We start from the raw sequence: 124178 nt of genomic DNA, 5'->3' as shown, positions 1-124178 counted from the left end.
CTAATATTGGATCAAATGACATGAATATTCACTTTCGATGGATTCTTGTGAGTATTTCAAGATCCAATATGCTATATCTATAGCCTGGGTGCCAGCCGAACTTAGTCTCGCCCACAACATTTGAGGTCGGGAAGTTCGGTCTGGCATTGCTCCGTTGTGGAGCAACTATGCTCGCCCCAGACCTGGGCGGACCAATCAAATCGGGCTTTACGATGATGGACAGGTGAGCAACAGCACCTCATCTATCATGTCATCTGAGCACGCTTAGGTTGATTATGTTTGCAACAAAAACGCTGTGGCTAGAAGTAGACAGATGGCTTCTAAGACCCCATATGGAAAATGCATATTATTTCAATGAGGTTGTATCACTGAAAACGATTATTTCTGAAAACTTTGGCCAAAGTTGAGATGTGGGAAAACTCATGGATTCACTTTCATGAATTCTCGTTCGTTTGAAATCTCTGACCACCTGTTCGAGGGATTTGCGTCAGCCTTTCCCAGCTGTTTATAACATGTTTGTAGCATATCAGTGTTCAACGGAATTATTTTTAAAAACAGAGGGGATATAGGCTATCAGTTTTTTCCTAATAACCTTAGTATTTCTTATATTTCGCTAATGAGTATTGTAGGAGATATTGACGGCACAATAACTTTTACAAAAGACCAGAAAACAATGTTTAGGCATTTGTGGAAAAAAAGGATGGTTTGTGTTTTTTTCCTAGATCTCACGGTAAGCTATTTTGTTACTCTGATTGGTTAGGTCTATCCAATTGAGTGCAGTTCCCCCCCTGTATCGGTTGAAACATGCCCCATAATTACGTCCCAATGGAGCAGTGTCAGACTCATATTCTGAATAGAATTTGAGTATGACAACGTCAGGCAGGCTACTATATCTAGCATATTGCTAAGGATATTCACTGCAGCTAGAAGGTAGGGAAGCACCAAAGGGAGGGGGGCATTTTTTATTACATTTTATTGAGACATAGTAAGATTAATCTGACCATGTAAAGCACTACATATATTTTACATGACAAAGGTTGTCATTCCCAAGAGTCCAAACTTTCAAATGATGTATAATATGACTATGCTACATAACAATCTGATGTATAAAAATTATTTAGAATGTTTGGGGGAGGGGGGTAAATGACCCGGGACTGGAACATATCATAACACCCCCAATTATCACCACTTTTGTTCGGAAATTCTAAAACAACAATGTTTTTTAACACTTCAAAATAACATTTGCTAAATGAACCTTACATTTTTCAGTAGCCATAGGTGTGTAGATTTGAACAAAATCTGGTTTGGGTCTTAAAGGGAGCATTTACTGCCTGAAATATCAGATTTTGTTTACCACGCTCTGAGTTATAGTAATTGACTGATGGGTCGCCTATTTACGCCGTTTCAATGGCACATGAACGGTTAGACAGAGAATTCTCGTCATGAAATTAAAATTCCACTGGAGCTCCAAGCAGATGTAGCAGCCTTACAACACTGTTTACAGCTCTTCGAGTCACGGTAAAATGTCATTTTTGGTACATAGCTAATTTAGATACACCTATAGTGTGGGTCCATGCATTTCTTTAGGAATCCGTCTTGGTTTGTATAGAAATGGATATTAAATGAAATATACACGCAAGACGGCGGAAATATGGGACCAACGGTAATAGGAGGAGTTCCGATATGATGGTATAACAGGCTAGGTTAATCATGTTGGTTGCTGTGGTGATTGCTAGGGTGACATTATAGTGGTGGTTGCTAGGTTGTTGCTCAGGTATTTCAGATGGTTGCTAGGGTGTTGCCAGGGTACATATGGTGGTTGCTATGCCAAAAAAATGGTTGCTATGCTGGTTGCTAGGGTAATCATGTTGGTTGCTGTAGTGGTTGCTATGGTAACATTATAGTGGTGGTTGCTAGGTTGTTACTAGGGTAATTAAGATGCTTGCTAGGGTGTTGCTAGAGAACACATGGTGGTTGCTATGCTAAATAACGCAGTTGCTATGGTGGTTGCAGCGGACCTACAAAGATTTTTTTTATATGGATGGACTTTCACCTAATGTCATCACCTGCCAATCCATTAGAACTGTAGATGCACCGCTATATGCATTCTTATCCACTATATGATACAAGTTATTGTGCCACTAGACCGTACTGAACATGCCATCATTCATCAGTGCGACCAGAAGGCTGTGATCAAAGAAATCATCGTCTGCCATTGTTTTAGCATTTACAAAAATGTGAAGTTCATTTGAGCAGGTGTGTGCAATAGGGAAGTGTATGTTATCATCATGAACAATGAATATCTTAGGACTTGGCTGAAATTCAGTTGCTGGAACTTCGCTGCTCCCTGTTGCAAATGCCAGTATCTCGTCACTGGCAAAGGTGACATAAAAAAATAACGGTCGTTTTTGAAGGTAGCATTGATGAATCCTCACTACTCCCCATAATCCTTTGCAGCTGTGAAAAGTAAACAGCTGTGAAAAGTAAACAAAGATGGCGGATGACACCGGTAATTGCTGCTGAATCTTTTGAAATCTGTTCAAATGCGATTTGTTTGACATTATTTTGCTTAGATTTGTCAAGACCTAGTGAGAAATAAATACTGCACTATCTGATTATACCATTGTTGTAACCATTGACAGTGTCTGGTCTGATATATGTGCAGTATGTCAAACAACTTTCTACCGTTAGCCTACTATCTTCCGTAAGCTAGTTTAGTTTAAGGGCATAGTCACACTATGCCATCCATACCGTACCCGAGTACGCTTGAACCTCAAAGTCCGGTTCATTTGACCAGTGTGATCGCTCCGTACCGTACCCGGGCACGGTACTCTTATCCGTGCCCGGGTCCACTTGAGAAGCACTGATCGCACTGATCTCTTCCCTGCTCAACAATGCAGACCTTGAAACCAATACAAAATGCAATTTATAATATACAAAAAAAAAGATTTTAAGTGCATTTCAAGATAACAACAACACTAACAATTAGGAAGATTTAGTCCTTAAGAACAGATATACAACATGAAGGACATGGCGTACTCAATGAGATACATACAAGATACACAACATAATAAAACAGAGTAAGGGTACGTTCAGACTAAGCGTCTTTTTCTCAGCTGCCGGCGTCCGTTTTACATTATAACAATGGGGTGGTGGTAGTGTAGTGGTTAAGGAGCTGGGCTAGCGTGCAGTAACCTGAAAGTTGTCGGTTCAATTCCCGGCTTCCACCGTTGTGCCCTTGAGCAAGGCACTTAACCCCAAGTTGCTCCAGGGACAATGTGATCCCTTGTAATATAGCTGACATATGTAAGTCACTTTGGTCAAGAAGTGTCTGCTAAATGTAATGTAAATGTAATGTAATAACCCTATGGAGTAGACCGTGTTTTCAAAAAAGTCGTCGGCTTCTTTTAAAACGCGACTGCAACCGTCTTTTTCTGCAGCTCAGAAGTTGAGAAATGTTCAACTTCTAGCGGAAAAACGCCATACATCATGCTGTCTTTTTTATGGATGACCAATCACAAGCAGATTACCGAGACCTGTGGTTTCCCATGACAACCAAGTACAAAATGGAGAAGGTGACAGAACACCGGTCGAGAGACTCGTTTTAGTGTCTGAGCATAGGGAATTGTTTGACATGACTTCACAACTTTACCAAAACATACCAAAAGCAATAGCCAACGTGAGTTTTCTCTTCCGAGACATTTTGCACCCACACGTAACGTTAGTCACTTTGTCTATCGCAAAAAGACGCTTCCGGCTGCTTTTTGGAACAAGAACGCTGGCAGATTTTTTTTTCAAACTGAAAAAGCGGTCTGCATAACTTCTTTTGTCAGAAAAAGACGCTAAGGCTGAACGTACCCTAAGAGAAGCAAAACTGGTGTCCCAAAAAGAAAGGCAATCTAAAAATGTTTTCTGTATTTTGGAAAAGAACAGTATTGTGCATTATACGACTGAAGAGTGCTACAGAAAGATAATTACAAGTAATTGCATGAAGCATAGATATTAGAAAGCTAGATATCGCATTGGGCTCCAGAACGTAAGTAAATAGCACCGCCATCTTGGTGGGGGCAACAATCACTGGAGGCCAATGGAGAAACAGGTGTCTCTGATTGCCGTCAAGTGTTGCCCATATAGACTGTAAAGTGTTACCCCCAGCAAAATGGTGACGTTGTTTACGTATGCCACCTTCCTGAGGAGCAGGGCTCCAGACTAACTTTTTGCACTGGTGCGCCTAACTTTTTTTCTTAGGTGCACCAGCACAAAAGTTAGGTGCACCCAAATGTTCAACCACATCGCATTTAACACCGCAGCAGGTTCACTTTTTTTCCTTAATTACTGTCCTTTATAGGTTGTCCTATGACTTATGATTTACATAAGTTACTTAATGAAAAGTAACTTAATGAAGTGTTACTTAAGAAAAGTAACTTAATGAAGTGTTGGTGCTTTAAGTGCTTCACTGAGCTGAAATTTAAACTTAAAACATCTCAAGATGAATTAAATAAAAATAACAGTGAGTAAATTAACAGTGCACGTCTTTTAAGGGCTTCAAACTGCACATCTCATGGCTCAATGTCTTATCCTTCATGATCTTTAGGCCTTGGCTAAACCAGCTCGCCATGCTAGCATCTTCCATAGAAATGTATTTGAGCACAATTTAAAGAGATGTTCCAAGTAGCCTGGGGGATTTTTATGTGATTTTGCAATGATGATTGCAATAATCATTTGACAGCCCCACAATGCAATTAACTTTTTAGTTTTAGTATTTTTAAATTTTCAATAAGAACATCACTATGGTTAATGCATTAACGAAATGGTAGGCCTATTATTATAGGCTATTGCAATGACTTGCCATGCTCGATCTAAATGAGTCCATTCAATTCACCGTACACAATGACCACAGTTATACATGCAGGGAATATTCGGGCTTTAAATGTAGCAGCGATATTCGGTTTGCGCCAAATACCGGATTAAATTGATTGATGCCATCAGAATGAGTTTACACAACTCGCGACCCACACAGCAAAAGAGGTATGACGGCTTCGGGAACGGACCCGCGAAACGGACCCGTATCGGAGTCCAGATGCTCTCAGGAACGGATCCGCTACGAAGGCGGATCGCGGACCCGCTGTGGCTCCGCACTGCATCCACTCCGCATCCGCGATTAAAGCCTTACCTCCGCGGCGGGTCCGTTTGGGATCCGCAAATTGATACATACATCCGCCGCGGACCCGCAACGGACTCAATGGCTCATCTGGCCCGGGTCCGTTTTGGACCCGTTTATCTTATTTTCAAAATTCCTTCTGTTCTGGCTGTAGGATAAAACTAGGCAACTATAGGATAAAAGTAAAACTATCACTAGGCCTAGCCTAGGCTACTACAGCAATATAGGCCTACGATTAATCTGCATTGCCTCGTATTTTTAACTTAACAATACTGTCAATAAAACAGAAAAGGTTTAAGTCAAGACATCAATTTACTGTACTAAGAATGTTAACCATATCTCTAATATTAATATTATGATTTAGTTATTTCAAAGTTAAGAGATTATTACTTACTTTGCCAGTCCAATTGGCTTGGGCTTGAGGCTTCAACTGATACGGGAATTTACGGGGCCGCCTGGAGGCGGAGCTGATCCTCTGTGCGGCACCAAAACGAATGCGACAGTCACGCGGGTTTGGCGACTTGAAGGCGGATCCGCCTAGGAGTCTACTGCTGTGTGGGGAGCAAAACGAATATTGCTGTTGAAAACCGGGTTACTCCCTGCATGTAACTGCGGTCAATGACGCACTCCTTTTCGGCGATATCTGTATCTCTGTCGTTCGGGAAGGCCTTGTATGCATTGTTCGCAATTTTAAGACGCAGTTTTTCATCTGCAATTACTCCTATAAATTTGGCGCAAGTGGCATTCCTGTACGTCGGGTTTACGTTCAAACTCTTTTTCTGGTGAATAATTATTTCGGACTGAACTTGGTGAAGGGAAGTTTCATTAGGCCTATCGTAGGCAACGATAAACTTGATCATCATCTCGGGCTCATCTGATCGGTTTGCTGCTGCCAGCCGCCGAAAGGCAGTGGGGAGAGGGGACATTTATCTCGGCCTATGTGACCACACTGTAATGCAACTACATCCACTGTTAATCTGATGGGTCTCTGACCTCTCTCTCACTCGCTCTCGCTCTCTCTCTGCAGCACACGCATTTTCAAATTTACACACAGGCACTGGGCCACGGCCAATCAGAGGGGAGGTCCCGCCCTTCACTATCTGTGATTTGTTTAAATCACGATATCGGCCAAATATGTGTCTGTTATTGAACCAAAGGTAGAGTTTCGATGCGGACACTTTTTCCTCTCTCGAATAGCTGATGGTTGATGCTAGAATGGATCAGCCGGACGGACAGGGGGCGGTCGTTCCGAACGTTCGATGCAGATGCCGATTGTTGCGTTGCACCTCAGTTAACATTCTAATGGCGCGGTAAAAGCGTTGCTTTCGCACCAGAGAAAAACCTATGAGAAAAACAGACCGACAGTGTGAAAAATTCAGACAATATTATAGCCTAAAATAAATCTGCGTCATTGCGTTTAAATAAGCCTAGTTTTACTGTTATTTTCCTGCGTCGATGTCATCCGAGCAGTGTAGAATTGGTGTCAGTTTGCTATGATTTATATTAATATTATATATAATATAATACTTTTGTTTAACTATGAAACCCCAGAAGATAAGAGATAAGAGACTCTCCTGAAGAGGTGTTAATGAATCGTATGCACCAACACAAGGCCCTATCGCTTGCATCACCAGCCAAAACAAAACGACAACTAAAGTTAGCGACTCCACAGGCTAATATTTATAATAAGGACTAACGTTAGTTGGCTACCACGATATATTAAGGAAAACTGTTGTCGTACAACTACACGCATTTAATTATTGAGAGGGCATGAACCTTCAGAAGCTTTCAGAAAATATATGGTTTGATTAGGTGAAATTGTTTTGTTTGAGTTGGAGCTCAAAACGTAGCCTATCATAGGCTACGTGCATTTCGTCCGCCAATATACAAATTATCGTAGGCTATGTGACTTCAGTTGGTTTAGTCTACATTAGAAAAGTATACTTGATTTGATAACAGTTACAGGAGCAAGTCAGGGCAGTTTATTTATATAGCACATTTTAGACCAGCCTTTTCGACCCAACAAACATGAATGGGAGTCCGGTGTAAGGAATGGCTGGCATACCCGACCCCCCTGTCCACTCCCAGTATACACGGCTGATGTGCGAAGGTGCACATTCTGTGTTGACAAGCACCGGCGGTGTTATTAAAAACATGTAGGCCTACTTGTAGCCTACATCGTCTCTAACAAACTATGTACCTTTACCTTTGTTATTGAAGTTACAGTCAACAGAAAAGGTTTTGAACTTTGATCTCGACTCGTCCTCCACTCCCTGTACGAAAGTATTTAAGTCGGAGAGAATTTCAAAAGTTGTCATTTTGCTGATTTGCCGCGCTGGAAGCTGGAGCGAAGCTGGAGCGTCATCGGTTGCTTAACAACGCAACCAGAGCCATATAAAACGCAACAATCGGCATCTGCATCGAACGTTCGGAACGACCGCCCCCTGTCCGTCCGGCTGATCCATTCTAGCATCAACCATAGCGGTGGTTCGCACCGGTGCGACCTCCGATTTTTTTTTGTCGCACTTTTGAAAAATTAGGTCGCATATGCGACCAAATTGGTCGCACTCTGGAGCCCTGCTGAGGAGGCTGCGGTCCTTCAATGTCGGCAGTAAGCTCCTCAGGATGTTTTACCAGTCTCTTGTTGCCAGCGTCCTCTTCTATGCTGTGGTATATGCTGGGGAGGAAGCACAAAGAAGAAGGATGCTGGGCGACTAGACAGGCTAGTAAGGAAACCTGGTGGGAGCCGAACTGGAGTGCATCACTTCAATATCAGATAAAAGGACCCTGAGCAAACTGATCAACATCTTGGACAATGAATGTCATCTACTCCACAGCACTATTATAAAGCAAAAGAGCTTGATCAGCTGGAGACTTCGCTCACTGCCATGCACAACTGACAGGCTGAGGAAGTCATTTGTCCTCAGGGCCATTGAACTGTTCAATGCTTCACTAAAGGGAAGAGGAGAGATAGACTTCTCTGCATAGTCTGTCTGCCTCTCCACCCTCTCCATGTTTGAGTACTGACTGTCCACTACTGTTTTACTACTGTCCACAGCCTAATGTTTTACTACTGTTTTACTGCTACACTGTTTTTCATGCTATATTAGCACACATGACCAATGGCTTCTGCTACAATACTTAATGGCTGTAACCCTATTACCTCAACCTATTCTTGCACTGATATAGTTTTTAAATTACCTTGTCTACATTATACATTACTCTCTTATTTGTCCATATTTATTTATGCTGGTCTCTAGACCTTATTCTTGCATTGTTGGACTACTTTTTCCACCTTCACCATGACACTCACTCTCTTAGAGCACCTTACCATGCACACAGAATTACAGGCCCAGTCCCGGCCCTGTCACTGCAAGCGTCTCATGCTTGATCATCCTTAAGCACACTGTGGATTTTTTAAAATGTAATTTATATAGTATATTTAGTATTTTGTTTTTTTGTTTTCTTATCTTCTACTGTCTCTATTCTACAGTGGAGTTTTTTGTTATATGTATATACTTATATTTACTCTTTCTGCTGTAAGTGCATGTTGTGTGTGTGATGTCTGTATGCTACTGAGACCTTGAATTTCCCCTTGGGGATCAATAAAGTATCTATCTATCTATCTATCTATATATCTAATAGAACTCGACGGACAATGCTGTATCAGAGCCCGTTTACGGAGAGCCGGATCACTCCCTATTAACTCCATTGTACCTGCAATCTGTTGCAGTTCCGCTAGGGGCAATCATGAATAAGTGCAAAAACAATGGGGGTCTAGGGAGCTAGACGGCTAAATTTGTCTCTTTCACCTGGTTGTTGAAAAATCGAAGATTTGATTGTGGTTTCTGCAGGCACAATATGGATTATAGGTCAAAAGTTGAATGAACGAGTACTTACGTTCTTTTGATTTCTTACAGGTTGGGTCGTTGTTGCCCACAACACACTAGCTTTCTGCTAATGAATGACGTCATTGACGTATTTGACAGGCTTTTTAGAACAAATAAGTGACTCAAAAAATATAATACTCAGCTGTGTGTATTTTCTCTGCCCCCTCTTTCGAATGCAACATTCAAATTTCTATATATATAAAAAAATTATATCCCGATATATCCCCCTAAAAAAAGATATATATCCTGAGAAAAGTGGATTTTGAGGGGTACAGCTCCATAGACCTCCATTGATTCTGCACTTATTCGTGAGTGCCCTCACGTGGAACCAGATGAGGAACTGCAACCATTTCGAAACCGGAAGTTTCCCGAGACTGGCGGTTCTCCCCTTATTCTCTGGCGCTATCTAGCTTTCTAATATCTATGGCATGAAGCACATATACCAACAAGAGACGTCCAAATTCAACATTCAGATTTTACCTTAAAGGACAATTCCGGCGCAAAATGAACCTAGGGGTTAATAACACGTGTACTGAGTTCACCGTTCGCTGGGATTTGTTTTCATGCTAGTCGAATGTGACCAGTTTTATTGCAAACCGCTTATTAGCGTTTAACGCTAGCCTTCAGGGCAGACGTACAGTGAAAAGAAATCACTATTTCTATACCACTAACAAGGCTCAAAATAGCACCACACTTACACAGTAGCATAATGAGGGTCTCTACATGTAAACTGAAGCATTGAGAACTTTGTAAGTGTACAGGCAGTTTATTAAAAAGAAACACATTACCGTTGTGTAAGAAATGATGGCGTATGTCATATGTTTCTAGCCTGACGAGCCAGACCCACATTAAAATGTAGGGTCTGGGGACTCATCGTTTGCAGTGCTCAGTCTGAGGGGCGGGATAATCGGTTGTCTTTCAAATTCCCTCTGCACGCAATAGAATAGTGAGTCCCATGCGCTTTCCCTCCAGCGGAGTAGTTGGCTAGTTCAAACTTTTGCCAACTTAAAAAAAGCTTAACTTGTGTCACGCTGTTCGCCAACAGCAACATCCATCTTCTTTGTTTTTAAGTAGCAGGGAATTTAAGCTGAACCGTTTCAACTCTGCCATCAATCATTATGTTAAGCCCGCTTAACGACTCTATACACAATGTGATTGGCTCTATCAAAGTTACATTTTTCCAGCTCGCAAGCCAACGGAGAGTTGCTAGACTAGCCCTGGCAGCAAATTAAATTTGCCGCTAGGGTGCGTCTAGATTTCTAGGCTAATATGTTTCTATTTCATATATTTTGGAATTCATATAAAGTGTATTTTATTAATATTGTATACTATTGCATAATTAACTAGTAGCTAAAATATTTTGTAATTTGAATACATCCTATTGATTTTTAAACTATCTCACAGGCATATCTTTAATGTGTGTGTAGGGCTAATTGAGTGCACACTGGTGGTGTGTAGGAGTAATTGAGTGCCTGTCACTTTAAGAAATATGTGAGAGTAATTAGCCTTCAGTCTCATGGTTTTAGGCTAGTGCATAATAGCTGTAGTCCACATATCCCTGTGCATAGTGCAGGGATATGTGGATGCAATTCATTATGTTTTCTATGTCATTAGATAAAATAAATGTTCAAAAAACTAAGAAGTCGAAGAAAATCTGTGTCTTGCAATGTTCATTAATGATTTTAGTGAGCATTACACGAATGACAGACATGACCTGGGCTAGTGAGATAGTTAGCAAGGAGCTCTCTCCAGATGTAAAAGTTTGCCAAGGTTGCGTAGCCTATTTCTAAATGACATTAAACCCAATAGTAGGCCTAAATTACCTAAATTACATTACATTTTACATTACATTACATTTGGCTGATGCATTTTTAACCAAAGCGACTAACAACATGGTAAACAGTTTAAGTTTTAAAGCAATTCTCTCAACAATTTTAGGACAATTTAAAAACGGTACAGTAAGAATAAGTGCATCAGTGAGTGCTGTATTTTAAACAGTTGAGTGTCAGTTCAAGACGGGTGGTAAGTGCTAGGATCAGCAAGACTTGTTGTAAGTGGTGCTATGAGAGGAGATGTTCTCTAAAGAGCTGGGTCTTCAGTTTTTTGAAAATAGAGAGGGATGTCCCTGCCATTGTAGGTTCCACCAACGAGCAACAACGGATAAGAAAAGTTTGGATTGTCCTGAGCATACCGGTGGTAGAGCTAGACGTCGTTCGTCTGAGGAGCACAACGGTCTGGAGGTAGCGTATGTCTGTATGAGGGCATTCAAGTAGGTGGGAGCAGAACCGGAGATTACTTTGTAGGCAAGTGTTAGAGCCTTGAATGTGATGCGGGCCGTCATAGGTAGCTAGTGTAGCTGGATGAGCAGTGGGGTAACATGTGCCCTTTTGGGTTGGTTGTAGACCAAGCGCGCCGCCGCGTTCTGTATCATCTGAAGGGGTTTCACTGTGCAGGCTGGGAGACCTGTCAGGAGGGCGTTGCATAGCCTAGGTAAGTTAGCAACACAAACTTGAGAGATGCAAGTGAGAATCAACTTGATATAAGCCTATTATTATGTGTTACCATAGCATCACTTAAACTAGCAGCCATGCATTGCTGTTTATGGCACGAGACATTCTAATGAGGAGCCACAGCACTCAAAGAATCTCCCATAGATATGGGGTTAGTTCACAATGCAAACATGGCAGTCGTCTACACATATTCCACCCCTTCCGCCGCCAAAAGTTGACATGTGAATACATTGTGCCAATCATGCAGTATGTTGTTCATACATCATGCCAATCATGTGGTATGCTGTGAATACATTGTGCCAATCATGCAGTATGTTGTTCATACATCATGCCAATCATGTGGTATGCTGTGAATACATCGTGCCAATCATGTGGTATGCTGTGAATACATCGTGCCAATCATGTGTTGTGATCTCGCAACTGCAGAGAGGTTGGTGTCGCGATTTGTTACAATATGGCCGCCGAGTGCTTGCCTAAACTTGGGCAAGGGACTTGCCTAAAAGGACTTTTGGGGAGGGGAGGAGGAGGAGGCACTAGAAGCATTCCTTGCACACATGCATGTTATTTCAAAAGAACACGGTCATTTTTAAAAGTATCGATATACTAATAAAATTAGGTATTGTGACATTTTTAATTTCAGGGTATAGTGACACTTTTGTAGTATCACCATGCAGCACTACACGGAACCATTGTTTTTTTTTTTGATCCGTCACCCACCCACAGGACTGTGGAATCGGCATGACTCTGAAGTGATATTGGCTTGTGTATGCGCTCAATGTCACTAATTGGAACACTGTCAGCAGTTTAAATGGAAGAAACACAGAGACAAGATGAACTACCTAAAGGAGAAAGGGCTTTGTTTTGGCTGCTTATGTGCAGGTCACAGGAGTTGGAGCTGTGAGAATCGTCTGACCTGTAGAACTTGCAGTCAAAGACATCCTACTGTACTTCATATTGATAAGATAAGAGAGTTAGCCAACCTGGGCAAAGAACTGTCTAGGGAATCGGGGGCTCATATGCTTACAGAATCTCCAAAAACATGTGGTCATACAGGGCCTTCTGTGGCCAGAAGGGATCGCTGTCTGCTGTCTATAGACAGCAGACAGCTGTATATCCTGCCAGTCCAAGTGAAGTCTATTAAAGGAGACCAAATAATACAGGTATATGCATCCTTAGACCCTGGCAGATCAGCCACATTTTGCTCAGAGCAGCTTATGGAAAGGCTCAATCTTGCCAGGAGACAAACTCAGTTTCTCTTGCACACCATGGGTCAGGAAAGAGTAGTTGCAGCATATTCACTTTCAGTCTTGGAAGTGTCTGTAATTGATGACATTGGGTCATTAATGGTCCTTTGCAAGTAAATGACCGTAGCTGTGGAGCGGAATGCACGTCAGCCATGGTGAATAGAATTTCAGTGTGATTTAGATTCAGAGAGATTTATTCATCACATACACAGTTATATATAACAAGCAGTGAAATGTAAGCCTGGTTAGCTTCATGAATGTATAAAGTAGAAGAATCTAAGTAAAACAGATAAGATTAAAGGACCAGTATGTAGGAAATAATGGAAAAATAAATTGTAACCATTCCAAAAATTATCACCCATGGGCGTAGATTTAGGGTGGGACGCTAAGGACTAGTCCTAATCAAAATTTTAAGATGACAAAATTGTCCCCACCAATATTTTAGCGAACTTATTTGTGCTGCTGATCCTTCCGACAGCCACTGGAAGCACTGCAAAAAAGCTTTTTTATCCCAAACATTTAGCCTATTAAAACTATATAGCAGGCCTCTTCAATTAGCGGCCTGCGGGCCGCATGCGGCCCAGACGCAGCCTCCGAGTGGCCCAGCCGATGGTCCAGACAGAAAAGCAAAACACCGTTCACGATCAGAGGCTTCGCTACGCACTGAAAATCCTACGGACAGGCGAGGGCCCTTTCCGAAGCTAGTTACTTCGATCTAGCCCTACTCACTTCCACTGGATTCATGTATTCTGGCTATGGGCAAACGCGAGGGGAAATGAATAAGGGAGGGCCAAGTAGTTAGTTTGGGAAAGCCCCAAAGCTCTGCGCGTCGCCTGGCAACGACCCATAATGCTGCGCATAGTTCAGAGCAGAGCCTGGTTCTGAGTTGGTGTTTGCAGTTTGCGCCTAAAATAAAATGTCTCTTTCAACCCCAGAACCTAAAATTACATGAAAACCGTCGATTCAACCCAACGTTATTTTACCATCCGCTGCAAACTTAAAGCCAATGTGTTTGATTTGCAATGAGTGCATTAGGCTACTGTTCAAATGCAAATGTTAGGCCTCTTGTAATCTCTGTTTTTATGCACTTTGATATATACCAGGGTAATTTTTTTCTTCGGTTTGTTAAAAAGTGTAAAAAAAAGTATTGCTACTAGGCTACCTCAATTGGTTGGTTAACTATTTTTTTGTTGAAGTGACATTATTCATTGTTGCCAAGTTGAAAGGTCAATCAAATAATAAACATTGCTTGCTAGACATTACACGATTTTGTGTTGGTTTGAATAATTACCTCCTGCTTTCTGGTCGCTGAAAATGTGTGGCCCGGCTCAAGTCTATGGTTTTAAAATGTGGCCCAAATTAATTTGTAATTGAATAGCCCTGCTATATAGTAAAAAACAATACAATTTGGCCCCTGTCATACTAAATAGTATACCGTATGCAAGTTCATGTAGTGTGATCAGAATTAAAAATAATTCAAGAATTTACATTTACATTTAGCTGATGCTTATCCCATACGACCTACTGGTTAGCGCTTCGGACTTGTAACGGAGGGTTGTTGGTTCGAACGCCGACCAGTAGGCACGGCTGAAGTGCCCTTGAGCAAGGCACCTAACCCCTCACTGCTCCCCAAGCGCTGCTGTTGTTGCTGGCAGCTCACTGCGCCAGGATAAGTGTGTGTTCACTGTGTGCTGAGTATGTTTCACTAATTCACGGATTGGGATAAATGCAGAGATTACATTTTCGGGATCAAAAGAGTATACTTATACTTAACCACATTAATCAATAGGCCAAAATCATAATTATGTTTCTTTGCCGAATTTCGTAATTCAAGTCCAGTGCAGAACTGAATAAGAAAATCATAAGGCTATGTGTCTTGAAGTTCCAGTATGTGAGAAACCTGACATGCCTTAATATCTCCAACCTCAAGTATGCAGCTAATAAGGAAATAGAATTGTTATTTAATTAAACAAGGTGAACTTCTCCCCACTGTGGAATGCAGATAAGTATGCTACAAGGAAGGGAATTCAAACACACTCAACACCTTACCATCTATTGATGTCATTGTGGTTCATTGAGATATCTGACATTTTTTCTGTTAAAGATCGGCATGGAGCCAATAGGACATTGTTGCCTTTGTCGGTGTCCTTATGTGAAGTTGCACAGGTAAACTTGCTCATCTTTACTTGCGTACGACTTCACACCAGTGCTTCAGGGCAGCCGTGGCCTACTGGTTAGCGCTTCGGACTTGTAACCTGGGTTGCCGGTTCAGCAATAGCCGTCACTGAAAAGCTGGGAGTGTCGTTGAACACAGCTGTTCTCACATTAACTGATTGCGGTAAACATAAACCATTGTTGCCTAATTATCAATTATTCATTACACCTGTGTGTAGGATCGATCTACCATTTTAGTGTTTTTCACATATAGTATTTTGCAGTATTTTTAAAATGCAAAAATACACACCAATAAAGTATTTTGATACTAAATACAGAGCCATTTCCTTCAACTCCATAAAATACAAATGACAAAATACTATTTTGTATTTGAAATACATATTACATGTTTCAGAAATACTACCCATCCATGAGAACAGGCAGATTACATCCTTATAGTTGGCCATATGATGACATACTTAGGTTAATCTTAGGTTAAGCCTAAAGTTACAGCATTTCTATCACAATTGACCAGACTTCGAACTTTGGTCTGCTTTTAACAAAATTCTGGCTATGATTGTTCCTTGTATTGCATCATGAGACATCACTGCGCCTATTGCATTCTACTGTTGTTAGCCTTAAGCCTAGCTCAGTCATTATGTTATACCACATCGCCCTCCATTAGAAGTGCAATGAGCTGCATTGAGCATAATAAACTGCATTTAGAATTCCAAATCCATATTTCTAGATATTTTGGTAAAAGTAACTTAAAAGTAGGCTAATACAATAGTGGTGTAATGCCTTACAATTCAGATACAGTAATATTATAATGTAACAAATTACTTTGAAATGACAGTAATGAGTAATACATAATACATTAGGATTTTGAAGTAACTTTCCCAACACTGATGATAACCACTTTCTATGTGTGTATGCGTGTGTGTGGTGTGTGTGTGTGTGTGGAGGGTCAATCAAATTCCATGATTGCCACTGATGTGAATGATCTCACAAATCACACAAACCAAATCAAATTTAAAAAAATCGCAAAAGTATCGAGATTCTTCACTTAGTATTGGTATTGAAACAATAATGTTGGTATTGCGACAACAGGAGTGTCCCCACCAAAGCTAAGACCAAACCTACGCCTGTTATCACCATATGTCGTCAGAGAGTAAGGAAACACGATGAATTGAAGTAATGGCTTATTTGACAATATTACTATAACCCGTAAAACCTGTCAAAAAAATGAGTTACGGGGCGGAATCTCTTGGAATTTTTCGTTTATGTTTTGAACAATTTAATTCTAGAATAGCGTATAATAATGGGCTGGCGTGTTCTCCTATTTGGGTTGCCAGTGAAGTCCAACTGTCAACAGCTGTCAGTTGTAGTCATGAACGAATAGGCTTAGCCTACGAGAGGCAGGAAAATTTCCAAAATTAAAACAAGAAACCAATTAAGTGGACATCGGAGGAGCTCCCTGAGATGGCGACGTCTTCGTCAAACAAAGAATATCAAGTGTGATGCAGAACTGTCCATATTTCTTCACGACAGGTAGCCTAGGCTAAACTTCATCTGCATCACTAACTTCAGATAAATATCTTACGTTAATTAGAGAGATATTTTTGTTATCTCTGTTTCCGTAATGTGTAGCTGGGTCATGGTTGGAGAAACGTTAAAGCAGCTGCAGGTCAACTAACGTGAATAATAATAATAATAATAATAAAAAAATAATAATTAAAATGGGAGAGAGTCCATGCAGGCCACACAACAGAAAATTATGTGTATATATATATATATATATATATATTTATCACCCGGAGAGAAGAAAAATCTGATTGGCTGGCGGGGTGGCTTTTAAGTAAGGGATAACGGCCGCCGAGGTGTCCTGTTACACGGAATTAATGGACGAGGGCGAGGGGCAAAAACTCCCCGACGCGCAGCGGAGGGGAGTTGCCTCCGCTCAAGTCCATTAATTCCGTATAACTGGACACACCTCGAAGGCCGTTATCCCGCTTATCACCCGGTTGCCACTGTAAACACTGGAAACACGCGGTTCTGTTTAAAAAGAAGCTCACTAGTTCAGCTTGTTGTACAACTTTAGCATGGACAGTTAGCTTGTTTACAGTTGATTCCATTGTTGGGAAGCCTGCAACCAAAAGATTCTAGAGCGCTGCAACCGTTGTCCTACTATGGTTGTTATAGTTACCATTCATAAGCATTGATATGGAACGGTGTCCTGTTATTCAGAATTAAAGGCCACCCGCCAGCCAATCAGAAAGGAGTATTTCTTCTCTCCGGGTGATAATTCTGAATAACGGGACACCTATGAAGTAGATCTGGTAAAAAAAAGTTTAATCGCCGTTCCATATCAATGCTTATGAATGGTCACTATAACAACCATAGCAGGACAACGGTTGAGCCTGGAGGCAGGCTTCGCAACAATGGAATCAACTGTAAACAAGCTAACTGTCCATGCTATCGCTGTTAGGGCCAACAAGTTGTACAACAAGCTGAACTAGTGGGCTTCTTTTTAAACGGAACCGCGTTTTTCCTTTGCGTGCTGTCAGGCATGGCTTTACAGTGGCAACCGTGATAAGCGGGATAACGGCCTTCGAGGTGTGTCCAGTTATACTGAATTAATGGACTCGGGCGGCTCCGCTGCGCGTCGGGGAGTTCTTTGCCCCTCGCCCTCGTCCATTAATTCCGTATAACAGGACACCTCTGCGGCTGTTATCCCTTACATAACATTTTGTATCATTTACATGAAAAAGTAATTTTGCTGTAGAAAATTAATTTCTTAAAAAATACTGTTCATTTGATGTTGTTTAATTCATTTATAAATAGTTCCCTGTCACTTTAAGACTCTTTTGCCTATATTACTTAATACCAATCATATTTTCTTGTTGATGTGAATGTTTGTTGTTTACGGTTTTACAGTATCAACTTGTGGTTACTTCATTGTTTTAATGACTGAATCACTCACGTAACAGAGCATCCATACAGCAGGTTATCCCTTTCTCTCTCTAGTATTTTGTTAACTGGCTGGTACTGCAGGTAGGGGAGAACCGGGAGGAATGAAACACTTTTTTTTATTAAATGTAATTTACAAAGACATCATAAAACACTGAAAGTTAATATTTTGTCACTAGCAACCCACATCATTCTGTCCTCTGTCAAATAAAGTTGCATTTACAGCTCTGAACAAAACTGTTCAAGAGTTATTTAAGGAGAAGTTGAACATGTGTTTTGTTTCATTCATCCCTCCTGCTGGGATAAATGAAACAGATAGATAGATAGATAGATAGATAGATAGATAGATACTTTATTGATCCCCAGGGGAAATTCAAGTGAAATTCAAGAAACAGCATGGGGGACGAATGAAACATACATCTTAAATTATGTAAACTTCCCACAACTTCAATATTTGACAACATATCATGAATGGTACTTCAAGTATGTGTTATTTTAGATAGATTGCTGCTGGGCTATATGTCTTGGTTCAGGTCAGTTAACAACTCATTGCCGTCATGGTGAAGCGCGTATCTCGCGGTTATGAAAATAGCATGCACTATGCCATTAATAGAGCTAGAATAATGTATGTTTCGAATTATATAATGTTTCTATAGTACAAAATGTTATATCACTCTGTTTTTACGTGGTTAAAGCCACCATATATGTGTGCCCTAAGTGCCATAAGTGCCCTTCGTGACCCACAGGCCGTCAGTCTCCATAGGTTAACATGGCAAAACTCAACCCCCTACCTGATCACCCCAAATATATTTGCATCTTTCTAAAACTGCTTTTTGCATGTCTCACCTGCATAAAATATAGTATAAACACAGATATGTGTGCATTGACTTAGAATAAATGGGGTTTACTGCCCGGGCGGGACAAATGAAACAGGTGTTTCAATCGTCCCACCATAGACATTTAACATTATAGGCTGTTTTACATCCATTACAAACAAACATGCAATGTGAACGTCTGGGATTGGGGAGAGCACTACATGCTCTACTGAATAAGTCAAACCTTTAAATGAAAAACACTCTTTAATAATAAAAAAAAATCAAAAATTGTTTATTGCCTCTAACTCCGTGATAACAGGACGTAACAGGAAGGCATTTGGCTGAGCAAGGGAGGTTAATATGCTCTATGTTTTATTCAAATGATGTCTGTCTATCATCGTTGCACTCGGAGAAAACCGGAATGTTTCATTCGTCCCGTTTCAATCGTCCCGGTTGTACCTAAGTGTAACATAAATATCAGGATACCACATCCCTTCCCCCTTAAGAGAAAAACTACTCCAGTTATTAAACATCATGTTTTCCCCCAAACTACTCTCAATTGTGCTTTACGACGGGTGACGTTGTACTTAATCCTGTTAACACAGAAAAAAAACCTACATCAACATTAAACACTCCTAGACTGTTTGATCTCAGTGTTGAACAGTTTAACACATACATACACATTCTGGCAAACTCTCACATTTCTCTTTCCTTTTCTTTCTTTCTTTTTTCTTTAAAAAAAAAAATGACTCCTTGAATAGAGTTAAAAAACGAACTAAGAAGGTGGGTACCATCCTTCCAGTGAGTCCCAGAGCGCATTCTTGAGAGATCTCACTACTTTTTCACAAAGTCTTTCAGGTAAGCAGGAGTCTGTCTTGTGCGCTCAGAGCGGCACAGCACAGGTAGTGGTTTTAGCAGGGAAGAAGAAATGAATTGGAGATCTAGACAAGACGGGTCAAAAGATGAGGAGAAAGGGCTGGAGAAAAGCGAAGGAGCAGCAAAGGGAAATGGCTGTTATCACTATTGCCATCCCTCCACAAAGTCCTGATAGAGACATGGTGATGTCACATGAGCCCACAAGGTTAGGAAAATATATATGTGGAATCAGTTATCAGGTATGTCTATGTGCTAGTGAGAGTGTGAGTGAGTGTAGGCTTGCACACAAACATAGTGTGTACAGAGTGTGTGTGTGAGAGAGAGAGACAGAGAGAATAGAAGTGCACACAAATATGATTTCTGGTAGCTTAGTACACTATTTCTTCAACAATTATTTAGACATATTCATATTGTAATAGTATTCTTAACATGTATTTATTTCTACTGCTTATGAACTTACCTTGTTGTGTGTATATGTTTTAGACAATCTGTGAAGGGGAAGAAAAATAAAGAAAGATAAATTGAGAAAGCAGGTAGCTGATTTACAGAAATCTCTTGTGAGGAGGGACAGAGAAAAGTACAAAAAAGGCTCCAGCGTTTAGAAAAGAAAACTTTGTCAAAATCCAAAGCTGTAAAGCTGATGATACATGGGGCAACTTCTTTATCAACGTTGCTGAGAAATGTTCCCATAAATGTAGTTCTGGGACGTTCCCAATGATATTGGGCATCCATTTCTTTTCTGGAGAACTTTAATCATCTGTGGGCAAATTGTCATGATTATCCAATCAGAATAAATGGAACTGGTTTTGTGGTTGCCCAGCAACATTGCTCAAAATGTTGCCTCATGTATCATCACCTTAACAAGTGATGTCAGAATATCTATCACACAGCACTCTTTGCTCAAATAAAGGAACATTATAAAAAGGCAAAAACCGAAAGAGAGAGGCAAATGATATCCAGAGTAGTGGCTTGTAATATTATTATTAAGTATAAACTGCAATCGTTATAAACTGCAATCGTTTTCAGAATCTGCTGTGGGTTTTTCAAAGAAATGCTGGAAGCTCAGGCTTCCAAGCTAATTGGCATTGTTTTATTTCAGTTAGCCTAATAGCTGGTTTGATTAATGGCCACCTTACACCAAACAACTTTGACAAGATTTGGGAAAGATTCATGAAAGATTGTAGTCTTTTAACTAATGCCCCCCATTCAAGCTTTACTGAAAAGACTCCAATCTTTCAAGAATCTTTCCCAAATCTTTTCAAAGTTGTTTGGTGTAAGGAGGCCATTAGTTAAATTGTCATCTGAGCTCTGCTGTCATTGTGCGTGTAGATACTAATCTGTGCAGTGGTGAGAGAGAGTTTGTCGTTTTTTTGGACAGTCATAATAAAGTCCTAATGGTTAATCGTTGTGTTTGTGCTGGTTGCACTAAATCAGTGGTTCTCAAAGTGTGGGGCGGGCCTTATTTTTTTGAATATATATTTTGAATATACCCGTGTTTGTTGGCGTGTTGTTGCAAAATCCTCGGAATCATTGTATGCAAGCAAACTGCATACAGGGAGTCTTTGTTGTTGAGGTCAGACATGATAATCATCCAAACATCTTGCGTCTTATCTGTGATTCAGTGCTGCCAAAACTCCGCTTACCCTCTCTGCCTCTGGTCCTATGTTGTGCTGTGTGAGAGGGGGAGTGGCTACGGTAGAGCGGAGAAAGCCAACACATGCTTCCTTTACTGATATATTTAACAATATCTTTTACTTTTCTTATCCAAACAACGTCAAACTTGGCACTGCTCTTACTCGTGCCCGTAGCAAGACACCTGTCAAGTTTGAAATCAATCGGACAAACGGTTCGACAGATATGCAAGCCTACAGTGCTGAGTATGAGAGGAAGTGGAAACAGTAGAGCGGAGAAAGCCAATGTGTGCTCCTTTTACCGATATTTTTAACAATATATTTTGCTTTTTTTATCCAAACAACGTCAAACTTGGCACTGCACTTACTCGTGTCAATATCAAGACACCTGCCAAGTTTGAAATTGAACGAACTAACGGTTCAAGAGATATGCGGCACACACACACTGACACACAGACAGACATTCCTGCAATTTATAGATAGATGTGATATCATTCGGAATTAATAGTTTTACAAGACAACTGGAATGCAGCATAACTGAGTGGCCTTATAACTGACAATTTGCAATTGTAAACACCCAACTGTCACTGACAGAGTCTCTGCATCGCTCTCTCTCTCTCTCTGCCCCACTCCTGATCTCTCTGTCTGTTTATATTCTATATTTCTCCCTTCACACACTCTTAGCTGTCCATCGTGTTTGATGATGACGCCTGCTCAGGGGGTGTGTGTGGGGGGGGGTTCAGTGACGTTGCCGCCACTTTTCTTGGGCGTCGAGTCCGATCCTTGAGCCGCACACTCGTCCACAGATGGAGCAAGGGAAACCAGATGCCAGGGGGCTGTTGCTGCAGACTGCTCCTCCTCTCCTTTCTGTGTGTAAATGACCACGATGTTAGCATCCTTCCAGTCCTGTGGGAGGGTTCCATGTTCCCAGATGTTTTGGGTCATGAGGTGCAGGCGGCGCGTGAGGATGTATCCTCCGTGTTTGAAAACCTCTGCAGGGATTCCATCGGGTCCAGCGCTTTTGTTGTTCTTCAGCCCTGCAATGGCTTGCCGTAGTTCTGAGTAATGTGGTGGGGTGTCCAGGTGCATGGTTGGTGGCAGGTCTGGGAGACTATCCAGAATATATGGGTCAACAGAGTTGGTGTGGTTGAGGAGACTCAAAATTATTTGCCCAACGGACAAGAATCTCGTGGCGGTACTTGAAGAGCATAGACCCATCAGCTGATCGGACTGGGGCAATCGCCCGCTTCCTGGGGCCGTGCAATGCTTTTATGACATCGTAAAAGCTTTGAGTGTTATTGCAGTCTGCCAGGTTCTGGATTTTTTGCGCCTTTTGCACCCACCAGGTGTCCTCCATAGTCCGGAGAGCTCGCTGGGTTGCTGTTCTTGTAGCAGTCAGGGTGGTTTTAAAGGTGGGAGATCTAGGGCAGGACAGGAGAGCTTTGTGGGCCTCATGCTTGGTCTTTAGGAGTGACTGTATGTCAGCTGAGTTACAGTCAAACCAGTCCTGGTGACGTTTCCTTGACTGACCGAGCACCTCTGAGGCTGCACTATGAATTAACTGGCGCCATGTCATCAGTCTTTCATTCATGCCGATGGGGGATTCCGGAATGTGCTGCAGCAGCAAAGACTTCACAGCAAAGCCAACTCCAAGAAGCTTGCGCATAGGTGAGGATTAAGGTGAGGGTGTGGGTGCGCAGACCTCACTCCCACCATCTTCACTCCCATAGATATTAGAAAGCTAGATACTGCATTGGGCTCCAGAGCTTACGTAAATAGCGATGCCATCTTGGTGGGGGCAACAGTCACTGGAGGCCAATGGAGGAGCATGTGACTCTGACTGCTGGCAAGTGTTGCCCATAGACAGTGAAGGTGGGATGTTGATATTTCATGAAGCCATGAATGAATCATCATGCCTATGATCCAAACATAGACTACATGATCAAATAGCCTAGTTAGGCTTACTTAAATTGTCTGGTATAAACCAAATCAACTCTCCACTGTGTGTTTGCAGTTAATATTTATGCAACGTTAGAACTTGTTAGAACAAGTGTTGGCTTAACAAGTTACCAGTCCAGAACACACAGAAAATTGCAACAGAAAGTTGCCTTTATAATCAACTATTTGTTCCAACAGCATTTAAACAAAGCATTTATAAAATTGAAAAAAAATTACATAAGAAGTAAAATAAAATACTGTTACTGTAGTAACTGTATTACATTATCCCAAGCTTCAAAGAGCTCCCCACGTCTGTGACAGGCAGACGTGACACCGCTAAATTCTCAGCTTGTTTATACCCCACACTGAACGCATAAGAACGCTAGGCCCATCACTCTGGGGTGTGGTAGCCTACTCTCTGGGATTTATGCACCAAGGTAACTGAAGTATCCAATTCGTGTCTTGAAATTATGTTTGAAATAAATGTCTTAGAACAAAAACGTTGATAGACTTGTATTTTATAGTTAGGCTAGTGAAAACGAGTTGATAAGTATAGCCTAGTTGAGTTTGTTATCATAAACATAACAGCTAACGTCATGTTGAGCAGGAGGAGTTGAGCACTAGGCTACCATAAATCCTCAAATTATGCCCGGGATTGATTCTATTTATAGCAGGACAAATAAAGGCAGGTTCCCATATACAAGACGGGGTAACAGTTGCCTACCATACCAACTATTGGCATCAGTCCACTAGAAAACATTGTTTTGATTTAAGTCAATGAAATAACACCTCTTCTTAATATTTTATTATATGTTGTATTGTATTATGTTGGCTGGATTAATAGCCTACCGTTGGCAAAGAAAAGTCGTTTTCCTACCATGGGTCTTCAACACACGTTCTCAAGCTCTTGCCGCCCCTTTCGAGCTAATTGCCAGAGGCTGAAGCCTACTACATTTAAACACAATTGTTGCGACTCAAGGCATTCCAGCCTACGAATTTTATAAAAAAAGTACTAAATCATGCATAATTAAACAATAACTTAATTTAGGCTACTTGGCTACGCAAAAAGGTTTCCATTACAGCACAACCCCTATTCAATGAAGGGCTGCCTTGTCTCGCAATAAACAGCAGTGGAAATCCCGACACTTTTTCAACTGCATGAAACTTAACAGTGAACCATCAAATATCTCCCAGATTTCAGTGCCCATCAGTCCCAATATTTAGCAATATAATCAAACAGTCCAAAAGTAAATTAAATCCCAAACCAAACCGAAAATGCTTTTGATAGCCTACCGGTATGCCGCTCCAAACGAAACGCATGTCTAAATGCAGGTTAGACATATTTTAAAAAGCCTGCCTCGAATACCAGCCTGCCTCAAATAAAGATGATGATGAATGATTTATGCTAAGCAAGTAGCTTGGATTATTTTATGATTGTTAGTAGACAAACTGTCTTCAGATATCCAACAGAGTGAATATGAGATTGTGCAGTCTTACAGTACTGTAGATCAGTGGTTCTTAAACTTTTTGTCTGGCGACCCCACAAAAAAGTATGGCGAGGTCTGGCGACCCCACTTTCCCCAAACCCATTCTAAATCCTTACTCAAATATCCCCCTCAAACGTTAACAACTAAATCAAGCAAAAACTAGAAAGCAAAGTCATTTGTTTTATTTACTCCATATGAACAAGAACCGAGAAAACCAAACAATCACGATTAAACAAGCTGCCGCCATATCAGATCATATCAGAGCACACACAAGCACGCACACACACATGCAGCATTAGGCCTACAACGTTACATTAATTATATTTATGGCGATAACAATAACAATATTTTTTTATTTCCCTTTTCTGGTAACAATTTCAATGGGAAGGGTGGGCATGCTTCCGTGAACATAGCAAGTTAATTCTAGGAGGAATGCTGCATACGGCGACACAGAGATTTTCCTCCACGGTGCTGAGCCGACATCTGTATTTTGAGATGTCGTTTCATTTTGACAGGTTTTAAGCTCTCATTCGCCAGAACATCGCCGCAAATCACACATTGTGGGTGGTCGAGGTTATCTTTAACTTGGCAAGTGAATGCATATTTCAGAAATTCTTTCTGATAAAGCCGACGCGCCGTTTGTTCTTTTTTATTCTCACCGGCCTGTAGACTTGTCCCATCTGAGGATCACGGAGGAGTAGACTCACTGGTAGATGGCACTTCCGAGCTTTTGTTCAATTTTTTAAGCAGCCACCTGTCCATTTTGGCTAGTAGGCTACCTATGTCTTTTGTTTTGTTTTACTTAAAATAGCGGGAACAAGTTGAGTTTGCATAGTGGGAGCAGATAGTTACATTGTTTCTATCAGCGGACCAGTAGCCCATAAAAATTCTCTCTCTTCTCTTAACTGCGTGTAAATAAGAAAAAGGCAGAAAAGGGCAATATTATTTTCCTTTGTTTCACCTAATAATAATTTCAGACTGAATACAGAAAATAATTGGCGACCCCACGTAAGTTTTTGGCGACCCCTAGTTTAAGAATCACTGCTGTAGATGGCTGTGGTTAGTGATGTGATGCTGTTAATGGGGAGTTTTACAGTTAGCGCAAATCCTATATGTTATTATTTATTTAGCGTACCTATAAGGCTTTTTTTCTTATCAAAAGTGAGGGGGACGACGGCTGTCTCTTCAGCACTGCGGGGGACATATCCCCCACGTCCTCAGTGCCTCCGGCGCCCCTGCAATGCGGTATCTCGCTTTCTAATATCTATGTTCACTCCTACCAGATGGACCTCCAGTGGCATGAGGGAACCCATGACGACCTTTGTCTGGCAGGAGTTGCAGGGGGCCTTCACACACACACAAACATTTGGAGGGTCTGATCTGTGGGGTTTAAAACACAGCCTCCCATTTTGATATGGTTTATAATTTGATAATGATCTATAATTCTAGCCTATTGGCTAAGGATCGTCTCACAATCAGTGTAGCAGACCATATTTCGCACTTGTTGGTAAAACGAGCGCACAATTTACTCAATTCAGCACACAATCTAGTAAAATGAGAGCACGTTTAGTTAAGAGTCGAGATTACGCGTCACACGTACAACGTGACTGACGTCATTGACCGACGTCCCCTGTTTTTGTATTCAGGGTGAATTGTGAATTTGGTGGTTACTCGTTGTAAAGTTAGAGACAAGAGGATAACGAAATCGTAGCCATTTGTTATGGCCTTGCAAACTGCCGAGGATATAGAGGAGCACATCGAGGAGTCCGAGGATATATTGGAACAGGATGTCCGTGTCTCTCCAGCAGAGGAAATGCCGGGCGATGGGCCCGGAGAAGAAGAATCTGATCAGCTATATCTGCCGTGGGACCGATTCTCTGCTTGGCTACATTGTATTTGTGTCGTAGGTTTCGATCTAGAACTTGGTCAAGCTGTTGAGGTAAGACGCAGTAAACAATTACATGTTATTTAGTGTAACTTATGTGTAAACACGGAATGGTTAAATGTATCAACTGCGTGGAATATCAGCTGGCGTCTTCCCACTTAGCACGTCAAGTTAGCTTCCTTTGAGCTCAAATGTTACATGAAGTTCGCAACCGTAATGTTACTGTACAGACAAATTGACTAGTTTCGACAGTTTTGTGGGAGAAGCTATCATCTGACATCACCTCATAACCTATTGCAATGGAAATTCTAGTGTAGCTGCAACAGCTAGTCAAAAATAGTTACTATAGCCTACTTCCTTTCCCTGGCCTGCAGTCTACTCGTGTAACGTTAATGTATAGCCATGGCTGGCTTGACATATATTTAGCCAGCTAGGGTAGCAACTAGCTTTAGTTAAATAACTCTTCAAATTAAACGATTTGATGATGTATATTCGCCATAATCCCTTCCACCCTGCCATTATCCTGTCTAATATTGTAGCCTGAAATGATCATCGGTGTAGGCCTAGTAGCCTACTTAAGATCCATATGTGTAATAGCCTATCGCCAACTGTGGAGACGTGCACGAAAATGTGGACAAATGAAGCCATGGTAGCCTAAATTTATACAAATTAGCATAACTAATCTTATAAAATTTACTCTTAACACATCTGGAGGCGTGTTATGTTTTTGTTATTTTCTATAAAATAAAAATTATGCTTTTTGTCATCAAGCTCATCATTAAATGAGAAATCCGGCCGATTTTAACACGGGGCTCAGTTGATCATGTTCACGAATACTGTCGGTCAGAAAAAAACGTGAATAAAATCGGTGCTGGCCGGTGTTCTGTTCCTTCTGGTTTTTCACTGGTTTCCTTGCGCGTGCTCACATTGCTCACCACAGCTGCAGGAGTTGTCAGACATTCACAAACACGTTGTTTGAGACGGATTTGAAGTCGCATTTCATATCTATGCTCAATGGGCATCAAACCAGCTAATAGGCTGACTGGTATGGTGAAGGGTATGTGATGATGTGGGGCTATTTTAACTCCAAAGGCCAATGGAACTTTATCAGGATGCATATCCTGGATCCATGAAATAACTGGCCTTTAAAAAGAAAAATCTGCCTGCCTCTATGGGGAATTTAACATAGGGGTGCCAATACTTATGAGCCCTGTATTTAAAGGAAGAACATTTATTTATTTATGATACATTATTCATTCACAAAGAAAATTGGTTCTTAAAGGTTGGATATTTCCTATTTTTTTACTTAAGGCATTCAAATCAATTTCCAAAAGATGATTTTATATTCCTCTTTTTAGTCAACTTAAGCTTGGGTGGCAAAACTTTTGACCATCACTGTAGAATGCACCAAATGTGATGGAAGGTTTAACGGCTCCTACACACAGTTGCGTTCCGTCAACGCATGCCAGTGGGTGTTCCCGACTGTAGCTATGCAAATTACTTGAAGTATAACCGTAATTTGATTGGTTGGTGCCGTCAGTCGGTTGGCTTGATTGGCCGGTGCCGTCTGTCGGTGCAGCAACAGCTGAACTCAACGCGAGCGACGGGAGAAACGCGACGCAACGGACCCACAATTCAGTTCGGCAACGGATGACGTGAGCCCATGTAAAGTGAATGGGTTGCGTCTCCAGCACTGCAACGCACGCAACTGTGTGTAGGAGCCGTAAGAGCGAACCGGACACTCGGCATGGCTTTTAGTATTTTATGCTGCTCTGACAGTGCACTTTTATTGACTGTTAGTCTACTGTTTTTGAGTTTGGAGATGTAGGCTAGTATTTTGCAACGACAGGCTGCGAATGCCGACGCCACAACTGTCGCATTTCCCAGCCAGGTCCATGATTGGCTTTTTGTCACTGCATTCAAAAATCTCCCTCTGGATAAAGCGGGTTATGCGCTCTCTAAATTGCTCACTATGTGCTGTGTTGCGCTCACTAAAGGGCGATTCCATCTCTCCTATTTAAGTAGCCTACGTAATCCAAAGCACTGTGTCTCCGTTGCTCAAGTTTATCATTAGCACTGGACAATGTTGGAAAATATAGGAAATGCGACGGGTCAGTTTGGCCCTTTATTTACGGTTTCTGCAATTTAGATCAACAGCTCATGCATTCAGCTTGGGTCATCCTGCGGCCAGAAACGTGAAAAACCTTGTATTTTCCATTATCTTCCCAGATCTATCTTGAGACCTTTTACTAAAGTTCTTATGCAGCAGTGTCTAAAAACCCTAAAAAGATTTATGCTCATTTGGCGTTGCAGGAGTGGTGGTAAATGTATCGGTGGCACTTGCTGCAACGGTGTTCGAGTGTGCAGAATCCCTCTTCATCGCGCAGTTTGTGCACACAATCAGCAGTAACGTAGTTAGTCCGTGACATGTTTCATTTTGAGTAGGCTAAGTGTTCAACATCAGTGTTCAATATAGATTTAATTTCAATAATAGCCGTAATAATATTTAGATGGGTTTTTTTATGTCAGGGAGAGAGCTCAGTTGGGGGGGCACACTGGCCTGTTTGGGCGGGCCTGGACCCCTGAGGCCTGCCCTTGACGCTGACGCTGCATCAGCATCCAATACATCTTTTAATAGTTGATCAACCACATAGAATAGTAGCCTACTTAAACTGTGCACTGATAACAGTAGCAGCTCAAAGGTAACCAGTTGTTTTCGATCAAGGGCAACCACTTGTTTCAGATAGCCTACCTCAGGACAACATGTTGCCTGGGTGTTGCCCACGTTATTAATTGATGGCACAATATATAATTGTATCACGTAGAGGCCAGGGATAAGTTCGCTCAGTGAGTAGAGTCATGCAGGTGAGAGCCATAGTTGGAATAATTTTGCTATAGCAGGATCTAATCCAGTTTAATGCTATTTACAAAACATATATTTTTTACATGTCTTATGTCTAAATGGCTGTAATGTAGCGCTCATGGCATACTGTATATAAAAGTGGCTTCAAACCGCCTAAAACTTGTTTGTGAATGTAAACAACTCTTGCTGCTGCGTGAAGCTATGAGCACAGCGCGTGCATGTGCAAGGAAACCAGTAGGTGGAGAAACCAGAAGGCACACAACACTGGATTTCTCCTTTAAGCGATTCTGGATGATGGTAGCATTAGGTGGTATTTAAACCTAACACCCAACAAAACACTAGAGGAAGCTCACCCATCCCCTCCCCAGATTCCCCTTTCCTTACCCTAACACAAGTTTACCTCAATGTCACTATTTTTTGATTTGTTTACTCATTTTGGCCTTCTGTAAAATCAACGATTAAGCAGTAGGCTAATATCCCTTAGAACGCTGATGAGCCAATGACAGACCAGCCTCAAAGGGACTCGGACATCAGCTCGGACAACTCTATAGGAAACAACAGGGAGGAGGAATAAAATGACAAATGAATGGTTATTTATGGAGTTTATTAACTCAAAAAACCCTGACTGATAACCATGGTCAAACGTTTTGCATGGGGGACGTGTAATACTGATAGCTGGTACCCCGAGAGGCTAGAAAACGGGGTATATTTTCATCAACAGTATAGCCTACAGGACGTCTCTAGCGTTTGCAACAGCTCGACGTAATGTAGATGCTAGGCTACTAAGCCAACAACGTGGGCACAGGTTCCCTGTTAAATCCCAAGATGAAAATGCTCATTAACCAACTACTATATTACATCAAATATTAACGTAACCTAACATATCTTAGTATCAATCTTCCACTAGCTAGCTAGCTAGCATTAACGTCAGTGTTTTTTGCACGGTGATTTGCACGACTACTGGCCACAACTGCTTGTCACCTGTATTATAAAGTTTTGAATACACCCCTCCATAGCATAATTAAGTCCCTTTTGATAGCTTCTGGAGGAAAGTAAATCCTTTTATCGACCAAAACGTCCTCAAAGCCTGCTTTCATATACTGTCAGCCAGCAAAGATCCTTAATACACAAAGATAAAGCAGCACAGGCTTCTACAATGGAATGGAATTGTACACAGTTCCTGCCTCCTAAAAAGGCGTGGTCAGAATGCGCTTAATTTATCAACCATCTCTGCTGTCAGCTGCCATTGTCCACAATGTATTTCTAATCAAGTCTGGTTTGTTTGTCCGAGTTTTCACACGGTAACAATGGGGGGCGGGGCTTAGCGACAGGTCAATTGGGTTTGAGCAGAGAATGTCTAATAGGAAGAGAATTAGCACTGTCTCGTTACTTCCGGTTTCTGGACTGGTTGCAGTTCCTCCTCAGATTCCACTTGAGGGCGCTCGCAGGCGAGTGCAGAATGCATGGAGGTCTATGGAGCTTTACCCCTCAATATCCACTTTTCTCTGGATATAATTTTTTGAGTAGTAATTTGAATGTTGCATTCGCTAGGAGAGGCAAAGAAAATGCACACTGTTGATTGTTATATTTTTTGAAGTCACGTAAGTCTTCTAAAAAGCCTTTCAAATATGTCAATGACGTCATTCATTAGCACAATGCTAGCGTGATATGGGCAACAACGACCCAACCTGTAAGAAATGAAAAGGACATAAGTACTCATTCATTCAACTTTAGATCTAAAATCTATATTGAACCTGCATAAACTACAATAAAATCTATGATTCTTCTACGACAAGCATGTGAAAGAGATACATTTAGCCGTCTAGCTCCATAGACCCCGGTTCAACCTGCACTCGCCCGTGATCACCCCCAGTGGAATTCTAATGGAACTGCAACCAATGTCGATACAATGAGGCTTAATAGGAAGTGCCAAGGCTCTCCGTAGACGGGCTCTGGTTTGAGAACCCAAGGCAATAGATAAGCGGGTTTGAGAAAGACAAGCGGCAGGGGGACCCTTGCTTTCAGTCACTACACTAATATCAGAAAAAAAACTCATACATTTCCCTCAGGATTATTTCATGTCTGTGTGTAGCCACAAGTGGTTATGACCACTTTGAGCCCCAAACTGCCTGTTACTGGTGAGCTGATTGAGACAACTTCACTTAGGCCAGCGTTTCTCAAACTGTGGGTCGTGACCCACTACTGGGTCGCGGAGACATGCCAGGTGAGGCGCGAACTGACGTGAAAAACAGGATTTTTTTAATTTATTTTTTTATCTGTAGCCTGGGCCCAGGTAGCACCCGATGCGCAATGGATGCACTGTGTTATTCACAGGGAAGCGCTCGTGTCAAGGCAGCTTAGTTAGTCCCGACCTACATGAGATTTTGAACGTTGTTGTGTGAGTGGTGAATTTCATCAAAACCCGGCCCTTAAAAGCGCGTCTATTCTCCGCACTTTGCGAAGAGATGGTAGCTGACCAAAAGGCTTCTTGGAGGAAGAGCGCATGTTTGAATCTGCAAGCACGTTCACTAATGAACATTTCTTGACGAAGCTGGCCTATCTTAGCGATATATTTGATATATCTTAGCGATACATTTGAGTTAAATGTCCAGTTACAAGGCAAAGACAAGCACCTACTGTACCTCACCTAGCAAATAAGATTACTGCATTCACCAAAAACACTTGAGTATGGGACAGGCGCCTTGATCGCGACAGTATTAAGACTTTGAGATTTCTGAGCGAAATCGCTAAAACGTCTGATTGGGAGCCACTCTTGTGATCCCATGTATTAAACAGTAGGCCTACATCACATCCCTGCAAAGTTTATTTCGAAAATATTTCCCAACCAGCAGTGCTCAGTATGACTGGATTATGGATCCATTTAATGCAGCATGTTGGTATTTCATTGAATATATTGTACAATGCTGTAAAATGGCCTATGCTTCCTAATATGTTGCTGGAAAACAGAAATATGTGTGTTATGTATTTATTATTATATCTGCAGCACCAGCTGAGTTTAACTCTGTTGAAGAGGATATATTTAGAACTTGTCATTATTTCAATACATTTGACAATTTTAAGCTTGACCTACCACTTTCTTAGAGCGATGAGGGACAGGTGGGGCTCGAGAATGCCCCCTTGATCAAAGTGGGAAATGAAAGAAAAAGTTGGGTCGCGATAGTCTGTCATTTTTAAAAAGTGGGTCCCCAGAAAAAAAGTTTGAGAAACACTGTCTTAGGCTAAGGCTGTGTTCGATGCACGTTTCTTAGTAGCTGTTTACCTAACATGACCGACATATACAAACATTACAGACACATTAGACATATAACTTACTCCTGAATTCATTATTTAAAACAAGTAAATGGAAAGTTTTGAAACCCTTAGGAAGATTGTGCTAGCCTTTGTGACCAGTTAGAAAGAATTATAATACCAATAAATACTAATGAGTATCAACAATAAAAACAATATGGGGAGTGCCACGACTAAATGAGTCCAGTGTCATGGAAATCCATTTCGAGATATAGCGATTTGAATGCAGAGGGAGTCGAAAAACTACTAAAATATGTATTTTCTAATTTCGCCACGAACACATTCCTTAAAACCTTACTGTGAAACAGCCTAGAAATATGTTTTTCGAAGGCCAAATGTGTAGGCTGCGCATTAAAGTTTGGATAAAAAAAAGTTGACGTTTTTGTTCCTCATTCAGACGCTTGCTGTACATGAGAACAGGAAAGTTTCTGTCCTTGTCATCTTCAGAAGTTGATCGAACATTATAGGCTACCTCACAAGTTATAGGCTACAAATGCCTCAAGTTTTACCGCCTGCGCGAATGGAGCATTTAGAAGCTGCGCTGTGTAGTTCGGATCTTTTTGGATTAAAGAATAGAGATTCTGAGTTTTTTTAAGAAACAATTAAGGGTCTTTGGTAAAATTAAGGGTTTATTATATCATATATTAATGTCTTTGCTTATTTCTTACAGGTAATTTATCCACATCACTCAAAACTAACTGAGAAAGAGGTAAGCTTGACAATATTTAGAAATGTGATTTGTGAACGCATGCTTGAACATATTGAAATTATGTATAATTCCTCCCTGCAGAAAACCAGTATTTGCTACCTGTCCTTCCCAGACTCCAATTCAGGTAATTATATATTCACAGCTGCATAATTTAGTTTTTGCCTCATGAATTCACTTTGATGCGGAATTCTAGGTATCATTATGCAATGTGTAGCTATTGACTTTCACTCAAATGTCCGGGAAAGACCTGGAATGTGATTTCTTGCATAAAATGTTACATTTTTCAAAATGTTCATTAAAAAAATGAAATGGCTTTACATTATTTCAAAAACACATATGTACTGCGTGGCAGAGGCATTTACTAAAGGTAAGGTAGTGTCCGTTGGGCCTCTCTTGTAGCTCCTCTTTGAACCTGAAGAGGTGATGGTGAGTCCCTGACATGTTAATGAAATCAAAATGTTAACACCATTATTGACTCTTGATTAAGTAAAGCTGCAGAAACCTGAGTGTTTGAGAACCAACTTAATTTAAATGAGCATGTGGTTTCTGTCTCAAGGTTTTGTCAGTTTCCCCTTTAAAAGACCCTACTTCACACAATATGAATCGGGACACCCAAGCTTGGAGTTCTTCAGCACATAGCATCCACTGATACGTATTGCAGCAGATAGAAGGTAATCTCTGTTACCTGTCAGTGGTCACCTCCAGAGCATTACTAACTCCTTAAACCTTTTGTCAGTAGAATCCAACCTGAGCTTCTAGTGACCTGGTTCCCACAGCCAAAAGGCTGCAGCCGAGAAAGGAGCTTGATGTGAGGTGTGTGTGCAGGAAGACCAGAGTGCTGAGGAGGATTAGCAGTTAATGGTTGTGTAAGGGCTTTTAATAGAGACACTCTTTTCACTCTTATACAAATGATTAGAGGACAATAAAGTCATCTATAAATCACACCCTGTTGATTGTGCCACTAATCCCCAAGCACACATAGAAGCTTTCTGTTTGCGGAACATGAACATAGTTTTAAAGGACTTGTCTAATTTTTTTGAATGTAGACACACAGCTATCACGTCTGGTGTAGCCAGTTCCATTGATTATAGTGTAATCTACTAGCCTGGGTGCCATTCCGAACTTAGTCCCGCCCACAATATTTGAGGTCGGGAAGTTCAGTCTGGCATTGTTCCATTGTGGAGCAAGTATGCTCGCCCTAGATCGGGCGGACCAATCAAATCGGGCTTTACGATGATGGACAGGTGAGCAACAGCGCCTGGTCTATCACGTCATCTGAGCACGCTTAGATTAGGTTTATGTTTGAAACAAAAACGCTGTGGCTAGAAGGATACATGGCTTTTAAGACCCCATATGGAAAATGCATATTATTTAATGAGGTTTTATCACTGAAAACGATTATTTCTAAGAACTTTGGCCAAAGTTGAGATGTGGGAAAACTCCGTGGTTTCTTGAATTTCCCCTTGGGGATCAATAAAGTATCTATCTATCTGGTTTCACTTTCATCAAGGGAAAACAGCTCTGTTGCATTGCGACAGGTTCCCTCGTTCGTTTGAAATCTCTGATTGACGACCTGTTTGAGGCATTTGTGACAGCCTTTCCCAGCTGTTTAACATGTTTGTAGCATATCAGTGTTCAACAGAATTATTTTTAAAAACGGAGGGGATATAGGCTATCAGTTTTCTCCTAATAGCCTACCCTACTAGGCTACGTATCTCTTAGATTTCACTAATGAGTGTTGTAGGCTAGGAGTTATTGACGGCACTAACTTTTACAAAAGACCAGAAAACAATGTTAAGGCATTTGTGGAGAAGAAGGATGGTTCGTGTGTTATCTTCCTACACCTCACGGTAAGCTATTTCGTTGCTCTGATTGGTTAGGTCTATCCAATTGAGTGCGGAGGCATTCCCCCCCTGTATCGGTTGAAACACGCCCCATAATTACGTCCCAATGGAGCAGTATCAGACTCATATTCTGACTAGAATTGAGTATGACTACGTCAGGCTAGGAATCTACTCTGTCCCAAGTTTTCTTGTACAATAAATGGCATAAGTGTCACGCCCGGGATTGAACCCGGGCCTCTGGATCCAAGTACTGACTCTTTTCCTATTGAACCTATTGAGTTATCAGAGTTCTGGCATGACATATTTTCTCTATGTTCTTAGAGGTCTAGTCCCAAATCTATGTTTTTCTTTTTAAATTCTATTTATTGATTTAGTTTATTTTGATTTGTTTGCTTTGTTGTTTTTCTGTGTGTGTGGTGGTGGTGGTGGTGGGGGGGGGCTTCTAAATAGAAGTTTTCTTCTGAGACCAACTTCTACCAAAGAAAAGCGTTAACTCCTTAACTATTAGAAAGACTTTGCTGATATGAAGTCTCATGCACAAGCCTGCTTAAACAATGCCTATATTATGGGTAGACCAATATTTAGGCTACATATAGCCTAGGCATGTCCACTCGGACAGAGTAGGTTAGGCTATCTTTTTTTCTCAGCCGACCGTCTCTGTAATGTCCTGCACTGACAACATTGAGGCTACATAAACGAATGCTAGTTTTTTTCTAACTTGTGTGCTCAATTTCCAGTGCATTTGCTTTGCTTGTGAATGAAGTTGTAGGTCTACCTTCCTTGTCCAATGCGATTGTTGAACTATGCTGGCCAGAAATTAATATAGGTGAAAGTTTCTGTGTCATGTCATACAGTACCTCTCGTCTCGTTGCTACTCTAGCAGTCTCGCAGCTGGCAGGACGTCATTGCCTTAACTGAGCTGTTAGATATATAGAACATCTACTTCCGTGTAGTAGGCTACAACATGGTCTGAGTCTACATAGGCCAGTCATTACTTTTATAATTGCCGGGCAACATAACAATGCATTCTGAAGCCCTGTTTCTTTTCTCCCACACCGTTGTGCACTGAGGAAAGGATTCGCTCGAGGTACTTTCTCCTCCGATAATAAACTTGTACTCGTAAACAAGGCAATTGAATTGTACTTGAGTAAGAGTAGAAGTACAGATTTGAAAAAGGAATAGGAAAAGTTGCCGTTCCTCCTTTTTTGCATTACTTGTAACACGTTACTACCCACCCCAGTAGGCATGCACTTCGTAGCCTATCACAAATGGCAGTAAGCTGTGGTGGGAGCATTGAGCACATGGCTTTAATGGTTGCAAAACAACTTACAAACGGCGCATACAAAGAATCATGCATACACACATCACAGAAAGGCCACAGCTAAAAGCTTGACTTTTTGGCAGAGGTGAAGAATGTATGAGTGGCTCTGAAGAAACACCCTCAAGTTACGTGTGTGTGCATATGTGTGTTCTCTTCGGAATGCCTTTCACATAGTCTGTGAACTTGCCCCAGGATTCCAGGATCCTAATGGTTCTCTGGCCATGAACTTGCATACATGCATACCCACCAAAGCCAAGAATTATATATCTTCAAAAATACCATAGTAGCAGTCTGAAGTTCTTTCATGAAGCATGAAAATAAAACAGTGGTCAACTGTTCTAATGTAATTAACAAACTTGTTGTTTAGTTAGGTATGTGCCCCATACAGTATATGGCAAACAAATTACAAAGGGTTACTGAATAAGAATGCATAAATTAATGTATTCTTTTAAAACCCACTGTGTTGTGATGATATAAACAGAAATACTTTGATGTCATCTACCATTTTCTGCTACAAGGACAAATCATCTTTTTGTGTCAGCATATGTGTGTTTGTTGCTTTAATCCAACATATGATGAATTGGGAGGGGGCAGGCAACCATCATGACATGTCCTTCTTATTTTCCCTACATACTGGCAGGTTGCCTGGGTGACACACAGTTCTGCTTCCGTTTCCGGCAAGCATCAAGCAGGCAGTTGTCGCTAGGATGCTTTCTGGACCGTTGTGATCGGGATGCCCCAGTCTGCCTCAAGGTTAGTTACATAGATTTGTAGCTGGAAGGCCAAAGAAAACATGTCTGCCCAGGATGTGGTGTTCATTTTGTCTTGGTTTCAAACAAAACAATACAAACCCATTACTTTGACTATTTTTGACAGACTGGCTTGGGCATACTAATTGAGATGATCTACTCTGTTACCTGAGACATTTGTCCAGCCTGTATTGTTCAATTTTGTATTAATTTACTCTTCCAGAGAGACCAGGGCCATTTCTATGGTTATGTCTACTTCAGACAGGTGCGGGACAAGTCACTCAAAAGGGGCTACTTTCAGAAGGTAAGTTGTTTCTCATAATGCAAAAAAAGTTGTTCTTGTTAATTATATTGCCTCCACTAAACTTGTGAACCAATTGTGAAGGACTTGTGTGTCAATGTTGTAAAGATGCAAATGCTTCTGCAGCAGCTAGCCTTAAAGATCCTCTTCTACCTTGAACCCTAATTCTAAACACTTGGGCTGGTTCACTGTCCTACCCTTACACACAAATACCATGTTGTTGCTGTTTTCCATAGATGTTGTTATTATAGAGATTATGTAAACTTGAATGTGTTATAGGGGTTTAACAGTACAGAGAAATCATGGTTCAGTTCACATTACTGTTTGTATACCACAGTTTGAACATCACTGTTCAGTACAGGTTCAGTGCAGTGGTGAAAAAGCAAGAAATAAATGGCATAAGTTTCATGCTCGGGATTGAACCCGGGCCTCTGTATCCACTGACTCTTTACAAAATGAGCTATCAGCAATATGATTGACTCAAGTGCAGAGATGGCGTAGAAAGTCTCCTGCCAACATGTTACATTTCCTGCTCGTTCTATTGTCAGCAGCTCCATGGGCAGAGACTCCATATTCTGGGGTAAACAAACTTTTTATCGATAGTTTCCCTCTTCAGTGAGTGATTACCGAAATGAAAATGAAAGTATTCTGGCGACAACTGCTTCTCTCTGTTACATGACTATACCCAGAATGCCTTGCATGTCTTTAAACACCACAAAACAACACACTAATACTAATCATTTTTATATATATGAATTTGCATACTTGTGTACTTGTAATATTTTGAATATTTTACTCTTCTATCATGACAATTAAACAATAATTGTATGTGAGAGTTAAACACCATGACTATGACAATTGTTGTTATGTTGGCTATAAATATCCAATGTTTTCTCATTGTCTGTAAGCCCAGACTATCCCGTGGCAGGACACTGAATTGAGGAGTGTGGCCAGCATTGGAAGGGATACTATACTGGAGTGATGAATTGATGAATTGACATGGTACAAGAGACAATTTGGCAGGAAGAGTGAAATGTATATGTGGGTATTTGAGATGATGTGAAACAATTAAATTGTAGTATCCTCTCAATTAGGGGTGTGACGAGATCTCGTGCCACGAGATCTGGCGATACAAAAATATCACAATATTTCTCGTCAAATCTGTCTTGTGGAGAATAGGGGTGTGACGAGATCTCATGCCACAAGATGGCGATATATGGCTCTGGTCCGCGATATTTCTTGTCACACACGAGACAGATCTTTACCTTGACGAGAAATATTGCAGACCAGAGCTGTATATTGCCATCTCGTGGCACGAGATCTCGTAAATTTTTTCTTTGACGAGAAATATTGTGATATGTTTGTATCGCGAGATGTCACGAGATATCATGGCCTACAAGATCTCGTCACATCCCTACTCTCAATAGATCCCATAGAGTCCAACAGTATCTCATTTTTCAACATCAGGCAATAGGGATCAAAAGTCAGGTGCATTGACACATGTCCCAAGCGGCGAAACAAATTTTTGGTAGTTGCAGCATCCCCTGAAGGTCATTGGGCACCACATTTTTTGTGCGTCCTCACGATCGAGTCTGGAGTCTGTGTACCACGTTTGGTTTTGATACCTGAAGGTTTTGCTGGCAACCTGGGAGATGTCAGACTAATAGAAAAATAAAGAGAAATATGGGAGAACCCGGGAAAAATGGGAGTGTTGACAGGTATGCATTGGAGGAGGGAGTCAGCTCAAGGCATTTATTATAATGGCCTATGCAGAGATGTGTGCTATGTATCAATATTATTCCTGGCTGTGTGAGATTAAACAGAGGGGTGTCAGATACGGACTCACCTTGGACCATGTCTGAAGTCAAGTGTCATTTTTTGTGTGTTTGAGGGTTTGGTGTTTTATTCATGAATAAATTGTTTGAATTAATTTTGTCTGTCTGTTCATTTTGTCTGTCTGTTTAGTCTCTTGTCCTGATCAGCAAGCTTCCATATGTCACCTTCTTTCATCAACTGCTGAAGTTGCTGGCTCCAGAATACTTTGAGAAGCAAGAACCTTGTCTTGAAGCTGGTAGGTGTAAGCCAAATTGGCCAAAAAATAAATAAACATGGTAGAAGGATGGTGTTCTAAACACGGATGATCGTTCTTCTTAAACGTTGCAGTGATTTCTTCACATTGTCTTTCATCTGTAAAAGGCTTGAAACAGTAGGATTTTTGCAGAATCTCTAATGTGTAACTTAACGGTATAATTTTTTAATGATCTGATGTTCTTCAGCTTGTAATGACATAGATCGCTGGCCCACACCATCCCCTGGAAAAATACTGAGTCTCCCCATTATGGGGATAGTCATGAAGGTAAAGCTTCTCTCTGTTAAAAAAAAACATGTGTGGTTGTATGCCATTTTCTCATACATTTTACCTAACTATTTATCGGTTCTTTCTCAGCTGCGTATACCTACATGTTATGATAAACCAGGAACCTCACAGCTAGTGCAGTCAACACCGGTAATTGACTGAATCTAAACTGTTGGTCAGACTGATATCAATATATTGATAATGTTTTCAAATAATTTAGTGACTTTAACATTACCCCTCTTGGTGCACTTGTTTACAGAGTGACAGCCTTGTGTCCATTGTCCTTCCTACTATACATGAGGTGGACTTGTTTCGGTGAGTACATTTGTAGTTATTTGTCTATTGTGGACAATAGGTCTAAAACATACTCTGCACATGCACTGCGTATTAAGGTGAAACATAGTATACAAAGTATATGAAAAGAGCAATGTAGGTTACAAACCCTCCAGATTATTTTACGTCTGTGAAGCCCTATGGTACCCACCAGTGTTATTTGATGAGAGTGCATATTTAGCCAATGTTATGGAGTATGCTGCCCCCTGGTTGCATTCTTCTTAGCAATGGGAATGTTGCACAGCATTTAAGTTCCATGGAGTCTGTGGGTAAATCCTAAGGGTGAAGAAAGGTATTGATTACCTATTCTAAATTAGTTAAGAGGGGACCACTTAGTTCCGCAACATTGTCTGTGGCATGAGCTAGTTGAATACTACCTTAGTCTTGCTTTTAAGTCCCATAGACCCTTATTTGAGTGATGTGTAATGCTAGCCTGGAAGCCTGCCTGAATTTACCCCACCCACAAAATCTCCAAGCAGCCATCCATGTCTTCTGAGCGCGCTTGAGGTCATTTTGTTCACAACATCGCTGCAACTGAAGAAGTGAGATGATTAGATTACACTGTTGTGTCTGATATACAAGATATTGATATAACTTTAACTTATAACTTTATAAGACGAACAGAAAACAGTGATTTAAAGCATTTGACATCCTTAAAATTTAGGGGGCGGGGTGAATTCAGGATGGCTTTCAGGGTAGGTTGAAACACGCCCCATAATAAACAAATCCTAAACTGCTTTCAGACATGACGTCCGGACAATGGCCTGGTAATTGGGTCCAGATCTCGTGCAGACTCGAGTGTTTAAACATGACCCTCACGCACGAACATGGCCCGGGTGGATCTTGTTCATACAGTAAATAGCCCGAGTGCTTTAGGTGAGGAGGTTGACGCACTATAGGCTACTGTCGGGGTATGGTGTACCAAAAAAAGGTTCAATAATAATGCTAATAAGGCAAGTCCAAATCGTTGGTACGAAAAGGTCTGAAAACATGTATTTTATTTTCCCTTAAAAGTCCAACGTGTTTCCTTGTCAGCCCCACTTGCCCAAAGATGCACTCGCAAGAAGATCCTGGAGATTGAAACTTGCCTTTTAAAGGCACCCTTAAGAGTTTTTTGTTTTTACTACAACATAACATTTCCAAAATCATTTTGATGGCACGTAACCTCATAACATGACTAACGGCACTTCTGCCATAGTCTGAGCAGCCTTCTACAGCAGTGTTTCCCAAACTTTTTTTCTTTTTTAAAAATGACAGACCATCGCGACCCATTTCACTTCAAATCTACCCTGCAACCACCGATATTGTTTTAGGCCACAGGTTCTCCAACTTTTCTATGCATTCCCCAACCATACATTGCTATAGGATCTCTATAGATAGATCCTGCTTGGAACACGGTTGTGTTGCATTTTGAGCACCATCAGCATGAAAAGTTGGAAAAGATACGTTTTAATGCGCATCCGAGAGTTTGGGAAAATTCTCGCATGTTGCGCATTCGTCAGCATAGCAGGCCTAAACTGTTCCTGTATTTCTAAAAAAAATTGATGTAGGCCACGTTGCTTTGCAGACAAATGGGTCCATTACACTGTGGACGTCAATTCCGATGTAAACAGCAAATAACTCAAGTCGTTATATTGTATTGTTGTAATATAATTTATTTGTATAGCCTAGTCGTTATATCAGAACAAGAGGCTTTTGCGCAATAGCCGGAAGAATGCGCCTTTACTTTGGAGATAGCGAGGTAGAAAACGAGAGGAATAGTGTTTAAAATCCGTGAGCGGTGCAGCACTTCACTGTCTGGTCGAGGGGATCTCTCGGGACAGCTGGACCTAGGCTACTCTGCGAAAGATCGGCCGTGGCCGCCGAGCTGTTGCTGACCTGAGAGCTGCCATGCCAACTGCAGACTAACTGGGCCTCTGACATCCTTCCATCCATCCGTGAACAGTGCACTTCACTGTCTGGTCGAGGGGATCTCTCGGGACAGCCGGACCTAGGCTCTACTCTGCGAAAGATCTACCGTGGCCGCCGAGCTGTTGCTGACCTGCGAGCTGCCTTGCCAACTGCAGACTAACGTTAAAGGAACCGTATGTAGGATTTTGGCCAAAACTGGTACTACAATCACTTTCAAAATACTGTAGAGTGGTGCACACCGCAGATATGGTAACTAGAGCAGAGCTGGCAACCCAGATGCCGAAACACTACTGACTTTGTGATTACTAGATAGGTGGAGGGTGGCGGATCAGGCTAAAACACAAATATGTAAACATCAACATCAGTTGAGGGCTGCAACTTCACTTTTTTAAATGACGATATCCTGGCCGGACTACTGTTGTGAGTGATATAAGTATTTGAAATTAGCATGATTTCCTAATGTCTAGTGACAAATCAAGGCCATTTTATGATTAATTGAATTACATTTCTTACATACGGTTCCTTTAACGGTGAAGAGCTGCATTCTCACGGACCAACAAACGGTCGCTGTTAAGTCCACCGAATTGCGGATCTACACGATCGCTCAGTACTTTGGACTGTACTTCCATCATCTCCAGACTGCAGTCTAGCAGGCCTAGCTTCTAACGTTAACGTTATCTCCAGACCGACAATGAATTCACCGGGTTGGTCAGTTGCTAAAGAACTTTGTTGGCATTGCATCGGTTGTGAAGACAGCTCTGTGCGCAGTTTTCACAGATCATCATTGCCCTTGGACATTTTCGGCTGGTTTGGAAATTGGACTAATTTTAACATCACTTTTTCCCCTTTTAAAATATATTTTCTTTTTTTTATTTGTTTTGTTGTCTGTCTTGTATGTCTTGGTGTCACGGGTACGCTGGCGACTACGCCGCTCCTTCCGGCATTTTTTGTATTTGTTATTTTTTAAATGTATTTGTCTTGTCTTGATGTCATGGGTACGCTGGCGACTACGCCGCTCCATCCGGCATCTTTTGTCTTGTTGTTATGTGTCTTGTTTGTGGAGCGCTTTGGATTGCACTATGTGCATGTTGAATGCGCTTTAAAAATAAATCTGACTTGACTTGACTAAAATGTCCATTTAAATTTTAGCCTAATATAATGCACTGTTGTGCATTTCAAATCAGAAATAAGAATGTGAGGAGGTACTATTAACTTTAAAGATTGCATCTACAATCGAAACTATCTACATGCAAATTCAATGGCCTTATGTCCGGTCTATGGATGTCTGCTTTATGCTTTAGTTGACAGCACGGTCACTAGATTTTAATCGGTAAAGTTGAGGAGCTGGTATCTGTTAATGGTAGTGCAAATAGGCGGATTCATGTCCCTTGTGGTTTGCAACTGCGAGGTATATGGCAGGCGCCCCACAGAACGGTTTCATTTTGAGAGGTAGATATCCATGCTCTGGCACCCCCTCTGAGATGCGTTCTTCCGCCAGTTTCATGCGTCCCCCAGTTTCATGCGCCAGTTTCATGAGCTTTTATGACAAAACCGTGACTGTGGTAGTTAGCAAACTACATCCTAATAGAAAACTGTTAGCTTTCCTGGTATCAAATGACATATAATAGCCTATAACACAACATAAATTGTGCTGGCGACCCAAATAAAATTTCCTACGACCCACCCGTGGGTCGCGACCCAGACTTTGGGAAACACTGCTCTACAGTATAGGCGACCTAGCAACCTTCTGTGTCCGGGTAGGAACACTGCCCCCTCTGAAATCGAAATGGAAAAGCGCTGCTATGCTACAGGAATTCGTAGATCAATTTCTACAGACGGCTGTATATTATATCAGTTATGTGCCATTTTTGATCCTTCCCTAGGTGTTTCTATCCAGTCTTCTTTCACATTCAGATGTTGTGGGAGTTGGTTTTGCTAGGTGAGCCGCTAGTTGTCATGGCGCCATCTCCATCGGACTCCTCCGACACGGTGCTGGCGCTAGTCAGGTGAGAGGATGAAGTATTAGAAGTGTTCACTCAAAGCTAAGAAACCATGGACACTCACAGCAAACATGCTGACCTCCAGCACACACACTTCTGTATGTACCGGTGTCATCATTCATCAGACCAGCTTGTATACATATTCTTGAAGTGTTGAAGTATACTGCTCAAAAAAATTAAGGGAACACTGTTTTCCACACATTTTTTGAAACCTTCCACCCTTTTCTCCATTCTCAAACTACATTCACAGAATGTCTGACTGTTCTTGCAAAATAAAACACTCGCCTCAAAAGTTTTACTTGTGCTCAGAACCAAACAGTGTCAGAGTACCGATCCAGTGTATGATTGTGTTCCTTTAATTTTTTTGAGCAGTATATTTGGCCAAAATAATTGCTAATTAATCCACATAGTTGGGAAATGTTCCTTCAGGTGTTTTTTTTTTTTTTTTTTTTTTTTTTTAGCATTACACAACGTGTCCAGCCTTTTGTTGCCCGTCCCAACCTTTTGTGTCATGTGTTGCTGGCATCAATTCAAAATGAACTTATATATATATATATATATATATATAATTAACAATATATATATATGCTTATCAACATTTCATAGAATGATGGTTGTTTGATGCTGGATTGTCAATTGCATTTTTTGCTGTGTGCTCAGACCTGGTTAAATCTAAGATCAATATGATCTAATTCATAATGCCAAACTGATGCCATGCCTATGACTTATAGGTCATACAGGAAAAGGGATTTATTTTACATCAGCTACGTTCGGTCGAACTTTTTATTAATTTCTGACTAGATGAGAGGTATTCCATGAGTGGCGATATCTCAGGACATCAAACACTGGGACTCTTTACCGCTACTTTGCAACTTTACAACTTTGCTGCAGAGTGACATTTTCCTTTGCTTGGCTATTTCTGGGGGAGAAGCAGAACAAACAAAAATCAAAATAGACAATAAAAAACACAGTTTGACGACTTAAAAATTGTACACTTTATCATGGCATTGGATTTGGCCTTGTGCCTACTGCCGAACCACAGTTGTGGGTATATCTTTACCAACCCCACTCTCACTCATGCCATATGACATCTTTTCTCATCTGCATTGTAGAAAAGAATGCTTTTGGAAAATAAATAAGCAACAGCGAATGTTTTACACTCACCATCAATGTCTGCTTTTATAACAGTTGCATTTCGCCGCTGCGCTACTGCAGTGACTTCAGGCCATACTTTACCATCCATGATAGTGAGTTCAAGGAATACACCACCAGGACACAGGCTCCGTGAGTACACTTCTTACCTCAGTTCTACCAAAAGCCTCTTTTGAAAGACCCAATGCAACTCCTATTTACAACTTTAATTTGACTAATGGTAATGCTGAAATTGACAGGACTTTGTAAGGAAAATAAGAAAGTCATTGACTGCGTTTATTGACTGCACTTCAGTATCCTGGTTATGATCAGTATATGATAAGTATCCCGGTTTTGTTTTTGCGCTTGTAATCATCATATCCTGACTTCAGAACCCTGGATAAGCCCTTATCCCGCTTTTGAGAAATCCGGTTATGCAAGCTGGGGTACTCCGAAAGCAACCAGCACAGCTCAGTTTTAAGAAATGCTTAAAGCCGAAAGACCATGTTGAATTTTGCTACAATTTAATTTCAAAACCGGATTACTCTGGAACAGCTAACTATACACGGGAATGCATTACACCTTTGTGTTTGGTAAGGTCTGCTGTTTATTCTGATATAGGCCTATGGTTTGTCATGTGTTGCGTGAAGAGTGTGTAGGCCTACGATATTCCACCGAGACGAATGGATGTGGGGATGGCGCAGAGAATAATTATTAAATCTCTTGAAGTTATTTTTCTCGCAAACTGTTTATCACAGCAAATAGTGGCTAGCTAGCACCGTTTAAAAGCTGAGAAAAGGCTCTTTCATGTGACACATGATGAGTAGCCTACTTCTCGAGGAGTTCAACAGAGAAGAATGGGTGAATGTGGACGCACTTCTTATGCCTTGTAGTGCGCCATGCTGCGCAGGAGACTGTGGCTCACTGGTAGTTATTATAGGTAACTTCAAATCAGCGCGATTTACCCTTATAGGCTACTGCACATTACAAGATCTGTACGAGATGATCCGCAGCACTGAAGTGAGAAATGATTTAACTCTTTGTGTAGCGCATGTGAGCGCTTTTTTCCACATTTCAACCTGAATATTGGTGGGGACATTTCAATCGTAATTTGACATTGGTGTGGACACGTCCTTCGGTCCCCACGCAAATCTACGCCCCTGTCCACAGGGCTACTTGTCTGTTATAATTACTCATTCTGATTTTTTGTCAGTCAGTATGTTTACATGTACAGGTAAGTCAAGCTTGTTATAGCTCGGCTGGGATTTGACCATAGACAGTAAAAGATTTGACTGGACCACTGTCATGATATTCGTAGACCAGTGTTTCTCAAAGTGTGGTCCGGTCCACAGGGTTGCAGCAACAGCACGTAGACTAGCCTACAGGAAAGCTGTTGAGCATGAACTCATTCGGAATATTTAAAAAAAACGTAACAGCTAGATATTCTGTCTTCTCATTTTGTAGACAAAAATGAAGAGAGATTTTATCTTAGTTTTTATTTCATGCAAAACATTTTAATCTCGTCTTTTTTCGTCAACAATAATGCATCTAAAGATAGTCTTAGTCAGTGTCTCAGGACATTAATGGCATCTCGTCATCGTCTCGTCTTAGTCATGAAAAAAAAGGTTGTTGACGAACATATTTCCTCTCGTCTTGTCTGACGAAATTAACACTACATCTGCTACTTTGCTGTTTCACAGCTGAGATGCAAGTCTTTATGGGTCAGGATCTCTAATGTTTTCCATTTCTCATTTGATATCAGGGTTTCTCACCTTGGCTATCTTTCATAACAGAATTGGGTGTACCTCACAAACTCAATTGAAATGGCCTACTAGAAATTCGTACATATACTGTGTATGTTGTTAACTTTATATACTGTGGATACAACTGTTTGCTTAATTTTGTAGGATGTAGTACAAATGGTGAACATAATTATTGAATGAATAATAAGCACTCATCTGATTTCGCATGGTCATGACGCCTCAATATTATTTTGTGTTCAAGTGTGTATTGGATGGTGAAAGGATGAAGCTTTTCCTTTCACTTATAAAGGTGTTCTGAATCTTTTTGTCTTTGCACTCTTACAGTGGCACACCATAAAATATTATTAATATTTGATCCAAGTTTATTTATAGGGACACATGATGGGGATTTGACACCACGTCCAGAGGTAAATAAAGATGTGTTTGCTTATGTGTTTACTCCCATACTCTAGGCCATCTGTCATCCTTGGTGTGACCAACCCTTTCTTTGCCAAAACCCTCCAGCATTGGCCTCACATCATCCGTATTGGAGACATGAAACAGACAGGTACTTGTTCATTATCATTTGGCCACTGTTGCTACAGTTGAAGTTGGAGCCTAAGATATGCTTTAGGTTGAAGTAATTCAAACTCATTTCATTCCAAAGATACCGTTTTAACAGACTGGTTTTCGGCATAACAAAAGCTTTTTCCACAAAATGTTTTTCATTTTTTTTAAAAGTGATCCAACTGACCCTAGACAAGGAATGTTTACTAGAAGTAAATGTCAGAAATGTTTGAATGCGTTTGGCAAAGGTGTGTGTGTGTGTAAACTTCCAACTTCAACTGTAATGAAGTGCAATATAATCATAAAATTCCACAACAACATGAATGGACTTTTCCGACCTGTCAAATCATGTATAGAGTTCGGGCGACTACGTCACGTTTGGGTAGCTCTGCACTTCATGCTAGTTGGGGATATGTAGTCTACAAAACAAACTAGAGTTTTCATTTCAGTAGATGAAACTAATTTGCATAGTGTTTTGTTAGCTCACATTTTTACTGAGAAATATTACCCTTTCCTGCCTCTACTCCAGATCGTAACGTTAGTCAGATCATTGTATCCTCCAAGACTGAAGTTGGCGCCCAATTCAACAGACAGATGCAAGACATATTGTGCGAGAGGTTACCGCTTTATTCAATGCATAAGTCTTCACTAACTTTGCTTTGGCAACAATTAGTAGACAGGCGCTGCGGCAGCAGTAGCCTCATCTTCTCTCTTTTCCTCTCGCTGAGAAGCATACACTTGCTATCGCTCGCTAGTATACGCACGTAAAGGAGCCACACCAATTTAACAAAGGTCTCTCCAGTAGGGTCATGTGGGATAATGTTTTGGGATGAGAGAGAGTATCGCTGTAAAAACACTGCTGCTCCGTTATTATTGTGGACATGAACTATTAAGCCAACTGCTCGGAAAGGTCTGTTCTACATTTGTTTTTTACATTGCCATTTTAACCTTGGTCTGCTTTTAAGATGAAGTATTTACATATCTTGAAGGTGAGATGGCAAAGCAGATGAAGGTGAAGAAACTAAAAAACCTGAAAACTCTGGACTCTAAACCAGGTGCAGTATCCTGCCACCCGTCCTCCACTAGATTACTAAATGTGCATGGTCTTTGACACTACAGATTAGAACAATTATTACCAGTTGTCAGTCATTGTCTGAACTGTCTTGTAGGTGTGTACAGTGCATACAAACCATTCTTGAACAAAGATGAGGACATCATCAAACAGCTACAGAAGGTCATTGTCAGACAACTTAACAGGATTAAACAATCGCTTCCTTGTTTTTTGTATTGCAATCCTTAATCTTTGTTTGTTTATTTGTTTCTCTTGCTGTCTCCCAGGGTGTTCAGCAGAAACGTCCGTCCGCAGCCCAGAATGCAATTCTGAGACGGTACTTCTTAGAACTAACCCAAAGTTTCATCATACCATTGGTAAGATGTCCTTCAATGGCATGAAACTACAGCTGCAACATCATTCAGTTAATCGATTTGTTCTCAACTATTAAATATGAATCAATAGATTAATTGACAATGAAAATAATGGGTTGTTAACACTAGTGTCCTCTCTCTTCTCAGGAGCGATATGTTGCCAGTCTAATGCCCCTGAAGAAGAGTATCTCTCCATGGAAGGTAATATGATATAATATGCAGTGTTTCCTCTATGTTGATTTGGTAGTGGCGGCCCCCCACGGTTTAATTTTCTTCCCCCACGGTATCAGACATGGGGCAGACGCACAATAGTCGCAGTTGCCTTTCAAAATTCATTGTGCAGACCTGTTGAAGATTCTCCAAATATACAGCTTAATCACAACTGAAAATAATGCCTCATTGTGTGTGAATAGAGGTGAATACATATAATTGTTTGTGTTGCAGCGAAGTGTCAGTTGTCAGTTCCGTGGGGGGGGGTTCGGACAGGCCTGCCCCCACTGCTTAAAAAAATCCTAGAGGAAACACTGATATGAAGCTGTTAAAAAGAGAAAAGAAGAGGACAAAATATTAGTGGGGGCATAAATGGCTACAGTGTTCATACCATGTTTGGGTCCAAGTTCCCACAGGAACCCAGCTTTGGGTCCGACCTGTGGTCATTTCCCACCCCATCTCTCTCTCCCAGTGTTGGTCGTCACTGTCCTGTCTAAATAAAGGCAAAAAGACCAGATATACAGTGGGGAGAATAAGTATTTGAACCCATGCTAAAGTTGATTAAAAAGAAAAATATAAAAACATCTGTTAGAAATTTATCTTAATGCCTTAATTAAAACAAATAGTAAAAATCCAACCTTTAAGGACACCAATTTTCTTAGTGAATGAAGAATGTATCGTACATAAATAAATGTTCTTCCTTAAATTACAGGGGCAATAAGTATTTGACCCCTATGTTAAATTCCCATAGAGGCAGGCAGATTTTTTATTTTTAAAGGGCACTTATTTCATGGATCCAGGATACTATGCATCCTGATAAAGTTCCCTTGGCCTTTGGAATTAAAATAGCCCCACATCATCACATACCCTTCACCATACCTAGAGATTGGCATGGTGTGTTTTTCAGTTAGCCTATTAGCTGGTTTGATTTGCATTGGACCCAATGAGCATTTTAGTCAACTTTAGCATGGGTTCAAATACTTATTCTCTCCACTGTATACTTTAAAATGACTGCTAAGTTGCACTTAAAGTTCCTATCTAATAGCTTTCTCAAATCATACTCACAAAGCTGCTCAGACCCATTTTTCACAATGGAAAAATGGCAACTCCTAAACTAGAGGAGAGGCTCATTTTCTATGGCTGACATCAATCCACATGCACAAGTTTGCTTGTGTACTGGTAGCCAGTAGGGACAGTAGCTATGCAGTGATTAGGCCTCCCGACCGACACTATAAGAAATGTGCTAGTGACTGATGCTAGCACCCATGGGTTTTAGCCTCCTCACTAACACGCCCATCACTCCATCCAAGGTGCTGCAAGTTTGTGGGTTTGAGGCTAGTGTGTGGGTGAACCGTGCAGTCAACACAACATAGATTACATTCAGTGATCTCTGGTTAATGAGCACAAGTCTGTGCCTGTAAGCAAGCGCCAAATGGCCTACTGCAAACATCGATTATTTTTCGATAATGACAATACATTATCCCTCTTATTATACGGCTACTTGCCAAAACAAGAAAAGAAACTTCACACAATAGGTCTTTTAAAATTATTTTGTTACCGTTTTGTGGCTTCCGCTGAGAAAACAAATAGTTTGCCACACAAATAGGACTTGACAGTTTCAGCTGTTGCATGGCAACGTCTTACTTGCTGACTTTCACTTTCCATTGCGATAAGCGAACCAACTACCGTATTTTCCGGACTATAAGTCGCATCACTCAAAAAATGCCTCATGGAAGAGAAAAATAACATATATAAGTCGCACTGGACTATTAAGTCGCATTTATTTTTATTTTTTTTTTCCACAAAATTCAAGACCAAGAACCGACTGACTATCTAACTGGACACATAGAGGCCAAAAAGATTGAGAATTCTACCGGGAATCTTAATAAAGACGAAGGAGTGAATGGCGGCAAGCTGAGGCGAACTTGGCGATAAAGAAGGCGGCCATGGCCCAACGGTAATTGTAAAGCAATTTACCAAAGATTCACTGAACAAAAATTCTGATGTGGTACATGAAAATTGATCTAAAAATGTGGAGAATGCTAGGCAATCACGCACTTTGGGCGATGTGGAGGGACAAGCTGGCTGCAGAGCAAATGCTCGGCCGGCTACCTCCGAGGGAGCGAGAGAGAAAAAAAGATGCACGTTTAAAATTACATTTTGAGTTGCGTGTCCCGAGTCCCAACAAAAGCCTGTCGGAACGCTAAAACGTCCCGGTTTACACCAACCACTATTAAAGTGTAGTATTAATATAGCCTGATCATTAACTAAACCCATGTAGAAAGACTATAGCCTAAAGCGTCCGGCGTATGATTTCAATAATGTGTGTGTGTGCGCGAGTGTCAGTCAATCGTAACAGTCAACAATGCAACATAATCTTTGCAGCCAACCTTACAGTGTATCTCTGTAAACATTGTGGCAATGCCTCGTCATAATCTGCCTCGTTTTTATTGTTAGGACAATGCTGAAGAGAAAGTCATCATTCTCAAAATATCCAGTTTTGTTTTCAAATGTTTTCATGCATGTCTGGAAACGGGTGAGGAATGTTTAGGAGACAGACTCGTAAATCCATGTCAACGTTGGAATATCATCGGCTATTTTCCCATCCTCATATGGATTTGTGGTCTTTTATTCCCCATTTCCCATGCCTCCTTACATTTTTTTCAACAGAGCCCGCCTCAGTTACGTCCCTTCATTCAAGAGGAGTTCATGAAAACACTGGAGAAGGCTGGTCCGCAATTGACATCTCGGCTCAAGGGTGACTGGATTGGCCTCTACAGGTACCAGTCTACCTTTAAGTGGCTCATAGCTGGCCTAAGTAGTCTAAGTAGTTCATAACATCCTTAAAGGTGCAATGTGTAATGTCCCCCAAAAAATCAATTCTTACTCCACATTCCATAAAAGATGGGGGCAGTATACCTACAGAAAGTGAGTTGGTCTACCCTAGAGTAACAACCAAGACGCGTGTATTGCAGTTTGGCTGGCGGTTATGTTGCCCGCATACCGCCTCCCATGGCCGAAACTGGTATTATGACACCTGTCGGGCTGTGGCTAGTAATTTAGCATGCTAATTTAGGTTGATATCTCTGCAGCACTATACCTTGTCATTTTTTTTATGACATCATCGCCCTTATTTCTTCTCATTCTTTTGATGCGTGTAGCTCATTTTTTTGATAATTCTTACACATGGCACTACACATGGCAAATGTCCTACAATTTACAGAGCATTTTCCAAAAGCATCGTAACTTGAGAAGGCGTGAAAACACTTGCAGATTTATGTGTTGTTTGTAGAACTACTTCTTTTCACCACACATCGCCTCAACTTAAAGGACAAGCTGCCTTTACTAATGGATGCTTAGTAGCCTAAAGGCAGTTACTGGATGGTTGCTGCGGCCAAAGCCCAGTCATTAGTTCCATCTCTCTTGTTGCCTAGCTAGCATAGCCCAGGATTCTGTTGAGCCTAGCTTTGTAAAGCACCACTGTCCTTACTACAAACGCAATGTAACAGAGCTACAAGCCATCTCAGTCATATGTTACAATGTTGCAACTCTGCTTTGCGTCTTGCCTAACAACAGTCCTTAGCCATTTTAAAATCACTGGAACCTATGGCCTCTCTCTATATGGGCTTATTGCCTAATTTGTTGGCTTGCGCTGTGAAAATGACCATAGCAGCTGTAATGGAATGTGATGTTAGTGGTGGATTGACAAAGCACCATAATATAGTCATTTAATGGTCCTCTTAATCAGTTTTTGTTACCTTTTTACTTACATGAAAAGTATGGGCTTTAGAGACATTTCTTTCCTGGGAATTGTGGTCATGAGACTGTCCATTCAAAAATCCACTGATGACTTAATCACACATTCACAATTACTGATACAACAGCACGGCAATTGTCAGCAACCTTGTCTACGCTATTGAGTAATGCCCTTCTCTTGTGTAGGCAGTTTCTTAAGTCGCCTAACTTCGATGGATGGTTCCGGAACCGCAGGAAAGAAATGATGCAAAAACTAGAAGCCTTGCATCTAGAGGCTCTATGTGAAGAGGTGAGTATGAGGATTTCTTATGTGTTCTGGGAAGAATTCATAATATTTGTTTAGCAAAGGGCTATAAAGGCCATCAATGGCAACATTTTGCTATCTCAGTTAATTTATTTTTTTATTTCTTTGTTTAATCTTTCTGACATATCTACCTCTATGCTTCTGCATACACACCAAGGATCTTCAACTACGTATTCAGAAACACACTGAAGTGGAGACCGTGGACCTTGTTCTAAAACTCAAAGATAAACTAGTAGGTTTCAGTAACTGTATATTCTATTGAACTATATTGTCTGCAGCTTTGCTTTCAGAAATAAATTGATGTTTGTTTGGGCGTGTGATGTCCCTTAGACACAGGCAGAAAGAGAGCAGCTCCCTGTTCGAGCAGGAACCTTGGCCAAACTCCAGACCCACATTGAGTCCATCATCCTTTCCCTCCCTGAGGACCTCCAGGGGATCTTGCATAAGCCAGCAACCCTCTGAGATTGACCCTCTCGCCCCTGACCCCAGTGTTGCAACTGGACGGCTACAGGGGAGTGACTCTAAATCAAAGCAGGCTAAGCTCCCGAATGAGCTCTGGACATTTCCTTTTTGTTCTTTTTTTTTTTTTAAATATTGTTTTATTTTTAAAACCAGGATTTTAAGTGCACTTGTTCCCATAGACTAATGGAATACTGGCGTTGCAAACAATGGAAGCTATAATAAGGACATGTCCCCAGACAAGGAGAGCTAAACATGGTTAATCTACTCTGCACAAATACAGGGTCTTGTTGCGTATAAGTGTTACTGACATGCACACAAGCTGGACCTGGGCCATGTCGCTGTCCATTCTTTGGCACTAATGTTGTGAAGGAATTATGTCCACATTTTTTCAAATCAGAGTGTTCCACAAGCCCTTTAAATCTGTCTAGTAATCTAAATGGATTAATTGATCAATGCAAATCGTGGGATCCTCTACATTATTTTACTTTGTGCAACAGCTGCAGAGACTGGCTATATGTTGATAATGTGACAGATGAATTTGATGTGGGACCTTTGAATTATGATACATTCATCTATTCTATGGGGTTTTTACAACTATTGTTTGGAATAAGAGTGCTCAACTAAAAGGTTGAATCTTGAAGTTAGATAAAGTACAGGGAACTGAGAAGATGGGGAAGCAATAAAATAAACCAGCTGTGTACATCAGGTTTATGATTCATAATAGTTTTCATCTAGTACTTCTGAATTTATGAATTGTCTATGAGAGGCTTGATATGTTGTCAGATGTGCTGACTACAGTTAAAGCACTTAAGTAAAGGCAGTTCTGAAAAGGAAACACTAACCAAACCTAACTTATCTTTCAAGAGTTTATCAACTCTTACAATGGATGTAGCAATGTATTGTTAATAGCAGCTTATTTCCAGTGCCGGGCTCTTTATGTAATTGACTTAGTTGAAATAGTTATACTGTATTCTTCACGAAACCTGTCCATTTAAAGCTTAAGTCATAAATTCACCTGCAAAGGGAAACAACCAGATTGAGTAAATGAGTTAAGCCTCTTTGGAAACCTTGACATTTGTAGAAGCCTGAAGTAATCATCTGTTTATCTGCACAAAAAGGATTATTTGATGTGTGTTTTTGTTGATGTGCCTCAATGATGATTGATATCAGGCTTGTGTCTGATGTTCTGCCCTACAGTCCTATGTATGCCTCTACATACATTCCTCAGAAAAGAGCAGGAGTTAGCATCTTCTAATTGGGGTTGTTCCATGCCAGCCTAGCCTGACTGGCACTGCATTTATTGCTTTGCACTAGGGTCTGCTTATTATTCATTCCTTTTTTCAAGGTGTTCATGTACTGCTTGAGCATATACTAACAACAATCATGCATTGTGCATTTTCACTGTAAATTGCAGCTTAAGTCCATACTTAGTTATTGCATTGTCAGCTTCATTCCTTTGTTTAAGGTATGGATTAAAGCAGTGATTACTTTTCAGTTACCGGTGCCTTTGACACTTGATCTAAGGTTTCTTTTCTACAATACATGCATTATTGACTTTGAACATTGCGCCAGTCACACTAATAGTATCCATGTTTACAGTGTTTCTGTTAGTGCTCTGGTTGCAACCTAACCTCAACAACCTTGTGGATCTGGGGAAAAAATGAAGGATTCATGTCATATTTGTTCTTCGACTGTACTGTTGGTAGCAGGAGTCATACCCACAGTTTGTGGCTAAAGTGATATCCAGTGCCCCTCCTTGTTGTAGACCACCAACCCCAGATAAAGGGAGATCATGTGGAGGAAAATGAATCACAAGCTTTTTAGAAATAGTTTATTTTACTGCAAGTGGAACCTGGAAACCACCAAAGATTATAACTTGATGTTTCCAATTTAAGTATGCCCCCCCCCCGCCCCCGCACAGCATATTAATTTTTTTAATGTGGCGAATGTTTTCACATGGCAAAAAGTATAAACTAATAGGTGGTAAACAGAACCTGTGACAGTTGGTTGTTGGGCAACCACTCTTATTTTATATTTAAAGAGAAATGTATTTTAACATGCTTGGATTTTATATAGAGGTATATTCTCATACTCTACTAGCTCTAGAAATTGAATGAATTGTTGTTTCACAGAACCACTTGCCCATTTATGATATTTTTCCACTATTCTATGAACAAATATTTTTTTAAGTCATGCAGTCTGTTAATATTTATAGATGTTGTTAGCGTGGAATGTGAAATATCCTAAATGGGCTCATTAAGAACCACAACAATAATGTAAACTAAAGCACAGATACTATCTATTGCTTCAAGTGGAGTAAATAAATTGGCATTAATGGTGTGCTCTATTGAATTTCTTGTATTTCTTGACTACAATTCCAGCTGTAGGCTACAACAGTATTGCTTTGCTACAACCATACTCATGACAAAGGTTTTTCATTTGTAAATAAACTGACAATACAGAAAGTAACATGTTCTTGGCTCTTTGTTTGCCTCTTTTTTACAATTACTGCAAATACATGCTTTAACTATTGTGAAACAATTTAGATTTAATTTAGATATAATCACACCATTTGGATTTAATTATGGGGAGTGTTTCAACCAATAAAGGGAAAAATGCCTCTGCATGCAATTGGATAAACCTAACCAATTAGAGCAACAAAATATGACTCCCATAGGGAGAACAGCAAAATTGCCCTTCTCAACAAATGCCATAATCACTGTTTTCTGTTTGTCTAAAGTTGCGCTGTCAATATCTTTTTGGCTATAGCGGAATGTACAACCCCTGGCATAAATTATGGAATCACCAGTCTTGGAGGATGTTCATTAAGTTGTTTAATTTTTTAGAAAAAAGCCAGGTCACAGACATGACACAAACTAAGTTCATTTCAAATGGCAACTTTCTGGCTTTAGGAAACATTAAAGGAAATCAAGAAAAAAAATGAGTTAGTCCATAACAGTTGCTTTTTTTAGACCAAGCAGAGGGAAACAAATATGGAATCACTCAATTCCAAGGAAGAAATTATGGAATCACCCTGTCAATTTCCTTTCCCACCAGCACCAGATTAGATCACCAGTTAATCTGCAGTTAAAAAGGAGCAATCACACCTTGGAGAGCTGTTGCACCAAGTGGACTGACATGCATCATGGCTCCAACACGAGAGATGTCAATTGAAACAAAGGAGAGGATCATCAAACTTCTTAAAGAGGGCAAATCATCACGCAATGTTGCAAAAGATGTTGGTGACCGAACTGTGAGAAATCGCCTAAAGGAAATGGGATTTACATACAGAAAAGCTAAAAGAAAACCATCATTAACACCTAAACATAAAAAAACAAGGTTACAGTAGGCTAAGGAAAAACAACCTTGTGACTGTGGATGAAAGTCATATTCAGTGATGAATCGCGCATCTGCATTGGGCAAGGTGATGATGCTGGAACTTTTGTTTGGTGCCGTTCCAATGAGATTTATGACAACTGCCTGAAACTTAAAGGGGTCATAGAATGCAAAACCGAGTTTACTTTGTCATAGATGAATAGCGATAGTTCAGTGGGTGAAATGGACATACAGAGAACTTCAAAATCCCACCGACACCTCCTTCCTATGCAAATCTCACAATTCGAAACTCCCGCCATAAAACGGGCGAATCCAAAAGAGGCTGCGAGTTTACGCAAACTCGCAGGTGGTACCTTATTTGGCTCTGGCCTGTACATTTGTCACGCCTCAAAATTTACATACAGACCAGCCCACTGGTGCTCTGAGCCCAGGAACGTGAATGGAGAGCGACGATGAGACAAACACTAGTTTAGCTGCCTACTCGTTTACATCCACAGGAATTATAAAGCAGACAGTTCTTCAAGGACATCGAAAATGAGCCACGGTCGTAAATGCAGTGTTCCAGGCTGAAACTTAGGCTACAAAGAAACCTGAGACTTAGTCTTCCAAGGATTCAAAAGTTCGAGGGGCATGGATAATGTTTTTCTACCAGAAGATCCCTGCAAAGTTCGACACTCCGTTATTAATTTGCAACACATTTCACCGAAGTCAGTTTTCAAAACCTTGAGCAGGATTTGCTAAGCTGCTATTACTGAAACGAGGGGCTGTTCCGACCGTAAGGTCATCACAACCGCATGCTGTAAGTATTATTTTGTCGCTAAGCAGTTATTAGCCATGCTAACGTGTATCTAGCAAGTAGAATGTGTGATTTAGTTCATTGGCAAGGCTATTTAATTTTCCTGTGTGTCATTCGGATAAAACCTGTGTTGTCATGTTAACCTACATTTTACTATGCATGTTTGTCGAGATCTCTGACAGGTTATGTTCTCAGCAAGATAGCTGAGTAACACGATAGTTTGCTTGCTAGCTGTAATATAACCCATACCCATATAACACATACGTTTTTGACGTCAGAAGTGGAAACAACTTCACGTTATCAATTCAAATGATATCTAGTCGATATGTTGAAAACCGTGTTGTCTAGATACAATGGATTTATTTGCACGTTCTTATTTTATAACATTACAAGAACGGCAACATGACAAACGCAGCATGCCAAACAGATGCTCCAAGTGTGGCATCTTGCAGGGCTTAGAATATTAGCAAATGCTTTTGCTGTGAGTTAACAGCTTGGTGTGTGTGCATGCAAAAGTGACTTTCACTTGTGTTAAAACCTAAACCAAACAACAGAAATGTTGTATCTTGCAGCCATGCACTTCAATGAGAATGCCCCACAACAGAAGACAGCCAAGGAGAAACTATGTACAGACTTGCCAAATAATTTGTAAGTTTAATAAAATATATATTTTTATTACAAACAACAAATCAAAATGTGCAACAGTATAGGCACTAAAAAGAACTTATCGATTCACACACAACAGGCTGTCTTAGACCTGATGCTACTGGTGTTGAAATCATCATCAGTACTGTAAACAAAGCACAATGTTCAGGGCCATACAATTTGTTTATTGTACAGTATACAGCCTACAATGCACTGTATTACAGTATCCAATATAAGTCCTCTTTCTTGTCCTCTTCGAGATCATCAAAGACCCTCTTCCTTATTGGGATGCCGTCCAGCGGATTCCTGTGCCCCAGGACTTGTGTGCTCAGCTTGACAGACCTTCCATGGAGGATGCTGTTGCTGAACATGTGTCACGGTTCAGTCGAAAAGGGGTCTGAATCCAACGTACTGCCCTGAAGTATCCGGAAGCTCCCTCCATATGCGTAGCACCACACATGAGAGGATCATGACACGGACGCTTCTTCTAAGGAAACCCCAGCTCCTGCTCACAAAAGACCTGTAGGCCAAGTCACTTCATTGCCTGCAACGAGAACAGGGTGGAAAAGCAATTTATTTTTTTTACTATTTATTTTATAATATATTTTACATCAGTATCACTGGACGATTGTTGGAAAAAATAAATAAAATAAAGTTCATCATTTTGTGGTGTTGATCAAACTGTGTTTTTGCAATATGCTGAACCAATAATGAATGAGTATTGGTTAAAAATATTTTATTTATATACTGTAACTGCTAACACTTGTATCAGATTGTCCTCACCTTTCCATTCCTCTGATTCTCAAACGGCCGTGGTCAGCTCTGTAAATATTCATTGCATTTTGCAAAGAATATAGAGGCACAACGGATCGAGGCCATGATGGTCATTCAGGTCAGCTCCTCAGGAACCTGGGTCATTCTTTTAATAACCTGTAAAAACAAACATAATTTCCCTGCTGTTATTTCGTAATTTTGAATGAGCAGGTAGCACAAAGTAGCAAATGTCTCCAGTTTTAGTTACCAGAGTTGTAAGATCACATATACTACATGGAAAGAAGGTAATAATCTCAATCAGATGTCAGCAGGATAGTTACAAGATTACATTAGACCTACTGACTGTACCTACTATATTTTAAACAGTGATGTTTATAGGATTTTTGATCCTGTACTCTACTCCATTGTACTATGTAAATAAAATGATAAATAAAAGTGTTGAATTGAAACAAATTGGCCTAGTAATATTTTCGTTGACCTCGTTTCACTTCAGCCATAGGCTACAAACTGCACAGAGCTCCTGCCCAGCTAACTGGACGTCCCGTTGTAAGATCATACATTACTACATGGAAAGAAGGTAAAAATCTCGATAATCAGATGACTTAATCAGCAGGATAGTAGTTACACGAGTACTTAGACCTACTGACACAAACGTAATATTTTCATTGACGCGAGCAGTAGGCTACTCGTTTCACTTCAGTCATAACGTTATAGCCTACGAACTGCACAGAGCTCCTGCCCAGCTAACTGGACGTCCTGTTGTAAGATCATATATTACCACTACAATAATGTATGTAACTCCTAATCAGATGACCTATTCAGCAGGAGAACATACTTACTGACTAAAACGAGTACTTTCCTTGCAAGCAGCACTCCTTTCACTACAGCATAGCCTGAACTGCCCACGACTGGCTACGAACTTTTCAGCTAGCTTCTAACTGGACATCTTGACAAAAATTGCACAAGAGTACAAGTTGTAAAACATTTGTTTGTGTGCAAATTAATAACTTCTGTTGCTTACAATGCTAAAAACGAACCTAATACAATGTTTAGCTTAGTCTACGACACTAACGTGCAAATATTACAGCTAGCTAACTGGGCTATGTGTGGCAAACTCAAGTAAATGACAAAACTTACCACTCTGAAGTAGTCATTTCCAATCTATGGGCGACTGGTTGCTCCTCTATTTCAGATTCTTCCTCTGATTCAGGCTCAAATATGCTGTTCAACACCTGTCTCCATAGTGTTTCCACCTTGGCTGTTTCAGTGAGTGCTGTCGGCCATGTTTGCGTCTTTGCTCCGGAGCTTCGCTCGTTGTAAACCAACCAATCAGCACGCAGGTTATCTAAATATTCATGAGCATACCATAAAAGGAAGAAAACCTCTCGTTTCATTCTAAGGCTTTTAACCAGGCTTGCATTAGGGCGCATAGAACAGCATATATGCCATTTTCAGCCCAACCAATGCTACACACCCTATTCAGAGACCTTAAGGACCAGCACAAAATACCCTATATCATCATTCTATCACCCCTTTAAGACAACTGCCTGAAGAAAACATGCAAATTTCCTCAGTCATTGATGATATGGGGCTGCATGTCAGGTAAAGGCATTGGGGAGATGGCGATCGTTACATCTTCAATAAATGCATAAGTTTATATTGACATTTTGGACACTTTTCTTATCCCATCAATTGAAAGGATGTTTGGGGATGATGACATCATTTTTCAAGATGATAATGCATCTTGTCATAGAGAAAAAACTGTGAAAAAATTCCTTGAAGAAAGACGCATAAGGTCAATGTCATGGCCTGCAAATAGTCTGGATCTCAATCTGTGGTGGAAGTTGAAGAAAATGGTGCATCCCAAGGCTCCAACCTGCAAAACTGATCTGACAACTGCAATCAGAGAAAGTTGGAGCCAGATTGATGAAGAGTACTGTTTGTCACTCATTAAGTCCATGCCTCAGAGACTGCAAGCTATTATAAAAGCCAGAGGTGGTGCAACAAAGTACTAGTGGTGCGTTGAAGTGTTCTTTTGTCAGTTTGTTTTTCATGATTCCATAGTTTTTGCCTTGGAATTGAGTGATTCCATATTTTTTTTTCCTCTGGTTGGTCTAAAACAAGCAACTGTTACTGATTATTTTATTTATTTTTTTAAATCCCTTTAATGTTTCCTGAAGCCAGAAAGTTGCCATTTGAAATTAACTTAGTTTTGTGTCATGTCTGTGTCAGTCCAAGACTGGTGATTCCATAATTTATGCCAGGGGTTGTAAACATCTCACTTAAGTGGCAGAAATCAACTTAAGCACGCTCAGGTGTTGATTGCTCATCTGTCCATCCTCGTATAAAGCCCGCCCAAACGATTAGATTGACCAGTACACATCTCGACCAGGTAGGCCTTTAGACCTCTGAAGTTCGCCTACAAAAACTAACCCAATCTGCCATCTTTGTCCATATAAGGAGATCCGGGTGTCAATTGAAGCTAACTACCTATGGCAAATTGAATTGCAATTTAACTCTGGGGTAGCAAAGATCAAAATGTGCCATCTTCACGTAGGAGATCACCTCAGCCTATCCACTTGAAGGCAGAGGGCAAAAGTCTGTAGAGCCAAACATTTGCATTTCCAATTTCTTTAAGTTTAACAGGTAGGCCTACGGTATTTAAAAATCTCCATGCCATTTCTATCCGGAAGACTCAGGGAGGTATAATGAAAGTTAAAACACGTTTTAATCCATCAAAGGATATACAAAAGGCATAAGCAACAATAAGACAGTCTTTGGCATAGGCCCCGTCCTCGGTCCAGGTCACCGAGTGTGCAGACCCTTGCAGATCCTGCCGGTATGAGACGGCAGGGGCGGAGCCTACCCCCTGGACATCTGGACAAGGCCAAACTGGTGGTGGTTAGGGAGGGAGGGTGGGAACATCGAAAATCGGCACCTGAAAGCAACAGGCAGGTGCAAAGTAAAGTGATTATAAAGGCTGATGCAGACTGGTGATTGGTCAGAAGTAATGAATGAGTGACGCATGCATTGAGTCTTCCTTACAGAATTTAATGCTAACGCTTCCATTTCTATCCGAAAGACTCAGGGAGGTATAATGAAAGTTAAAACACGTTTTAATCCATCAAAGGATATACAAAAGGCATAAGCAACAATAAGACAGTCTTTGGCATAGGCCCCGTCCTCGGTCCAGGTCACCGAGTGTGCAGACCCTTGCAGATCCTGCCGGTATGAGACGGCAGGGGCGGAGCCTACCCCCAAAGAATAAGAAATAAAGATACCCACCAGAATGCTTAGATGGTCATCCTCTCTGAAATAGAGCATACCAATATTAAACAGTGCATGTTGTATTATCCGGTTGAACTCGGGAGATGAATCAGAGAAAGCAAGACAGACAGCAGAATAAACTGATGATTTGATGAGGATGATGATTATGATGATGGATTCAACCACCTGTGACTCGAATTCTATGATTAAAGTTATGGAAGGGAATTGAGCTTACTGATGTTCAACCCATTGAACAAGACTGCTTGAGTGACTAGTGCTTGCAGAAGCTTAGCTTAAGGGTTAACTAACGACGTGCAGGGCGATGAGCTTGCAATTACAGATGCTCAGGGTCAGTGCAGGGGATAGAGCCTGCAGTTGCAGATGCTCGGGGTCAGTGCAGGGGATAGAGCCTGCAGTTGCAGATGCTCAGGGTTAGTGCAGCGGGATAGAGCTTGCAGTTGCAAATGCTCAGGGGACGATGAGCTCGCAGTTGCAGAAGCTCAGTTTAGTGCAGAAGAAATAGAAAAGATTATGACCTGCACAAATGCGACCAAGCCGGTACGGGCACCAGAAACGAAGAGATGAGTAATATGATTAAATTTAGATAACCACCACCAGACATTTGCAAGAGGAAGTACATTGATTACAAAATGCTCATTACTGCTGAGTGAGTCTTTAGTAATTAAGAACTCAGTAACCGTACAGTCCATAGATTCTTGTGAGCCTTGTGACGAGCAAATGGAGTAGCTCTTAATTGATAAGCAAGTTGATGCAAAATATTACAGTTTGTGAACTCCATTTGTTACAGTTCAATGGTGAACAGAAGCTGCAAGGACAAGATGTACAGGAGATGAAATTAACAGATACTACTGTCCATCCGGCAGAGGTAAAGCCATGTTAAAGAAAGCTAAATAGCACAACGTATAGGCCTACTATTAGGATAGAAATGTAAACAAAGCAAGGTTTAGATTAATGAATTAATTATGTTGACTTACCCCAAAATAACAGCATGGTGTAGTGTCCATGACAGATTATATCCGATTTAAGTACGACCCCTAAATGTGATGACTGTTTCCGTGAGCGAGCCGCATCCTGCAACGGAATGGAGCTAAAGGCAAGGGCAAGATGAAAAGAGTGAGGCCATGCTTTTGTACCTTGCTCTTGGAAAGGCCCCCCAAAATAAGATGAGCAGCATAAGTAACGTTAGCTAAACAAGACAGGAAAACATGAAAGACATTGTCCATGGGTAATAAGTTCAGAGAGAAAGGTATAGAGAACAGATAGAAAGCTTGAGCACTCTGGTGAAAAGAAGAAAATGACCGGCATGGTCTGCAGCGATTGCAGCGAAGTTGAGGAGCTTGCACAAGCTCAGAGCTTTCGTAAGCTCGGTTCTTGCACGGCAAGAATGTAATGCAATGTGGTGCAAATCCCTGTGGAAAGTGCTTAATGATCGTTCTCAGTCCGGGACCCGAAGCGTGGAGACCCTCGCAGATCCTGCCGGGTGAATACGGCAGGGGCCGAGCCTACCCCCAAAGAGAAAGATTGGAAAGGCCTACCTGAGGGTAGACGTGAGGCTGGGACACTTCCTGGAACAGAGCATAATCAAAGAGAACATTAATATGAGACAAATCCTTCGTTAATAGTAAAGTGATTCATGAAAGGAAATGAAACCAAGAACAGATGATAGAAAAAGTGTACTCTTGCGGGTACAGAAGACATAACCAGCATGGTCTGCAGCGATTGCAGCGGGGAGCTGCACGAGCTCAGAGCTTTCGTAAGCTCGGTTCTTGCACGGCAAGATGTAATGCAATGTGGTGCGAATCCCCGTGGTAAGTGCTTAATGATCGTTCGGTTCGATAACGATTGATGATTGCGATTTGATGATGCGATTCGAGTCGACTGTCGAGTCGAGTCGCGTATGTATATGATGAGTGAAGTGGGGTGATGGAAGGATAAAGGAAATTAACTGTTGTGACGTGATTACCCGAGGTTGCTTGCAGAAGCTAGACCAAGGGCGGCGGTGCGTAGTGACTAGAATGTATTAACACTTTATTCTGTGCCTAAAGTGCCGGCTGTGCGTAGTGACTGGAGAAGAGTGGCTCGGGTCCATCGTAATTAATATAATGCTTTAGCTGAGCCGAATAACCACCACCAGACCTTTGAAAGGTAGCTTACCTTATTTGGCACTTGCAAGAGCCATTTGCGCATCTAGAAGGGCTTGATCCTGAGGTCTTATATAGGACTCGTAAGCCGACGAAGACCATCTTCCGAGCAACTTGATAGAGGATGCAGGTGATCCTAGAGCGGCTGCTGACGTTGCAGCGCCGATGCGAAAGGGATGGGCAGTATATTGGGAGGTTGAGAGCCCGCAGCTACTAACCGCTGTCGACGAGTGGATTCTTAACCATTGTTTAGACATTGATAACCCAGTGGGTAGAAGAAAGAGGTGCATTTGGAGAAGTGTGTGGGTGAAGTTTAACATAGTTGATCATAGAAGTATAGGGACAGAAGAGTTATTTACTTTAGAATCTCTGATAATGACCACAGAACCTGAGGTGTCCATTTTAGAATGTTTCAGAAATACATAGAAGTGGGAGGAGAAGAGGATGGCTGAGCAAGCCAGATCCTGAGAAGGGTTAAGAACCTGGCTGTCAGAACAAAATCCCCGGAGCGCATGAACCCATAGAAAGCCATGAGGAACACGGCTTCAAGGAGTGAATTGATAGGGAGTGAAAAGAGAGCCAGGGTTAACTAACCAGCAGCAGACCTAAGGACACAACAGGACAAGACAAAATACAATCAACAGATACATAGCTGGAGTACACTAGCACTTATGGATGGTCGCTGAGGATGATCTAGCATAACTAAAATAAAGACAAAAGATGGGGAGAGTAATCCTCATCATGCTTACTGGGTGAAATAAGATTAAATGTGAGCAAAGCACTGCTCCAGAGCCAAGTGTAAGTGGGTGTTTAGAATATGTGAACCAGCATCACAGACCTAGTAAATTAAATAGTTAGAGTGAATTGGTGATGTAGCCTAATAATTGCTGGTTGATTTGATTATATGACGATTGAGAATTATGTGATTGAGATTCGAGGACATATGGATATTCGATAGTGAATTGCAAAATCTAATGATTTAACAATGCAAGTTCACTATTCTGCTGCTCCTACTGTGGTGGGATAAAGACATGAAGGGTTAGCGTATAGCTTAGATGAGGAGGTAAATAAGTTGACATCACATGACCTGGATGGAGTAAGATTAAATATGAACCAAAGCACTGTCCCTCGATGAACGTTTTGGCTATAGGCCTACGTGAACCAGCCCCGCATCCCTGCATGAAGTAGATAGTTACGGTGAGGGTCAGTACTCCACTGCCGACAGATGCATACCCTTAAATTAGAGAAAGAGGCATTTACATTAAACGAAGAGGAGCTGCTCCTGAAATGGAAAGATTATTAAGATGTTAAGTAATGAAGAAATGGGAAGGAATGCCATCCCCGTGCTTGCGGCTGCAGTGATGTAATGGGAGATTACGAATGACGACAAGCAAAGTGCATTGTGCTTGGAAAAGTATATGAGTGAGTGCAGTATTGGCCTGAAGGAGAGTTTGTGCCTGCTAGAGGTGTTGCTCTTTTGGCAGAGAAGAGTTTGAGGAAAGATCTTGTTCTAGTCCCTACAGCCTGAAGACCTGCGAGGAGGAATGGAGTGGTTAGAGAGGAGACATAGCATTTTCAAAAGGACCTAGCAGGCAGGCAAATAAACAGCCATGATACATTTACGTTGCCATTAGTTAAATCAACGAACACGATGTATGGGCCTACATATTATGTACATAACCAATGACAGTAACAGACAATAATGATCAGCCAGACAGGAGAATGAAAATAAGATTAATATGGCCTTCAGGTGCATCGGAAATATTATGGTTAATGACAGTAGCCTAGAAAGGGACAGGGACTAGGAAGAGTACTTTTGTCCCTGTTGGCCTTCCATGCACGACAGCCTGACCGGCGAGACAATTTGCCTAGATGTGGACCTAGCAAAGCTGTATCATGGCAGCTTTGGCAAGGAAACCATCGCGAGTGTCGATAACTGGAGTAACGGAGTTTTTTAAACGGTTCCGTACATGTATGTTAACAGCGTAGCCTGATAAGTCAGACGGTTTTCGTCAGAAAGTTTAGCAACCATATTTCCGTTGTTAGCGATACGACGTTAACCTCATTAAGCAACTAGGATCTAACACGAGACTAGGGTGAAAGAGAACCTTCGAGCCGCGGAACTTGTCTCTTTCCGTTGATAACACCGGGCGGACAACCCGAACAGTGGCAACAATTTGGCCTACCTTACTCTCCGACGTTTACGAGCTACTATCCTACAAAGTCAAAGTCTCCCAACCCCCGAGACTTTGGTGAGATGCGTCCAACTCGGTTGAAGCGAACGAAAGGTAGGCTAAGCTACTATGACTGCATCACATGTTAAAGTTGTGGCGAAGTGAATGACTAGCTACCCGGGCATGGATACGGAACATCGAAAATCGGCACCTGAAAGCAACAGGCAGGTGCAAAGTAAAGTGATTATAAAGGCTGATGCAGACTGGTGATTGGTCAGAAGTAATGAATGAATGAGTGACGCATGCATTGAGTCTTCCTTACAGAATTTAACGCTAACGCTTCCATTTCCCCATAAGGTCAGTGGATCTTCTGGCCAATTGATTTCCGTTTCAAAAATGAAAATTCATGAACAAAAAACAAAAGAATTATTTGATTTCCTTTTTAAAATACAAAATTGGAAAACGAGAATCAAGATTCATGGGTCCATATTTTGGAAGAAATGGGCAGATTCGCAGTTTGCGGTTCAATTAATCCTAGGCGAAACATTTTAATAACACAATAGACAGCTATCTAACAGTAAGGTAGACAACAAGCTACAACCCAGTTTTCATCCAAACGAGCAGTCTACAGACGTCGATAAATAACGTGTTCTTATGGGCATCATGCTTTCAGCTGGATGTCTAAGGACTGTCTACAAAGTGCAAAACTGAAAGTAAATACAAAGATAATTTCACTCTAGTGCTGCCAGAATCATTCCACACATCTAGGGTCCCACTATGGTCACACTGCTCTGACATTTTGGGATGCCTTTGTCTATTTTTTTTATTGGAATTTCAATAGCTTCACTCTTATTTACCCAAGGGACACCAAAATCACTCCACACAACCAAAATCTCCTTTTACTCATACTACACCAAATAGTTTAGGAAAATCTGCCTTGTCTTAATTTTAATACATTTTTACTGGGGGGGGGGAATCAAGAACTACATTCTTTTTGAGTAGTGCTGCCAAAATAACTCCACACATCTAAGGTCTCCCTATGAACATACTACACCTGGTAGTTTGGCAAAACTGACAGCCTATCTGACAGCCTTATTTTTATTGGGGGGGGGGGGGACAATACCTTCACTTTTATTGAGTCTTATTGAGAACTTAGTGCTTCCAAAATCACTCCACACATCTAGGGACTCCCTAGGAGCAATTGCTAGTTTTAGAAAATATGTCTTGGTCTTTTTTTCATTCATTTTTTCAATTCAATAGCTTCACTCTTTCAGTCTAGCGCTTCCAAAAGCACTCCACACATCTAGGGTCTCCCTATTGTCACACATTGGGAAATGTCCTCCTTTCTTCTCTTCTCTCTTAATTTTTCTGGTCTACTGCTCTGTGTGTGTGCGTGTGCCTGCATGTGTGTGTGTGTGCCTTTGTGTGTGTGTGTGTGTGTGCGTGCATATGTACTGTGTGTGTGTGTGGGTGTGCGTGCCTTTGTGTGTGCATGTACGTGTGCGTGCATATGTACTGTGTGCATGTGTGTGTGCGTGCATGCATATACATGTGTGTGTGCGTGCATGCATACGTGTGTGTGCGTGTGGCTGATATGGCCCCCCATTAACAGAATTCTACGAAACTTGGCATGCATTCAGAGGGTGTCATAATGTCATCGATTGGTGTAGAGTCCCTAAATGTACACATATATTAATTTATTGTATGGGCCCCCATGAACGGAATTCCACGAAACTTGGCATGCATTCACACACACACACAAACGCGTAACCAAAAATCACAAAAACAAAAACACACACATGCACACACTCATTTACATACACAACAGTTCCAAGAGTAGGGGATGGAGTAGGAGATGGAGACAAATTGACAAGCGCGATTTATTTTTGCGAAGATAATGTGCAGGACTGAATAATTTGTACCGGTATGCGGTACATCTAGTTCTAAGCAGTTCTTGTAATATCCTTCGTAGCAACCAAGTCTAGAGGCTCCATTGTACTTCTATTCACGGAGCTAGCTCTTTTAATCAGTTTTTTTAGTTTTTTTGTATCATTGTTCTGATGCTGCTGCTCAACTGCAAGGACATTGGCAAAGTAATTGCACTAATAGCAGACTAGTAAACTATCAACATTCAGCTCGCTAATGTTAGAACAAAACTCCTACTTTATGGCATCCTAATACAGCTTCACTGAAGGGGCCATAGCCTATCACAAAAACATACTGGAACCGTGGAGAAACCTAGCGTTCATGGGCTTCGGAAAACCCTTTTTCCCTGTGAAAACATCATCATTCCTAGTCATTCACGTCACGTAATGTGAGTCAGAGGTCGTTAACTGGGGTTAGATTTTGCTAATAGGCTAGTGACAATGAGCCCACATTTTTAAGATACCCCTACCGGAGGTAGAACTAAACGCAACTGTAGGAGCCAAAATCATTTATGTTACTGTCTCTGAGTCATCTCCCTCTAGTGGCGGCTGGGCCTTTCACCAATATAATATGGCCTGTCATAAAAACTGAAGATGTGAAGGCATTACAAGTCTTCGCAATATTCTTGAGGAGTTGCTGTAATGCAATGGAAGAACCGAGTTACTCACATGAAATCAACTTGTCTTCAAACATGAAAATCTTGATCATGAAACTCCCCTACAAACTTAGAGAAAGATGGCGATCTTATGTTTGTGAATTTCAGGAGAGACAGAATAGCAGACCTCAATTCTCTAATCTTGTTGCATTCCTTGAGAGGCAAGTGAGGGTGGTTTCTGACCCAGTGTATGGGGACATTCAAGATAGGCGGCCCACCAGACCTACAGAAAAGCTACCCATTAAAGCTAAGTTCAAGTCTAGTGGAAGCAGCTTTGCAACCAGTGTCTCCACTACTGCCTCTCATCCCACTCAACAATCTAAAGACGTTGATTTATGCACATCCTGCTCCCTATGCAACAGCAATCACACATTAGAGTGCTGTAGTGCATTTAGGAAAAAGAAACACAGAGACAAAATTGACTTTTTAAAAGAAAAAGGAATCTGCTTTGGCTGTCTACATCAAGGCCACATCAGCAAGCACTGTAGACAAAGACTTACCTGCTCAGTGTGTTCCAAACAGCACCCCGGTGTCCTCCATATCGGCAAGATGGAACAAAAAACAACGCAACAAAAAAAAGGTCATACAACAGAAGCAGTAAACACTATAGATACGCACCCTAAAGCATGCGGGCACATTGGGGCCGGTACTGGGGCCGGTAACGTGCTTTCAGTATTGCCCGTGAAGGTCAAAGCTAATAAAGGTGAAAAGGTCATCACAGTGTACGCTTTCATAGACCCAGGTAGCTCCGCTACTTTTTGTACAGAGCGCCTCATGTCTCAGCTGAATATGAAGGGCAGAAGAACGAACATCTTGTTGCAAACAATGAGTCAAGAGAAGTCAGTACCAACATATGTGGTCTCGGGCTTAGAAGTTGCTGGTCTTGATGGAAACAATTTCATACAGCTACCCGATGTGTTTACACAGAAAGAAATGCCGATCACTGCAGACAATATCCCTAGGAAGCAGGATCTCGCTAAATGGCCCTACCTGCACAAGGTCAATATTCCAGAAATAGACAGCAACATTGAATTGCTGATAGGAACCAATGCATCAAAGATCATAGAACCCTGGGATATCATAAACAGTCAGGGTGAGGGACCATATGCAGTGAAAACTCTAGTGGGATGGGTAGTCAATGGGCCCTTAAAAAGTGGCAAGACTACTGCTTCCAACGACTGTCAGTCTACCACAGTGAACAGGATCTCTGTTGCAAATCTAGAGAAGTTGTTGATTAGTCAGTACAATCACGACTTTAATGAAAGGGCATCAGAAGAAAAGCGTGATCTCTCAATCGAGGACAAAAAGTTCCTTAAAATGGCAAGTAAGTCAGTCTCACTTACAGATGGTCACTATACACTTAACTTACCCTTCAGGAAAGATGATGTGCAAATGCCTAACAATCGCCACATTGCCATGCAGCGTCTCCAAAGCCTAAAAAGAAAGCTGAAAAGAAATGAATCTTTCCACACAGAGTATGCAGCCTTTTTGAATGGTGTCATAGCTCAAGGATATGCAGAGGTGGTCCCGCAGCAAGAGATGGAAGGAGCCGAAGGAAGAACCTGGTATATTCCACATCATGGAGTATACCACCCTAAGAAGAACACACTCAGGGTGGTGTTTGACTGTGGTGCAGTATACCAGGGTGTATCCCTGAACTCAGAACTTCTGCAAGGCCCTGATCTTACCAACTCACTTGTTGGAGTCCTGCTCAGGTTCAGACGTGAATCCATAGCTCTCATGGCAGACATTATATCTATGTTCCATCAAGTTCGGGTGTCCAAGTCAGACTTTCTGCGCTTTCTGTGGTGGGCAGATGGGGACATTGAACAGGATCCAACAGACCATCGTATGTTGGTACACTTGTTTGGAGCCGTTTCCTCACCAAGCTGCGCCAGTTTTGCCCTGCGAAGAACGGCTGAAGATCATCCCCACATCAGACCTCAGGTGACCGACACCATAATTAATCATTTCTATGTGGATGACTGCTTAACATCTTTGCCTACTGTACAGGATGCAGTGCAGCTGACAGCAGACTTGGTGGAGGTGTGCAATAAAGGAGGATTCCAACTTACCAAATGGGTGAGCAACAACAGAGCTGTGCTATCAACCATAAAGGAGGAGGAAAGAGGAAAAGACATCAGATCCTTGGACCTAGATAAAGACCAGCTACCAATTGACCGCGCTCTTGGACTTCAGTGGAGTGTGGAGGATGACACCTTCAGGTTTGACATCCTAGTTCCTGAAAAGCCACACACACGGAGAGGAATGCTGTCAATGGTAAGCTCCGTGTATGATCCACTTGGTATGTTAGCACCCCTCACTCTCCCAGCCAAACAACTACTACAGCAGCTCTGTAAGCAGGGCTATGGATGGGATGAGCCGATACCCAGAGATCAGTCTAAGCAGTGGATTAATTGGATTCAGGATCTTCCAAAATTGGCAGGTTTTAGTATTTCACGCTGTATCAAACCCATTGACTTTGGAAACCCACAGTCCTTCCAACTGCACCATTTTGCTGATGCCAGCGAGATTGGATATGGAGCAGTAAGTTATCTTAGGATGACCAATGACCGGGGTGTGGTACATGTGTGTTTTATGATGGGAAAAGCAAGAGTTGCCCCTTTAAAGCAAATGACGATCCCAAGACTGGAATTGGCAGCCGCGGTGTTGTCTGTTAAGGTAGACAAGCTGCTCAAGGCTGAACTGCATCTCATCCTCCAAAGTTCACAATTTTGGATAGACAGCCAGGCTGTATTGAAGTACATAGCCAATGACAGTGCAAGATTTCATACCTTTGTTGCAAATAGAGTTTCCTTCATAAGAGAGAACAGCAATGTTCATCAATGGAAGTTCATCAACAGCAAGTATAATCCAGCAGACGATGCCTCCAGGGGGCTGAGTGTGCAGAAGTTCCTGGACAACCGAAGATGGATTTATGGCCCTGAATTTCTTGAGAAACAAAAACACACCTGGCCAGCAGAGTGTTCCGAAGAAGTGTCTCTGTCACAAGACGACCCAGAGGTTAAACGTTGCCCTGTTGTGTGTAATGTGATTCAAGATGATTCAAGTCCTACTCATAAACTTCTCACTTTCTTCTCAGACTGGACCAGGTTGGTGAAAGCTGTTGCCTGGTATCAAAAGCTTGGAGACAGCCTGTTAGTTCTAGCTGCCAAAAGGAAACAACTTTTGACTGACATCACCACCCGTTCTCGTCATCAGAATGTGATGTCTGACCTGCAGGCCTTCAAGGTAAAGCTAGGTGGTCAGTGCACTTCCCTGAATGATCTTGAAAGGGCTGAGAGGGCAATTCTGTCATTCACTCAAAGGCAGGCTTTCCCTATTGAGTATGAAAGGTTAGGAATGACACCACCTAGTGGTGTTCCTAAAAAGAGCAAGATTTACAGGCTGGATCCTGTGCTGAAAGACGGGTTGCTCAGAGTAGGAGGACGGTTATCAAGGGCGGCTATGTCTGAGACCATGAAGTATCCCATCATCCTTCCAAAACAGTCTCACATATCCAGTCTACTACTTCACCATATCCATGAAAGGTACGGCCACTGTGGCAGAAATTACATCCTTAGCCAATTGCGGAAAAAGTACTGGATCGTCAGTGGAAATAGTGCAGCAAGAAGTGTAATCTCAAAATGTGTGCTCTGCAGACGTTTGAAAAACAGGACAGGAGAACAAAAGATGGCAAATTTGCCATATGAAAGAACACCGCCAGATCTTCCACCATTCACCAACGTGGGCATGGACTATTTTGGTCCAATAGAAACCAGAAGAGGTAGAAGTTTGGTAAAAAGATATGGTGTGCTCTTTACGTGTTTGTCTTGCAGAGCTGTCCACCTGGAGATGGCATACTCCCTTGACACGGACTCCTGTATCCACGCCATCAGGAGATTCGTATGTAGACGAGGCCAGGTGCAGCACATCTGGTCCAACAATGGCACCAACCTAGTCGGTGCTGAAAAGGAGTTGAAAAGGGCTTTGTCCAGCTTGAACAGCAATAAGATACAAAGTGCCATGCTTGGCAAAGGAATACATTGGACCTTCAATCCACCAGGGGCATCTCACCACGGTGGGGTGTGGGAGAGACTGATCAGGTCAGTGAGATGGGTCCTGAACTCTCTGGTACACGAACAAACACTTACTGATGAAGGTCTTCAGACACTGTTTTGTGAGGTTGAGGCCATCCTTAACAACCGCCCAATCACCACAACATCTTCTGATCCTTTTGATTTGGAGCCCCTTACCCCAAACCACATTCTCCTACTTCACTCTCAACCTGTACTCCCTCCTGGGGAGTTTTCCAAAGCTGACTCGTACACCAGGCGCCGGTGGAAACAGGTACAATATCTGGCGGACCTATTCTGGAGACGATGGACACAAGAATATTTGACACTAATGCAAGAACGGCAGAAGTGGTCCAAAGTGAGACAAAACATCAACGTTGGGGACATCGTGGTGATTGTTGACCCTACCTCCCCTAGATCGTCATGGCCTCTGGCAAGAATCGTGGAGACAAAGCCTGATTCCAGTGGATTGGTCCGGTCAGTAAAACTTAAAACCAAGACGGGCATCCTAGAGCGTCCAATTACTAAAGTGTGCCTGCTGCTAGAAGAGCCACATTAAGGACCATGTATGTATGTTTTTCTTTATACTTTATAAGCAGTATGTTGGCTCCTGTAATATTAAAAATTGTAATTGTTTTATGTTAAGCCTAAAACATTTAGGGGCCGGACGTGTAGGAGCCAAAATCATTTATGTTACTGTCTCTGAGTCATCTCCCTCTAGTGGCGGCTGGGCCTTTCACCAGATGCTACCTGGAGGGCTTGGCCGGAGCAGGAAGCTACAGTCTTCGACCGCAGAAGCTGGAGGAGAAACTGCTCCATTGAATCAGTTACAAATTTTTGCAATCCTTAGTTGGATTAACTTTACGAACCTATGAACTTTACATTTTCATTTATTTGTAATAAACCCTCCTATACTTTCGGATATCAAAACACCTGTGGACGTGGATTATTCTCCTTTGGACAAGTGGGTCAGACATTCTAGCTCAGCCACCATAGTGGTCAATAGGACAACAAAAGAAACCACTACAGCAACAATGTTTTTCCTTATCTCTAAGGTCTCCCATATATGAAATGGATTCTTAGCTAAAAATATTTTACTGCTAAGATTGTTAAATTAACAGATATTGTTATACACCCCAAAACCAAAAAAGGACTAAAATATAGCCTGTCCGTATGGGAGTTAAGGCATATAAACTAGTGCAGATCAATCACACAAGCTCTGAGAGCTTTGAAACTTGGCATGTTTATAGTCAGGAGGTTGCTTTACCTACTAGAAAAGACTGGATGTATGGAATCAATAGAGACATGTAAACATGCACCTAAAATAAGCGGACATGCAAAAAATGAATATCTATGCAGAATGTTTGCATTTACTTTGTAGCTGCTTTACCAGGGATTATCATAGCAACACATATGATGGTTTATGGCAGGGGTCTCAAACATCCGGCCCAATTCCGGCCCGCGACGTATGTCAAAATAATAACGTAATCCGGCCCTTGAGACTTTTTAATTGCGGCAAACAACGATACTGATTAAAATAGACGATAGTTCCAAGTACGGTGACAAATCTCATTTGTACTCTGCTCCACTATGTGCTAGACATCCAGAGCTTCATTCAAACCCAAAGTGCGCAAAGTTTTCAGGAAATACTTGTATTACACGCGAGAAACACAAAGACGTGCATTTGTAATGACGCGGAAGCGATGCAGGTCATATGTGCTGCATAAATTGAAGCAGAAATTAAGCAGAAATAGGCCTACACCAAATGTTGAAAAACGTTTACGTGTGATGAAGTCTTAGGTAGGCTATGTTATTCACCTATTCTAAATCTGAAGGAGAAGATCCTTTTGGAGATTATGGTCGATCGTCTATTGAATGGAGGTGCGTCTGCGTGTACGACGGTGTCCACTAAGCATACCATGCTTATTTCGACCCTCTGCCCAACATAGCTTGGAGGTTGCAGAGGTAATCGTGATGATAGTGTCCGTAATGGACGTGGTACAGACAGCAGGGCTAGTAGAAATAGGGCTCTAAACTACAAAGTCACCCGCAATATGATGCAAACTTCTGGGTAGCCTACTCAGATTACCCGCGATAGGAACTGATTTGAACAGAATACTTTATTGTAGGCCTTGTGGTTTAGAAACCATATACATCTTAGGGGTTGGTATACATCTTAGGTGTTTTTCATCAAGGGAAAAAGAAGTGCTTGGTAGAGGGAACACAGGGTCCCCGCATTGATAGCTATTTCTTAAGAAGTGCATCAAGTCAGTCGGTTGAAGTCCAGCGACAGGAAGAAACCCACAGTTCGCAGGACATCAGTACCCCTGTTGTTGAGGTAGGTTCTAGCACTGAGGCAGAGAGAGTGGCCAGTCAGCCAAGGAGGGAGAAGATTAATGGTCATAGGCCTGGGGTTAGATGGCCAGGCTCAGCAGAATGTAGAATGTGGGAAGATGTTAATAGTGATTTGGTCAGTATCCTGGGTCAGCTCAAGGGGACGGCTGAAAGCAAATTAGAGAAAATGGGAGACATTATTTATAGCTATGGTAAGGAAAGATTTGGGACTATTGAGAGAAGGACAAAACGGCAACATGAGGTAGTTAAATCTAGGCGCCAGCAGGAGATAGATAAACTTATCAAGGAGAGGAGGCAGCTTAAGAAGCAGTGGAGAAAAGCTACAGATGATGAGAAGGAAGGTATTGACTGTCTACAGGCAGATGTGAGGGAGCGGTTAGTAGTGGTAAGAAGAGCTGAAAATATTAGGAAAAATAGGAAGAAGAAATCACGAGCCCGACTAGCATTCTATAAAGACCCATTTAAGTTTGTTAAGTCTTTATTCGTAATGCAGAAGAGTGGTAGTCTTTTGGAACCTAAGCAGAAGCTTGAGGAGTATTTAGAGGGAGTGCACAAAGATAGGGAGAGGTTCAGGGAGATGGTACTTCCTGCTGATATCCCACCTATTGGTGAATTAAGTAGCCAATGCGACGATAGTCCACCAAGGTGGAAAGAGGTGCAAGAAGTAATAAAACGTGCAAGGGCCTCTTCAGCCCCGGGACCTAATGGAGTGCCCTACCGGTTGTATAAGAGTGCACCAGATGTTTTAAGATTTTTATGGCAATTAATGAAGATAGTTTGGAAAAAGCAGAGTATTCCCAAGGCTTGGCGGAGGGCTGGGGGAATATTTATTCCCAAAGAAAAGGACGCAGTGGAGATTAATCAATTTAGGCCAATTAGTCTACTGAATGTTGAAGGGAAGGTTTTCTTTAGTGTGGTGGCACGGAGACTGACAAATTACCTTGAAAGGAATAAACTAATTGATACCACGGTGCAAAAAGCTGGAATTCCTGGCTTCTCCGGGTGCTTAGAGCATACCAGCATGATTTGGCACCAAATTCAATTAGCAAAGCGTGAGAAGAGAGACCTGCACGTTGTGTTCTTGGATTTGGCTAATGCTTTTGGGTCTGTGCCGCATAGTGTGTTGTGGGAGGCCTTTGATTATTTCAGAATCCCAGGTAGCATTAAAAGCCTAGTAAAAGCATACTTTCTGGATATTCAATTATGTTTTACTACAGCTGATTACACCACAGGTTGGCAACAACTTGAGATAGGAATCATGGCCGGATGTACCATCTCCCCACTTGCTTTTACAATGGCAATGGAGGTCATTATTAGGGCCTCAAAATGGGTAGTGGGCGGGGAGAAGTTGCAGGGAGGGCCACGCCTCCCCCCGATTCGGGCTTTCATGGACGACATGACAACCTTGACGACAACCGTTCCATGCACCAACAGGTTGCTGGGTAAGTTAAATAGTAATCTGCAATGGGCCAGAATGAAGGTGAAACCAAGTAAGTCTAGGAGTCTCTCAATTATTAAAGGGAAGGTAACAGATAAGAAGTTTGCTATAAATAAGGAGGTGATTCCCACAGTTCTGGAGAAACCAGTGAAGAGTCTGGGAAGGTGGTATGATGCAAGCCTTAGTGATAAATCACAGGTTGAAGACTTGAGACAGGTCACTAGGCAAGGTATTGCAAAAATTGACAAGTCGGGGCTGCCAGGTAAGCTCAAGCTGTGGTGTTTGCAGTTTGGTTTGTTGCCTCGGCTAATGTGGCCATTGACAGTTTATGAAGTTCCTCTGTCAAAGGTAGAGAGGTTGGAAAAAATGATCAACTCCTTTGTCAGAAAATGGCTCGGAGTCCCACGCTGCTTAAGCAGTGTAGCCTTGTATGGGAAGGGTATTGTAGAGTTGCCAATATCTAGTCTGACAGAGGAATTTAAGTGTGCTAAGGCTAGATTGGAATTGACTCTTACTCAGTCCAAGGACCCAGTGGTGAGGAAAGTTGCACCCTCAGTTAATGCAGGGAGGAAGTGGAACCCAGAGCAGGCAGTTAAGCAAGCTCAATCAGCATTGAAGCATAGAGATATAATGGGCCATGTGCAGCACGGGCGGGGGGGTCTAGGGGTGGGTGCAAGTAAACCCTTGTGGAGTAAGGCTTCTGCAGGAGAAAAGAGGAAAATGGTAGTGGAGGAAATGCATAGACAGGAGGAGGCTGTAAGATGTACTAAGGCAGTGTCGCAGGCAAAACAAGGGCAGTGGGTGAACTGGGAAGGGGAGGAAAAAAGACGGATTAAATGGAAAGATCTATGGGGCATGGAAGCTGGTAATATCAGATTTATGTTAGGTGCTACATATGATGTGCTCCCATCTCCCAAGAATTTAAGTCAATGGTTTGGTGAGGATGATAAATGCATACTTTGCTCGTGTGTGGGCAGTCTCCACCATATCCTATCAGGATGCAAGGTAAGTCTCACCCAGGGGCGGTATACGTGGCGTCATAACAGGTATTGAAATGTGTGGCAGCGGCAATAGAGGATAAAAGAAGAGAAGTCAATTCATTAGCAGCTAGTAAAGGGGTAAGGCAAATTAACTTTGTACGTCAGGGGGATAAACCTTGTTCCGCGAAGGCCAGGTGTAAAACCGGCCAGTTGAAAAATGGGGCGGGCTGGGAAATGAAGGTTGATCTTGGCCAGCAGATGGCGGTACCTCCACATATAGTGAGTACTAAGCTACGTCCTGACGTAATTCTATGGTCGGATTCAGAGAAGATAGTTTACTTCATTGAACTCACTGTTCCTTGGGAAGACAGAGTGGAAGTGGCCAATGAGCTGAAGAGAGCTAAATATACTGAAATAGCAGAGGAGGCAGCTAAGCGAGGTTGGAGTGCACGATTAAGGCCTATTGAAATCGGTGCACGTGGGTTTGTGGCCAGATCTGCTATTGGCTTGCTGTCTGAATTGGGCATTTGTGGTCGAAGTCTAAGGCAGGTGGTTAGTAACATGTCTTTAGCAGCAGAACGGGCAAGCGAATGGTTGTGGGTAAGGAGAAGTTACCCTTCCTGGGGCGCAAGCTAAGGTAAGCTAACTGGCTCATTTGTTTTGGTCGTGGGTAAGGAGAAGTTACCCTTCCTGGGGCGCAAGCTAAGGTAAGCTAACTGGCTCATTTGTTTTGGTGGTGGATAAGGAGAAGTTACCCTTCCTGGGGCGCAAGCTAAGGTAAGCTAACTGGCTCATTTGTTTTGTGTTTGTGATAGACTGTGCCTAGGTTGATGGTACTTGGCTAAGGTTCTTTATGGTTTATGGTTCAGTCCACATCAACAGGACGGACCGACCTAGCCAACTTAGACCATGCCTAGGTTAGGTTAAGGGTATTTGGATGCTTGTTGTGGTAATATGGGGCAGCATGGGGCGTAAGCTAACTGCTAACTGCTGGCTAATTTGTTTTGTGTTTGGGATGGGGCCTAAGATAATGGGCTAAGCTAACTGGCTAATTTGTTTTGTGTTTGTGATGGGCTGTGCCTAGGGTGATGGTACTTGGCTAAGGTTCTTTATGGTTTATGGTTCAGTCCGCATCAACGGGACGGACCGACCTAGCCAACTTAGACCATGCCTGGGCTGGTTAAGAGTATTTTGGGTATTGAATATTTCAATGTGGTAATATGGTGGCAGCATGGAGGGGAGTGTCTCCAGGACGCTGGTTTCACTGTTAAGCCTTCATGAGGTGTCGTGGGCCTAACTTAACGAAACATCGGTGAATGAGGGTGCCCATTTGATAACCCCAATGACATGCCGCATACTATATAGGCTACTGCTGTTGGATAGGCCATTTGCATTGTGCTTGTGACCATTTGTTGGCGGATTTGTGGGTAGTGTGCTTTTTAAAGTTAAACTTGAGCAGGGGCTTCTGAATGTGTTTTTACCTTGGATTTTGGCACAAGGGATTTTAACATCTAATCCTGTGTATTAATGTAATGTGGGTAATATGAAAAAAGGAAAGTAATTCTGCTCAAATATGTTCATCCAGTATTTACTGAAAGGTGCATAATTTGAGGTGCTTGCCATCCAGTGGCAAATTAGATGGGTAAATTTACCCCCTTCATAAACTTTTGTTTTACTCAAAGATTTTTACATTTACAGTAGGACTTTATCTCTCACCACTTTCAAGCCATGGCCTTTTGAAATTTTGATATAAAAATCCAATGGTGTTGCTTTCTTAACCCTGACGCCTATAGTTTGCCAGGTTTAAAAAAGTTATGAGAGGAAAATATTTTTATTTGGTGTGAAACACACACATACCTGTTTTTATGCTTTTTTATTTGTTTTATAATTTGTATTAATATTTATTTTATTATTTTATTTAGAAGCTAAGGTTGCTAGTGTCTAAAACTAGATAAAAACACTACTTTCTGTTTGCAGTTTTGTGTGGTATTTGAAAAAAAGAACATTGCATTTTCAAAAATAGCCGGCCCTCCAATGAGATGACGTTGGCAGAATTGGCCCCCAGCTCATTTGAGTTTGAGACCCCTGGCTTATGGGAAAGGTGGGGTTGTACTGAATCCAACAATACCAAATATGTAAATATAGTATGACAAGTTAGGGTGTTCTGTAACTCAATGTATGAGGTGTCCAAAATGAAAGAAAACAGAACACTAGCAAAATACAGTCTCAAGTCCAAATCACATTATCAGTGGTGAGAACACTGGAATGGAACACTTTTATTAAAATTCACTTGAATTTTGTTTTGGTCAAGTCATTACTGAATAATGGAAAATAATATTGTTAGCTTTTGTCTGTCCAGACCAGCAGTGGACAGTAGAGCCTACACTGCTTACTTCACCCCTAAGTAGCTAAACAGTTAGTTATAGAAACTACTTTCCCTAGCTAAGAAAGTACTTACCCCTCTGAATAATGTTGCATGTGTAATTCAACTTGATTTGCATTTCAATGAAAATTCTGAAATTTTTCCTTTTCACTAGTCTCTTGAATTACATTGGATCCAAAGCTTGTGGGAAACATTTTGAAAAGGGCAAGAAAAAAGATCCCTATGTCCAAAACCCCACAGTAGAAGGCCTCCAACGCATACTTACCCTTGCTCAGCAGAGAGAGAGATGGTGATGTCCATAAAACTCTGGCTCCATATACAGATGATATTTTCTCCAAAATCAAAGTTTCATATCATGTATAGCGAACTACTGCAGTAAGACAAAAATCAGTGAGCAGCAGCAAGTTGCAAATGTTGAGAGTGAGAGCACATATGCACCAAGAAGGCTGAGTAGGGTTGATACAACATCATTTCAAATGCGGAGAGATTGTTTCATTTGTGGGAAGGCCAGCTCTAAACCAGAAACTCTGACAGCAATTTCAACTGGAACAGTCGCAAGTATCAGAGACAAGGTCCTTCGGGCAGCTTCTGAAAGGCTTGTAGATGTACATCTTCGAATTCTTTCATGCCCAGATCTTTTTGCATGATACCAAATACCATAAAATGCTTTGCACACTACATCTCTAAATGAAATATAGCAGAAGCCATAGAAAAGAATGAAAAAAGCAGACCAATGTCTATAACAAAGCCTTTATTAAGCTCACTGAAGACATTGATAAAACAGTATTGTCCAAAGGTATGAAAGTGAGGACTCAACTCCTTGACTGATAGCTATGAGAACATACTAAAGACCATTGCTGAGCAAGAAGGTGTGTCAACACAAGAAATATAGATCAAGGACAGTGGTGTCTACATCCCAACTGTTCTCACTTGAGTTGCTGAACATGGAATTGTTGATGCAGCCATCGACAACTTTTACCAAAATGAAGACACCCTGGATGGGAAGTGTACAACTCATGCTATGACGTCTGTTGTGTTCCGAAGAGGCCAAGTCTCCACAGCAGATAAATGCCTAGCACAGGTTCCCTCAGGTTCAGAGGTCCCTCACCACCTTAAACACGATTGATATGAATGGATGGAGATAAACTTTACAGGTACATGTTGTCCATTCTTTTACGCTTCACATTCAGGGTGTCTTCATTTTGGTCAAAGTTGCTGATGGCTGCATCACAAATTCCATGTTGAGCAACTCCAGTGGGGCCAGTTGGGATGTAGACACCACTCTGTCCTTGATATCTGGTCTGCTGCAACAGATGTGAAAAGTGCCTAACTTCTGTATAGGAAACACAGTGTCCCATTGCACTGAGCTCATTGATGACTGTCTTACTACCAAACTCATGATGTATCAAAATGGGAAGTCCCAGTGTGATTGGCATATGGATGTGACAGCTCTGTTCAATGAGATCATGACAAATTAACACACAGAAGCTGGGTCATCACCACATGTTTGGTAATTTCTGTGGGCATGTTAATCAACACACCAGTTCACAAATTCATACAGGATGTTGGGTACATACTTGCTGCATTGGAAACATAATAGACAGTCACTGCTGACATATTACTCACTGTAATGCTCTACCTGATCCATGCTTTTCCTCAATATGTCTGCAGGCCTGTGTAATATTTGGATTTCGGAAAGACTCTGACTTGTCTGTGGAAGCGTAGTCTCAGTCTACTGTTATTTCTGTTTAGCAGCTTCCCTCAGTGCACAATATGGTCATCATAGTATCTGAGCAGATCAGATCTGACTGTCTTGGACGTGGAACAAATGCAAGCCTGTCTTTGTGCTGTATCAGCTTTTCCTTTAGTTTCCAGGATCTATATTTCTTGTGTTGAACTATAGACACACCTTCTTGCTCAGCAATGGTCATTAGTATGTTGTCATAGCTATCAGTCAAAGAATTGAGATCTCACTTTTATATCTTTGGACAATACTGTTTTATCAATGTCTTCACTTTGTTATAGACATTGGTCTGCTTTTTTTATTCTTTTCTATGGCTTCTGTTATATTTCGTTTAGAGATGTAGTGTGCAAGGCACATTTTATGGTATTTGGCATCATATGCAAAGAGATCTGGGCATGAAAGAATTTGAATGTACATCTTCATCAAGCCTTTCAGAAGCTGCCCGAAGGACCTTGTCTCTGATACTGGGGACAGCCGTGGCCTACTGGTTAGGGGTTCGGGCTTGTAACCGAAGAGTTACCGGTTCGATCCCCGACCCAGAAGGGAAAAAGGCGGGGGAAGTGGTTGAGCACTGCTCTCCCATGCCCACATCCATGGTGCCCTTGAGCAAGGCACCTAACCCCTCACTGCTCCCCGAGCGCCACTGTAGGCAGCTCACTGCTCCGGGTTAGTGTGTGCTTCACCTAATTGTGTTCACTGTGTGCTCTGTGTGTTCACTAATTCACGGATGGGATAAATGCAGAGACCAAATTCCTTGTATACGCAAGTATACTTGGCCTATAATTTACATTGCCCCTGTACCAGTCGAAATGGCTGTCAGAGGTTCTGATCTAGAGCTTCCCACAAATGAAACAATCTCTCAGTATTTGATACTCAGCCTTCTTGGTGCAGATGTGCTCTCACTCTCAACATTTGCAACTTGCTACTGCTCACTGATTGAGCCTCTCGCTGCAGCCTGCGGGAAGGCGGGGCTTGACATCAAGCCCAGCCCACATCCAAGTCAGCCATGTTTTTTTGTATTACGTCACGCAGTTTAAAATTGCTGGCGGCGAGAGGGAGGGAGGCAGTCGGCAGAGAGAGCCAGGACAACGAGACTGGGCGAGCTGCTAGTGCTACATTCTACAAACCAGCAACTTACTGCAAAACACGTTTTATTGTGTAAATCAACACGTAAACTGTGGATTCAAACCAGTGCAGCAACTCGCAACAGCACCAACGTTTCCATAAGAACGCTGTTGTCACACTACTCGTTCGTCAGATAGGAACTAGCTAGAACCGATGTGCAAAAACTCAGCGGTCCGCCGGCGACAGCGAAACCGGTGGGCCGCCGCCAGTCTCTTGCCATTTGGGTGGTTAACTTTGCTAGCTAGTTCCTATCTGACGAACGAGTAGTGTGACAACAGCGTCCGCTGGGCTAACGAGCCTCAGATTTGACAACCTTTTCTTTATTCATTTATACGGCGGACTGCCGGGGGCCTAACGTTACCATCGCGGGTTGCTGACAAGCAGTGTTGGGAGTAATGCGTTACAAAAGTAATGTAATTACTGTAATATATTGCTGTTTGCGGTAATGCGGTAATGTAAGGCATTACAAAAAAAAAATGGGTAATATTTACTCGGTACAAACTTCAGTAACGCGCTTTACAATGCAGTTTAACCCAAAATTAAACGCTTGTTTTGTTTTGATACATATTCGCAAACACCACGCGAGAACAACAGAGGAGAAAAAATCCGCTCAAAATAGTAGAACGTTATCTCCTGATACTGGTTGAATATGACTGTGGCTGCAGCAGACTCGCAGGCGGACTCTATTTGCGGGATGGACATAAGCCTACGCTCATTATTTTCAGCTTGTCAGAGACAAGGCTATGAAGAACATAATAGTTAGTGCACTTTGTGTGCGAAACCGAAAGATTTCTCAGCTCGCGAAAGTAAATTAATGAAACATCTAAAGTAGTGCCACTCTAATCTTTTTGATTCTTGATAAAACACAAACTATGCTGTTGTGCATGTCAGCTTTGTGCTGTGAACTTAAATTGAAGAGAATAAAGGGATAGAAATGCAGAAAAAGATTGTGTAGCCTGGCAGTGCCACCGCTCCTACCACGCGCATCACGCACTTTGCGTTGGGCACCAAAGGACAGAGGGGGCACCCAAATGTAACCAATGAATAGTAACTCTACTGCAAACTGCGTTTCACTCTTCATCAATAACGTTTACAATGTCAAAATGCACTAACACGATGTTACATGCAAGTTTGATACCTTTTGTGTCAGGGTCTGAGGACCGGCATGCAGGATAGGACCCAATAGCAGACACAAAATCAGGAATTGAAGGGAAAAGACTTTAATGTCAAAACTTAGCTTCAAAACGGCAGTTCAAAAAATAAGGAAACCCTGACAGGGCAGGAACAAACTCCACAAAAGGCAGGGCAAAAACAGTCCAACACTCAGAAGATTTCGAAACTTCAAAAAACTGATTAAATTCCAAAAGGCAACACGAAATCCAAAAACACGAAATCCAAAATCAAAGATCACAAAAACAAAGCTTGATACAGAGTACACTGGAGACACGGACTTGACAAGGACTTACATGATGTGACTGAAAGACTCAAAATAATCCAGCAAAGAACACAAGAAGAGACAGGATTTAAATACACATCCAAACAGGACTAACAAGACACAGGTGGAAAGGAACAAGGCTATAATCAGGGAACAAGGCTCAGGTGAGGGGTATGGTCAAGGAGCAAAAGCACATGACAAGGGTAAAACAAGGAACACATGGTACAGGACACGGGGAGTAAATTAAAGCACAACAGGAAGTGACACAGGAAGATATAAGACAAGGCAAAACACACAAGAAATACAATCACTACAGAAAACAAAGAATACATGGCCAGGGGCCTGTACTACGAAGCGGGGTTTCTGGCTTATCTGGGTAACTTCGAGAGTAACTTGATCACGTGTGGCGTAACTTCCCGATTAACCCGTACTATGAAAGGTGGATAGGTTTTAACCCAGGTATGCTGCCATGGCAATTTACGCTGCATCTCAAACCTGCTCCGACCAGGTTATGATCTTGGTTAACCCAAGGTTTCCGTTAACCACACCCTTTATAAGTACCACCCTTCCACTAACAATTTCTCCCGAGACATGTCGGCGTACCTGGATGATCCGACATTGGAGCGCAAATCGTGAGGGACTCTCTTCGCAGGACGAGGGGTTTTAGAGACCGCCAGAAAATATATATAGCCTACAGGACGATATTCTCTATGAAGATATAGGGCCCTATCATGACATTCTAAAGTGCATCGTCACTCGTCAAAAGTCTATTCAAATTTAGTAGGATGTCCAGTTCACATTGGGAGGGGTTTCGTTCTCAAAAGTGGAGCGCATGGCGTAACAAGGTGTTCCTAGGTCTTTTAATCAGTCATATGGGTGTGTTTGTAACATCATTTTAAACCAATGAGAATGACATCTGTCATTCCCTTTAACGGCGCAACGCGCGATATGTCAAATAAATGCATCGGTATTTTGGCATTCAACGGCGCATTTGAAGGAGGCTGCTTGCAAGACCGTATGGAATAGTCATTCTTAAACCATGCTTTACTAAAACCTAGCATAGCCTTCACGCATTTGCACTCGTCTATTATTTGAACTCATTGGCAAAGTGAAACTAACTTCACCAAGGAGTCAGTCAACGACAAGACAGTTATATGCAGTTACTTTCACTATTGACTGACAATGGGTTACCATAGAAAACATAGGCTGGAAAAAGCAACACTTACCCTAATGTTGCTCAAATGACTAAATAAAACAACATTTATCCTGCAGAGGAGTTGCTTATATCTCGTGACAGTGCGTCTTCAGCTGTGCTCCATACTTGTCTCTCGCCTCTCCCCTAATCACTTTTAACCATCATTACCAATTTGCAAATGATGGTGAATAACTACTCATCATGAGATGTACAGTATTTCGTAATATCTTTATTCTAATTATTTTTACCATTGTAATCGTGCAATTTGTAATGCTTTGCATGGACGTGCGCTGGTGTGCGTTCATGAATGATAGAAGGATGGTGCGTGCACCTGCCAATATTACTGTTGACATGCGCTCTTAAAATAGCATATGAACAACTCGCCATTGACTTCTGACCAGGTTTAGGTGGTGTATGATAGCGATTTTTAGACAATGCGCCAGGTCCCTCCCTAGGTTGTTAATTGCCACACCCCTGGGCGCAATGCTTAAAAAATAAAGGTGCAAAATAACGAATTCAACTTCGCGCCGGTGAATAACGAACTTTACGCCATGCGCTGGTGACCGAAAATACAGCCCATAGATTGTCATCCGAGGAAATTCGTTATCTTTGTCAGATGATCTAGGAAGACGTCTCATAGCAATGCCCGTACGTGGACATTCATGTATTCCATTGGTGATGCTGAACATCTGAGCAAGAATAGCCTAGGCCTACTGTATGTCCGAAAATAAACCGGACATAGGCCTACAGTAGCCTATGCTGAACATCTGAGCAAGAATAAATCGGACATATAGTTCTAGTAGGCCTAATAAATTAAAATCACAATTTTTACAAACGTATTGAATTGAATGTCATATTACTGTACCCTGCACATAAAGGCTACACATTTCCACAGCACCAGAATCCGACCGCCTTCCACTATTATTTGCGATGGCAAACTCCTCTGCTACTGTAAAACACTCTGGTGCCTTACATTAGTGTTCAAAGACACCTTTTTCTTGTTAGCTGTAAAACAGAGGCCAAGTGAAGGCTATAAGCATAGGCCTACATGTTTTCATAATAAATATTAATGCAAGCTATGACTATATAAACCAAGGCCGTAGTCATGTTGTCAACATTGGGGGGGACCAAATCTGTGGTGGGGTCTGAGGGACCCCCAAACAGAATGCGCCCCCCGGTGAGTTTTGTGAAAAGAGAAGGGTGGAGAAGAAGCATTTGTGTTCAAAATGTATACTTTAAAAGAAATTACAAACTAGAGTATCTTTTGATAACCTCTATATTACACAGAATGTGGTTCTTTGACTTATTACTTACACCTGAAGATTTTTTTAAACTAAGGCTTAGACTCATAGGTTTGGAGCCTAATAAGATTTTGTCTTTTAATTTAGATTTTATTATGCTGGCGGCTAATCACACAACGTAGTTTGAAAGGGACAGGATTCAGGAATAGGCTACTAAGACAGGCCTCTCTTCTGTCTGACTCACCTCGTGTTACCCCTGTATGCATTGTTAGACACCTCTGTGAAGCTGGCCCCCCATGTTACTCAAAAATGATTAAAAACACTGCTATTTGTTTGTGCTACGTTTGTGCCTGTTTGTGCCGTAAAAATTATCGTTTGTGCTGTTAAGGGTTTTAAGTAATTAAACTTTACATTTTTCTGGCCAGTGACGTCACTCAGCCCCCCATACTTGTCCAAATTTCCCCAAAATAGTCTCAATCGTTTGTGCTACGTTTGTGCTCATTTGTGCCGTTAAAAGTAACATTTGTGCTACTATGTTTTTTAAGATATTCCACGTTATTTGTTACACGTGTGACGTCACTCACCCCCCCATCAATGTCGAAAACTTTCCAAAATGGTCTCAATCGTTTGTGCTAGGTTTGTGCTGATTTGTGCCGTTAAAATAAAAAATTGTGCTATGTTTTCTAAGTTATTATGGTTTATTTATTACTCGCGTGAGGTCACCAGCCCCCCATCAATGTCCACAACTCACCAAAATGGTCTCAATCGTTTGTGCTATGTTTGTGCTGATTTGTGTCGTTAAAAATAACATTTGTGCAGCTATGTTTTCTAAGTTAACACGCTTTGTTACATGTGTGACGTCATTCAGCCCATCATCAGTGTCCAAATCTCCTCAAAATAGCCGCTGATTTGTGCCATTTAAATAAACGTTTGTATAGGCTACTATGTAAATTGTCCAGCGGCCTTGTCCAGCAATTGTAGCCTAGCTCATCACCCAGCCCCTCCATCAATGTCCAAACCTAGGCCTATAGCCTACCCAATCGTTTGTGCTGATTGCGCCGACATTTCTCCTATGTTTATTACACGTGATGCCCAGCCCATCAATGTGTTTTCTGAAACTATATTTTTACATTAGCCTACCAAGTTCTATCTGCTATGCGCATGACATCAGTCTCGCACACACTGGCAAAATCGTCCCAAACTGTAGCCTACCAAATGTTTCTCCTGATCTGAGCAGAAAACACAAGTGCAAGGAGGCTGTTTCTTAGGGTTATAGCTAAAGAGTAGCCTAATAATTTAGTCAACTTTATAAAGTGCTAAAAAGGCTACAAATGTACCTTTAGTTTTAGTATAGCCTACTGTCGTATGACTTTAATGTTTAAACATTATTTTGACAAACTTACCAATTTAGCCTACCTTCTTGTCCATCTAAAATAACTCCTAGCTTTGCTGCCTCCTTCCTTTCTGTTTTTGCTGTTTGCAAAGTTTCATATATCCACGGTGGCCTTGGAGACTTGGGTCAGCAACAAAGCCTAAGTGCTGCTTGTGTGCACAATCCACTGTAATTCTGATGCATACAATTATTGAAGAATACATTTGTTTATCTTAGAAAATATAGGCTACAGTGCAGTGATGAGTTATAGTAGGCCAACTTGGAGTGAATATACACACACAGGGGAAATTATCTCTCGTAAGTCTCTCGTAGTCCACTCCGTAGCTGCGTGATAGTAGGCCTACGCACACTGCTGTGCACACCTGCAGACGCTACTGGCCGGAGAATGGAGTGGTGTTTCTCCACAGCTGAGTAATGGCCTGCAGGTTTATTCTGGTAGTGGTTGCAGTAATTCTGACGTTATGCACAAGCAGCTGGTGTAGGCTACTATAGAACCTTTGGCAGCACAAACAGCCACGTAAATAGTAGCACGTCTTCTTTTCTCAGCACGATATAGCTTTGTAAACAACACAAATGTTTATTTTTTCCTTTTGTTTCTTTTTTTAACAGCACAATCAGCACAAACGATTAGGACTACGATTGGTCATTGATGAAGGGGGGGGGGGGGGGGGGTGCTGCTGGGTGATGTCTAGCATACGCTACAACTGCTGAGCAACTTCTGCATAGTACACACACGTTTCTTTAAATGGCACAAATCAGCACGCACGTAGCCAAAGCCATCACAACTATTTTGAGGAGATTTGGACACTGATAAGGGGCTGGATGACGTCACACCTGTAACAAAGCGTGATAACTTTAAAAACATAGCTACACAAATGTTATTTTTAACGGCACAAATCAGCACAAACATAGCACAAACGATTGCGACAATTTTGGTGTGTTTTGGACATTGACGAGGGGCTGGTGACGTCACGCGAGTAATAAATAAACCATAATAACATAGTAGCACAAATGTTTATTTTAACGGCACAAATCAGCACAAACCTAGCACAAACGATTGAGACTATTTTGGAAAGATTTCGACATTGATGGGGGGCTGAGTGACGTCACACGTGTAACAAATAACGTGGAATATCTTAAAAAACATAGTAGCACAAATGTTACTTTTAACGGCACAAATGAGCACAAACGTAGCACAAACGATTGAGACTATTTTGGGGAAATTTGGACAAGTATGGGGGGCTGAGTGACGTCACTGGCCAGAAAAATTTAAAGTTTAATTACTTAAAACCCTTAACAGCACAAACGATAATTTTTACGGCACAAACCGGTACAAACGTAGCACAAACGAATAGCAGTGTTTTTAATCATTTTTGAGTAACATGGGGGGCCAGCTTCACGCAGGTATTATAGACTGGCTTCTGACAGAAATTAGTTTTGTGCCAACATGTAGAAACACTAGGCCTACTACAGCCTTTAATTGGTGAATGGAGGTGCAAATTCCTTTCTTTGGTTATTGTCCGCGATTCACAATAACTAGGCTATCACGTATTGTAAACGTCACCACATTTGATCACGTTTTGCCTGCATGGATGCGCGATTGAGTGCGCATCTAAATAATATGCAAGATGCAACAATCATTTCTAAGAGGCCTATACACGGTAATTTCTGGCATTACTAGCATATGAATGCATTATTTATGTTGAAAGACGTGAAAGAAATGACACAGGCTTGCACAAATTCATTTTCACTTTCGCTATCATTGCGAGAATAGGCTAATATGGAAAATGTTTGTCCCTTTCAGTCTGATCGGCTCCAAACATGTATGGGATTTCCTTAGCCTGTGCTACACCTTTCCAAGAAGTTTTGTGAAAATTGTTCCGGTAGCTTTTGCGATATTGTTGACAGCCCTACCTCACCGCAGTAGGGTGCAGTAAATGGAAGCTTTTGATAGCGCACGCCACTAACGAAAAACGGAAAATCACCAGGACAAACCACTCAGGGGTGTAGGCTACTCTGGAACCATAGGTCACTAATTTGTGCGTTATTTATGTTTGATTACATTTCAGATACGTGTTGGTTTCCTGTAGGCCTAGTATAGCGCTTTATTCTTTCTTTATTTTTCTATGTCCGAATATTGGGGGGGACATTTTGGTCATATTTGAATATTGGGGGGGGGACACATCCCCCTCAATGTCTATGGCGACTACGGCCCTGATATAAACCACTATTCTGAATAATGTGTTTGTGTTTCATATTCAACTGCTGCCATGTGCATTTGGCAATGGTGTTGCATCTGAAATGTTCACAGGATTAAGCATAGGCATACACTAAATCAGTCAATGGGGCTACTTAAACATTCAATTATCCTTATTACTGTAATCTATATGCCCACTTCTAAATTGTGTTGCATCTGCAGGCATTTCTATGAACTCAAAATAAATAAGCAATTTAATTATTTAAACTCATTAAATACATTCCGCAAGCTATTAATCCTCCGTATTTGAAGAACATGTGGACATAAAACTTTACTTTTAGGCATTTAGGCTACCCGATCTGCAATACGTTGCCAACAATTCCTCATAATAATTGTGCATTCCTCATCTGTAAAATAAGGTGAACGCGTCATCACTGAAAGTGGTGATTTGCGCTGCAACCCGCCCCTTTTATGTGAACGCGCACAAACTCCAATGAGGTTAACCCCGGCTCAACAAATCAACTTCATAATCAGCGTCGTAGTACCGATTAACACCACTAAAGATAACCAGGTTTTGTCAACCCCGTTTTAACAAAGTAACCCTGGGTTACATCTGGGTAGGTTAAGCTCCCTTCGTAGTACAGGCCCCAGGACCTAATGATCTTGGGCCGGATCCTGACATTTTGTGTTCTCTCAATCACCACGTAGTACTAGAATTGGTGGGTCTTCAATCATTCGTTTTCCAAGCATTTAGGCTACATGAAGCACATGATATGCTGAGTCGACTGAAACGCATTCCATTCAGATAGCTAGGTGGATACCAGGCTCATAATTCACTTGTATTCGCAAAACATGACATGTCATTGCATACTTCCATTTCCAAAGCAATGAAGGTTGCTTAAAACAACTTAACATTGTGCATATTATTGTTAATATTCTGCTATCAATGTAACTCAAACAAATAAGGCTTGTAAACAAGAGCTGGCAAAAGGGCATTATGACAACGTAAAGAGCAATGCTCTTAAAGTGACAGTGCACCATTTATAAGTAAAACAGCATTTCTTCAGAAATGAATGTTTAAAAATACACAGTAATGGTCTGTAAATAATAGGCCTTTTATTTTACTTTAGGTGTTTGAGTTATCATTTAAATGTCACTCACTCAAAGCCACTCACTTAGGGCACCGAAATGGCCAGCAGGCCACCATCTTGACATGTCTTTATTAAAGGAACCGTATGTAAAAATTGTATTTCAATTAATCATACAATTGCCCTGATATGTCACTAGACATTAAGAAATCATGTTCATTTCAAATACTTATATCACTGACAACAGTAGTCTGGCCAGGATATTGTTATTTAAAAAGTGAAGTTGCAGCCCTCAAATGATGTTGATGTTGTCATGTTGTGTTTTGGCCTAATGCGCCACCCTCCACCTATCTACTAATCACAAAGTCAGTAGTGTTTCGTCATCCGGTTGCCAACTCTGCCAGTCAGAGGGGAGGGGAAGGGGATACACCGCTCTACAGTAATTTGAAAGTGATTGTAGTACCCGTTTTGGCCACAATCTTACATATGGTTCCTTTAAGCTTTGATTTACAATATAGTAGGCTCTCTATTGATTTTAATGAGTAGGCCTAGGCCTTAAAGTTACAGTATTTCTATCACAATTTACCAGACTTTGACCTTTTGTCGGTTTTTAACAAAATTCTGACTATGATTGTTCCTTGTATTGCATTATGAGCACTGCGCCTATTGCTTACTGTTGCCTTAAGCCTAGCTCAGTCATTATGCTACCACATCTCCCTCAATTGGAAGAGCAAGCTGCATTGAGCGTAATAAACTGCATTTAGAATGGCAAATCCATATTTCTAGATATTTTGGTGAAAGTAACTTAAAAGTAATGCAATAGTGGTGTAATGCCTTACAATTCAGAGACAGTAATATTATAATGTAACAAATTACTTTGAAATGACAGTAATAAGTAATGCATAGTACATTACGATTTTGAAGTAACTTGCCCAACACTGCTGACAAGTAGCCTATCTACCGGTGGTCCGATAGCTGCTTGCTATCTGGGCAGTAGCCTATATTTGAGATGAGGATGTCGAGCTTGATCTAACCGGTTAACGTTACACAATGCATGTTTCTGGTTCACCTGTTGTTAATAAAGCAAAATCGTCCCTTTGTAGGCTATTTGGTTGTAATGGAGAATTCTTGCTGTTAAACTGATAGTCCATTATAATGAAACAACACATATAGGTTTAGTCAGATTTTTTTTTTTTTTTTTCTTTTTCGCATGCCCAAATTTCTGTCAATGATTCCCGGGACACTGAAAGACCGGGGTACACGAAACTTGGTGGGCATGTAACCCCACATGGATAGCATGGAACCATCGTTTTTCGTTTTGATCTGTAGCCCCCCCGCTGGACTAGACCCCCCGAAAGGAGGGTAGGGCAGACACAGTTTTCTGTGAATATCTCGAAAACCGTAGGGTTTAGGAGGACCATTTTTTTTTTGTATGTTGATCTCAAGGGGCCATGTCAACCCATTCCATAACCACTCATTTCATGTATAGCGCCACCTAGTTAAACACAAAACAGTAAAAATGAGGTGTTGTAATTGAAGGTATCTGTGACCTAACAAAGTCAAAACTGTACAAAATTGGAAGTGTAGGATCATTATGACACCCTCTGTATGCACGCCAAGTTTCATGGAATTCCGTTCATGGGGGGCCACACAATAAATTAATTTATGTTACTATACACCAACTGGCCTGTAGGTGGCCGGAGACAGTTTTCTGTGAATATCTCGATAACCGTAGGGCCTAGGAGGTCCACCTTTTTTATGTATGTTGGTCTTAAGGGGGCATGTCAACCCATCCCATTACCACTTATTTCATGTATAGCGCCACCTAGTTAAAAATTAAAAAGCAAAAAATTAGGTGTTTTCATCACAATATCTCTGGCTGACAAGGTCAAAACTGCACGAAATTAAAAGTGTAGGATCATTATGACACCCGCCGAATGCATGCCAAGTTTTGTGTACTTTCGTTCATGGGGGGCCTTACAATAAAATAATTTATGTGTACATTTAGTGACGTACCCCAACAAGGATTCCCGGGACACTGAAAGACCGGGGTACACAAAACTTGGTGGGCATGTACCCCCACATGGATAGCATGGAACCGTAATTTTTCGTTTTGATCTGTAGCCCCCCCGCTGGACTGGACCCCCCGAAAGGAGGGTAGGGCAGACACAGTTCTCTGTGAATATCTTGAGAACTGCAGGGCCTAGGATGACCATTTTTTTCCGTATGTTTGCCTCCAGGGGTCATGTTAACCCATTTCATGTGCACACATGTGCACAAACAGATACACACACACACACACACACATACATTCACAGTAATCATACGTATGACACATACTCACACAGTAGACATATGTACGCTTGCATGCACAGGCACATACGCAGGCACACACACAAGCACGCACACACACACACACACACACACACACGCATAACATAAACATGTACATGCACACATGCACACAATTCAAGAATTTCTCAGAATTATGAACAGGCAAGATGGAGGTGGGGTTGTATAAAATTAATTTTACATGTGAAATCTATGAACTAATCATGTTTTGGTACTTGTTGTCTAGCAGATATCAGTGAGAATTGAGTGTGGATAATGCAATTTAGTGAGACAGTTAGAATCATATAGGCCTTTCAGCGTGATTTATTTTTGTGGAAAAAATGTGCTGGACTGGGCGGCGGTCATATTTTGTACCGCTCTGCGGTACATCTAGTTTTCCATTATTCAGTAATGACTTGACCAAAACAAAATTCAAGTGAATATAAATATTTTAATAAAGGTGTTCCATTCCAATGTTAACCTGATTCAATTGGATCTGTGTTTCATATGAATTGTTTAATACTGGGACATATGAAATGTATCATTATTAAATGTAAATATAGAGCAGCACCACCTTATGTAACTTACCTTGCGGTAACAATGAATGTCAACATTCTCCTCACCACTGATAATGTGATGTGGACTTGGAGACTGTATTTTGCCAGTGTTCCATTTTCTTTCATTTTGGACACCTCATACATTGAGTGACAGAACACCCTGATTCGTCATACTATATTTACATATTTGGTATTGTTGGATTCATTACAACCCCACCTTTCCCATAAGCCATCATATGTGTTGCTATGATAATCCCTGGTAAAGCAGCTATAAGTAAATGAAAACATTCTGCATAGATATTAATTTTTTGCATGTCTGCTTATTTTAGGTGTATATGTACATGTCTCTATTCATTCCATACATCAAGATATTCACATCCAGTCTTTTCTAGTAAAGGTAAAGCAACCTCCTGACTATAAACATGCCAAGTTTCAAAGCTCTCAGAGCTTGTGTGATTGATCTGCACTAATTTATATGCCTTAACTCCAATACGGACAGGCTATATTTTAGTTATTTTTTGGTTTTGGGGTGTATAACAATATCTGTTAATTTAACAATCTTAGCAGTAAAATAGTTTTAGCTAAGAATCCAATTCATATATGGGAGACTAGAGATGAGGAAAAACATTGTTGGGTTTAGTTCTACCTCCGGTAGGGGTATCTCTAAAACTAAAGCCCTTTCTGACCATTTGTCACTAGCCTATAACAGAGTTGCCCAGTTAGGGGCTCGTAATCACTTTTGCGTCACGTTGTAGTTCGTTTGTAGTACATGTGGCCTTTCATGTCCAACAGTTTTAATGTGAACTCGGGAATTTACCGTTTTTGTCACTTGAAAGCTGTATATCTTTCTTTCACAAGCGTCTTACATTTTAAGCAAATACAGTTGTTTATTTAGGATTAGTGAGTGTATGTTTTAACCTTTGTTGTGGCATCCGTGTTTGTCACACATTCCGACAGCAAAGCACATGAACACTTGCTGTGGGAAAAACAAAGTAGCCACGGGGGCGGTCCTTGTCATTCCGAAGCGCCATGAATGCACCCATAGCCTACTAGCATGAGTGGATTGATGCTAGGATGTGGCATAGGTGACGTAATTTCTACCACGTTGGATGGCTCTGATGGAACGCTCGTGACGTGGCAAAATTTATACTTTACAGTCTACGTATGCGTTGGTGCAGTGATCTAGGTGGTGTTCATATAAATTAGGTTTTGTGTTGTATCTTTTAGTTGAGACACATTTGAATGCGTAAGGAAAAGAATAGTTTTGTTATTTTAAAGCGCGCAGTTGGCTACAGCTGCAGAATTCATCTAGCGTTAGATAGGCGAAGTAAGTAAAGTTCGCCTACTTTTCTTGTTAGCTCGCTCAAGTCAACCTACATACCTACAGCTTCGGAATTGGCCAACAGTTGTCCCAGTGCTGTACTAGGCGACTTTAGCCCAGGATTTCTGACCGATAATGGGTCTCACTATTTCGAGTGTCTTCTCTCGTCTGTTTGGAAAAAAGCAGATGAGGATTCTAATGGGTAGGAATTGACAGCTCGTGAACTCTGATGCTCTTCTTTCTCCATGTCATACTAGACTAACCTAAGTCCTAAAATGCAATCGTTTGTGTGGATTTTAGGTCAACTTGTTAGCCTGGTTAGTTTACTGAATTTAAAATATACTAGCTGGTTAGTTCGTAGTACTGAATTTCAAGAAGTTATCTATCTTAACTCTGAGCGCCTGGGTCTATGTTTTTTTTTCAGTGGACATAATGTCACTGCAATAGTCATCTAGCAATTTTGCTAAACGTTGTCGGATTCATACCAGCATACTTCTCCTGTTTATTCTCTGTATCCAACACAATATAGCCTATGTGACACGTCTAGCAGTTCAAATGAAGCTACACCCTTCGACAAAGTAGGCTAGCATGTTAACTGAAAATGTGGAATGATTTACTTGTTTCCTATCATTCCGATGTTTTTCTGTTTTTGCAAGTAGCTTATCGTGTTCTCTTTTGCAGTTGGACTAGATGCTGCAGGGAAAACAACAATACTCTACAAACTTAAACTCGGGGAAATTGTCACCACAATTCCTACTATTGGTAAGTTCACACTGTGCTGATCAGTAAGATAAATGTGAGTTTGTCATAATCTAGCCTTCTTCCACTGCTGAAATCTTATGGGGCTGTTGAGGTCTGTTTAACTCATTGAATGCCAAGCTGTTTTCGGGAGCTTTGTACTGGAGTGCCAGCAATCTAGACCATTGTTGATGATTTTTATACAGCCACAGCATATTCTGTGTTATAGCTATGAACACATACAATGGCTGGTTTAAAAGGTGAGACTTTAAGCTCTCGGTGGGTGCAAACCGTGTATTTCTACACGCCTCTGTTCCTGAGAAATTCCAAGCTAAACAGTGGCTAGTTTTCATCAAAATCACTGTTTTTTTCTGGAAATGGAGATATAACGTCTTTCATGAAATATGAAGTGTTGCCTGTTACTTACTTTGACAGGGGTAAAACATAATCTTTTGGTGATTTATCTTAATCTCACAATGAAACAAATTATATGCACACAATTATTGGCACCCCTAGAAAATCTAAATGTAAGAGAAGCTTTTTTCCTTTTTTCTTTAAGTTAATTTGAGTGTCTGTGAACTTTAAGCAGTAATCCACGATTTCCTATTTCACTAAGGTACAAATAGTCACACAAGGTCAAATCCCCAATTCATTTTTCAACATGGGAAAAAAGAGAATATGCTCAATTAAAATAAAAGGAAAGTGTGTTGACCTTTGTAAGTCAGGGAATGGCTATAAATGAAAATACAAATGCCCATATTTACAGTTAAAACAATAATTAAAAAGTTCCGATCAACTGGAAATGTGACGAACTTGCTTGGACAAAGACCCATGTTTATCTTGCCCCCAAGCACAGTGAGGAGGATGGTAAGAGAGGCGAATAATTCCATCAATGTTAGAGAGTTACATAAATAAATATCATCTTGGGGTCACCAGGTCTAAAACAAATCTACAAAAGTGACCTCCGTGCTAATAGAGTATTTAGAGGGCATGCCAGGTGAAAGCCTTAACATGTCATTTAAAGGAACATGCCAACATTTGGTGAAATTATTTCATTTGCAACTGACTTCTCTGTGCGTGCAGTAACCCATATATCTTGTTAGAAAATTGATGTGTCTCATTTTACATTGTTATTTATCCACATGGTAAATACACACGTCACAACTCTTTTTTTTTTCAACTTTGTTTTCCAACATATTATATGTACTGTTTCTATTTATGAGGTATTTTTGTTTCTCAGAATGAATTTTTCCTCATTGTTTTCATTGTTGTGAGACATAAATAAATTGCCAAAAGATGATTTTTTTAATACCTCTTTTTACTCAACTAACAAATTAACTTCCTGTCCTTTATGTAGGGTTCAATGTGGAGACAGTAGAGTACAAGAACATTAGCTTCACTGTATGGGATGTGGGTGGCCAAGACAAGATTCGACCCCTGTGGAGGCATTACTTCCAGAACACTCAGGTATTTCCAGTTTTTCTACAGTGCTTCCAGGAAGACACATCTTGTAACTGGCTGAGTTGATCAAATGATAGGACTATATATATATATATATATATATATATATATATATATATATATATATATCAGAGTTTCCGCTAGAAAAAAATGGTGCCGGTCAAAGTGACCGGCAGAGGTTTCTTTTTTTCGGACATTTTGATGATATGCCGGTCAAATATCCTATTATCGCTTCTTAATTAGTCAAACTGAGGAAAACTGGAGACAGGCTATGTAGCTTAAAGAATGACATAATCAGACTGTATAGAATGCAACGTGTTCATTAGCCTAACTTAAACATGCCTAACAAGATCTAGCCAGTATCTATGTTTTCATGGACAGCAAGAGTCCGCTTCGTTCGTTGTTTAAATGCTACGTTGTTTGTTGCTGCTACCCGTTATCTCCAGTGGTGACTGTTTAACTTGCACAGATGCGCACACACAAGAATGAGCGCTCACACCACTACCCCCTAAGCTATGCCTCTTTATTTGATAACAATAAATAAAGAAATGTTGCTTATTCTGAGAAATGTTTAGTTTCTTTTTCTTTCGGCCCGCAGTTCAATGATACAGTTTAATTGTGCCTGAAATTATCAGCGGACCAGCAATCTCCTCGTCGAGGAGGCCCTAACTCTGCAGATTATAGACAGAGAAAGCATATAGGCCTACTGTATGCTTTGGGTAAAGAACACAGTTGCATGTCCAGTGTAGCTACACGGAGAATGACAGTGTCTTGGAGCGGCCGCACCCCCGCAACTCCAATTCCAACGTCACTGATTCCGACAGATAGGCCTACGCCCGACACTTCTGCTTTTTATCTGGGGGTGGTGGAGTTGACTGGACAGGCTTCAGACGTTACTAATTTATCATCATCCATCGCGTCTGGCCTCTGAAAAAACTTTTAAGGCTAGTCTGCCTGGCCATTTGTTCGTTGTTTAACATGGACGTTTTAAGTGTGCGCTTCATATTTGAAATGCAGCATAGGCTATGCGTGTTGTTTAATAGCATACTTTTCAAACGGTAGAGCCTGTTCATTAAAAAACATAGCCAGAGGATGTATAATATTAACCTGACCCTAGCCAGATGAATTTCGCTCCGCCTAGCTCCACTCATCCATCTGGAACCGATCCATTGAAATGTTGCTTCAGAAGGCTGGACCTAATCAAAAAATGCTTGCATATGATTGAATAAGCCACTTGTCCGTCATCTATTGACGTGCTACTTCAACCACTCTCATCGAAGCCAACCCGTGACGCTGATAACAGTCTCACAGTCGCTTCTACGCTATGTCACATCTATGAAACTCCCGCCCTGCGTCCTGATTCGCTAAACCATAAAGTTGGTTGGAGAAATCACTCTCAATGGAAGAGGTTCCAGATGGATGTGAGTGAAGCTAGGCGGAGCTAAGCGGAACGACATTCATCTGGCTAGGGCCAGGTTAGTATAATATAGGCTTAAGACATATTAAGGCTTATTCTCAAATTCAGATTGCGTTAGGGGACGGGATTATTAGCCAATTTCAATCGGACAATTTGACCGGAGAGATTTCATTTTTTTTTTTCGGCCAATGTCCGGTAATTACCGGACAACGGAAACCCTGATATATATATATATATATACTACCAGAGATCATTTGCCTTGTTTTTTTTTTATTAGGGCAGCAGTCTTCAGATTACATTATGTGCTTACATAATTGCAAAAGGGTTTTCGACTGACGAAAGAAATGGCTGATCTTTAATGCAATATCTACATTGCCCATTATCAGCAGCCATTCATCCAATGTTGCAAAGGCACATTCTGTTTACTAATCTGATATCATTTTAAAAGGCTAACTGAGAAAACATTGGAGAACCTAGAGAATAAGTGGATATTGAGGTGTGAAGGGGAGCATTTTGGGACTTACTAACTTGTCATTGTCCTTGTATGCATGCTGTAGGGCCTCATCTTTGTGGTGGACAGTAATGATCGTGAAAGGATACAAGAGGCTGCTGAAGAGCTGCAGAAAATGGTGAGTAGAATGTTAATTTTTGGTGATTCGCAAAATGGGCTTGAATGGGAAGGTGGCCAGATTGATCTGCAGAATTCAAATAAACTCACAGATTTGTCTGGGTTCTTCCAGGCATTGCTTAATGCAGTCTGTATGGTTTTCAGCTGCTCTTGTACATTTCTGTATGTAGCTAAATAACATAGAATTACAACATTACCCTTCATCATATACTAACCTAGCTAATATAAACCAAAGTGCTGGCCTGTTTTATCCATTTACACATTTCTTGTCAATATAAAAACTTTTTACCAATCTGTGTGTTAATGTAACTCGTCTATTAATATTAATTTGGCAACATTTCGATGAAGGTAAGTTAATGCTGCTGTATGCATTAGGGACACATGATTAGGAGAAAATTGCGATTTTTCTGACTGATATTGCAATTGCGATTTGCGGGATGATTTTTGAATGTCAATGAATTGATTCAGTTCCAAATGTCTCTTTAATTTGTGCCACCCGATTGGTGAGCACGCCCGGTTCACAAGCATCCCCGTCCGACTGTGAAGCTCACCAATCAGAATCTTTGTGCCCCTCACGCATATGCACACCCACCAACCAGAAGTACCATAGTCAAGGAGGGTGAAATTAATCTAAAAGTCAGAAATGTAACAACATGAACTGTGCATTATTATTTGTAGCTTTTGCAATTAGGTAATTGCGTTGGTTCATATTGCGATTATGATTGCAATTGCGATGATTGTGCAGCCCTAGTATGCATTCCAGTCTATCAGTTTGTTCAAGTTATGTCACTTGTCTGAGCCCCTCTGTCTTCTTCCAACAGTTGCAGGAGGATGAGCTGAAAGATGCTGTGCTGCTTGTCTTTGCCAACAAACAGGACTTGCCCAATGCAATCGCCATCAGTGACCTTACTGACAAACTGGGCCTCCAGGCACTCAGGAGCAGAACTGTGAGTGGTTCCCATCTGGAACATTCTATCTGGTTATGGGCAAACATATTTAACTACACAAAAATAATACCATCCATTTAAACTTATGGTGCAAAGCATGTGTCCTATTATTACAAGATAGTGCTCTGATAGTACACCCATACTAATTTTTTTTTAATGTATTAAATGTATCAAATGTATTAGTTTGGCCTGAACATACACAAACATTATTTGTTTCTTAGTCAGCCATTCTGTATGGAGCACTGAGTTGAATATTCTAAATGCGGTTGTTCTTCTCTACAGTGGTATGTACAGGCAACCTGTGCACCTCAAGGAACAGGTCTATATGAGGGACTGGACTGGCTGTCTGACGAGCTCGCTAAACGCTAAAGATGTGGCCGTGTACTTCATGGAGTCATAACAACCAAGGATATGATTACCAAGATGGACCTCAGCTTGGGAGAAGAACTATAGATGTACAAGTACTGTACAAGAACTGTGATCAAACTCTGGTGCATCTTCCCCTTTATCCCCTTTTTACTTCTTGGCTGACATGTTATACTCATGGCAAAAGAGGCTGGGAACACCAAAGCTCTCTCTGAATGTTTTGTGTTTCGGTTTCAAATATGATCCCTAGACCTTCCTCCATCCCAGATGCTGGCGATCTGAATGTGCCTTATAGTGGAAATACAGCCAGCTCAGATTTTGAGGTTAGACTGTTACTTTTAGAATATAAACAATCTACCATTTATTGTTGGCAGCAGCATTGGTATGTTGAAGATAGGCCATTTTGCCATTTTCTGGGTTTTGTCACATTTGCTTTCTGGGCTTTTTCATTAAAGCGTAACTCCGGAGTGAAAACAACCTCGGGTCTATTTACGGGAGTTAACCAGTTCAAACTTTTAATTGAGAGCAAAATTACAGAGTTTTGAACAAGACGGTTTTTTGCATTAACACTAAATGGGCTTCTAGTGAAAGTTAAGGGGGGCAGCTAGCACGTCTGAAGTGTATCTGAAGGAAGAAAATTGCCTGGCTTTGTGTTCTGGTAGTGTCAAATCAGTGGGCACGTTCAACGTCTGCCGGCGTTGTGTAGATCTGTAAATGTAAAGGATGCTGAATGTAAAGCATGTTTGTATTGTACGATTCAGCCAGATCTGCGCAGCGCTGCAAGATTGAACGCGCCTGCTGATTTGACAGTACCAAAACATGTACTCTCTGTACACTTTCAAAGTTTACAATACTTCGGTTTGTCTGTAGTGACCTTTACCACACTACCACAGAAGTGCAATTTTATTTGGAGCATTGTCAGTGGTATAAAATAGTGTTTGTTTTTTGACGTGCTAGCTGGCCCCCTTAACTTTGACTATAAGCCCATTCAGTGTTAATGAAAACTCCAATTAACACAATTTTGCTATTAACTACCGTTAATAGACCCTAGGTTGTTTTTACTCTGGAGATACGCTTTAACATAAAGAGCATTATTATTTTCTATAATTATCAATAAAATGTTTTAAAACTTGAAACAAAAAAATCTTTATTCATCCCCAAAGGAATTAGTGTTCCAGCAGCCAGACAAACACAGCACTCAAATATACATATACATACATACATACATATTCTAAAAAGATTATTTCTCTCTCTCTGCTCAGGGGAGAGTCATTATAAAGTGCTATTGTAGTGAGTAAAAAAGTATTTCTGTATGTCTTTCTTATAGCATTGTTGGCATAGCCTCCAACTGAAAATACTTTGTTGTTTGACCAGTAACTTGTGTAGTGGAAGTGATGTGTTGTCCAATATATTTAACAGTTTGTGCAGCATCCTTCTCTCCTCCACCAACTCCAGAGCTATCCTTAGCATAAAGCCAGCCTTCCTAATAAGCTTATTCAGTTCAGTGTCTGGCTGTAATGCTGCTGCCCCAACAGATGGCAGCAAAGAAAACTGCACTTGCAACAACACTAAAACAAAGCATCAACATTTTGCTGCACACATTAAATGACCTGAGTTTTCTCGAGAAATAGAGTCTGCTCTGACCTTTCTTGTATACAGCCTCAGTGTTGTATTCCCAATCCAGTTTATTGTCAATGTGAACACCCAACTATTTGTAGTTCTCTAGAACCTCTACCTCTTCACCCAGGATTGAGATGGTATTTAGCTCAGGCCTGACCCTCCTAAAGTCCACCAATTCCCTTGTCTTAGGCACATTCAATACAAGGTGGCTGCTCCTGCACCATGTCACAATGCAGTCCACCAGTTGCCTGTACTCCTCACCATCACTGACACACCCCACAACTGCAGAATTCTATATTACTGCAGAGTTGTACTGGAAGTCTGAGGTGTACAGTGTGAAAAGAAAAGGAGACAGCACAGTCCCTTGTGGTGCTCCTATGCGACTGACTACCTGCTTAGATACACACCCTTTAAGTCGCACAACCTGTGTTCTCAGGTAATCAATAATCCATGAAGTTCTGGAGATGTCTACCTGCATCCTTTGCTGTTTCTTACATATCAGCATAGGTTATATGGTATTAAACACACTTGAGAAATCAAAGAACAAGATCTTCAGTGCTACCAGCCTAGATTATGAAATGTAATTATCAAATGGATAAAATAACTGGACCACAGTACAAGAAAAAAACAAAATTTAATTCAAAATGAGTTATTATGGTAAATACACAATTCATTATTCACAGATGTCCACAACCCATACATTCCAGATATTCTCTAAAATATGTAAATATTACATGGGTATTCATGGGTTTCATCAGGTCCCTTGCCACAGGTGTATAAAGCACCATGCAGCAAGCACCATGCAGTCTGCATTCATAAACTAGGTGCTTGATTTTATGTACCTGTGGCAAGGGACCTGATGAAACCCTGAATGGCAACTAAATCAGTCACTGTTGAGCAGATCATGCAAATGTATAAGTGTCAATGATGGGGCAATTAAGAGATTGTACACAGAATGTCTTCAGTATGTCATGTCAGAAAGAGAGTTCATTTCCACTTGAGGTCACAAACAAGGGCAATATGGTCTGAGGGATGAGAAACACTTGGTAGGGCTTGGTAAGTTGTCACCTCATCGTGGCTTGGCATGGGAATGACCTGTTCCACACAAAGCATCTGTGGATCCAGGAAGATATAGTCCAAGCAGCCATGGAAGCCACCCACATAGTTGGTGTAGGATGGCTCTCCACAGGCACTCTGGAGCTGGAAGGGGTTGTGTAGCTCCATGGGGCACTGCTCGTCAGGCCCACCAGAGGTCCAGTCAAGATGTGTTTCGGGTACAGTTCCCTGGCTCAAAAGCTGGAATAGGCCTGAAGAAGGGATGCTATTGAAATCACCAAAGAACAGCAGAGAAGCTCCTGGGTGTTCCACAGAGATGACCTGCTTCAAGTGACGTAGGGCCACGTCAATCTGGATCAGACGAACATTTCCTCCTGTGTGGGAGACAGGAAGGTTATCATGGAGTATATTAAACAGGGGGCTAATTATCTAAAACTTTTCTGCTTAACTTTTTATACAAGCATACTTGCCTTTGGGGTGCCAGTAGAGATGAGTGTTGGCAACACATACTGGCTTTGAGCAATTGCTTAAAGGCTGGAGAACAGTCACCTGCAAGAAAATCAATTGAAAACGGAATTTACGTCATACATTTAGTTTGGAGTGGACTGTATGTCACTGGGTATCAATTAAAAATACCTGCAATGTAGTTGATCTTTGCATCACCCGGTCTTTCAAAATAGGGTTCTTGGAGAGATTATCCAGCAAGTCAGAGTGAAGAGGATCATTTCTTAGTGCCTCACTCAGCATTATGTCGTGCTGACTGAGCAGTTGTAGTTTAGACTTTCGAAAATATGTTGCAAGTCCCTCATGCTGCTTCTCTTTGATTTTAAAGACTCCTTTCATACCAGAGGCATCCAATGCAGGTGACAAACTATCATTGAACACCGCTTTGTCAACCTCTTGAAGGCAAATTATGTCAGCGTTATATCCCATTAACTCTTTTTTGATTAGGTTTTGTCTGTAGTCAATTCCCAATGCATAAGGAGGGCAGTAAGGATACAACACTGTTTTGGAAAGATCAGTTTGAGCATAGATATCTGCCAGAATATTGTAAGACAAAACTCTCAATTTTGAGTTGTCTGTAACTTTTTTTGTGTACAGGTGGCGAGTGTCAAATGTGCAAACTCCAGGTCCTGCTTCAACAGTACTACTAGAAACCAACTCCTTTGCAACCCCATATTTTGTCTGATTCCCAGGGATACAATTAAACTTTACTTTCAAACCAATATCTCCATTTGAGGGCGTGAACACACGACCGGTGCCAGCTTCGATCCAGGAGTCTTGGTTAGGGTCTCTGGCTTTAAACCACGTAAAGACACTGTCGTTTAAATCCCCGAATTCTATTTCTAGTTTGGGACAAACAGGAAAACCTGCCAAAAGTGCGACAGGCAACTCCGCGGTGGTGAATGTCGGAGGGTTGCGCTCAATTTTATATCTAATTTCCCCAATGTGTAGAACAGCTCCATCTTGCCACGCATTAAAGTTTGACACATCATTTGCCACATAATCGCCGTTGTAGTGCAGTCTCACAATTGGCTCAACGGCCTCACATGGCTCATTTAATTGTTTTTTCTTGGACTTTTTACCCTTTCCCTGGGTCTTGATGATGCCGTTTGATATTCGTGCTAATACTTTACCCAGTTCTTCACTCTGATCTCTCAACATGTGCTTCTGGCTCCCATAGAGCAAAAATGAAATTGTTAGCTTTCCCTCCGATGGTACACATCTTACCACTGCTCTTTCCATTGTCTTGTAATACCGGAGACAACAACTACTGTGGTGGTCCCACAATGAAATAGAAATCAAATTATTGACAAATAATCGTGAACGGAGCGCAAAATTCCACAACATATGGACAACACTATGAATGAGCGTCTGGTAAAAGCAAGGTGATAGTTAGCAAGGCTACGCTACGGAAATGTAAATCAGACATTTAGCATGAGCTGATTCGACGCAAACGACCCATAGCCTTTGGGACAAGTGAAGAAACTAGGACTAAGTTGATAAAAAAAAACCCTGTTTGAACCTTTGAACATAATCGTGTGGTGACCACTGGCTGTCTGACGGTGATCACAGGGCGATGCAATGTAGGAACACGCACAGACAGTGCTGCCGCGATTCCTGATTTCTTGACAGCCGACCTTCTTCGTCTTCTTTTTGAATGGCAGTTTGCAACTTGCCATTGGTGCATACCGCCACCTAGGCTACAGGAGTGTGATAAGGGACCTACCAGATAAACTGTGCAGTTAATCTATCTTTGTTTCTAATTGGCAGTAACACAAAACCTATTGTTTACTATTTATAAGTAAAAAAGGGGACTTTAATTTTGGTATGAAAAAAATTGTTGTTAGGTCACATGACCAGGATAAGTTGTAAGTAGGCTAGGCCTACTTCACATTTCTACAGAGAGGCCTATCAGAGCTACCTCAGTGACCACCTGAAAGTTTAGGCATAATGTATTTGAGGAAAAGAAAAATAGCAAAATATAGGCTAATTGTTGCCATATGGCAACAGCATGCAAATATGGAACCTATGTATGCCCATTCAACTGAATGATATCAGATTAGGCTACCATAGGATTACATATCACTACTCTAGGAATATGTACAACTTTTGACAATATTTTAAAAAGCATTACAGTTTTTCTCAGTCGCTTTGGTGCTTTTTGCAGATCAGAATGACAATTCTCATAACTATTAGTTCAAGCTCCACAACATTTAGTCATTTGTGCACATCATAGTAGCAAATTCTCCTTCCTCTGAACAAATTGCAAATGCTTTTGGACATGTATCAGTTGCTTTCATACAATTCTCTGCTGTTTTTTAACATCATCATTTGCTTATGTCATGTCAATCAAAATGAACTATACTTATGGATACTGAATAGTCGTTCCCTATAAAACTAATAGTCTTCATTTCATTGCTTGAGTCATTACATACAAAATTGTTGAACTAGTTATCAAATTCTGTCACAATGCTGTAGAATTGCAAAGAGCATACAGTAAAAATGTACGTATTCAGTGTCTTGTACTCACTTACTCCCCTAACTACAGCAATGTGTAACTTTACTTCTGTAGTACTGTATAGTGCTGTCTTGAGCATGTTCAGGTGTCACCGAGTTCTGCCCTTTTTTGCATTGGAAAACACTGAGAGAACTGTCATAATGAAAACATGACAAAGCCATTTGACTATCTTGTTCATAAACGATGGTGTCGAGACTTCTCATTTTGATGACACTGACAGTTTCATTGACATGAATACGTGCTTTTGAGGAATGGACTATCCATTTTGAGCAAGTGACATGCTTTTGCAGGTCATCCACTAGGTTTTGCAGTTTGCAGTAATTGTTTTGAGAAATGCACTAACTGCTGTACAAATGTTAATAGTGATGTGAGAATAGCACCAAAGCGACTGAGAAAAACTGTAACACTTTTATTTGTAATCCCAGACATATTGGAGTTTTATAGGATATTCTAAATGTTTACCAATTTACAAATTATCTGTCCAAATATTATAGTGACTGTATTTTGTGTTATTGTTCACTATACAGTCAACTAGACATGCTGTTTTCATCATTTCTTTTTGAGATTTTGGGAAAGATAAAAGCACATTGTTGGCTCTTCCACCAATGAAGTGTCAGTATATTTATAAGAGGAAGTGGGTATGAAGTTTTGAGTATGTTGGGTTGGGTCAGGCTCATCAGATTTTTCCTTTCATACATCAATCTATCCAATTGTTAAGCCAACTAATTCCAGTGCAACATTTATTCAGAGTTATAAGTCTCCAAGACCTTGTCTGTGTGTTCATGTCATGTTCTGTGGTTATACAGTACATGCTTTGTTTCCTTTCTTGTGTGTTTATATAATTTGTGGTAATGTTTCATGTATGTCCTTTGGTGCTTTTCATATGTATCTGTATGTATGTCTTTGTCCTCTTTCTTATACGAGCTACCCAGGGATGCAAAAAGAATTTCAGCCTTGACTGACAATAAAGTTATATCGTATCGTATTTGACAGGACAATGAAGTCCTCATGGGCTTGTGGACCCAAATGTGGTACGGGAGCTGTAGCCAGTTGTTTAGTTTCAATATGATGATATTTCCATCCCATGCAAACTCCTAGATATTTAAATGTAACCCTCTCAAGAGTTTGTTATATATTTATATTTAAGTTATCAGCTTTCAGCTTATATTTTAGTTATCAGCTTTCTTTCTAGTAAAAAACAAAAGTTGAATAAAAAATAATGAACTCAACTCCCCACTGTTGTATTAAATGAATTTCCTTTTGCACTCTTGCTGTTATATTCCGGCAATATTACACCATCATTACACCTTTATCCATATTACACCATCACCTGCATACAATAACCCTTCATTTTCCTTTCCTAGTTTTCAAAAATATGTAAATTATCAAATTAAATAAAATGAGACTGATTACACTTCCTTGAGGAATTCCACTCTCTACTGTAAATTCTTCTGAATTTTCTGAATCTATTCTCACTCTAGAAGTATGTTGTGAATTTTCCCACCAATTCCCTTATATAATTTTATTAACAGACCCTCTCTCCTGGTATCATAAGCCTCATGTCCAAAAACACAGCCACCATTCCAGGTCACAGCACCATGACCTCCATTGTGTTTACCTCGCGGCTCAGCCCTGCACTAATACTCGAACCAGCAACCCGCAGAAGCCCAAGGTGCTAGCTCTCTCCCTAGCACGTCTCATAAGGCATCAGAAGCGAGGTTTACCTAATGTCCATATTGCACAGTGTAGCAGCTGGCCACCATTACAGCTAATCCTAATTGCTTCTTTACTCCTACACGTCAATGTTGACAGGAACTCTTCTGCAAATGGAATGCCATGCAGCAGTTCTGCATGATTCAATTAATGGTGGCTTTTGTCTTGAATGTCGGGTAAGATTTAGGTCAACTTGAAAACTTCCATTGTAGGCCTTATTTGTCAAAATGTAATTTGTAACAACATTTCTAAAAAAGTCTGTGCCAAAAGAAGATTTTATTCCACCATCATCAAAGACAAAAGAAAGAAAGAAAGGAAATAAATACATTTGCCCAAGAACATTTGTTTACCCCTTTCATTTTGTACAGTATGATTATTGCCAATATACATTGCACAATGCTAATCATCTGGTTATTGTGGTATTATGTCTTTTCTAGCCACAAGCATGCTGCATGACACTACACAACAGTAAGCTGTTGATGTTGTTTGCATTAGCTTTGTGAATTCAATCACTTGTAGATTAAATGTAAAGGACTTTGTTTGGAGTTTAACAAAACTGTCCATGGCTCATCTTAAATGAATACACATCTTTGTTAACACAAAAAAACATAAAAGCAACTTACAAAACCAGAATCAAGATACAATTTTCACAAATTCAAACAGTTATTCAAAAACACATCTCCCCAATGAAGAATCAGTAACAGAATTACTGAACGCAATGGCATGTATAAGCTGCAAACCATTGAAGAATCATTGCACATTTGTTTCCATGCACACCATATTCCAATTAAGGTCCATATTCTGGTTATGGCAATATTCAAAATAAGATGTTTCCATGTGTAGCAGAAACTGAATATTCCTGTTTACATGTTAATCAACATATGCTGAAATAAAGCAGCGACGTGCAGTAGAAGTATCTGCTTCATGACGTCTCCATGGTCTCTGTCCCTGAATTCCATTCACGACCACAAAATAGATGTATTTGGCCAGATTAGAGGTGCTATTGTTTTAAAATGTTAGCCTTATAATAGGCCGCTTTGAGGAGTTTCACAGATTCTTCATCTGTCAGCAGTGCACGCAAAACCTGCGTTGTTGAGCGATGCTTTCACCCATCGATAAATTCCATCTTGACATTTAAACTTTCAGGTTTTAATACATAAATTGACCTCATCTTCACTCTGGAAGTACAAACTTTATTCCACACTTTTCGCTATGTTTGCCAAATGTCAGGGCATCAAACCACGCTACCAAAATTCCTTGCATGAACATGCACAGACGAAATGTATTATTTCGTAAGGGGCATTCTCCAACTAATGTGTTTACATGCCACAATATTGCGGTTAAAAGAGGCATATGCTATAGGGGTGTTATTCCGTTTTTTAGTATTCAGAATATGAGCTTAATCGGTTTATGGCAGCTGGAATAAGGTGTTCACATGACTCATGCGCTCATTGTCATTATTCCGAATAAAACCGGAATATGGTGTGCATGGAAATATAGTCATTGTTAAACCTCCTTTTAGGCCATTTTTACAGTCAAAACAGCTGATTGTAAAGTAGTAATCTACTATGTTAACAATTAAAGTCTTTTTATTAACTCAGAATAAAAAAAAAAGTTATGCTTGGACATCAAGAATACATTGTCATTCTTATAGACAGAACAAACGACAATTTGAACAGAGTAACTTACCTGTTTCTTTTACTCCTATAAAACATAAATGGCTTTTTAAAATAAATTGGTTGTAGCCTAACCATATCATAAATATTGTGCTATACTGATGTTGGAAGTGCAGGATAAATACATTTTGTGCTAATTTCATTTTGAATTTCATCCAAAAGCTTATGTAATATTAGCTGGCCATAGGTCATTCCTTTTTTCCTCTTCATCAATTAGGATGTTTTGTTTTTTTTACAAATGAAAGAGGCAGATGCCTTCCAACACTGTCTCTATCCACTGGAAGATGTGAAATAGTCAGAATAGAATCTGCCCAGTCAAAGGAATTCAACAGCTCGGCACTGTAAATGAATAGTCCATAACTCTGTGCCCCCTTTTTCAGTGCAGGAGAGGAAGCTTGATATGTAGTCGTGTCAGTGGCTTCCACTGAGGGTACATCCCTCAGACATCACAGAGCTGCCTGTCTCTCAGAGGGGCTCAGGGAGTTTGGGTGGGTTGGAGGGGACATGAGGAACCTGTACTCCTATAAGTTGTTTTTCTCTGTGCATTCGGCTTCTGTACTACGGGGGAAGTAGACAGTGGTCTTGTGCTCTTCATAGCGGTCGATGTGCTTGAGGTGCACCACCATGTGCAGTGCATACGCCAGGACCAGCAGCAGAATCAGGGAGGTTATCAGACCCATCAGGATGGCTGGAGTGAAAAATGTGGCACAGTCGCTGGGAGAGGCAAACTTGTTGGAGAGGACATTGAATGCTTGAATCTGTTGGTTCAAACAAAGATATTAGTTACAGTTATCTCAGTCGCTTTGGTGCTTTTCTCACATCACTATTAACATTTGAACAGCAGTAAGTGCATTTCTCAAAACAATTAGTGCAAACTGCAAAACCTAGTGGATGACCTGCAAAAGCACGTCACTTGCTCAAAATGGATAGTCCATTCCTCAAAAGCACGTATTCATGTCAATGAAACTGTCAGTGTCATCAAAATGAGAAGTCTCGACACCATCGTTTATGAACAAGATAGTCAAATGGCTTTGTCATGTTTTCATTATGACAGTTCTCTCAGTGTTTTCCAATGCAAAAAAGGGCAGAACTCGGTGACACCTGAACATGCTCAAGACAGCACTATACAGTACTACAGAAGTAAAGTTACACATTGCTGTAGTTAGGGGAGTAAGTGAGTACAAGACACTGAATACGTACATTTTTACTGTATGCTCTGTGCAATTCTACAGCATTGTGACAGAATTTGATAACTAGTTCAAAAATGTTCTATGTAATGACTCAAGCAATGAAATGAAGACTATTAGTTTTATTGGGAATGACTATTCAGCATCCATAAGTATAGTTCCTTTTGAGTGACATGACATAAGCAAATGATAATGTTAAAATACAGCAGAGAATTGTATGGAAGCAACTGATACATGTCCAAAAGCATTTGCAATTTGTTCAGAGGAAGGAGAAATTGCTACTATGATGTGCACAAATGACTAAATGTTGTGGAGGTTGAACTAATAGTTATGAGAATTTTCATTCTGATCTGAGAAAAGCACCAAAGCGACTAAGAAAAACTGTAAATGGGGTGGGGTGGGTGGGCATTTTCAGGAGTGAGCCAATTGTCAAATTGGGAAATGTTGTCAAATAAGGTAGGTCAAGGTCAATGTCAAGTGTACCCAATTTCACATGTTAATGTTAAGCGGTTCTTAAGATATTGACATGTGCAGAGCTGTTTGAGAGCCTGATCAGAAAACAGGAGTGTAATACAAACCTGAAAGTCAGTGAATGTGATGTGCCAGTTTGCAGCATTGTCAGTATTGGAGCTTGGCACCAGAAGGGTGTCATATTTCTGTAGGCTACTGACATGTTGGCAGTGGTATGAGTTGGTTGAAGGGGCATAGACATCAGAGGCATTGAAAGTGGCCTCATGCGTCCAGTTGTAGTGGATGTGAACGCTATCTAGTGTGAACCAGTTCTGCCCAGCTGACTCATAAAATGTGTTGGACATCTGCAGTCTAGAAAGAACAAACAATAAGCATGTGTTAATAATAGGATCATAATAGGATTTCCCAAATAACCTTTTAACCTAAGAACATTTAAGCATACTGAGCCTGTATGACTGAAATATGTTTATAAACACAAAGACAATTAACACAGGAATCAGAGACTAACCTGATAGCTAACCCCCTAAGGTCCTCCACATCCCCAAAGCGCATGATGAGACTGTGAAACAAAACACAAGACATACAAGCAAGAATGAATGGATCATGACAACAAAAGAGACGAAATAACATACATATTGTACACAGGTTTCTCTTCTCATATCCTTCATATTCAATGTAATATTTTTTTATTTTTAAGCAGTACCTGGACTCAAGACTCATGATCCAGTGGTTTTACAATGGTTTCTGTTATCTGTTATAATCTCAGATCTGTTATATAAATGGCAATCATTGTAAATGTTTAATTCACATTTTATAGGAATCAGCTTTAAATGAGATTAAATAACATTATGTAACAAAGGGATGCTGATGCCAAGAGGACAAAAAACCTGTAAAAAAAAAAGTTTCATTTTGCCAACCCTGATCTACAATGATAAGATGAATAGTACCTTCTATGTCTTGACTGATCAGATATCTGGCAGAGTCAGAACTCACGTGGCTTTGTCTTTGCTGCAGAATGAGCCTTTGGTGTCCACTTGTGCCTCTGGGCCAAAAGCTCTCTCTGTGAGGTCCACCAGAGTGGAATTCTTGTACCTGATGGCCAGCTTGCGAGCTCTGAAGAGGATGCACATCTTGCCATTGTACACCACATTCAGGGGGGAATAGGGCAGGATGGAGCCAGGGGCCTGTAGCAGCTTCCGTTTGGTGTGCAGAGGCGAGTATAGCCACCATCCATATGGCTGAAGAGAACAGCACAACAGCACAAATGTTGATTATAAGTAATTTGTCAGCATTATATATACCACACTGAGATAATATGACATGTCTGGAATTCAGTTTCTTGGGGCAACAGAAAACAGTTCTGTGTCATTTTATGTATGAACTTCCTCATGACCTACCTGCAGGACAGATTTGGGTGAGTTTTCAGCTGCAAGTGATGTGCTTTCCCCTTTAGAGGCTCTGGTGCCGTGACTGGCCACTCCATCTGGGTCAACAGTAATAAACACTAAAATCACTTGGAAAGATTCATTCAGTTTTTCAAGAACCAAAAAACTGTAAATGATGAATCTCATTCTTAGAATATTTTTTGCCAAAACTATGCTTGGGAAGTTTAGCCTACAATAGGGTTTAGTTTAGGATCATTTGCAGTAACATTTGTGGTCTTTCTATTATAATTCTATTCCTTTCCACAGATTGGTAGCTCTCTATTTGCACAGCTTAGTCCCAAGCACTGTCCATTTGAATACTGTATTATACTGTATGATCATCTAATTGAATCCTACTCATACTCAACATCAATAAAAGGACAAGTCCCGTTTAAGAACAACCTATTTTTGGATGATGTTAATTGGAGTAGTTTTGAAGACTGGAATAAGACCGGAATATGCATTTACAATGAAATAGTATAGTGATAGCTCGCTACATCAAAGCAAATTTTAAGGTAAACTGATGAGGCTTAAAATATCAGTACACTTCTATGATACTATGGAGAGGGTCCCTACAGAAAACATGAAGTAATTTTAACTTGGTAAGAGTACAAAAAAGGTTTATTTGTACAGTCATAGTGCATTGCCTACTATTATTCTGGTTGCCATCATCTTGTGAGAAGAAAGTCCAGACTCTCCTCCTGTTACGTCCATTGACAGTAGTTTGTGCGGTATTCGGTATCAACTTGTACGGACTTCTCCTGATGGCGGTGACCAGAAGAAGAATTTAGGTAATGCACTGACTGCACAAACTTTATACCTGTACACTTACAAAGTTTGGTTTGTCTGTAAGGACCCTCTATATAGTACAGTACAGGCCTTGAGCCTGGTCAGTGGCTTAAAGTAGTGATTTACTTTGACATAAGAGCTTGCCCCCAGTACAGGGCTATCGCTATATTGATGCAAATGCATATTCTGCTCTTACTCAACACTACTCTGATTGACATCGTTTTAGGTCCCCGATGAAGGTTTACACTTTATCATCTTTAATAAGATGTGTGTGATATGTGGTGGACAATTATAGTCACAAATGAGCCTACCATTTCCGTCATTGCTGGTTTGAGGTGAGGAGGCATTCAAACTGTAGAAACAAAAATGTATTAAGATTTAAACAACAAAGAATTAAAAAATGGATGGGCCTTCTAAAGGATTAGCTAAACTCTGAATACAACAGAGAACTCATGGTTAATCAAATATTTGACCAAATCCATTTTGCCCATCTGGTTTTAGCCTGTCTGTAATGCACTATAGTTAAGAAGATAACATTTTACATTTACTCAGTACTAACGTACCAACAGGGAGGCCAAGGTTATATATTAGGGAACATGTGAGGCTGAATGTTATTTCTTTTTCACAGGCAATGAAGCAACAACAGAAAAAAAGCTTCCACTTATTTTTCACATTGCAATGGGTCATTTTGCTGTCACTGTGACTTCCTCAACAGAGACCTGGATTATCCTAAGATGAACTGTTCTAATCACTGCCATAATGCCAGATAAAATGGGCTTAGCTGGGAGATTCTAAGACATGATTAAGGGTCTGCTGGACCTTTGGGACTAGCTGTGCTGGCCGGAGGAGGTCTGTCTATACCTGCCTAAACAGCTAAGCAGGGGTGAAGCAGGAGGATGGGGATGACAAGGGGGACCAACAGCAGCTGTGTGTCAGTGGATCATCAGCATGGTCACAGAATCAGAGCAGTGGGTTAACTACAGCACGCCCGACCTGCATTAATGCTCTAGCACACATGCCCTTCCTACTCATACTCATAGTTTCAGCTTGGCTATCAGCAGAGTGGTGAGGAATACATTCAGAGGAAAGGCCCACAACTTATATTTTTGTTTGATGTAACTTGCCATGCTTCTGATGCAATGTATGGATACTTTTCTTTATTCTGAATATAGAGAAGGCCCTTTTCATAACCTAATATCAGACAGCTGAACTGCAACACTGCCATGTTACATAATGGACCAAAACACTGAGTTATCATTTCTTTCACCACAGAGCCCACTTGAAAACACAACCTACATAACATTTCCAAAAACATCTTAGTCAGGCAGAAATGCCGCCATCTGAAAAAAAAATCTCCTAGACTGATGAGGATGTTCCAGATAAACACAAATCCCATCCCCCTTCCTGGTGAATATAGCTGCCAGTGCATGCAGCTAAGCTCAGGGCTCTCAGTCATTGCACCTGAACATGTGGGCCAGTGTTGGAGTGGAACGGCACAATTATATAATCATCAAAAGAGTCCACTGGCTGACCTCTCCTACCATGCAATGCATTGCAGCAGGATCCTCAAAGCGACAGATTTTTGAGAGCAAGTGTTACTGCTCTTGCTCAGCACCTCACTGAATCACAACAACAAATCTGTTGTTAGGACTTAAAGCTCAGGCTGGCCTACATGCAGCAAGCCGGCCCCATCTGTGCAGGCGTGAAGTCAGACAGACAAAACAGCCTGCTGCCCTTGAGGCAATATGCTGCCAATTAGGGCTTTTTGATTTCCCCTTTTAATGCTGTGCAAATCACTCAGCAGATGGGAATACGTTCACACCATCACCTGTGTCATCAAAGGGTCTTCAGAGATCTTGTTCTGTAACACTCGAACAGAGTGGAGCACGTGGCGTTCCACATACATCACTAAATCTTCAAATGCAAGCATAGGGCTCAGGAAGTAGTAATATCATTTTAGCTTCATCTTAGTGCTTTGTTTTATAGAACAACAATTTGTCTTTCTTGTTAACATGGTATTGTTTTGTGAACACATAGCCATCATGTGGAGCAACCGAGTTACTATAGCTAAAACCTAACCCTGTTAGACCAATGTAGGCACGTTCAAAGTACATAAAAAAACACTGCGCCGTTATGTTGGATCAAATTTCCATATCAACAAATAAGTAAAGCACCATATTTTTAGCAGACTACAACAAAATCTGGCGCACTGGAAGACCTTATCCTATAGGCTACATTAATAGTCTGTTTCATTAGAAATTTTTAAAACATAAAGAATCACTACTGCTTTCATGAACTTTTGTTGTATACTGCTGACAGAATAAAGGTTGACACGAGCACAATGTTCTGTGTCAAATGTCTGCTCAAGATGCATTCCAAAACTAGCATAATCACATTTATACATTCATTGTTGTGATCAAGTTATTACTCGAAGGAATAGGATAGTCATGTACATAAATAGGCTAAATTTAACATGTGTCTCTCTGTGCCAGGAATTGAATATAAAGCTTCATTGTCATTATTGAACATTTAACATTTGAATTCCAGGTGTGAGGATTGTATTCCAAAACGATTCATAGTTAGCCCAGAAATGGTTTTATTATTTGAAGATGGACAAATTTAAAGCTAATGTTCTAAAGAACTTTACCAAATATAGGCTGTTGTCAAGACTAAATATTTTGAAAAACAGTGAATGAGATATTTAGATTTTTGACCATGGCAGCAATCATTGCAAATGTATGCTATAGCATGTATAACTTCAAGTATGCCCACATTTACAATACAATCATGCGGTGCACTTGTTTACAGGCCTAAATACTACAATTAAAATATTCTACCATGCAAAATATTCAGTGATTTCCCGTGTGTTGCAGCATCTCCTCAAAGAACACAAAGAGAACATGTTTCTAGACGAATAGAAAACCATGCTCTGATCATTGCCTTTACAGCAGTTATGGATATGCCTTGTAAACTGATTCCGACAGGCCAACACAAATAGATTTTTTCTTAGGTTTCACTGAGCCTATTTCAATGTAGATGTAGCCTTAACCTACATTAGCCAAAGACATTAAGCCAAATAATTCATTTCAGCATAGCATATAGGTCTATCATACAACGTGCAGAGGGTTAGTGATAAACTGCCTGTTCCTCGCAGGTTTCCACTGCACAGTAACACAATTACAGACGTTGAGGCTATAGCCTACAGCATCCCAACCTCGATCCTCGTACAAAGACAGCTTAACAGACCTACCTCCTCTGTACAGTGGCAGGCACTTGACTATACGACGATGTAAGACTGAAAAAAATAAACAAAAATAAAATAAAACACGTTAAGATCCTTTGTTGTGCCATGGGGACGTCCAGATGATACTGCACAGATGATGACTGCTTCATAATCTGCTTCAGTAATAGCCAGAGCCTTGACGCCGGGATTGGCATGGGCAACAGCCAATAAACATCCAGAGAAAAGATAATCGAAGGCTACATCACCGGTCACACCCTTTCACGAACATGCGACGGCAAAACATACAAAGATAAGCCTACAACAGATGTTTGTTTTTATCAACCGTTGTCTAAATTCCCCATTATCGATTAATTTGCCTTAAGCTGACAACTCAAGGTCAGACCTTCTTCTACATTCTTTCAGACAAGTTTAGGTCACAGACCACTTGGTTATGGTTATTATGGTAGCCTAATTGTATGGTAATTGTATTAATCAGACGCTTCTGTCCAAATAGTCCGCGTTTTACGACAGACTAATTGTAAAATATTTTTTTGCAGCTTAGATCTATGAGGTGTCCAGAACAACATACTAAAAATCCTAACAAATCCTAGAGGAGAAATGAAATTCTCATCAATCCGAGATGTGTGCCAAGAAGGCCACAATTCACCCCCAATGGGGCTATTTTTCCCTTTACTCCTATCAAAATCAGGAATTAGAAAATTACCCATGAAAAAAATCAGGCAACTGTGAGTTTGTAATGACTAAGATGGCTAATCTGACTTTCTTCTGATGTTATCTGTGGGGGAATGTCATTAGGTAAGGCTTTTTCGCAAATAATAATACAAAAAGAATTTAGAAAGCAACTGGAGGCAAGATTGTGCAATCAATTCTTAAGGTCAATATAAGTCTTTTTGTGGCAAGTGACCCAGGTGGTAAGTGTGGCAAGTGACTTCAAATGTATCGCGTTTATGATATGTTAACTTACTGAATGGACATTATGTTAGTTATTTGGTCCCTGTTTTTTCTACTTGTGACTTTATGGCTTCTTGGCCAAAAGTCAATTATGCCTAGTGTTGAGCTCATTTGCATATTTAAAATTTATTTTTCCAAGAAACTCTAAAACTGTTACTTTTCATGTACTTTCACTGTGGTTTGATTGTGATAGGAGTAAAGGGGGAAAACAGCCCATTAGGGTGTATTTTGGGCATATTTAGTATTGCTCATTTGCATATTCAAATTAATTTTCAAACAAACGTCTAATACAAAATATTTTACTTTTCATGTAGACTTTCATTGTGTAAAGTTTTATTGTGGTAGGAGTAAAGTAAAAAAAAAAAGAAACCTATGCGGGTATATTTTGGGTAGCCTATATTCGATTAGTGTATAGCTCATTTGCATATTCAAATTCATTTTCAAAGAAACTTGTAATACAAAAAAATTTACTTTTAATGGATGCTTTCTTTGTATAAAGTTTTATTTTGATAGACATAAAGGGGGGAAATAGTCCCATAGGTGTATTATTGTCTGGCCTTATACTGGCACACATCTTGGATTGATGAGAATTAAACATATTTCCTCAACTAGGATTTCTTAGGACTTTTAGTGTCACCTGTCGGCAAAACAATCACGACAAGAAGGTTAAGTTGCCCATGCTGAAGACACCAGCTCCACCAGGACCATTCAGAGTTCTCCAGATAGATTACATCACTCTTCCTAGGGTTAGTGCAAAGGCTACCGAGATGTTCTGGTTGTCCTGTGCAAGTTCTCCAGGGTGATTGAGGCATTCCCTGCACGATCTGGAACTGCACTACACACTGCCAAAGTACTCGTGAAAGACATTCCCCGATGCGGATTGCCATAGCATAGTCGGCAGTGAAGGTCCAGGGTGAGAGAAAAGTGGATACATGCGAGCCATTGCAAACTAATAGAACCGCCTGAAACATGACGCGCTTGGGTAGGGTACGAATTCTATCTGAGTTTCCGCCGATCTTCTTTTAGGGGTGAGGTGTGAACTAGAGGGGGGAAGATTCACGGGAGACTTTCATTTTGACAGGGAATTTATGACGTCAGGAGAAATGAAAGGTTAGGGATCCGAGAGTAGAATCTTTCTTTGAGAACCTGAGCATGCTCAGAGTGCTGTGGTAGTGGACTCTTCTTGACACAAACTCATGTTATGAAAAAATGATAGACTTAGATAAGTCTTATAATTAATCTGAGGATACGATTGCAATTGCCGATTTTTGAGAATGATTACAGTTAAGCTAGATCAAGGGGGGAGTAATCCTGTAGTCCTGGTTCTAGGGGTGGGTTTCTGGGGACACCCGTAAGGGAGCCGAACACGCAGCAACGGGTTAACCGGGGACTCACTGGGGGACCAGGGTTGGGAGGATGCTACACCCCTATAATAGATGATTATAGATATACTGTTGTTTTCATGACTATCCTTCGACTGATACTGCTCTTTCTTTTCACTCCACATGTGCCTATGAGGTTGCCGGGAGCCACAGACAACATCTGGGACAGAGACTTTGCCTTTGAACTGAACTGTTGCCGGCCGGTTTCCTGAACTTCCAAAATACTTTGTTTTCTTTTCTTTTGACCCTTAAAATGTGAGATAATCATCAGCAACATAATCAGTTATTATGTTTTTCCTAGGGTTAGCCTAGGAATGCCTGCGCTTTTTCCTTTTTCAAAGTGCTTGAGAAGTTACCTTGTCTTGGTTTGTTATCTGTTCTTTAGACCACATCAGACTCCTGTTTATTTGTTTTGTATGATCTATAAAAATCTGTGTTTTTTGATTGATCAAGAGGGGGGAGTAGAATTCTGGGGTATTCTCACTGTATTCTGATGTGTTCATATTTTACATCTGTGTGTAGTATACAACGGGGAGAGGTTCATATTATTGTACATAACTGTGCCTTAGGCCTGTATACCAGCAGGAAGGTCATACAGGCCGATGTTTAGGAACATCCGAGGAACATCAGTGATAACATGGGCTGAGGAAGACAGTATGTCTGCCTATTCGGGCTAGTATCTCCATCTGGCCAGGGCCGGGTTTTGTACACTGGTTGGCACCTGCCACGTTGGCATGATTGATGTTTGTATGTTTTAGTATAACAGGCTTTGTCTTAGGTTTTGACTCGGAGACGGATCGAGGAAGCGACCCGAGGAGCATCTTCTGTCGGAAGGCTCAGCAGCCGCTTCTAATAACAACCACAACTGTTAGACTCTGCACAGTTTTACTGTTTGAGACTTAGCCTGTGTTCTGTTATTCATTGTTGTACCATCTACAATAAATCATCATCTAAGCGCCGATCCTGATCCCGCCGTCAAGCTTTATTGACCATCTTCAATACAGAAATTAGAACTAAAACACAACGCAACAACCAGAGAATCCAACATTTGGCACATAGACACCTCATAGAAATTATCTATGCTGAAAAAAAATCTTTTACAATTAGTTCTATTTTTGGCTCCAAAATGAGTTACTTTGCCTAGACTAAAAGCGACATACAAATAACAACAACACCTACAATAGTTAAAGGGACACCAGGCAACGTTTTCGTGTTAATTACTCATCTTCGTAAGTCGGTATATGGTTCAATGACTCATTACAAGGCAAATGAAGACTCTCTCGCCCACCCCTACTGCCTGTAGGAAGAATATCCCGCTTGCAAGTTCAGTGTATCGTACCCGCCGACCGAAGCAGGATAAGTTTACATCCTGCATCCACAGCACAGAGGCAGGCTAACGAAACGCTAACGATTGTTGCAAACGTGTGTATGATGGCAGAGCTGGCGAAGAAGCAGCGAAAACCCTTGACAGAAGATGCAAAGAAAAGGAAAAGAGCTTCAGACCGAGCGAGGGGGAGTTCGAAAAAAAGCATCAGGCTTGCCTGGTGTCCCTTTAAATTTAACAGTAAACAATTAAAAAGTTGGTAAGACTACATTTAGGAAGAATAGCAATAATAAACAACAATGTCAATTAGCCTAAATCAATAGTTTAATGAAAATAAATAAATACTATACAAACCATAACGCATAAGAAACACTTGATAAAAGTGCATGTGAGATAACCTATGCCTTTGGACCTCTTGAAAGACCCAAAACTCTCATATAGGAACGGAGAGCACTGGGCAACTCATTTCACTAACAAGGAACCACTGAGGTAGCCTCAATTTAAACTAGCTGGCTGGTCGACACAACAGCGGTGCAAACAATATCGGACTTTTAAGTTGCAGTGGCGATTAAACATTTTTAACAAGGTTGGCCCTAGTGGGGCACTGATTAATTCAAGGGTGGCATGAGGCAAAACATCCAGATAAACAGAAACAGGCTCAGTTACATTAGCACAAATACATTAGTAAAACAATGCACATAAATTGAAGGACAAAGAAGGACAACATTCTCACATAACATTTCTTTGTATTTGAATAAAATGCAAATACAAATTAAAGTTAATTATAAGTTGTCTATCACTGGGTTATGCTACATGTGCTGAAACAAATTCCATCATGGGGCCATTAAAATGTATTCTATTCTATTAAATGAAGATATAAAAAAATATTTTCCCACAGTAATACACTATCTATGGCCATCTATTTTTGTGGCTGTTAAAATAATTTGACCTGCTTTTTTTGTCTGAGCTGTCAAAGAGCTTAACAAAGTCATCCAAAATCAACTAACACTTCTCAACTAAATGGTTAAAATATTTTGTATGAAACAGGAATGAAATAAACACTTATTAAAGATAACCTTAATCTATCTATTAACTATTGCCTAATATCTTTAAAACTGGCTTGCTGGTTAAGCCAGCTACTGTATCTACCAATTAGTGTCTATAGAAGCATAACGTTTCATTTAAAGCAACACCAAAGAGTTTTTTCTACCTTAAAATAATGTTTCCAAAATCGTTTCAGTGGTTCATCAACTCGTAACAGGGTGAACGGCACTTCTGCATTCGCTTCGCGGCCTTCTATCGGCTATAACCGCACTATGTAAGTTTGCCAGATCGGGTAGCGGATCTGTAGTTCGATGGAATGACACATAAGAAACTACAAATGTGACTTGCATCTGATATCGCAATACATCGTACTTTCATAAAATCATGCAACAACCTTGTCTGTGGACATTGTTATTTCCAAAGCCAGTGCTGGATAAACAAATAGTGCGTGCGACAGAGGAAAAGTTCTTTGGTGTTGCTTTAATGTTACAGAAGGCTCAATCCCATTTCTCATTCTTCCCCTTCCCCTCGAAACAGAGTGGCAAGACCTATGTCCCCTTGGATATGGGACACCACTAGCCTATATGGGACAGCTGGGACGATTGAAACACTTAATTAAACGTAATTTCCAAAGAAATCGTACTACACTGAAAGCTATATTTTGTCACTAGCAATAACCTACATCTGTCTTTTGTCAAATACAGTTGCCTTTCAGCTCTAAACAAAACCATTCAGGAATTATTTAAGCAAAAATGGAACGTGCACAATGTTTAATTTATCCCTTCTGGGGGTCGTTTCTAGAAAGCATCGTTTGCTAACTTGCGTCGCAACCTTGGTAGTACGCTCCATCGTTCTTGGATTTGGTGTTTCTAGAAAAGGTAGTTCGAACTCTCAATCGCAAAAAAGGACGCAAAGTTTGGTCGTTTGAACTACTGCCCCTAGGCAGTCGCACTTGTGTCGTTCCTTGGTAGTTCCTGTTGGTGTCCGGAGCGCCTAACCAAAAATCACAACCGCCTAACCAAAATTTGCGAAGTGGATGTTTATTTCGTGACTCAATGATTGATCTATCCTGTAGCTTAATTTTGATTAAGACACTGCACAATTTCTCCAGCAGAGGGGGAAATCCTGCCAAGTTTCCCTTTAATCACTCGGTTTAAATGAGAAAAATGTCAACATAGGCTGTGTGCATAGGGGGTGGGGTATTACACGTTGCCACTGTTTCCACCAATGATATCTATCGCTGCATCATCAACAACGTTGTTGGAACTAC

The 124178-nt window shown here is 41.0% G+C and overlaps 4 protein-coding genes and 1 long non-coding RNA gene across 6 annotated transcripts; 2 read left to right on the top strand and 3 right to left on the bottom strand.

The window, feature by feature from the left end:
• The first annotated feature begins 26293 nt into the window (after positions 1-26293).
• dennd6a (DENN/MADD domain containing 6A) lies at positions 26294-56206 on the top strand. 2 transcript variants are annotated; one of them, XM_076269013.1, is made up of 20 exons: positions 26294-26615; positions 33404-33442; positions 33524-33566; positions 37248-37360; positions 37580-37660; positions 39623-39728; positions 39934-40013; positions 40104-40163; positions 40273-40328; positions 44141-44263; positions 45446-45541; positions 47604-47698; positions 48687-48752; positions 48867-48931; positions 49036-49125; positions 49270-49323; positions 52003-52112; positions 53275-53377; positions 53550-53624; positions 53723-56206. In XM_076269013.1, the coding sequence occupies exons 1-20, from the start codon at positions 26397-26399 to the stop codon at positions 53852-53854; spliced, it is 1806 nt and encodes a 601-aa protein (XP_076125128.1). In that variant the 5' UTR covers positions 26294-26396; the 3' UTR covers positions 53855-56206. The 2 variants fall into 2 exon arrangements, with proteins under 2 accessions (XP_076125128.1, XP_076125129.1); XM_076269014.1 differs by lacking the exons at positions 52003-52112; positions 53275-53377; positions 53550-53624; positions 53723-56206 and adding an exon at positions 51146-51946.
• Positions 56207-58631: 2425 nt separating this feature from the next.
• On the bottom strand, positions 58632-59504 carry LOC143104207 (uncharacterized). The gene is made up of 2 exons (XR_012983022.1): positions 59415-59504; positions 58632-59175 (listed from the first exon to the last, which is right to left on the bottom strand). It is a non-coding gene; the product is annotated as an uncharacterized LOC143104207 (long non-coding RNA).
• A 36728-nt stretch (positions 59505-96232) lies between these two features.
• Positions 96233-103633, top strand: arf4a (ADP-ribosylation factor 4a). Its single transcript, XM_076267347.1, has 6 exons — positions 96233-96650; positions 97130-97210; positions 98544-98653; positions 100622-100693; positions 101514-101639; positions 101922-103633. The coding sequence occupies exons 1-6, from the start codon at positions 96584-96586 to the stop codon at positions 102006-102008; spliced, it is 543 nt and encodes a 180-aa protein (XP_076123462.1). The 5' UTR covers positions 96233-96583; the 3' UTR covers positions 102009-103633.
• Positions 103634-104240: 607 nt separating this feature from the next.
• On the bottom strand, positions 104241-106832 carry pde12 (phosphodiesterase 12). Its single transcript, XM_076267346.1, has 3 exons — positions 105318-106832; positions 105152-105230; positions 104241-105055 (listed from the first exon to the last, which is right to left on the bottom strand). The coding sequence occupies exons 1-3, from the start codon at positions 106530-106532 to the stop codon at positions 104613-104615; spliced, it is 1737 nt and encodes a 578-aa protein (XP_076123461.1). The 5' UTR covers positions 106533-106832; the 3' UTR covers positions 104241-104612.
• A 4781-nt stretch (positions 106833-111613) lies between these two features.
• atp6ap1la (ATPase H+ transporting accessory protein 1 like a) lies at positions 111614-114321 on the bottom strand. Its single transcript, XM_076268612.1, has 5 exons — positions 114148-114321; positions 113744-113988; positions 113259-113309; positions 112858-113101; positions 111614-111850 (listed from the first exon to the last, which is right to left on the bottom strand). Exons 1-5 carry the CDS (start codon positions 114319-114321, stop codon positions 111614-111616), a joined length of 951 nt encoding a protein of 316 aa, XP_076124727.1.
• Between the last annotated feature and the right edge of the window lie 9857 nt (positions 114322-124178).

This window comes from Alosa pseudoharengus, unplaced genomic scaffold (genome assembly GCF_046254945.1).
Source record: "Alosa pseudoharengus isolate Yale_2024_CS ecotype anadromous, Long Island Sound unplaced genomic scaffold, YU_APseudo_1.1 YU_APseudo_1.1_scf_5, whole genome shotgun sequence".
NCBI classification, from domain to species: Eukaryota; Metazoa; Chordata; class Actinopteri; order Clupeiformes; family Clupeidae; genus Alosa; species Alosa pseudoharengus.
Note: the sequence above shows the minus strand (reverse complement) of the source record. Positions and strands in the feature narration are given on the sequence as shown.

Excerpts from the sequence above, each read along its gene's own strand:
- atp6ap1la (XM_076268612.1), bottom strand. The coding sequence starts at position 114,321 with ATGAGATTCATCATTTACAGTTTTTTGGTTCTTGAAAAACTGAATGAA. Across the intron at positions 113,310-113,743 it reads TGCAGCAAAGACAAAGCCAC|TCTCATCATGCGCTTTGGGG; the intron begins GTGAGTTCTGAC and ends TTTGTTTCACAG. Across the intron at positions 111,851-112,857 it reads TCACATTCACTGACTTTCAG|ATTCAAGCATTCAATGTCCT; the intron begins GTTTGTATTACA and ends TTGAACCAACAG.
- dennd6a (XM_076269013.1), top strand. The coding sequence starts at position 26,397 with ATGGCCTTGCAAACTGCCGAGGATATAGAGGAGCACATCGAGGAGTCC. Across the intron at positions 26,616-33,403 it reads AACTTGGTCAAGCTGTTGAG|GTAATTTATCCACATCACTC; the intron begins GTAAGACGCAGT and ends TATTTCTTACAG. Across the intron at positions 49,324-52,002 it reads AGAGTATCTCTCCATGGAAG|AGCCCGCCTCAGTTACGTCC; the intron begins GTAATATGATAT and ends TTTTTTCAACAG.
- pde12 (XM_076267346.1), bottom strand. The coding sequence starts at position 106,532 with ATGTTGTGGAATTTTGCGCTCCGTTCACGATTATTTGTCAATAATTTG. Across the intron at positions 105,231-105,317 it reads AAAGATCAACTACATTGCAG|GTGACTGTTCTCCAGCCTTT; the intron begins GTATTTTTAATT and ends ATTTTCTTGCAG. Across the intron at positions 105,056-105,151 it reads TCTCTACTGGCACCCCAAAG|GAGGAAATGTTCGTCTGATC; the intron begins GCAAGTATGCTT and ends TCTCCCACACAG.
- arf4a (XM_076267347.1), top strand. The coding sequence starts at position 96,584 with ATGGGTCTCACTATTTCGAGTGTCTTCTCTCGTCTGTTTGGAAAAAAG. Across the intron at positions 96,651-97,129 it reads GCAGATGAGGATTCTAATGG|TTGGACTAGATGCTGCAGGG; the intron begins GTAGGAATTGAC and ends TCTCTTTTGCAG. Across the intron at positions 98,654-100,621 it reads ATTACTTCCAGAACACTCAG|GGCCTCATCTTTGTGGTGGA; the intron begins GTATTTCCAGTT and ends TGCATGCTGTAG.